The 131,768-nt window shown below is 38.2% G+C and overlaps 2 protein-coding genes across 4 annotated transcripts in view; one reads left to right on the top strand and one right to left on the bottom strand.

Annotated features, from left to right (window-relative positions):
- Positions 1 to 23,964, bottom strand: part of LOC133660528 (prolactin regulatory element-binding protein-like) — a 38,822-nt gene extending 14,858 nt beyond the window's left edge. Inside the window, exons 1-10 of one of the 2 annotated variants that reach the window (XM_062064069.1) lie at positions 23,754 to 23,960; positions 17,105 to 17,275; positions 12,318 to 12,513; positions 5,960 to 6,210; positions 5,811 to 5,891; positions 5,608 to 5,735; positions 5,363 to 5,536; positions 1,620 to 1,692; positions 1,400 to 1,559; positions 473 to 1,328 (exon numbers count right to left, since the gene is read on the bottom strand). In XM_062064069.1, coding sequence (XP_061920053.1) covers positions 1,234 to 1,328; positions 1,400 to 1,559; positions 1,620 to 1,692; positions 5,363 to 5,536; positions 5,608 to 5,735; positions 5,811 to 5,891; positions 5,960 to 6,210; positions 12,318 to 12,513; positions 17,105 to 17,239 — 1,293 coding nt within the window. In that variant the 5' untranslated portion in view covers positions 17,240 to 17,275; positions 23,754 to 23,960 and the 3' untranslated portion in view covers positions 473 to 1,233. Of the gene's footprint in view, positions 1 to 472; positions 1,329 to 1,399; positions 1,560 to 1,619; positions 1,693 to 5,362; positions 5,537 to 5,607; positions 5,736 to 5,810; positions 5,892 to 5,959; positions 6,211 to 12,317; positions 12,514 to 17,104; positions 17,276 to 23,753 lie in introns of those variants that run through there. The other variant, XM_062064068.1, reaches the window with a different exon arrangement.
- Positions 23,965 to 41,381: 17,417 nt separating this feature from the next.
- LOC133659690 (adenylate cyclase type 3-like) lies at positions 41,382 to 126,821 on the top strand. 2 transcript variants are annotated; one of them, XM_062062282.1, is made up of 21 exons: positions 41,382 to 41,579; positions 50,993 to 51,958; positions 59,072 to 59,221; positions 61,210 to 61,340; positions 64,458 to 64,569; positions 66,931 to 67,058; positions 78,880 to 79,038; positions 82,090 to 82,243; positions 87,213 to 87,320; positions 91,061 to 91,203; positions 94,531 to 94,692; positions 95,627 to 95,714; positions 98,374 to 98,490; positions 98,554 to 98,810; positions 103,146 to 103,227; positions 108,132 to 108,290; positions 108,393 to 108,539; positions 110,651 to 110,764; positions 110,849 to 110,975; positions 118,742 to 118,866; positions 125,663 to 126,821. In XM_062062282.1, exons 2-21 carry the CDS (start codon positions 51,284 to 51,286, stop codon positions 125,840 to 125,842), a joined length of 3,318 nt encoding a protein of 1,105 aa, XP_061918266.1. In that variant the 5' UTR covers positions 41,382 to 41,579; positions 50,993 to 51,283; the 3' UTR covers positions 125,843 to 126,821. The 2 variants fall into 2 exon arrangements, with proteins under 2 accessions (XP_061918266.1, XP_061918267.1); XM_062062283.1 differs by lacking the exons at positions 78,880 to 79,038; positions 82,090 to 82,243; positions 87,213 to 87,320; positions 91,061 to 91,203.
- The last annotated feature ends 4,947 nt before the right edge of the window (positions 126,822 to 131,768 follow it).

Raw genomic sequence — 131,768 nt, 5'->3', positions numbered from 1 at the left:
ACAGCTCCATTTTTGTTTCATCTGACATCACATGGACAAAGATAAGACCTTCTGGAGGAAAGTTCTGTGGTCAGATAAAACAAAAATGGAGCTGTTTGGCCACAATACCCAGTCAAGAGGAGAGGTCAAAAATTCAAGCAGAAGCTTGTGGATGGCTACCAAAAGCGCCTTATTGCAGGTAAACTTGCCAAGGGACATGTAAGCAAATATTAACATTGCTGTATGTATACTTTTGACCCTCACATTTTCAGTAGACCCATAATAAATTCATAAAAGAAGCAAACTTCATGAATGTTTTTTGTGACCAACAAGTATGTGCTCCAATCACTACATCACAAAAAAATAAGAGTTGTAGAAATGATTGGAAACTCAAGACAGCCATGACATGATGTTCTTTACAAGTGTATGTACACTTTTGACCCCCCCCCCGTATATAAAACATTGAGGATTTTAGGGCGCTTCATAGGTGGAGAAGAGCGACTAATTGAGTCCATTGGTAGGAGACTTTTGCTAAGGTAAATTTACGAGTTAGAATGCATAAAAAAGGAAAGACATGTGGTCTTGTGATTGATAGGCATCCTCTCTAAAAAAGCACAGATCCCCTTTAGGAACAAGACGCAAGATCCTTTAGGAACAAGACGCAAGATCCTTTAGGAACAAGACGCAAGATCCTTGAATTCTGCTAAAACAAAAACGTTGCTTTTTTGTTTGGACTTCATGAAGCCAACATACAAGTCTGTAAAGAGAACATATTTATTTTGGCGGCTAGCCTTGACCTGGGGTCTCATCTATGAGGCTTGTGTACGCACAAACCAGGAGGGACAAGTTCTGGATGAAAACCCCAGACAAGAGTGTTGTATAGACCAGGGTGGTAAAGTCTGCAGTCCACCATAGACTCAGTGCCTCACCTCTGTTCTCACATCAACATGATTCCACTCAAACAGAAAATAACTTTAAAACAGTACAGTAAAATGTACAAATTCATGTGCTTTACGGGATTTGGGGAATTTGGCGCAGACCACTTCACTGCAAGTGAGATCATTATGCTAAATCATTTCTATATCCTCCAATATTTGAATGAAAGACTCCCAAACTTGGAACGTTCATGATTCCAGGAGCAAACATGACTCCAAATGGTTCCAAAGAAGTCCGATCCCGGTTTGGGAGACGAACCAACCTGAGATGTGTTGGCTGGTCTGAAGGTAGGTTGAAGCTCCTCAGTAAAAAGATGACTTAAAAGAGCCCTGGGAAGAAGTGCTGAAGAAGCAGAACTATCCCCACCACCAGCAGGCCACAGATGAACAAGACCAGCCAGATGGGAAATGTTCCTGAAACAGCAAAAGAGGAACATAAGGAGTCTAGCAGGAGGGAGGAGCGTGGATGGTGACCATGGACTTACTGGGGTTAGGAACAGCGTGGAGTTGACAGCGGCTGTCCACAGCAACGCTGAACATGGCGGTTTCAATCTTGCCTCTCATATCGCAGCCTTTCAAGGTGTCAGGAAGGAAGGCCAGGTCTGTCACAACGATGCCATGGGACTCGTGTACGTAGTATAACCTCTACGGTGACAACACATTATCGTCCTCATTATGTCCGTCCGGTGTCCACAGTGTCTTTACCTGAAGGGAGAAAGCGATGTAGATAGCGACCGATCCTGTCACAGTTCCGAGTCCAAGAAATGTTCCTGAGTCACTGCAAAGACAAGGTTTTACAAGTAGTACTAGAACTCTCCAGGTACCTCACCGTATAACACAATACATTAGAAGACACTACCTACAAAGTCCAAACTGAACCCATTTAGACCCTGCAGGGGTCCGGGAAGGTCCCGAAAGAACCCAAGTGGTCCCGGAGATAAATGGGGTTACCAAAACGCTCCAAAAAGGGGCTTTGGACCCACCTACAGACTCTTTGGGTACATCTCAGACCTTTTGGAGCACTGGGACTTAAAGGAGTAAGTACATTGTTGGGTCCTTTGGCACCTTTAGGGGGAAGATGCTCCATTTTGGGGTACTTTGAGACCTTCCGGTCTGTTGGTCGTTCCCCAAGTCCATGGACTTTTCCCAGTAGCAAGGCCCCAATCCCTCACTTTTAGGGAGGGGTGAGTTAATTTTTGGGTCCTTTAGGGAGAAGATAGTCCTTTTTGAGGTACTTTAAGACCTTCAGGTCTGTTAATCCTAGGGATGATGTTCGAAACCGATTCTCCCGGTTGTTCGATAAGAAAAGAACCGATTCCATGGACTCGAATCCCTTTTTGAGAACCGGTTCCCGTTATCGAGGCCACTAAAGTAAAGAAAAAGAGTTGGTTCTTTATTGGAATCCCTGGGAACGAATCCCAAATGGGCAATGTTCTGCCCATTTGATTGTAGACTCTTACTGACACCTTGTGGCGATATGAAAATACTACGCGTCAATAGTTTGGGCACTTCCGGGTTGACGATGTTAGTCCAGTTCATGAGACAATTGAGAAGTAGACAAGTTGTGTTAGCTCTTACAAGCCTTGGAAAAGATAAGTCTGTAAGTAAACTGTTTAACTTGTTTATGTAACTCAATATTAAGGTGGAAAGTGGTTAAATTTAATAGTAAGATGTTTATTGAAAAACGATTTTTTTGCACTGTTTCAATGGATGTTTTGAGGACTTAAAATGGCTGCCAGTCGTGTATTTCCACCATCGAAATAGTTTCAACACTCAGAAGTATTTGTTTGATGATAGTACTGTATATTTGTGTGAAGCTAATATTTACATATTGTGTATTACATTAATGGAATCACATAGCTTATACATTTGTCATTGTGTGTATTTCAGTTTAAAAAAAATAAAAATAACAGTCCAGTGCAAGACAAAAGTAAAGATAGGAAAAGACAAAGCAAGATCAACAACAATAAAGAGCCTAAATGGATTAATCTGCTTTGGAACTTTATTAGACATCCTGGATTGTTTGTTAGCTGTCTGCCTGTGTGTATAGTTAGTATGTTCCAACAGCAGCAGAAGTGCACTTTTTGGAGAGCTGTATTTTTAGTTTTGTGCCCATGGGACTGATTTTATTTAACACTATATTATTATTTATACACCTATAGTGATCACAGAGACAGGTTGTTTTTGTGTTACTGTATATATTTGTTTTTCTGAAAAATCCCATTTAATATACTTTTGGTAACAGTCAATATTTTATTTTTTTATTTTTTTAGGGGGGTAACAGTCAATATTTATTTATTTTATTTTAGTTTTTTCTTATAAAATAAAAGTGAGCTTTTGTTAAACCAAATATTGTGTTTTTTCCATATACAACAACCTATCTGGATTCGATAAGAGAATCGATAAGGAATCGGTTCGATAAGAGGATTCGATAATGGGCTTGAACTCGATAATTTCTTATTAAACATCATCCCTAGTTGGTCCTAGTTGACACCAGCAGATGACATGGCACCCCAAACCATCACTGATGGTGGAAACTTTACACTAGACTTCAGGCAACGTGGATCCTGTGCCTCTCCTGTCTTCCTCCAGACTCTGGGACCTCGATTTCCAAAGGAAATGCAAAATTTTCTTTAGTTTCCACCATCAGTGATGGTTTGGGGTGCCATGTCATCTGCTGGTGTCGGTCCACTCTGTTTCCTGAGATCCAGGGTCAACGCAGCCGTCTACCAGCAAGTTTTAGAGCACTTCATGCTTCCTGCTGCTGACCTGCTCTATGGAGATGGAGATTTCAAGTTCCAACAGGACTTGGCGCCTGCACACAGCGCAAAATCTACCCGTGCCTGGTTTACGGACCATGGTATTTCTGTTCTAAATTGGCCCGCCAACTCCCCTGACCTTAGCCCCATAGAAAATCTGTGGGGTATTGTGAAAAGGAAGATGGAGAATGCCAGACCCAAAAACGCAGAAGAGTTGAAGGCCACTATCAGAGCAACCTGGGCTCTCATAACACCTGAGCAGTGCCAGAAACTCATCGACTCCATGCCACGCCGCATTAACGCAGTAATTGAGGCAAAAGGAGCTCCAACCAAGTATTGAGTATTGTACATGCTCATATTTTTCATTTTCATACTTTTCAGTTGGCCAACATTTCTAAAAATCCCTTTTTTGTATTAGCCTTAAGTAATATTCTAATTTTGTGACACACGGAATTTTGGATTTTATTTGTTGCCACTTCAAATCATCAAAATTAAATGAAATAAACATTTGAATGCATCAGTCTGTGTGCAATGAATAAATATAATGTACAAGTTACACCTTTTGAATGCAATTACTGAAATAAATCAAGTTTTTCAAAATATTCTAATTTACTGGCTTTTACCTGTATAATGTAGGAACCACAATATTAATAACAGAAAGAAACAACCCTTTTGTGTGAATGAGTGTAAATGGGGGAGGGAGGTTTTTTGGGTTGGTGCACTAATTGTAAGTGTATCTTGTGTTTTTTATGTGGATTTAATAAAAAAAATAAATAAATAAAAATAAATAAATAAAAAACCGATACTGATAATAAAAAAAAACGATACCGATAATTTCCGATAATACATTCTTAACGCATTTATTGGCCGATAATATCGGCAGACCGATATTATCGGACATCTCTACTTCTGAGCCAATGAGCAAACACATTGTACCATTAGAACACTGGAGTGATAGTTTCTGGAAATGGGCCTCAATACACCTATGTAGATATTGCAGCAAAAACCAGACATTTGCAGCTAGAATAGTCATTTACCACATTAGCAATGTATAGAGTGTATTTCTTTAAAGTTAAGACTAGTTTAAAGTTATCTTCATTGAAAAGTACAGTGCTTTTCCTTCAAAAATAAGGACATTTCAATGTGACCCCAAACTTTTGAACGGTAGTGTACGTGAATGAGATAAATAATATTTGATATTTTACACTAATGTGTTAATCATTTCACACATAAGTCGCTCCTGAGTATAAGTCGCACCCCCGGCCAAACTATGAAAAAAACTGCGACTTATAGTCCGAAAAATACGGTAAGCAGGATGTGACTTCGGGGGCCCCCCTCTTCAAAATGGCGTGGACAGGAAGCGACGTCATTACCCGTAGAGCTTCCAGCAGCCCACAACTTGAACTAAATAATGAAACGATCATGGCTCGCACACCGAGGCATATTTGGCTGCATTTAAACGTTCCTAGACGGAAAAGAAGGCAAATGGAGGTTCCACTGTATTGCAGTCTTCTGCTAGAATCATGTCTAGACATCACAACTGAATATTGGGTGAAGACTAACAAAAGGCAGCTAGTTTGACCACCAAAGTTGATCATTTTTAAGAAAGCAGCCTCATTGATTCCAAAGTAATACACCTTTAAAGCAGGTATGTTCTTGCACTTTCCCCCGACTGCATTTGACACGTACCTGATGGCCAGGCTGGAGATGACCTCGGCCCCGCAGGGAGCGGTCAGCATTGGCAGGAAGCTCTTGCCGTCCCACTTTGTCAGGTAGCAAGGTGGAGGTTTGCGCTCTCGCTTATGGGGGATCTGAACCGTGTAAAGCCTCAGAGCATCTTTCTGGTCTTCTACCTTGCCAAACCTGACATAGACCAGATGAGCGGATGAAGTGAAAGTTACGTGATGGATGCTGGTCATGTCCACTGAACTTACCTGCAAGCCATATAGCGATAGGTCTTTTCAGCCATTTGAGGCATGGTTTCATGCCATTTAAGAGCGGTGACCAGTTGGTTGTTGCTCCACACGCTGCAAGCAAAGTCTCTGCCAACCGTCACCAGGTGCTGCGTGACAACCATGAACATATTGACTTACCAAAGAATCAATGTCTGCTGTTACAGAGATGTTGTTGTGGATACCTTGTTTTCTTGGCTCACATCCAGGTCTTCTATTTCTCCTTTGTGTGCTTGGAAGTCCAGTTTTTTCTTCAGGGATGGAAACTGGAAAACAAGAAAGGGTCAGGATTCAGGTGATTGGCAGCACCAAGAACTCTAGCGTTTGTGTTTACCTCCCAGACTCTGATGTGTCCGTCTGTGCCTCCAGTGAGGAGCAGGCTCAGGTCGGGACTAAATCGGACCACCTTTTGGAGAGGGTCCTGAGGGTTCTCGTCTGACTGCAGTTCAGTTATTCCTGTCACAGATATGTGTGCCGTCTCATCTTTCGTATGTGACTTATCCTCGCAGGCGGAAGCGTCATCCTGAGCACCTTTGCTCTTTCTGCCGGCTCGTTGCCTGGCACTGCCTTGCGGCATGTTGTTCACTGCCAACACAAACATCAACAGACGTGTGTAACATACCACTCCAACAAGGGACTTAACAGTCATTACATCAAACACCTAACGGTTAGCAGTGTTGGCGTTAACGCACTTTTTGTGTCTTTTAACGCATTGAAATCAGAAAGGACGCGCAATTACGGAAGCCCGGTTTGTTTTTTTTGTTTTTTATTTGATCGATTATCGCTTTCCGCCAGTGTTTTGTTTTGTTTATGTTTGCCCAGTCAAATCTCCATGCCCGTTTATTGGTCGTGAATTTTGATTCTTTGAAAGGTTTATCAATGACAAATACTGCCTCAGTTTGCACTCGGACAACTTTAGCGCGAGGGGCTGTCAAAAGAAAGACTTCATGGTAAACACTAAAGGTGAGTCTTTTTAACTTCATCCTGTGCCATGTCTCCAGTAAATGACTTGTTTTAGTCTTTGTGAGTCCATGGAAACTTCACTTTTATCTGCCACTGGATCGACAACGTTCGAGGATGGAGTCAGGCTAGCTGTTAGCTTCAAGCTAACCAGCACCCGACCAGACTCCTCCACCCCAAAAACATACTTTGTAAGTCAACAAACATGTGCCTTTTGAAGTGTTCATGTGCGAGGAGTGTTGAAAAGGAGTCTCTTGGAGAAGTGGCTGACAAGTTAGCAAGTGACATCATCACCGTCATAGTTTAATGAAGCAGAGATGCTGACTGTGCGTTATGATCAACTTTTTATCCATAGACTTATCAGATGTCATTTTTTATAATCTACGTTTAAAGGCACATTTAAAAAAATACTATTAACATAAACAAAAGCATTAACAAAAGTGGAATAAAAAAGCTTACAGGTGAAATGTCATTTAGAAAAAGTTTCAATGTTGACTAATAAAACAAAGCTGTTTAAAACTGTCATTGCTCAAAACATAATATTGAATCAAAATCCATGTTTTTATGAATTACTGACCTATCCAAGGCTCCCATTACTTCACATCAAATATTACACTTTGAAAAATACTTTTTGTGGAAGATTTTGCATATTTTGTGTGTTTGCCATAAAAAAAACAAAGTGTTCTTTGACAAAAAGGGCAGAAAACAAACAAACAAAAAAAAAAACTTTAAAAAAGTAAATTAAAAAAACTTAGAATTGAGGGATGGATGTGAAGTTGATGTAGAGATTTAAATAATGTATGTATGCCCTGGCACACCATTGTCATCATTTTATGACCCAAGCAAACAACTTTTTAAATTTTTATACTGAAATAAATACAGCTACAACTTATTAAATACAAATATAGAAAAAAGTAGAGGTAAAGTTTAGATCCATGAAGGAAAGAAGAAAAAGAATGAATGTTTATAAGTGACTACATTTACATATGCATAAAAATATGTTTTCTTTTGTATTATTTTTTTAATGAATGAAGTTACGTTTATGACACAACACAATATAGAATGTGAGATATAACAGGATAATGTAGAACACAATAGAGAATGTGAGATACAACAGGATAATGTAGAACACAATATAGAATGTGAGTTATAACAGGATAATGTAGAACACAACATAGAATGTGAGATATAACAGGATAATGTAGAATACAATATATAATGTGAGATATAACAGGATAATGTAGAACACAATATAGAATGTGAGATATAACAGGATAATGTAGAACACAATATAGAATGTGAGATATAACAGGATAATGTAGAACACAATATAGAATGTGAGATATAACAGGATAATGTAGAACAAAATATAGAATGTGAGATAAAACAGGATAATGTAGAACACAATATAGAATGTGAGATATAACAGGATAATGTAGAACATAACATAGAATGTGAGATATAACAGGATAATGTAGAATACAATAAAGAATGTGAGATATAACAGCATAATGTAGAACACAATATAGAATGTGAGATATAACAGGATAATGTAGAATACAATATAGAACGTGAGATATAACAGGATAATGTAGAACACAATATAGAATGTGAGATATAACAGGATAATGTAGAACACAATATAGAATGTGAGATATAACAGGATAATGTAGAACAAAATATAGAATGTGAGATAAAACAGGATAATGTAGAACACAATATAGAATGTCAGATATAACAGGATAATGTAAAACATAACATAGAATGTGAGATATAACAGGATAATGTAGAATACAATATAGAATGTGAGATATAACAGGATAATGTAGAACACAATATAGAATGTGAGATATAACAGGATAATGTAGAATACAATATAGAATGTGAGATATAACAGGATAATGTAGAACATAACATAGAATGTGAGATATAACAGGATAATGTAGAATACAATATAGAATGTGAGATATAACAGGATAATGTAGAACACAATATAGAATGTGAGATATAACAGGATAATGTAGAACATAAGATAGAATGTGAGATATAACAGGATAATGTAGAACATAACATAGAATGTGAGATATAACAGGATAATGTAGAATACAATATAGAATGTGAGATATAACAGGATAATGTAGAACACAATATAGAATGTGAGATATAACAGGATAATGCATACATTTATAATTTGTTTTCAAAACACTTACAAAAAAGTGGGACCCCAAAAATTGACTGTTGGACCCCATTTTTATGACTTGAAAGTTCCTAGCGCCAACACTGGGTTATTATTGGTGTTTTAAGTGAAAATGATGGGAAAAGGGTGATTGATAACTGCACGTTGATAGACTCACGGACTGCCTCACACCAGCAGCGTCTTCTTGCCGTCAGCCATTACGATTGATCGATACATCGATTTATATTACCCACATTTCAAATAAATCGATCTGTGCTTGGCAAGAGATAGGCATTGATCCAAGATTGTATTAAGGTGGAATCGATCGATATTATCGACACTAGAAAAAAAACCCATTATATTTAAGATTGATAGACTTGACATGAAGATGAGCACTTTTAATAATGAAGATGTTCAAAACTAAAGTGGTGATGATATATGGTGGTGGAGAAAGCTCATAAACACCACAAGACAATAGTGTTATGACGTGTGTGTGACAGTTAAAAGGAACAGGTACTACACATTGAGGCCATAATAAATTGTGAACAAATTTTGCCTACGCCATAAAATGTGGGCGTGGCACGGCGCTAAATATCGCTCCGATGATTCGCCACGCAACGTAAATAAGTCGGCTCCACAAATTCAGATCTTGATCTTGTTTGGTAGAAATAAGGATGACACCCTGAAGTGCACCTGTTCATACCTACATGTAGTGGGTGGAGCCTAGCGGCGAAAATGATGGTGATGACACCCTGAAGTGCCCGATGGGTCACTACCTGTTCATACCTACATGTAGTGGGTGGAGCCCACGAGTAACTCCCTTTCACCAGTTCACATCTTGATCTTAATTGCTACAAATGCTGTTCTATGGACTGGTGCATTGGCTTGTGAGTCACAATGATCCTGAGAGCTATGCTGGCAGGGGGCTTGTACCCCTGGTAGCTCTAGCAAGCCAGACAGGTCAAAGACGAGAGACCAGACAAAACCCAGTCCACTTAGCTAGCCTGGCAGCAGGGGCTGGTAGGCCGAGTTCGGGGAGCACAGCACCTGAATTGGCCTGTCTCAGAAGAATACATCGCCAATGGTCACGGGGCAATAGACCTAGATAGTTAGTCACTGCAGGGAAACTCACAAACTACACAAACTGTCACACACTTGTGTTCAGTTGGAACCAGTAGTAATGAGTCCAGAGGTGGAACTTTGTCTTGGGTAAGCATGCTTTCACAAAATTCTGCCCCGGCGCTCTCCGTTATGAGCATCTCTTCTTTCCATATTGGGTATTGTGGCCAAACAGCTTAATGTTTGTTTTATCTGACCACAGAACTTTCCTCCAGAAGGTCTTATCTTTGTCCATGTGATGTCAGATAAAACAAAAATTTAGTCTTGGGCGCAGTTGGGTGTTCCAACAGGACAATGACCCCAAACACACCTCAAAAGTGGTAAAGGAATGGCTAAATCAGGCTAGACTGAAGGTTTTCAGGCATGTGATTTGACCACAATGAAAAAGACTGAAAACATTTCCAGGGGTTTGGGGACTAAGGCCCCCAGCCAGGTCTCCTGGTTTTTTACCAATTTAACATGCTAAAATTAACAAAGACAGCACCATTTGAAGAAAATATTTTAGTGTTTAAAGACATGAAAACATCATTAATAGAACATACATAACCCAATTATCCTAATGAATCACTGTATATGGTTCAGTCCCAACAGTATTTAGTCACTAATATTTACATCTTGTGTTCATTTCACATCCACAGGTGTCACATTGATCAGTGTTATTATCTACAGTTTATTTACAGTATTACCACATTACTTCAGTTCATGTAATGTAATGTAAACATTTCATTCTTTTCGCCAAAATAGGATATACATTTATGAAAATAATTAAACATGTTTAGTATTGTTTACTCATATTTGAAAATAGGAAATAATAATAATGTGAGGACACTGACATATTGCATGAAACAAGTGTGAAAATATTTACCTTCAAGATTGTTACACCACTGACAATAGTTTCAACAGACTACATAAGAACTTAATATTACAAAATAGTATTATATGCAAATTTATTTCAAATAAATTGTTAACTAGAATCAATAATGCGACTCTTTGAATTTCTGTAATTTCATAATATATTTTCACGTGGCTTTTTATTTTTAGAAAAACCCATTTGTATTTCGCAAAGCAATAATTGGTTAATATTTAAAACAAACATGCGAATTTCGCAAGCAAATATTTTTTAGCTTACCTCATTATTAACAACCCTGTCTGCAACTGAAGTGGGCGGATCTTTCCTCTCGATGTCTACGGCAGTTGTAGATGTAAACAAGATGAAGTCCGTAAGGTTTGCTCACTTTCGGTTGACATGCAAAAGTACCAGCTAGTGAAAAGTTTGTTTTCCTTGCTTCAAGTTGTTTCATATGTTTTTGGCGTTTCGCATGTACTTCCAAAGCCTTGAAACCTCGTGATCCATAGTCAATATTATCATGACACCACGTGCACAAAACCTTTCCGGGACGATCGATTTTCCGAATAAAATCACCGAACAAAGTCGTAACTTCCTTCTTCCCAACAGTATCAATGATTTCCCTTTCCATCCAGTCCCATCGGAACTTATTTTTGACATGTTTATCAATTTCTTTTACTCGTAAAGCGTCCTTTCTCTCGAGAACCGACATCGTTTACATATGGAAAATGGCGCTAATAACCATTATGAATGATGACGCTATTAACGTCATCATTCATAACAGATGTCCTGATTGGTCACAAGGAACATATCGACCGATCAACTACGGCGTAATATAAACTACGTCTCGAATCTTGATTTAGGGTCGGAAAAAAAAACGGAAAAACGGGAGATAATTTTTTTTTCCCCGAGATTAAAAAAGACGGAATTCCGACTTTAGACGGAAAAATCACATGCCTGGGTTTTAGAATGGCCTTCCCAAAGTCCTGACTTAAAGGTGTGGACAATGCTGAAGAAACAAGTCCATGTCAGGAAAGCAACACATTTAGCTGAACTGCAGCAATCTTGGGGTCCAAAATTCCAGCAGAAGCTTGTGGATGGCTACCAAAAGCGCCTTATTGCAGGTAAACTTGCCAAGGGACATGTAAGCAAATATTAACATTGCTGTATGTATACTTTTGACCCTCACATTTTCAGTAGACCCATAATAAATTCATAAAAGAAGCAAACTTCTTGAATGTTTTTTGTGACCAACAAGTATGTGCTCCAATCACTACATCACAAAAAAATAAGAGTTGTAGAAATGATGGTAAACTCAAGACAGCCATGACATGATGTTCTTTACAAGTGTATGTACACTTTAACCACCCTTATTGGTGGTCAAGTCGGGACCACTGGCATCCTTCTAACAACAAGGCAGTGGTCTCTACAAGTCTGCAACAAAGCCAGCGGGGGGCTTGACTTCCTTCTTTTTAACGCTGCATCCTGGGACTTCATAGCCTGTTCCTAAACCTGGAAGTCTTGGCGAGGTAGAAGGTGTATTATGACTTGTGTGTTGGGTGGGTTTCAAGTGGTAGTTACATGACATACCTTCATTAGCAGCAAGGCTGCTCACACCTTTCTGCGCAGAGTCAAACTTCATCAGAGCGCAGAGTCCGTCCTGGCCCGCTGCAATCACGCCGTCGCCCAAGGCCAGGTTCATTGTGGCACGTGTGTCCGTGTCGTGGGAGTGAAGCAGGCTGGCACTGTGCTGGTTCTCCCCCAGCAGCTGCACCTCCAGGAAGTGCTGAGGTACAAAGTCACAAGGAAAGGCCATGTAACACAGTGGTGAACATGCCCTTTCCCAACTACTTTGGCACGTGTTGCAGCCATGAAATTCTAAGTTAATTATTATTTGCAAAAATAAATAAAGTTTATGAGTTTGAACATCAAATATGTTGTCTTTGTAGTGCATTCAACTGAATATGGCTTGAAAATGATTTGCAAATCATTGTATTCCGTTTATATTTACATCTAACACAATTTCAACTCATATGGAAACGCGGTTTGTACATCCCTAATTTGATTGTTGTCAAATGTTCTTTATCACATTGTGTATTTTCCTCGTGTTTATCAAAGATGTGATTAATGTATGATGTCTCAGGTGTGATTCACTACAATAGTCCCACTGGATTGCAGTTCATTGAAATAGCACAACACTGGATATTGTTCAGATAAGTTACATTTAAGGACACAAAACAACACAGGAGGTGACTATGACGTGTGCATTTTCCGCACATGCGTACTAGGTCGCGTTGCGCCGGCGGACGGAGGGAGGAAGGGAGGGGTTCTCAAACAGTGGCATTGTTGTGTGTGGACAAGGATAAGGTTAGGTGGGACTTACCCTGGATAACCTGAGTGTAAACGGGGCCTAATTCAGTTAACATGCATCTGTCATGGACCTTTTTAGCGAGAGCAAGACGACCGCTCTGCCACAGTTGGCCTGCTTTGGCGCCTCGCCGGTTTAGGTGCCGAAACGTCTCAACAACCACCTCATGAGAGCACAACAATGTTTTACTGATATTTGAGAGTTTTTTCGAAGTATGGGTGTTTCCATTACCAGTTATTCAGGTTTTGCGCATTTCTCGGGCACCTAAACACCGAACCGACAGGGGGCCAGCGCAAGACGACTAGGGCAGACGGGTTGTCGTGGTCTCGCCTGCGATCGGACGGCCAAGGTGGAGCGAGGCGGCACCGGGCCGTCTCGTGGGTCCCTTCTCCGCAACAGAGGCCGACCCACAAGCTCGGGGAAACCAACACGCCCGAACTAAGTCAAGGCTGCCGTAAGGACGTTGCCTTTGAGCAATCACCCGCTGCCTTCGTCTTCTGTTGACATCACGGCAACAGTGCTGTCTGCAATATCTTCCTCAAAGTGGAAGTATAAAAAAAATAAAATGATTTGCAAGTATAAAAACCATGTTCTTCCAGTAAAAAGTATAAAGTATAATTAAAGCTGCAAGCAGCGTTGGACGGGTCCGCATTTTGGCAGGTGCTAGTCCTAGGTGTCCCAATACTTTTGTCCAGTGGTAGTCCTGAGTGAGACCTACATAGAGGTTTTTGTTTCGTGTCTCTACGATATTCATACTGGGAGTTAGAGGAAGTTGTGTCTGTGTCTTTTTCCTAGGTGTCGCGGCACAGTGGTTGTTTTCTTTGAAGGCGCGTAAAATTACAGCAGCGGAGCAGCTTTAGTGCTGCGGGTCTTTGAAGGCTCGTAAAATCAAAACCGTAGAACGTATCAAAACTCTTTTGTCAACTTTTAATCAGAAGGGTTCAATCTCTCTCCTGTAGCAGTTTGAAGCCGAAACGACAAACGCGCTCGGAGCAGATCATGTTTGATGTTTGGTGACCGGTTGTAACAAAAATGTTGTTTTGAAGGAGGAATAGCAAACTTCCTGTTTATTTTTGCTGAAGGATGTTAATCTATGAAATGTAGGTCTAGGCGAGACCTACATAGAGGTATTTGTTTCATGTCTCTAAGACGTTCCTACCGGAAGTTACAAGCAGTTTTGTCTGAGTTTTCCTCTGAGGAGCAGTTTTTTCTCTGTTTTTTTCAAAAATTATGTAGAGCACAATTTTGAGTTTTGGGGTTCGTTTTTTTTTGTAAATCGCAATTTCCACCAGTCCCGATGTGTGTGAGTTTGGTGAGTTTTGAAGTATTTTAAGGGGGTCAAATTACAGCTCAAAAATAAAAAATTAGTGTTTTTAGTCATTTTTTGTCTTGAAGGGAAAATTGCCAACTTTCTGTTGGTTTTTGCTCGAAGATGTGAAATTATGAATTGTAGGTCTAAGGGAGACCTACATACAGGTTTTTGTTTCATGTCTCTACGACCTTCCTATTGGAGTTAGAGGCAGTTTTCTTCCTAGGGGGCGCTAGAGCGCAATTTTGATTTTTGGGGTTCGGTTTTTTGACTAAAGTGTGCTGTACCCGTGTTTGTACGTGTGTAAAAAAAATTGGTGAGTTTTGAAGCATGTTAAGGGGGGCAAAGTAGTGCGCAAAGCTGCGGAATAATAATAAAGAATAATAATAAACCTTACAATAACAATAGGTTCCTTTGTAACCAGTACAAAGGACTCCCTGTGGGAGTCCTTTGTACAGGGTACAGGGCGGACCCTAAAAACAATTTGCTTCTATTAAAAACCATTCACAAATAAAAAAAACAATTGTCTTCTACTAAAAAAAAGATTCACAAGTATAAAAATATTTCTTAAAGAATATGCACAAGTATAAAAACAATTTTCTTCAATTAAACGATTCACTGGTATAAAAACACATTTCTTCAATAAAAAAAATGATTCAAAAGAATACAAATTATTTAAAAAATTCACAATTATAAAAACAATTTTCTTCCATTAAAAAAACTATTTGCAAGTATAAAAAATACTTCAATAAAAGGATTTGCCTGAATAAAAACAATTTTATGCAAATAAAAAGAGGATTGGTTATTAGAGACAATTTTCTTGGTTATTATTATTAATTTAAAAAAAAAATTCTTTAAAAAAATGTAAACACATTTCTTCTATTAAGATTGTATAAAAAAAAGATTTTAAAAAAAGATTTGCAAGTATAAAAAAACACTTTCTGCCAGTAAAAAACACATTTGCAAGTATAAAAACAATGATCTTCTATTAAAAAAACCTTTCCCAAGTATAATAACAATTTTTTTGTGAATGAAAAAAAAAAAACCAATTTGCAAATATAAAAACAGATGTACTGTACATCAGTGGTCACCAACCTTCTTGAAACCAAGAGCTACTTCTTGGGTACTGATTAATGCGAAGGGCTACCAGTTTGATACACACTTAAATAAATTGCCAGAAATAGCCAATTTGCTCAGTTTACCTTTAACTCTTTGTTATTATTAATTATTAATGATATTTATCTTTGTGGAAACACTGATCATCTTAATGATTTCTCACAATATACTGTATATATATAGAAACATAAATATCAATATGCAACACTTTATTTTTATATTTTCTCTAAGTGCACGTTTTTCAAATTGAACATTTTCAAATGATCACTTCTAAGACAGTCTTGTGAAATCACAATATCCCATTTTAACAAGCTAGCCACTAACATGTTTTAACAAATCATGAATTACTTTGCACCATGTTTGTACGAATAATAACTCATGTAAAATACAAAAGTCAACTCTCAAATTTTTAAATAAATCATGTCACACTTTGAACTGGACACCAAATCTGTTATCTGTTTCTTTGTCAGTTAGTGAAGACCAAGTCTTTAAAATATTTTCTTGGATTTTCAAATACTATTTGAGTTTTGTCTCTCTAAGAATTAAAAATGTCGAGCAAAGCGAGACCAGCTTGCTAGTAAATAAATAAAAATTTAAAAAATAGAGGCAGCTCACTGGTAAGTGCTGTTATTTGAGCTATTTTTAGAACAGGCCAGCGGGCTACTCATCTGGTCCTTACGGGCTGCCTGGTGCCCGCGGGCACCGCGTTGGTGACCCCTGCTGTACATGTTCAAGGGAACATGTACAGTATATCTGCTCTGGTTTTTCATGGCAAAAACTAACAACCTGAAACATTTTCCTCACCAAAAAATGTCAAAGTTCAATTTTTGATGCAAAAATAATTGATTATCATTTTTGAGCAATTATTGATTAGGGCCCCACTGAATGAAATAATGACTTAGAAGTCACACTTCACTCTACCCCTGGATTATAGGTTTTTATCATGTTATTATGATATTATTTCACTGGAAAACACACAAAATATGCCACCCAAAACGTAGAATATTTAATGTCAAGTAATTGGAGCCTTGAATAGTTCAATAACTAATTGGATTGATTATTATTCTATCAGCTTTGCGTTATAGAATAATAATGTGGGGCGGCGTAGCGAAGTTGGTAGAGTGGCCGGGCCAGCAATCGGAGGGTTGCTGGTTACTGGGGTTCAATCCCCACCTTCTACCATCCTAGTCACGTCCGTTGTGTCCTTGGGCAAGACACTTCACCCTTGCTCCTGATGGCTGCTGGTTAGCGCCTTGCATGGCAGCTCCCGCCATCAGTGTGTGAATGTGTGTGTGAATGGGTGAATGTGGAAATACTGTCAAAGCGCTTTGAGTACCTTGAAGGTAGAAAAGCGCTATACAAGTATAACCCATTTATCATTTATTATAGTCAATATTGCAACTTACATTTCACCTTTTATTGCATGTCTTCATGTTGTTCATTTAATAGTATTATTTGAAAGAATCCTACTTTGCTGCGACTAAACCAATCAGTGGCCACAATACTGATTGACTATTGATATTTGTCATTCATTGAGTGCTTGGAAAGTGCTAGAAAGTGTAGTCCTGTATGAGAGATGCTTACCACAGCATTCTTGATGCCAGTCTTGGAAGCCCCTCCTCCTCCTGCCAAGATCACCAGCCCAGTTTTGGGGTCCACTTTAATGGAGTAGAGGGGAAAGGGGGCTCTGTAGAGATCTGGAACCTTCCGTTTGCCCATTGTTGTCTTGCAAGGTCCAGTTCTTCATACACGCGCCTGGAATAAAACATAGCTGGGTGTCATTCTTAGTAGGGATGTCCGATAATGGCTTTTTGCCGATATCCGATATTGTCCAACTCTTTAATTACCGATACCGATATCAACCGATACCGATATCAACCGATATATGCAGTCATGGAATTAACACATTATTATGCCTAATTTGGACAACCATGTATGGTGAAGATAAGGTACTTTTTTTTTTTAATAATAAAATAAGATAACTAAATTAAAAACATTTTCTTGAATAAAAAAGAAAGTAAAACAATATAAAAACAGTTACATAGAAACTAGTAATTAATGAAAATGAGTAAAATTAACTGTTAAAGGTTAGTACTATTAGTGGACTAGCAGCACGCACAATCATGTGTGCTTACGGACTGTATCCCTTGCAGACTGTATTGATATATATTGATATATAATGTAGGAACCAGAATATTGATAACAGAAAGAAATGGGGGGAGGGAGGTTTTTTGGGTTGGTGCACTAATTATAAGTGTATGTTGTGTTTTTTATGTTGATTTAATTTTTTTTTCAAAAACAAAAAAAACAAAAAACGATACAGATAATAAAAAAAACGATACCGATAATTTCCGATATTACATTTTAACGCATTTATCGGACATCCCTAATTCTTAGACATACTGTGCACAGACTAGGACTCAGGTTTGGACTTCTTGAAGGTTTATGGTCCCCACCTGACCCCAGACTATGAACAAAGTTTCAGTGATGACTACTGTAAAGTACACGATGTGTTTTTTTCTTCTTCCACCCGGGACTCAAACCTGGGTCTTCCGCATGAGAGGCGAGCGTGCTAACGGCCAAGCTAAAAGCCCGGCCGGAGTGGTCTTGAAGTTGCCAGAGAGTGAGGTTCACTAAGGTACAGTACACACTCGCTCGCCCCCCCAAAACCCGACTCTCGTCCGGGTCACGGCACCACTGTAAGCCAGTTTCTGCGTCTCTGCTAAAAACCGAGCTAAAAGCAGCGGTCTTGAAGTTGCCATGGAGTGAGGTGGACCAAGGTGCACATGGACCAGCCTCCAATACACACAAAGTAACAACTATTCACACATTTAAAAACTATTTGATTCTACTCAAAAATTAATTCGCAAGTACAAAAACATTTTTTTCTTTAAAAAAAAAAAAAAACGATTCGTAGTTATAAAAACAATTGACTTCTGTCTACTTAAAAAAATTGTGTTTAAAAAAAAATCTTAAAAAGACATTTGCAAGTTAAATAAAAAAACGATTCACAAGTATAAAAAAGCGCTATATAAATCTAATCTATTATTATTATTAATTTTAAAAAATGATTTAAAAAAATTGATTCGCAAGTATAATAAACATTAAACGATTCACAAGTAAAACATATTTTCATTGATTTGCAAGTATAAGAACAATCCTCTTAAATGAAACAAAGGCTTCACAAATGTAAACATCTTTATAGGGTGAGGAGTAAAATGGCAGAGAGAAGAGAGGGAAACAAGCTCAAGCTGTAAGTTAACATTCCAATTGATGCAATGGTATTGATGAATGTGTTATTGATGAATGTGTTATGTGCTTGTGGTCAGCTGGGAAGACTCAGCAGCACCACCTGTGGTTGTAGTGTGAATTACAGCTGCTGCTATATTACTCTTTGTATACCGTATTTCCTTGAATAGCCGCAGGGGCGTTAATTAATTTAAAACCTCCTGTCACTCCTGCGTTTACCGGAAACCGGCGGGATGGCCGTGCATGCGGTAATTATTTTAAAACCTCTTCTCACTCCGGCGTTTACCAAAAGGAATCCGGTAAATTTAGGCGTGCGTTTTGAGTGTGATGTAAGCATACCATCATGAAAAGCACATTTAATTAAATAAAACGTTATTATGGTCTTACCTGTACTTATAAATGGAGTCCATTTGCAGCTCCTTCTGACCAAAAGCATCGATAACTTGTTTATAGAAGTCTTCATTATTTTCTTTCTTCCGTTTTAAAAGTCTCTCTGTCTCGATGGAGATATTCCTTTAATTATTACCTCCTGCTTCGATTGAAAGTCCAGTTTAGAAAACTGTTTTATTTTAGATACCGGTATGTAATCCTCCTTGTTAAAAGGAAAAAAAAACATCTGTTGCTGCGTGTGTTCACTTCTTCTGCAGTACCGGAAGTCGCAAGAAGGATCACTAGCGCGGCAGCGCCCTCTACCACCAGGAGGCGGGAGTCATTTGATGACTCATACAGTATTTAACACACGCAGCTACGGTATATTAATAAAACATAGCTGCTTACTGTTCTTTTTAGCATACTGTACCGGTATTCAATAGCTTGGACCTTAAATCCTACTGAATAGCTCTTTATCTTTTTTCCTTTGTGCGATTGTGCGGTTGCAAACTACTGAAAACAGCTTCCTCCATTTTGAAAATGAGGACAGTTAAGCGTCACTCGTGACGTAACGAATTTGACCCGGTTGAAGTTCTAGCCATATGCTAAATATTTTGCGAAACGAGTTTGACCCGGCGAAAATTATAGACATGCGATAATAAAATTAATATTTTGCGAAACGAATTTGATCCGGCGTCAATAATGAACCGGCGATAAGGCCAAGCATGCGTTAATTATTTTGAGAAACGAGTTTGACCCGGCAGTAATTCTAGACGTGCGAATACTATATTCCCTGCGCCAATTCAAGGAAATACGGTATGTACCAATCCTCTTTTTTATTGGCAGAACATTGTTATTATTCAGGCAAATCCTTTTATTTAAGTATTTTTTTATACTTGCAAATTGTTTTTTTATTGGAAGAATATAGTTTTTATACCTGCAAATCATTTTTTAATAGAGTAAAATTGTTTTTATAATTGTGAATACTTTTATTTAATAGAGTAAAATTGTTTTTATAATTGTGAATAATTTTATTTATCGGCAGAAAATAGTTTTTATGCTAGTGAATCTTTTTTTTTTATTGAAGAAATGTGTTTTTAGACTTGTGAATCATTTAATTGAAGAGAATGTTTTTTATACTTGGGAATCGTTTTTTCTTACTGGCAGAAATTATTTTAAGTTTTGCAAATTGTTTTTGTTTTTTTCCATTGAAAAAAATATTTTTATACTTGGGGAAAAAAACATTTTTATTGAAGAAAATTAGTTTTTATATTTGTGAATCATTTAATTGGAGAAAATTGTTTTTATACTTGCAAATTGTTTCTATTGAAGAAAATGTTTTTTGTACTTGCCAATCTTTTTTTTTAAGGAAATAGTTTTTTTCACTTGAGAATTGTATTTTTTTTAATTAAAGAAAAAACATTTTTATACTTGCAAATTATTTTTTTAATTGAAAAAAAAGTTTTTATACTTGCAGAAAATATTTGCTGTAAATTTGCAAATCTTTTCTTTAATTGAAGGAAACGTTGGGCGTGAGTAGACATTTAATTGGATATTAAGTATGTGAAAGCTTACTTCCATGACGATCAGAAATACCAAGCAGCTAAAATGTGCCAAACATGGAGAAGTGTGGAGACTTTTGCATTTTTTCCATCATGCACTCTGATGGATTTAAATGGGTCTCATTTAGATTTGTTTTGATGGCGTTTGGACCTTTTTCAATGTTCAGTGAGCAAGTTGTGTTATGTTGACTTTATGTTAGTGACATTTGTTTTCTTCAGCATGACTAGGGAAGGTTGTTTGGATTGAGTCATATAAGTAAATGCTCTGCTATCATTTCAAAGTACTTTCAAAACTTTTTTGATATGATCTACTCATTTTGTCCACCAGGTGGCAGCAAATGCAAAAAACACCTGGTACTTAAGGGGGAACTGCACTTGCTTTGGAATTGTGCTTATCATTCACAATCATTATGAAAGAAATGAAGACTGATGGATTTTTTTCTTTTATGCATTCTAAATATTAAACAAATGAAAATTAAATTCCGCTTAAAGCAGGGCCAATGTGACTGCCACTATTCCAACTATAAAATCCGATTAATAACCATTCAAAAACCACCAACAATACGACATTTTGTGATTTCGATAATAACCATGTATTAGTGATACTGTTATTATAAGCGCTAAAGCAGACACATTATTTATAGCGGCACCTGCGTGCCTGTGTTGGCATTGACTGGTCTGCTGTTTCCTCGCTTCCCTGCTCCCTGTAAATGTATTGTAGATTATAAATCATGCAGGTGATATAATCCGACACATATTCTTACATCATGTATATATGACATGTTATTATGAATGTTACTACATGACATATATACTTATATCATGTATATATTACATGTTATTATGAATGTTACTACATGACATATATACTTACATCATGTATATATGACATGTTATTATGAATGTTACTACATTACATATATACTTACATCATGTATATATTACATGCTATTATGAATGTTACTACATGACATATATTCTTACATCATGTATATATTACATGTTATTATGAATGTTACTACATGACATATATACTTACATCATGTATATATTACATGTTATTATGAATGTTACTACATGACATACATACTTACATCATGTATATATTACATGTTATTATGAATGTTACTACATGACATATATACTTACATCATGTATATATTACATGTTATTATGAATGTTACTACATTACATATATACTTACATCATGTATATATTACATGCTATTATGAATGTTACTACATGACATATATTCTTACATCATGTATATATTACATGCTATTATGAATGTTACTACATGACATATATACTTACATCATGTATATATTACATGTTATTATGAATGTTACTACATGACATATATACTTACATCATGTATATATGACATGTTATTATGAATGTTACTACATGACATATATACTTACATCATGTATATATGACATGTTATTATGAATGTTACTACATGACATATATACTTACATCATGTATATATGACATGTTATTATGAATGTTACTACATGACATATATACTTACATCATGTATATATGACATGTTATTATGAATGTTACTACATGACATATATACTTACATCATGTATATATGACATGTTATTATGAATGTTACTACATGACATATATACTTACATCATGTATATATGACATGTTATTATGAATGTTACTACATGACATATATACTTACATCATGTATATATGACATGTTATTATGAATGTTACTACATGACATATATACTTACATCATGTATATATTACATGTTATTATGAATGTTACTACATGACATATATACTTACATCATGTATATATTACATGTTATTATGAATGTTACTACATGACATATATACTTACATCATGTATATATTACATGTTATTATGAATGTTACTACATGACATATATACTTACATCATGTATATATTACATGTTATTATGAATATTACTACATACCATACCTGTATATACTTAAAGCATGTATATAAAACCCTAATGGATGTTTTTCTAAGGGCTCTATTGGCAGAATTGAAAGGCCCCCACAGGCTCTATTGTAAGCAGACTTTTGATCAAATGTATTTAATATTTACAATGCATTAAAAAAACACAAAAAAACTGTCATGTCTTTCATGATTGTGAATGCTTCCCCCCCAAAATTTTTGGGTGTTGTTGATAAATGGCTTTGATTTTGCATAGTAGTTTTAACTTGCACTTACAGATTTAGCGACCAACTGCAGTTACTGACAGTAGTTCTGAAGTGTTCCTGAGCCCATGTGGTGATATCCTTTACACACTGATGTGGCTTTTTGGTGCAGTAATGCCTGAGGGATCCAAGGTGCGCAATATCATGGCTTACATGCAGTGATTTCTCCAGATTCTCTGAAACTTTTGATGATATTACGGAGCGTAGATGGTGAAATCCCTAAATTCCTTGTTGAGAAATGTTGTTCTTAAACAATTTGCTAAGGCATTTGTTGACAAAGTGGTGACCCTCGCCCCGTCCTTGTTTTTAAATGACTGAAGCTGCTTTTATACCTAATCCTGGCACCCACCTGTTCCCAATTAGCCTGTTCACCTGTGGGATGTTTCAAATAAGTCTTTGATTAGCATTCCTCAGTCTTTTTTGCCACTTGTGCCAGCTTTTTTTAAACATATACGTCATTAGCCTAGCATGTATGTTTTTTTTTTTTTTTTTTAGAACAGCCACATGTTTAAAACCGCGTGCTAATAACCGCGCCCCCTCCGGCTGTTACAAATGTAATAATTCAGAGAAACAACGATGACGTCATGAATCTGCTCAAATAATGCTGTAATATATCAGAGAAACAATGCTGACGTCATGAATAATGCAGAGAATTATATTTAGGTGAACGTACAGGCATGAGAAATGTTGGCGAGGTGACGGTGACGCACGGTAAACATATTTGATTATTGTATTTGTTTTAAATCAAATGATAAGTGTGGCAAAACATGATGGTAGATCAGTAAAGTCAATGCTAAATGCTACATAGCGTGCTAGCATTAGCATAGTGCTTTGTATAGTCCTACCTGTGCTGGAGTGGTTGTGAGTTCAAGTCCTGTCGTCACTTCATCACGCATGTCGCTGCCAATCTTATTATTTCACGATGCTTCGGACACATGAAGACTTTAGGAGGTTTTAAAAAGGAACAGATAGCGGCTTCAGTCAGCGCACAACTACTTCCGGTATTACTTCCGGTACACGTCAGCAGCGACGGGCGACGTGAATTACGCGATGACGTCACCGAACGCTCGCGTTTATTCGGCTTTTCTTTTTTTAAAACGCAAATAGGTTTCAGTCATACATGACGAGTTGTTAAAGATACAATATTCAAATATAAAAACAAATTTGAAAAGGAATTTTACCTTTGCAAGCTCATGATACATTGGCTAAGTTTTATATTCATAACCCCCTGGCCCTGTTTTTGTACTTATTTTGATTATTATTTCTCAACTGTTTGTAAATGTTGAAATTTATAAAGAAATAAAAAAATAAAATAAAAAAAATAAAAAAAACACCACTATTCAATTACAACCGGGAAAAAAATAAAAATAAAATAAAATAAAGTAAAATAAAATATGGCTTCAATTCTGTGTCCAACCTACTATTTGACACTATCGATACCATTGACAATAAGTAATCATGCTAGCTGGGCACTACATTGCCGCCATTCATTTTGACTTCCTCATTTGGATTTCTTTAAAAACATCTGAACAATTGTTTTATTCATTTTTATTTTGTAGGCTGTAGCGTTAAAATTGTGCTCCTGCTGATCAATTTATTGAGTTTATCAAACTGTATTTCTCAGTATCGAACAGCTCAAGTTGGTCACAAAATGTTTATAGTTAAATTAAAAAAATTATATAATTAATTTCTTTTTTTGTTAGTAAGGATAACATGTTAGGCAGAGGTGTACTTATAACAATATTTTCAATGAGCTGAAACATTGTCACCTTTTCCAGTGCCAGCATAAGACACACCTGTGTAATAATCCTACTGTATAATAAGCATGGTTATATACCAAACCTGTGTAATAATCCTACTGTATAATAAACATGGTTATATACCAAACCTGTGTAATAATCCTACTGTATAATAAACATGGTTATATACCAAACCTGTGTAATAATCCTACTGTATAATAAGCATGGTTATATACCAAACCTGTGTAATAATCCTACTGTATAATAAACATGGTTGTATACCAAACCTGTGACACGTTCATGGCAGGTTAGCGTAAGCAAAGTCTGAAGCGTGACCCCAGGATGCAGAGACGACAGGCGTAGTGCAGGTAGGAATGTGTTAAATGAGAGAGCTAGTGCAGTTTGGGAGTGCACAATCATTCAGACACATTCATTAATCTGACTGCCGATCAGGGACTGGTGAGAGTGGCAGCTTCTATATAATATGTAGACTATTAATATTGTAGTAACAGACACCTTCATAACAATATGTAATACGTACAATATACACACTGCAAGTATATATATAATGTAGTAACAGACACCTTCATAACAATATGTAATATGTACAATATACACACTGCAAGTATATATATAATGTAGTAACAGACACCTTCATAACAATATGTAATATGTACAATATACACACTGCAAGTATATATATAATGTAGTAACAGACACCTTCATAACAATATGTAATTTGTACAATATACACACTGCAAGTATATATATATATAATGTAGTAACAGACACCTTCATAACAATATGTAATATGTACAATATACACACTGCAAGTATATATATAATGTAGTAACAGACACCTTCATAACAATATGTAATATGTACAATATACACACTACAAGTATATATATATATAATGTAGTAACAGACACCTTTATAACAATATGTAATATGTACAATATACACACTACAAGTATATATATAATGTAGTAACAGACACCTTCATAACAATATGTAATATACACACTGCAAGTATATATATATATAATGTAGTAACAGACACCTTCATAACAATATGTAATATGTACAATATACACACTCCAAGTATATATATAATGTAGTAACAGACACCTTCATAACAATATGTAATATGTACAAAATACACACTGCAAGTATATATATAATGTAGTAACAGACACCTTCATAACAATATGTAATATGTACAATATACACACTGCAAGTATATATATAATGTAGTAACAGACACCTTCATAACAATATGTAATATTTACAATATACACACTGCAAGTATATATATATATACAATGTAGTAACAGACACCTTCATAACAATATGTAATATGTACAATATACACACTCCAAGTATATATATAATGTAGTAACAGACACCTTCATAACAATATGTAATATGTACAATATACACACTGCAAGTATATATATATAACGTAGTAACAGACACCTTCATAACAATATGTAATATGTACAATATACACACTGCAAGTATATATATAATGTAGTAACAGACACCTTCATAACAATATGTAATATGTACAATATACACACTGCAAGTATATATATAATGTAGTAACAGACACCTTCATAACAATATGTAATATGTACAATATACACACTGCAAGTATATATATAATGTAGTAACAGACACCTTCATAACAATATGTAATATGTACAATATACACACTGCAAGTATATATATAATGTAGTAACAGACACCTTCATAACAATATGTAATATGTACAATATTTGCCATATTTTGGTCATTTTATGCATTACCAGAACTTCTTTCGTTGGCACATTTTTGCACATCCGACTTCTGGCATCTACTGTGTGTTCCTCCTCCTGGCAACAAATGCGAGTGGGTGTTGTAATCATGTCAGATTTTGGTAACAGACAGCGAAGACGACTATTTTTGGACAAATGAAGATTCACAGCCTTATATTTTTGAAGCTGAATATACTGAAGATGAACTACTTTTTAGAAGGAAGGAAGGAAGAGGGAGACGTTGGAGCAGACGGAAGCTGAGAGAGCGAGGTCGCCATGACTTGACGGTGTAAATGTGGAACTTGGAGCCAGGCTATGCCGACATAAATGGAGTGCTTACCCAAAATCAACTGGAAACATCCCTGGCCAGCTGGAGCAAACAGACAAGTGTCGATGGAGTGAGACACTTTATATTGATGATGATACACGTCATGTGCGTTATTGTGTGAATGCTCCAAACATTCACACAATAATATGCTTTATACACCCAGCACGTCATGTGTGTTATTGTGTGAATGCTCCAAACATTCACACAATAATATGCTTCATACACCCAGCACGTCTTGTGTGTTATTGTGTGAATGCTCCAAACATTCACACAATAATATGCTTCATACACCCAGCACGTCATGTGTGTTATTGTGTGAATGCTCCAAACATTCACACAATAATATGCTTCATACACCCAGCACGTCATGTGTGTTATTGTGTGAATGCTCCAAACATTCACACAATAATATGCTTCATACACCCAGCACGTCATGTGTGTTATTGTGTGAATGCTCCAAACATTCACACAATAACATGCTTTATACACCCAGCACGTCATGTGTGTTATTGTGTGAATGCTCCAAACATTCACACAATAACATGCTTCATACACCCAGCACGTCGTGTGTGTTATTGTGTGAATGCTCCAAACATTCACACAATAATATGCTTCATACACCCAGCACGTCGTGTGTGTTATTGTGTGAATGCTCCAAACATTCACACAATAATATGCTTTATACACCCAGCACGTCATGTGTGTTATTGTGTGAATGCTCCAAACATTCACACAATAATATGCTTCATACACCCAGCACGTCATGTGTGTTATTGTGTGAATGCTCCAAACATTCACACTATAACATGCTTTATACACCCAGCACGTCGTGTGTGTTATTGTGTGAATGCTCCAAACATTCACACAATAATATGCTTCATACACACAGCACGTCATGTGTGTTATTGTGTGAATGCTCCAAACATTCACACAATAATATGCTTCATACACCCAGCATGTCATGTGTGTTATTGTGTGAATGCTCCAAACATTCACACAATAAAATGCTTTATACACCCAGCACGTCATGTGTGTTATTGTGTGAATGCTCCAAACATTCACACAATAATATGCTTCATACACCAACATTAATCTATTCATTCAACTTCTTCTCCTCCACATTTTGGCGTGCTCTACCTTCCACATTTTTTACCCGATTCAAACTGTTCCAACTTCAAACTGTTCAGCCTGTTCGGGAATCGCAGGCTTTCCCTTGAAAAATTCCCAAATTTCCCAGAATTCTATGTTTTTCCCATTCAAAATGAATTGGCCATTTTTCAAACTTCCACCATTTCCACATTTTTCAACCCATTCAAACCATTCCAACACATTCCACCATTCTGGAAATTCAAACTTCCCTTTTTCCAAGTTCAAAGAAATTCCAGGATTTTCCAAAATTCCTGGTTTTCCAAAGCCCTAATTCCACCCTTTTTTCTGGCGACTACTCCTTCCATATTTGTCAACCCACTTCAACCGTTCCCCCATCAAACATTCCTCTTAATCAGGAAAAAAAACGAGGTTGTTGTTTTTTTAACTGGAAAAATTCCCGGTTTTCCCAAAATTCCAGGAATTCTGTAATACCATTTCTCAATTCAACATGTTACTACTTCAACATTTCTCCACCGCTTTGAACAATTTAAACACCAACCATTTCAACTCATTCAGACCATTCAAGTTTTTTACCATTTTCAAAAAAATTCCCGCTTTCCCCGAAATTCACAATTTTTTCTGAAATTCCCATAAAATCTTCAAAGTTCCACAACTTCCACATTTTTCATCTGATTCAAACTGTTCCACCTTCAAAATATTCAGCCTGTTCAGAAATTGTGTGCTCCACTTCAACAATTTAAAAAAAAATTCCCGGATTTCCCATAATTGGTTGGGGTTTTTTTGCATTGTCCCCATTCTAAATGAATTAGCCATTTTTCAAACTTCCACCATTCCCACATTCTTCAACCCATTCAAACCATTCCACCTTTAACAAATCCCACCATTCTGGAAATTCAAACTACTCTTTTTCCAAGTTACATTTTTTTTCCTGATTTTCCCAAAATTCCCTAGTACCTTTTACTACTTCAACATTTCTTGACCGATTTAAACAATTCCAACACCAACCAATTCAGCTCATTCAGGACATTCATGCTTCTAATCATTTTTTTAAAATCCTGCTTTTCCCAAAATTCTCAAATTTCCAGGAAGTTCCCATTGAAATGAATGGGACATTTTTCTAAGTTGCACACTTTTTCAACCAATTCAAACCATTGCAACATCAACACATTCCATTAATCCTGGACATTCCAAATACTCTTTTTCCTAGTTCAAAACTATTCCAGGATTTTCCAGAATTCCTGGTTTCCAAAGTCCTATTTCCACCCTTTTTTCTGGCGACTACTCCTCCCACATTTGTCAACCCACTTCAACCATTCCACCGTCAAATCATTCCTCTTAATCAGGACAAAAAACAAAGCTGTTTTTGGAACAGGAAAAATTCCCAGTTTTTCCCGAAATTCCAGGAATTCCGTAACACCATTTTTCAATTCAACATGTTACTACTTCAACATTTCTCCACCGCTTTGAACAATTCAAACACCAACCATTTCAACTCATTCAGACCATTCAAGTTTTTTACCATTTTCCAAAAAATTCCCGCTTTCCCCGAAATTGACAATTTTTTCTGAAATTCCCATAAAATCTTCAAAGTTCCACAACTTCCACATTTTTAATCTGATTCAAACTGTTCCACCTTCAAAATATTCAGCCTGTTCAGAAATTGTGTGCTCCACTTCAACAACTAAAAAAAAAATTCCCGGATTTCCCATAATTGTTTTTTTTTTTTTGCATTGTCCCCATTCTAAATGAATTAGCCATTTTTCAAACTTCCACCATTCCCACATTCTTCAACCCATTCTAACCATTCCACCTTTAACAAATCCCACCATTCTGGAAATTCAAACTACTCTTTTTCCAAGTTACATTTTTTTTCCTGATTTTCCCGAAATTCCCTAATACCTTTTACTACTTCAACATTTCTTGACCGATTTAAACAATTCCAACACCAACCAATTTAGCTCATTCAGGACATTCATGCTTCTAATCATTTTTTAAAAATCCCGCTTTTCCCAAAATTCTAAAATTTCCAGGAAGTTCCCATTGAAATGAATGGGACATTTTTCTAAGTTGCACACTTTTTCAACCAATTCAAACCATTGCAACATCAACACATTCCATTACTACTCTTTTTCCTAGTTCAAAACTATTCCAGGATTTTCCAGAATTCCTGGTTTCCAAAGTCCTATTTCCACCCTTTTTTCTGGCGACTACTCCTCCCACATTTGTCAACCCACTTCAACCGTTCCACCGTCAAATCATTCCTCTTAATCAGGACAAAAAACAAAGCTGTTTTTGGAACAGTTTTTCCCGAAATTCCAGGAATTCCGTAATACCATTTTTCAATTCAACATGTTACTACTTCAACATTTCTCAACCGATTTGAAAAACACCAACCATTTCAACTCATTACGACTAGGGATGTCCGATAATGGCTTTTTGCCGATATCCGATATTCCGATATTGTCCAACTCTTTAATTACCGATACTGATATCAACCGATACCGATATCAACCGATATATGCAGTCGTGGAATTAACACAATATTATGCCTAATTTGGACAACCGTGTATGGTGAAGATAAGGTACTTTTTAAAAGAAATAATAAAATAAGGTAACTAAATTAAAAACATTTTCTTAAATAAAAAAGAAAGTAAAACAATATAAAAACAGTTACATAGAAACTAGTAAATAATGAAAATGAGTAAAATTAACTGTTAAAGGTTAGTATTATTAGTGGACCAGCAGCACGCACAATCATGTGTGCTTACGGACTGTATCCCTTGCAGACTGTATTGATATATATTGATATATAATGTAGGAACCAGAATATTGATAACAGAAAGAAATGGGGGGAGGGAGGTTTTTTGGGTTGGTGCACTAATTGTAAGTGTATCTTGTGTTTTTTATGTTGATTTAATAAAAAATAAAAAATAAAAAAATAAATAAAAATGGTACAGATAATAAAAGAAACGATACCGATAATTTCCGATATTACATTTTAACGCATTTATCGGCCGATAATATCGGCAGGCCGATAATATCGGCAGGCCGATATTATTGGACATCCCTAATTAAGACCATTTAAGTTTTCTACAATTTTCAAAAAAATTCCCGATTTTCCCAAAATTCCCTAGTACCATTTACTACTTCAACATTTTTGACCGATTTCAACAATTCCAAACCCAACCAATTCAGCTCATTCAGGACATTCATGCTCCTAATCATTTTCAAAAACCCCGCTTTTCCCAAAATTCCCAAATTTCCAGGACGTTCCCATTGAAATGAATGGGACATGTTTCCAAGTTGCACAATTCCCACAGTTTTTAACCTATTCAAAGCATTCCAACATCAACACATTCCACTCATCCTGGACATTCAAACTAACACTTTCCCAAGTTCCAAACCAAATTCTGTTTTTCCTGGAAATTCAAACGCTTCAACATTCAAACCATTCCAACATTCAAACTATTTCAGCGTCTAAACGATTTCAACATTTAAACATTTCTACATTCGCCCTACATTCCATTAGCATTTCAGTTCAACGTCAGCTCTTCAACATTCCAACTATTCTTCCATTCCTACTACATTCTGTCAGCATTTCACTTCCACTTCAGCATTGGAGCATTCACACGCTATTCCTTCAAGAATTGCCTCTTCTAGTTACAACCACAGTTCGTACACTGTCTGGCTAGCTGTGTACAAACACAACATGAAATAATACTTTACAGATACTGTAACATGATTGTTCATGTTCTTCACTCAGTACAGATTGGTGTGCTATCACAGTGTTGTGTGTTACGAACTCAAACGTGTTCCGTGTTGTCGTAGAACAGGAGTCACCAACCTTTTTGAAACCAAGAGCTACTTCTTGGGTACTGATTAATGCGAAGGGCTACCAGTTTAAAAACACTTAAATAAATTGCCAGAAATAGCCAATTTGCTCATTTTACCTTTAACTCTATGTTATTATTAATAATTAATGATATTTACACTTAATTGAACGGTTTAAAAGAGGAGAAAACACGAAAAAAATGACAATTAAATTTTGAAACATAGTTTATCTTCAATTTCGACTCTTTAAAATTCAAAATTCAACCGAAAAAAAGAAGAGAAAAACTAGCTAATTTGAATCTTTTTGAAAAAATAAAAAAAAGAATTTATGAAACATCATTAGTAATTTTTCCTGATTAAGATTAATTTTAGAATTTTGATGACATGTTTTAAATAGGTTAAAATCCAATCTACACTTTGTTAGAATATATAACAAATTGGACCAAGCTATATTTCTAACAAAGACAAATCATTATTTCTTCTAGATTTTCCAGAACAAAATTTTTGAAAGAAATTCAAAAGACTTTGAAATAAGATTGAAATTTGATTCTACAGATTTTCTAGATTTGCCAGAATAATTTTTTTGAATTTTAATCATAATAAGTTTGAAGAAATATTTCACAAATATTCTTCGTCGAAAAAACAGAAGCTAAAATGAAGAATTAAATTAAAATGTATTTATTATTCTTTACAATAAAAAAAATAAATTTACTTGAACATTGATTTAAATTGTCAGGAAAGAAGAGGAAGGAATTTAAAAGGTAAAAAGGTATATGTGTTTAAAAATCCTAAACTCATTTTTAGGGTTGTATTTGTTTCTCTAAAATTGTCTTTCTGAAAGTTATAAGAAGCAAAGTAAAAAAAATAATGAATTTATTTAAACAAGTGAAGACCAAGTCTTTAAAATATTTTCTTGGATTTTCAAATTCTATTTGAGTTTTGTCTCTCTTAGAATTAAAAATGTCAGGCAAAGCGAGACCAGCTTGCTAGTAAATAAATAACATTTAAAAAATAGAGGCAGCTCACTGGTAAGTGCTGCTATTTGAGCTATTTTTAGAACAGGCCAGCGGGCTACTCATCTGGTCCTTACGGGCTACCTGGTGCCCGCGGGCACCGCGTTGGTGACCCCTGATAAAGTGTATGTTCTGGCCCAGTGGAAGAGTGTAAAGTCAACATGTGGGATGAGAAAGTAGAACATGGAGTGGAACAATCCATACAAGCCTGCGAGCCATGGCTGCTAATTATGTCACAGCCACCTTTGTCTTTGACATTCCACTTTCACTTTCCTCTCTCCGCCTCCCAATTCATGTTCCATAAGCATCTTTTTTATTTACCTCTCTATTGATTTGTTCCTATTGATTATTTGTTATCTTTCCCCCCCCTCTGGAAAGGTAAAGGAGTGTAATTGTGGTGGTGACACCGAAGACTGTGACACCTTTCACACCGCTTTAATCTTTGCCTTGCTCATTTTCCCTGAAGCTTTTGAGATGTCAGCAATCTGTTGGTCAATTATCACCCACAAAGCCTAAAAGCAGGGAAGTTGTCAGGTTGTGTAAAATGCTGAATAAAAAGAGAATACAACAAATCCTTTTCAACTTATATTCAATTGAATAGACTGCACAGACAAGATATATTCATGTAGGACAGGGGTCGGCAACCCAAAATGTTGAAAGAGCCATATTGGACCAAAAATACAAAAACAAATCTGTCTGGAGCCGCAACAAATTAGAAGCCATATTACATACAGATAGTGCGTCATGAGATATACATTGAATTGAGATAACTTAAAGGAAACTAAATGAGCTCAAATATAGCTACAAATGAGGCATAATGATGCAATATGTACATATAGCTAGCCTAAATAGCATGTTAGCATCGATTAGCTTGCAGTCATGCAGTGACCAAATATGTTTGATTAGCACTCCACACAAGTCAATAACATCAACAAAACTCACCTTTGTGCATTCACGCACAATGTTAAAAGTTTGGCAAGTGAAAACACGTCCTAGAAAGTCCGAGAAAGTTATACATGTAAACCAGGGGTCACCAACCTTTTTGAAAGCAAGAGCTACTTCTTGGGTACTGATTAATGCGAAGGGCTACCAGTTTGATACACACTTAAATAAATTGCCAGAAATAGCCAATTTGCTCAATTTACCTTTAACTCTATGTTATTATTAATAATTAATGATATTTACACTTAATTGAACGGTTTAAAAGAGTAGAAAACACGAAAAAAAATACAATTAAATTTTGAAACATAGTTTATCTTCAATTTCGACTCTTTGAAATTCAAAATTCAACCGAAAAAAAGAAGAGAAAAACTAGCTAATTCGAATCTTTTTGAAAAAATTAAAAAAAGAATTTATGGAACATCATTAGTAATTTTTCCTGATTAAGATTAATTTTACAATTTTGATGACATGTTTTAAATAGGTTAAAATCCAATCTACACTTTGTTAGAATATATAACAAATTGGACCAAGCTATATTTCTAACAAAGACAAATCATTATTTCTTCTAGATTTTCCAGAACAAAAATTTTAAAAGAAATTCAAAAGACTTTGAAATAAGATTTAAATGTGATTCTACAGATTTTCTAGATTTGCCAGAATTTTTTTTGGAATTTTAATCATAATAAGTTTGAAGAAATATTTCACAAATATTCTTCGTCGAAAAAAAAAGAAGCTAAAATGAAGAATTAAATGAACATTTATTTATTATTCTTTACAATAAAAACGATTAATTTACTTGAACATTGATTTAAATTGTCAGGAAAGAAGAGGAAGGAATTTAAAAGGTAAAAAGGTATATGTGTTTAAAAATCCTAAAATCATTTTTAAGGTTGTATTTTTTCTCTAAAATTGTCTTTCTGAAAGTTATTAAAATCAAAGTAAAAAAATTAATGAATTTAATTAAACAAGTCTTTAAAATATTTTCTTGGATTTTCAAATTCTATTTGAGTTTTGTCTCTCTTAGAATCAAAAATGTCGAGCAAAGCGAGACCAGCTTGCTAGTAAATAAATAAAATTAAAAAAATAGAGGCAGCTCACTGGTAAGTGCTGCTATTTTAGCTATTTTTTAGAACAGGCCAGCGGGCTACTCATCTGGTCCTTACGGGCCACCTGGTGCCCGCGGGCACCGCGTTGGTGACCCCTGATGTAAACAAACTAAGGTGAGTTCAAGGACCGCCAAAATTAGTAGGACAAAACGGCGCCCGCCAAATACTCGAATCAGTGAAGCATGTTTAATATAAACAGTGTGCTTTATAACAATTAGGGAGGTTTGTGTCATGTTTGTCCTCCTACAGAACCCATATTAAAACAAAAATTATTATTTTTTTCCATGTCATCTTTTTCCATTTTTCATACATTTTTGAAAAAGCTCCAGAGAGCCACTAGGGCGGCGCTAAAGAGCCGCATGCGGCTCTAGAGCCGCGGGTTGCCGACCCCCGATGTAGGACAAATAATCATGAAGTTTGCACATTGCAAAAAAGGCATGTTTACCAGTGTGTTACATGGCCTTTCCTTTTAACAACACTCAGTAAAGGTTTGGGAACTGAGGAGACACATTTTTGAAGTGGAATTCTTTCCCATTCTTGCTTGATGGACAGCTTAAAGGCCTACTGAAAGCCACTACTACCGACCACGCAGTCTGATAGTTTATATATCAATGATGAAATCTTAACATTGCAACACATGCCAATACGGCCGGGTTAACTTATAAAGTGACATTTTAAAATTCCGCGCCACACTTCCGGTTGAAAAACTCCTTTGGATATGATTTATGCGCGTGACGTCACAAAAGCAACGGAAGTGGTCGGACCCCATCGGACCCGATAGAAAAGCCTCTTGTTTTCTTTGACAACAAGAAGAACGTTGTAGGTGGGATGGATCGGTGTCTTAGCGGCTAAGTACAATACTGTAATATCTGTGATATTTGCATTAGTGTACTGTGTCTTTAAGGGTTTGGGGAACGCGTATGCGCGAGTGAGTTGGCGGAGAACTTGAGTGTGTGTGAGCGTGACTTTTGGCTAACAGCAGCTCGTGTATGTGTGTGCGTTACTTTTTGAACTACAACCAGTTACCGCTTGTTAATAAAGCGATTGAGCAATTTGTTTAATGGACAATGGAGACTGCAAATAAGAAAGTTGGAGCCGGTGGAGCGGCGGACTACAGCAACACCAACACCAGGAGGTTGTGTTGTGTTTTGAGCAGGATAGCAGACGCACTACGGTGAGGCTAGCTTTGGCTTCCAAACATTTGATCGATCGCCCGTACGTGCGTGTCGATATGTGCATGTGACGTACGTAACTTTGGGGAAATATATGTTTCTTGCCGACTCTGATGGCGGCCGGGGTGTCGTCAAAAGCGTACAACGCCCGCCGCCGCATCTAAGTTAGCTACGCAGCTAGGTTAGCTTCTGTTTTTTTTAGCTTCGCCAAGCGGAATATTATTAATCGTGTATTTACATGTTCATGGTTTAATAGTATTTTTGATCTTCTGTCTATCCATCCAGTCAGGGTTTTTTTTTATTTAGTTTCTATCTGCATTTGAGACTGATGCTATCACGTTGGCTACATTGCTAGGTTAGCTTCTATTTTTTTAGCTTCGCCAAGCTGAATATTATTAATCGTGTATTTACATGTTCATGGTTTAATAGTATTTTTTATCTTCTGTCTATGCATCCAGTCAGGTTTTTTTTTTAATTTAGTTTCTATCTGCATTTGAGACTGCTATGCTATCACGTTGGCTACGTTGCTAGGTTAGCTTCTGTTTTTTTAGCTTCGCCAAGCGGAATATTATTAATCGTGTATTTACATGTTCATGGTTTAATAGTATTTTTGATCTTCTGTCTATCCATCCAGTCAGGGTTTTTTTTAATTTAGTTTCTATCTGCATTTGAGACTGATGCTATCACGTTGGCTACGTTGCTAGGTTAGCTTCTATTTTTTTTAGCTTCGCAAAGCTGAATATTATTAATCGTGTATTTACATGTTCATGGTTTAATAGTGAGATCGACAGGCGGATCGGTGCGGCGTCTTCAGTAATGCGGACGCTGTATCGAACCGTTGTGGTGAAGAGGGAGCTGAGCCGGAAGGCAAAGCTCTCAATTTACCGGTCGATCTACGTTCCCATCCTCACCTATGGTCATGAGCTTTGGGTTTTGACCGAAAGGACAAGATCACGGGTACAAGCGGCCGAAATGAGTTTCCTCCGCCGGGTGGTGGGTCTCTCCCTTAGAGATAGGGTGAGAAGCTCTGCCATCCGGGGGGAGCTCAAAGTAAAGCCGCTGCTCCTCCACATGGAGAGGAGCCAGATGAGGTGGTTCGGGCATCTGGTCAGGATGCCACCCGAACGCCTCCCTAGGGAGGTGTTTAGGGCACGTCCGACCGGTAGGAGGCCACGGGGAAGACCCAGGACACGTTGGGAAGACTATGTCTCCCGGCTGGCCTGGGAACGCCTCGGGATCCCCCGGGAGGAGCTGACGAAGTGGCTGGGGAGAGGGAAGTCTGGGCTTCCCTGCTTAAGCTGCTGCCCCCGCGACCCGACCTCGGATAAGCGGAAGAAGATGGATGGATGGATGGGTTTAATAGTATTATTGATCTTCTGTCTATCCATCCAGTCAGGGTTTTTTTTAATTTAGTTTCTATCTGCATTTGAGACTGATGCTATCACGTTGGCTACGTAGCTAGGTTAGCTTCTATTTTTTCAGCTTCGCAAAGCTGAATTATTAATCGTGTATTTACATGTTCAGTCACTGTGAATGTCCATTTCGCGTCCTCGACTCTCATTTTCAAGAGGATATAGTATCTGAGGTGGTTTGAAATACAAATCCGTGATCCACAATAGAAAAAGGAGAGAGTGTGGAATCCAATGAGCCAGCTTGTACCTAAGTTACGGTCAGAGCGAAAAAAGATACGTCCATCACTGCCTCTCAAGTCCTTCACTGTAACGTTCCTCATCTACGAATCTTTCATCCTCGCTCAAATTAATGGGGTAATCGTCACTTTCTCGGTCCGAATCTCTCTCGCTCCATTGTAAACAACGGGGAATTGTGAGGAATACTAGCTCCTGTGACGTCACGCTACTTCCGGTACAGGCAAGGCTTTTTTTAATCAGCGAGCAAAAGTTGCGAACTTTATCGTCGATTTTCTCTACTAAATCCTTTCAGCAAAAATATGGCAATATCGCGAAATGATCAAGTATGACACATAGAATGGATCTGCTATTCCCGTTTAAATAAAAAAATTCATTTCAGTAGGCCTTTAAGTTGTTCAACAGTCTCCCTTCTCATATTTTAGCCTTCACACATTGTTAATGTCTGGACTACAGGCAGGCAAGTCTAGTACCCGCACTCTTTTACTACGAAGCCACGCTGTTGTAACACATGGCTTGGCATTGTCTTGCTGAAATAAGCAGGGGCGTCCATGATAACAACATATGTTGCTCCAAAAGCTGTACTGTATGTACCTTTCAGCATTAATGGTGCCTTCACAGATGTGTAAGTTACCCATGTCTTGGCCACTAATACACCCCCATACCATCACACATGCCGGCTTTTACACTTTCACCCTAGAACAATCCGGATGGTTCTTTTCTTCTTTGGTCCACAGTTTCCAAAAAAATTTTGAAATGTGGACTCGTCAGACCACAGAACACTTTTCCACTTTGCATCAGTCCATCTTAGATGAGCTCGGGCCCAGCGAAGCGTTTCCGGGTGTTGTTGATAAATGGCTTTGGCTTTGCATAGTAGAGCTTACAGATGTAGCGACCAACTGTAGTTACTGACAGTGGTTTTCTGAAGTGTTCCTGAGCCCATGTGGTGATATCCTTTACACACTGATGTAGCGCCTGAGGGATCCAAGGTGTGTAATATCACGGCTTGCGTGCAGTGATTTCTCCAGATTCTCTGAACCTTTTGATGATATTACGGAGCGTAGATGGTGAAATCCCTAAATTCCTTGCTTGAGAAATGTTGTTCTCAAACAATTTGCTCAGGCATTTGTTGACAAAGTGGTGACCTTCGCCCCGTCCTTGTTTGTGAACGACTGAGCATTTCATGGAAGCTGCATTTATACCAAATCATGGCACCCACCTGTTCCCAATTAGCCTGTTCACCCGTGGGATGTTCCAAATAAGTGTTTGATGAGCATTCCTCAACTCTCTCACTCTTTTTTGCCACTTGTGCCAGCTTTTTTGAAACATGTCGCAGCCCTCAAGTTCCAAATGAGCTAATATTTGCAAAAAATAAGAAAGTTCCTCAGTGTGAACATGAAATATCTTGTCTTTGCAGTCTATTTAATTGAATATAAGTTGAAAAAGTCTCTTTTTATTTAGCATTTACACAACCTGACAACTTCCCTGCTTTTGTACTTTGTACATGCTTCTCATTTGTTGTTACTTTCTTGAAAACAGTCAACACATGAGTTGTTGTAAACGGGAACTGTCGATCATTTGTGGTCCCATTAGTAAATGGTTTATTATTTATTTTTTCATGTCATTTTTTTTTAATACATTATGACTTTCATTTTTCATTTTAAAGTGATTTTTTTACATGATTAATATTATAAGTTTTCCCCCTATTTGGTTCATTTAATTATTCATTGTTTTTGCTAGTTGTTTACAAAGGTAAGCAATATGCAGAGTGACATACAGTTTGATGTTGCACATTTTTGAAAGCATATTTGATGTATTTTAGGCCTAAATGAAGCCTATTTCAAGCGTAAACAGCTTAGTGAGGTACAAATATCAACATTGACTACTAGACCAGTTCAGTATGCTCGCCACTGATTGGCTCAACCTCAGGCAGCGTTACTATGTTGGATCATGAGTCACCCAATTTGAAAATGCATCCTTCACGGTTACTCCCAATTTCAAAACTGAGATGAATCTCGATTCATCACAATTCATCATTTTAATGAGTCTCATTTAATCGTACGCAATTTATTATATTTATTTTATAGAAATTGCTGGAAAAGTTGCGTTGACATCACATACCAGGGTTACAAGCAATAGAGCAGGGGTCACCAACGCGGTGCCCGCGGGCACCAGGTAGCCCGTAAGGACCAGATGAGTAGCCCGCTGGCCTGTTCTAAAAATAGCTCAAATAGCAGCACTTACCAGTGAGCTGCCTCTATTTTTTAAATTGTATTTATTTACTAGCAAGCTGGTCTCGCTTTGCTCTACATTTTTAATTCTAAGAGAGACAAAACTCAAATAGAATTTGAAAATCCAAGAAAATATTTTAAAGACTTGGTCTTCACTTGTTTAAATAAATTCATTATTTTTTTTACTTTGCTTCTCATAACTTTCAGAAAGACAATTTTAGAGAAAAAATACAACCTTAAAAATGATTTTAGGATTTTTAAACACATATACCTTTTTACCTTTTAAATTCCTTCCTCTTCTTTCCTGACAATTTAAATCAATGTTCAAGTAATTATTTTTTTTTTATTGTAAAGAATAATAAATACATTTTAATTTAATTCTTCAATTTAGCTTCTGTTTTTTCGACGAAAAAATATTTGTGAAATATTTCTTCAAACTTATTATGATTTAAATTCAAAAAAATTATTCTGGCAAATCTAGAAAATCTGTAGGATCAAATTTAAATCTTATTTCAAAGTATTTTGAATTTCTTTTAACATTTTTGTTCTGGAAAATCTAGAAGAAATAATGATTAGTCTTTGTTAGAAATATAGCTTGGTCCAATTTGTTATATATTCTAACAAAGTGCAGATTGGATTTTAACCTATTTAAAACATGTCATCAAAATTCTAAAATGAATCTTAATCAGGAAAAATTACTAATGATGTTCCATAAATTCTTTTTTAAATTTTTTCAAAAAGATTCGAATGAGCTAGTTTTTGTCTTCTTTTTTTCGGTTGAATTTTGAATTTTAAAGAGTCGAAATTGAAGATAAACTATGTTTCAAAATTTAATTGTCATTTTTTTCGTGTTTTCTCCTCTTTTAAACCGTTCAATTAAGTGTAAATATCATTCATTATTAATAATAACATAGCGTTAAAGGTAAATTGAGCAAATTGGCTATTTCTGGCAATTTATTTAAGTGTGTATCAAACTGGTAGCCCTTCGCATTAATCAGTACCCAAGAAGTAGCTCTTGCTTTCAAAAAGGTTGGTGACCCCTGCTTTTGACCCTCACATTTTCAGTAGACCCATAATAAATTCATAAAAGAAGCAAACTTCATGAATGTTTTTTGTGAGCAACAAGTATGTGCTCCAATCACTACATCACAAACAAAATAAGATTGTAAAGTCAAGACAGCCATGACATGATGTTCTTTACAAGTGTATGTAAACTTTTGACCATGTTGGTACCAGAGGGCGGGGATACTGAAGTGTGGAGAAGGATGTGTGAAGCGCGGCAGTGAAACACGTGACCAGTGCGGATGTTTACCAATAGTTCCTTCAATACAAGAGCGCGATGTATGACAACAACTCATACAAAGGGCAAAAGGAGGCAATTAACTCATGGAATCATGTTTTACGGATGCACAGATGTGAATTGAAATAGAAATCTAAAGTGGGAAGAGCATTTTGCTGTCAAACATGACATCTTTAATAAACAACCACAAATATGCCGAACGTTTTAATTTGGAAAGAAGCGGAAGTAGTTATCGCGCTAACTTCCGTGCGCATGTTGGAAGCGGAGTGTTATGCGGAAAAGAGGCAAGAAAGACGCACAAAAAGATCCACTCGGAGTGGATTTGGATGTCACACCTCTTCGTCCGTCCGCAGCCCGCACATTTGACCTGGACTCGGCCGCTTTGACTGGACATTGCTGACCGGACATTGGCGGGACGACAGGCCGCGGGGAAGGAGGCTGTCCAGGCTGCTAGGTAAATAATGTTCCACATCTGGAAGAAGGAAGGGCGAAAGCAGCTTCTATGAACGCCATTTGGACACAGCAGGGAACACTTGACGTGACGTGACGTGACGTGTGTGCTGGTAGTGTGGAACTGTGCTAGTGTTCCATCACAAAGTGTCTTTTCTAGTCCCGCCATGACTAGTCTCCATCTGCAGCCACCCACTGTGGACTATCATAATCATCACCATTCATTACAACCATCATCACAATAACAATAATAACAACAACAAATATACAAGTCAAAGTAATGATAGTCATAGTTAGGGATGATGTTTGATAAGAAATGATTGACTTCGAGCCCGTTATCGAATCCTCTTATCGAACCGATTCCTTATCGATTCTCTTATCGAGTCCGGATAGGTTGTTGTATATGGAAAAAAACACACAATATTTGGTTTAACAAAAGCTCACTTTTATTTTATAAGAAAAAAATTTAAAAAACAAATAAATATTGACTGTTGTTACCCCCTAAAAAAATAAAATCAAATAAATAAATATTGACTGTTGTTACCCAAAGTATATTAAGTGGGATTTTTCAGAAAAACAAATATATACACTACCGTTCAAAAGTTTGGGGTCACCCAAACAATTTAGTGGAATAGCCTTCATTTCTAAGAACAAGAATAGACTGTCGAGTTTCAGATGAAAGTTCTCTTTTTCTGGCCATTTTGAGCGTTTAATTGACCCCGCAAATGTGATGCTCCAGAAACTCCATCTGCTCAGAGGAAGGTCAGTTTTGTAGCTTCTGTAACAAGCTAAAGTGTTTTCAGATGTGTGAACATGATTGCACAAGGGTTTTCTAATCATCCAGATAGGCTGTTGTATATGGAAAAAAACACACAATATTTGGTTTAACAAAAGCTCACTTTTATTTTATAAGAAAAAAATTTAAAAAACAAATAAATATTGACTGTTGTTACCCCCTAAAAAAATAAAATCAAAGAAATAAATATTGACTGTTGTTACCCAAAGTATATTAAGTGGGATTTTTCAGAAAAACAAATATATACACTACCGTTCAAAAGTTTGGGGTCACCCAAACAATTTTGTGGAATAGCCTTCATTTCTAAGAACAAGAATAGACTGTCGAGTTTCCGATGAAAGTTCTCTTTTTCTGGCCATTTTGAGCGTTTAATTGACCCCGCAAATGTGATGCTCCAGAAACTCCATCTGCTCAGAGGAAGGTCAGTTTTGTAGCTTCTGTAACGAGCTAAATTGTTTTCAGATGTGTGAACATGATTGCACAAGGGTTTTCTAATCATCCAGATAGGTTGTTGTATATGGAAAAAACACACAATATTTGGTTTAACAAAAGCTCACTTTTATTTTATTAGAACAAAATTAAAAAAACAAATAAATATTGACTGTTGTTACCCCCTAAAAAAATAAAATCAAATAAATAAATATTGACTGTTGTTACCCAAAGTATATTAAGTGGGATTTTTCAGAAAAACAAATATATACACTACCGTTCAAAAGTTTGGGGTCACCCAAACAATTTAGTGGAATAGCCTTCATTTCTAAGAACAAGAATAGACTGTCGAGTTTCCGAGGAAAGTTCTCTTTTTCTGGCCATTTTGAGCGTTTAATTGACCCCGCAAATGTGATGCTCCAGAAACTCCATCTGCTCAGAGGAAGGTCAGTTTTGTAGCTTCTGTAACGAGCTAAAGTGTTTTCAGATGTGTGAACATGATTGCACAAGGGTTTTCTAATCATCCAGATAGGTTGTTGTATATGGAAAAAAACACACAATATTTGGTTTAACAAAAGCTCACTTTTATTTTATAAGAAAACAATTTAAAAAACAAATAAATATTGACAGTTGTTACCCCCTAAAAAAATAAAATCAAATAAATAAATATTGACTGTTGTTACCCAAAGTATATTAAGTGGGATTTTTCAGAAAAACAAATATTTACACTACGGTTCAAAAGTTTGGGGTCACCCAAACAATTTAGTGGAATAGCCTTCATTTCTAAGAACAAGAATAGAGTTTCCGATGAAAGTTCTCTTTTTCTGGCCATTTTGAGCGTTTAATTGACCCCGCAAATGTGATGCTCCAGAAACTCCATCTGCTCAAAGGAAGGTCAGTTTTGTAGCTTCTGTAACGAGCTAAACTGTTTTCAGATGTGTGAACATGATTGCACAAGGGTTTTCTAATCATCCAGATAGGTTGTTGTATATGGAAAAAAACACACAATATTTGGTTTAACAAAAGCTCACTCTTATTTTATAAGAAAAAAAATTAAAAAAACAAATAAATATTGACTGTTGTTACCCCCTAAAAAAATAAAATCAAATAAATAAATATTGACTGTTGTTACCCAAAGTATATTAAGTGGGATTTTTCAGAAAAACAAATATATACACTACCGTTCAAAAGTTTGGGGTCACCCAAACAATTTAGTGGAATAGCCTTCATTTGTAAGAACAAGAATAGACTGTCGAGTTTCCGATGAAAGTTCTCTTTTTCTGGCCATTTTGAGCGTTTAATTGACCCCGCAAATGTGATGCTCCAGAAACTCCATCTGCTCAGAGGAAGGTCAGTTGTGTAGCTTCTTTAACGAGCTAAACTGTTTTCAGATGTGTGAACATGATTGCACAAGGGTTTTCTAATCATCAATTAGCCTTCTGAGCCAATGAGCAAACACATTGTACCATTAGAACTAGGGATGTCCGATAATGGCTTTTTGCTGATATCCGATATGCCGATATTGTCCAACTCTTTAATTATCGATACCGATATCAACCGATACCGATATCAACCGATATATACAGTCGTGGAATTAACACATTATTATGCCTAATTTGGACAACCAGGTATGGTGAAGATAAGGTACTTTTTAAAAAAATGAATCAAATAAAATAAGATAAATAAATTAAAAACATTTTCTTGAATAAAAAAGAAAGTAAAACAATATAAAAACAGTTACATAGAAACTAGTAATTAATGAAAATTTGTAAAATTAACTGTTAAAGGTTAGTATTATTAGTGGACCAGCAGCACGCACAATCATGTGTGCTTACGGACTGTATCCCTTGCAGACTGTATTGATATATATTGATATATAATGTAGGAAGCAGAATATTAATAACAGAAAGAAACAACCCTTTTGTGTGAATGAGTGTAAATGGGGGAGGGAGGTTTTTTGGGTTGGTGCACTAATTGTAAGTGTGTCTTGTGTTTTTTATGTGGATTTAATTTAATTTAAAAAAAAAAAATAAACAAAAAAAAACGATACTGATAATAAAAAAAACGATACCGATAATTTCCGATATTACATTTTAACGCATTTATCGGCCGATAATATCGGCAGACCGATATTATCGGACATCTCTAATTAGAACACTGGAGTGATAGTTTCTGGAAATGGGCCTCTATACACCTATGTAGATATTGCACCAAAAACCAGACATTTGCAGCTAGAATAGTCATTTACCACATTAACAATGTATAGAGTGTATTTCTTTAAAGTTAAGACTAGTTTAAAGTTATCTTCATTGAAAAGTACAGTGCTTTTCCTTCAAAAATAAGGACATTTCAATGTGACCCCAAACTTTTGAACGGTAGTGTACAGTAACACAAAAACAAGCTGTCTCTGTGATCACTATAGGTGTATAAATAATAATATAGTGTTAAATAAAATCAGTCCCTTGGGCACAAAACTGAAAGTAATACAGCTCTCCAAAAAGTGCACTTCTGCTGCTATTGGAACATACTAACTACACACACTATGACACTAAGAACGCCACAGTCATCAATCAACAATTCTTCGTCCAAAAAATTAGCATGTCTGCTTTTTCAGGATCAAGTCTGACACGCTCTTCGCTAATCGTGTCGCCAACGGTGGAAAAAAACACGTTCGCTTGGCGTGGAACTAGCTTGGACACACAGATAGGTTTGACGACATCCTCCTCCAGTCTGTATCTAAACCTTCTGGGGTCCATCAGTGTGGCCTCCTCCAGGAATGACTGCACGTCCTTGTCCTGGACGGAAAATGAGGGACAGACACGACATAGAATTAGGCGGGAAATTAGCTGAATGTGAAGACTAGGGTGTCTGTTATTAAGTCTTTAGCATTAGTATGTGGAATTAAATGATGGAATAGATCAGGGGTCACCAACGCGGTGCCCGCGGGCACCAGGTAGCCCGTAAGGACCAGATGAGTAGCCCGCTGGCCTGTTCTAAAAATAGCTCAAATAGCAGCACTTACCAGTGAGCTGCCTCTATTTTTTAAATGTTATTTATTTACTAGCAAGCTGGTCTCGCTTTGCCCGACATTTTTAATTCTAAGAGAGACAAAACTCAAATAGAATTTGAAAATCCAAGAAAATATTTTAAAGACTTGGTCTTCACTTGTTTAAATAAATTCATTAATTTTTTTACTTTGCTTCCTATAACTTTCAGAAAGACAATTTTAGAGAACAAATACAACCTTAAAAATGATTTTAGGATTTTTAAACACATATACCTTTTTACCTTTTAAATTCCTTCCTCTTCTTTCCTGACAATTTAAATCAATGTTCAAGTACATGTATTTTTTTTATTGTAAAGAATAATAAATACATTTTAATTTAATTCTTCATTTTAGCTTCTGTTTTTTTCGACAAAGAATATTTGTGAAATATTTCTTCAAACTTATTATGATTAAAATTCCCAAAAAATTATTCTGGCAAATCTAGAAAATCTGTAGAATCAAATTTAAATCTTATTTCAAAGTCTTTTGAATTTCTTAAAAAAATTTTGTTTTGGAAAATCTAGAAGAAATAATGATTTGTCTTTGTTAGAAATATAGCTTGGTCCAATTTGTTATATATTCTAACAAAGTGTAAATTGGATTTTAACCTATTTAAAATATGTCATCAAAATTCTAAAATTAATCTTAATCAGGAAAAATTACTAATGATGTTCCATAAATTTTTTTAACATTTTTTTTCAAAAAGATTCGAAATAGCTAGTTTTTCTCTTCTTTTTTTTCGGTTGAATTTTGAATTTCAAAGAGTCGAAATTGAAGATAAACTATGTTTCAAAATTGAATTGTCATTTTTTTTCGTGTTTTGTCATCTTCTAAACCGTTCAATTAAGTGTAAATATCATTCATTATTAATAATAACATAGAGTTAAAGGTAAATTGAGCAAATTGGCTATTTCTGGCAATTTATTTAAGTGTGTATCAAACTGGTAGCCCTTCGCATTAATCAGTACCCAAGAAGTAGCTCTTGCTTTCAAAAAGGTCGGTGACCCCTGGAATAGATGAAGTATTGAAGTTCAACATTGTACTGATATGATCCACTTTAAGAGGTTGTTCAAATGAATAGTGCTTACAAAGTACAAAGAAGAATTATGAGAAATACTTTCAACCTTATTGAATATAAGATACCGTATTTCCTTGAATTGCCGCCGGGAATATAGTATTCGCCTGCCTAGAATTACAGCCGGGTCAAACTCGTTTCCCAAAATAATTAGCGCATGCTTGGCACTTCCGCCGGGTCAAATATGACTCATTAAATGACTCCCGCCTCTTGGTGGTAGAGGGTGCTAGTGATCCTTCTTGTGACTACCAGTACTGCAGAAGACCGGTGCTGCAGAAGAAGACAACAAGCAGCAAGCGTGAGTAGCGATTGTTTGCTTACACTTTTACCATGGAGGATTACATATCTAAAATAAAACAGTTTTCTAAACTGGACTTTCAATCGAAGCAGGAGGTAATAATTAAAGGAATATCTCCAGAGACTTTTAAAACTGAAGAAAGATAAGGAAGACTGCCTTTGATCAGAAGCAGGTGCACATGGACATAATTTATAAGTAAAGGTAAGACCATAATAACGTTTTTTTTTAATTAAATGTGCTTTTCATGATAAGGTAAGCGCCAGAGTGAGAAGAGGTTTTAAAACAATTAGCGCATGCTTGCCCATCCCGCATGCTTTTGGTAAGCGCAGGAGTGAGAAGAGGTTTTAAATTAATTGGCGCCCCGGCGGCTATTCAAGGAAATACGGTATTCTTCATCTCAGTATATTAATAATGACTGAATTAATTAATGTAAGTGTGTTCATGTACCAAATAAACTAAAGAAAGAAAGAAAGCACTAGTTTATTAGACAGACCTGCAAACTCTGGAGTGGTGTAGGCTACAAGATAGCGTTAATGCTATCAGACACATACAAAAAGGCTAACGTTAGCCACTGACTATGCTTAGGTAACATTAGTCTAGCTAACATTACTGCAGTCCTGGTTGACATAAGAGCTAACCTTATTTTAGCCTAAAGGCTACAAGTGAGCAAATATGGGAATTAACCGGCAACAGTTAACGTTATTTACTCACCGGCACTGCAGGTTGAAGCACAGAACACTGAACATGTTTCAACATGGTTGTTGTACCCCCCCCCTCCCCCCTTACATGAGAGCCAAGCCTGGCAATAATTGCAGATAGCCGTTTCCTCCTCGTATTTTTTTGTAAAATGAAGCCATGCCTTCAGGCGTTTTTTTCCGGTCCATTGTTGTTGCTGCTTTATGTATCTGCCGCCGAATGACTGACCTACGTCATTTCCTGTGATGTCCCACAGGGCATTTCCTGTGGGACAGGATTCGTCCCCAGGGATTCGAATAAAGAACCAACTCTTTTTCTTTACTATAGTGGCCTTGATAACGGGAACCGGTTCTCAAAAAGGGATTCGAGTCCATTGAATCGGTTCTTTTCTCATCGAACAACCGGGAGAACCGGTTTCGAACATCATCCCTAGTCATAATAATAGTAATAATAATAACGACAAGAAAACTATTAATAATACCAGTAACAGCAATAATGTGTGAAGTGAAGTGAATTATATTTATATAGCGCTTTTTCTCTAGTGACTCAAAGCGCTTTACACAGTGAAAGCCAATATCTAAGTTCCATTTAAAGCAGTGTGGGTGGGCACTGGGAGCAGGTGGGTCAAGTGTCTTGCCCAAGGACACAACGGCAGTGACTAGGATGGTGGAAGCGGGGATCGAACCTGGAACCCTCAAGTTGCTGGCACGGCCACTCTACCAACCGAGCTATAACGCCTCTACTATTAATGGTGATAAATAACAATAATATTCACATTATTAATAATAGTAATAACAATAATATTAGCAAGAACAATAACAACAATAATAATACTATTAATAGTAATAACAATAAAGAAAGTAACAAATAATAATTATATAACATTGATGTTAATAATAATAATATTAATAATAACAGTAATAATAATAGTAAATAAATAATACAACTACTACTAATATAATTACGATAAAAATAATAATAACAATAATAAAATAATGAATAATAATAATATAACAATAATATTAATAACAACAACAACAATAATACAAGTAAACGTAATGATAGTCATAATAAAATAATAATATTATTAATAGTAATAACAATAAAGAAAGTAACAAATAATAATAATACAACATTGATGTTAGTAATAATAACAATATTAATAATAATAGTAAATAAATAATACAACTACCACTAATATAATTACGATAAAAATAATAATAACAATATTAATCATAATAATAGTAATAATAATAACGAATATTAACAATATAACACTAATAATAATAATAACAACAATAACACAAGTAAACGTAATGATAGTCATAATAATATAATAATAATATTATTAATAGTAATAACAATAAATAAAGTAACAAATAATAATAATATAACATTGATGTTAATAATAACAATATAAATAATACTATAATAATACTACTGCTAATATAATTATGATACAAATAATAATAATAATCATAGTATTATAATAGTACAAATTGTCTGTCTATCTGTGTTAGCCCTGTGATGAGGTGGCGACTTGTCCAGGGTGTACCCCACCTTCTGCCCGAATGCAGCTGAGATAGGCCCCAGCACCCCCCGCAACCCCCAAAGGGACAAGCGGTAGAAAATGGATGGATGGAAATCACAACAATAATAAAAATATGGCTTTCGATACTTGACGCTAATGTAACTATGCTAACATTTTAGCCAAGTGTTTTCGTTTGAACCTAAAAACCTCTTCCTATGTTAGCATGCTAACCTTTTATGTTAGCATGTTAGCAAGTTGTGTTTGTTTGAACCTGAAAATCATGACTTGTTTTATAACGTGTCCTATGTCCTCATGCTAACGTTAGCATTCAGAGGATTTATGCTAGTTTTATAACGTGTCCTATGTCCTCATGCTAAAGTTAGCATTCAGAGGATTTATGCTAGTTTTATAACGTGTCCTATGTCCTCATGCTAACATTAGCATTCAGAGGATTTATGCCAGTTTTATAACGTGTCCTATGTCCTCATGCTAAGGTTAGCATTCAGAGGATTTATGCTAGTTTTATAACGTGTCCTATGTCCTCATGCTAAGGTTAGCATTCAGAGGATTTATGCTAGTTTTATAACGTGTCCTATGTCCTCATGTTAAGGTTAGCATTCAGAGGATTTATGCTAGTTTTATAACGTGTCCTGTCCTCATGCTAACGTTAGCATTCAGAGGATTAATGCTAGTTTTATAACGTGTCCTATGTCCTCATGCTAACGTTAGCATTCAGAGGATTTATGCTAGTTTTATAACGTGTCCTATGTCCTCATGCTAACGTTAGCATTCAGAGGATTTATGCTAGTTTTATAACGTGTCCTATGTCCTCATGCTAAGGTTAGCATTCAGAGGATTTATGCTAGTTTTATAACGTGTCCTATGTCCTCATGCTAACCTTAGCATTCAGAGGATTTATGCTAGTTTTATAACGTGTCCTATGTCCTCATGCTAACGTTAGCATTCAGAGGATTTATGCTAGTTTTATAACGTGTCCTATGTCCTCATGCTAAGGTTAGCATTCAGAGGATTTATGCTAGTTTTATAACGTGTCCTATGTCCTCATGCTAACGTTAGCATTCAGAGGATTTATGCTAGTTTCATAACGTGTCCTATGTCCTCATGCTAACGTTAGCATTCAGAGGATTTATGCTAGTTTTATAACGTGTCCTATGTCCTCATGCTAACGTTAGCATTCAGAGGATTTATGCTAGTTTTATAACGTGTCCTATGTCCTCATGCTAAGGTTAGCATTCAGAGGATTTATGCTAGTTTTATAACGTGTCCTATGTCCTCATGCTAAGGTTAGCATTCAGAGGATTTATGCTAGTTTTATAACGTGTCCTATGTCCTCATGCTAAGGTTAGCATTCAGAGGATTTATGCTAGTTTTATAACGTGTCCTATGTCCTCATGCTAACGTTAGCATTCAGAGGATTTATGCTAGCGTTTGGGCTCATTATGGCCCCAACTTAGACTTGACTTATTTTGCTAGGTTTATTTTGCACGGTATGCTCACTGTAACGTTTAATGGCGGCTTTTTTTAGACCGCAGGGGACGAGAGGTGTGCTAGGTGGTGAGCTCTTCCCAGGACCATGGAGACAGTGGAGGCGGTCCGTCCAGCCGCGCTCAAGTGGTGGAGCGTGCCCACTCAGACCGTCACCATGGCGCGGCGCTGTGGAAAGCAGCCGTCACCCCGCTGAGGCCGCGCTCTGGGTCATGTGGCTGGAGAGGCGGGGCCACTCGGTCAAAGTCAGCCAGTCCACCTCGGAGCACACGCAGCCCGTGACGCGCGCCGGATCCGACCGGCGCCCCGTGTGACCACACCGACCGAGAGCATGCCTCGGAACCGAGCCTTCTCCGAGCCGGAGTGCTCGGCCGAGTACTCGGCGGACTGCTCGGTGACGCTGCCCTCCGACCCCGGGCAGGCGGTGGGGAGGACGCATGAGGTGACGGTGCGGAGCTCGGGATGCTGCCTCTGCCTGCCCCGCTTCATGCGGCTCACCTTCGCTCCGGAGTCCCTGGAGAACCTGTACCAGACCTACTTCCGCCGGCAGAGACACGAGACCTTGCTGGTGCTGGTGGTGTTCGCCGCGCTCTTCGACAGCTTCGTCATCGTCATGTGCGCCGTGGTCTACACCAGCGACAAGCTGGCCTCCGTCCTGGTGGCCTCGCTGGGACTGCTGGCCGACGTGGTGCTCTACCTGCTGTGCCGCTTCGGGCTGCTGCCGGAGCGCATCTCCAGGCGGGTGGTGCCCTACGCCCTGTGGGTGCTCATAGCCGCCCAGATCTTCTGCCACCTGGGTCTGAACTACGCCCGCTCCCACCAGGCCAGCGACACGGTGGGCTGGCAGGCCTTCTTCAGCTTCTCCTTCTTCCTCACGCTGCCGCTGAGGCTGACGCCCATCGTGCTCATGGCCAGCGTCACCTGCGGGGTCCACACCCTGGTCCTGGGGGTCACCATCGCCCAGCAGCAGCAGGAGAACATCCAAGGAGCCGCGCTGGGAAGACAGGTGAGACACATTACCTTTGGGGTTCTAGGGGGCGGGACTTCCATCCATCCATCCATCCATCCATTTTCTACCTCTTCACTTTCTTCAAATACTGCCTTTGACATTTCAGTGCAGAAAAAAAGGACTCACTTTGGTTCAATTAAGACTGAAGCGCTTATTAAATTTTATACGCTCATTTTTTACACACGCAATTTTTACTCCAAATATTTTATACTGAAATGTTTGTTTTTATACACTGATTCATTTTTACACTCAATTTCTGTACACTTAAGTCTGTTTTTGCACTGAATATTTACTCACATTTTTTTACGCCAAATTTTTATACACTAAATTAGAGATGGCCGATATATGCGTTAAAATGTAATATCGGAAATTATCGGTATCGTTTTTTTTATTATCGGTATCGTTTTTTTTTTTTTTAAAATTAAATCAACATAAAAAACACAAGATACACTCACAATTAGTGCACCAACCCAAAAAACCTCCCTCCCCCCATTTCTTTTTGTTATCAATATTCTGCTTCCTACATTATATATCAATACAGTCTGCAAGGGATACAGTCCGTAAGCACACATGATTGTGCGTGCTGCTGGTCCACTAATAGTACTAACCTTTAACAGTTAATTTTACTCATTTTCATTAATTACTAGTTTTTATGTAACTGTTTTTATATTGTTGTACTTTCTTTTTTATTCATTTTTTAATTTATTTATCTTATTTTACCAATTTTTTTAAAAAGTACCTTATCTTCACCATACCTGGTTGTCCAAATTAGGCATAATAATGTGTTAATTCCACGACTGCATATATCGGTTGATATCGGTATCGGTAATTAAAGAGTTGGACAATATCGGAATATCGGATATCGGCAAAAAGCCATTATTGGACATCCCTACACTAAATGTTTTTACACTGAATTTATATACACACAATTTTTACTCCGAATATTTTATTCTGAAATGTTTGTTTTCATACACTGATTGTTTTTTTGCACTCAATTTTATTACACTTAAGTCTGTTTTTGCACTGAATATTTACTCACTACATTTTTTTACGCCAAATTTTTATACACTAAATTAGAGATGGCCGATATTATCGGCCGATATATGCGTTAAAATGTAATATCGGAAATTATCGGTATCGTTTTTTTTTATTATCGGTATCGTTTTTTTTTTTGTTTTATTTTGTTTTTTTTGAATCAAATCAACATAAAAAACACAAGATACACTCACAATTAGTGCACCAACCCAAAAAACCTCCCTCCCCCCATTTCTTTCTGTTATCAATATTCTGGTTCCTACATTATATATCAATATATATCAATACAGTCTGCAAGGGATACAGTCCGTAAGCACACATGATTGTGCGTGCTGCTGCTCCACTAATAGTACTAACCTTTAACAGTTAATTTTACTCATTTTCATTCATTACTAGTTTCTATGTAACTGTTTTTATATTGTTGTACTTTCTTTTTTATTCAAGAAAATGTTTTTAATTTATTTATCTTATTTTACTAATTTTTAAAAAAAGTACCTTATCTTCACCGTACCTGGTTGTCCAAATTAGGCATAATAATGTGTTAATTCCACGACTGTATATATCGGTTGATATCGGTATCGGTAATTAAAGAGTTGGACAATATCGGAATATCGGATATCGGCAAAAAGATATTATCGGACATCTCTACACTAAATGTTTTTACACTGAATTTATATACACACAATTTTTACTCCGAATATTTTATTCTAAAATGTTTGTTTTCATACATTGATTGTTTTTTTGCACTCAATTTTATTACACTTAAGTCTGTTTTTGCACTGAATATTTACTCGCTAAATACTTTTGCAGTGATTTTTATGCCAAATTTTTATACACTAAATGTTTTTACACTGAATTTATATGCACGCAATTTTTACTCCAAATATTTTATACTGAAATTTTAGTTTTCATACACTTGATTGTTTTTCTACACTCAATTTCTGTACACTTAAGTCTGTTTTTGCACTGAATATTTACTCACTACATTTTTTTACGCCAAATTTTTATACACTAAATTAGAGATGGCCGATATTATCGGCCGATATATGCGTTAAAATGTAATATCGGAAATTATCGGTATCGTTTTTTTTATTATCGGTATCGTTTTTTTTTTTTTTTTGTTTTTTTTTTTGTTTTGTTTTTTTTAATTAAATCAACATAAAAAACACAAGATACACTCACAATTAGTGCACCAACCCAAAAAACCTCCCTCCCCCCATTTCTTTCCGTTATCAATATTCTGCTTCCTACATTATATATCAATATATATCAATACAGTCTGCAAGGGATACAGTCCGTAAGCACACATGATTGTGCGTGCTGCTGCTCCACTAATAGTACTAACCTTTAACAGTTAATTTTACCCATTTTCATTCATTACTAGTTTCTATGTAACTGTTTTTATATTGTTGTACTTTCTTTTTTATTCAAGAGAATGTTTTTAATTTATTTATCTTATTTTACTAATTTTTTTAAAAAGTACCTTATCTTCACCAAACCTGGTTGTCCAAATTAGGCATAATAATGTGTTAATTCCACGACTGCATATATCGGTTGATATCGGTATCGGTAATTAAAGAGTTGGACAATATCGGAATATCGGATATCGGCAAAAAGCCATTATCGGACATCCCTACACTAAATGTTTTTACACTGAATTTATATACACACAATTTTTACTCCGAATATTTTATTCTGAAATGTTTGTTTTCATACACTGATTGTTTTTTTGCACTCAATTTCATTACACTTAAGTCTGTTTTTGCACTGAATATTTACTCGCTAAATACTTTTACAGTGATTTTTATGCCAAATTTTTATACACTAAATGTTTTTACACTGAATTTATATACACGCAATTTTTACTCCGAATATTTTATACTGAAATTTTAGTTTTCATACACTTGATTGTTTTTCTACACTCAATTTTCTTACACTTAAGTCTGTTTTTGCACTGAATTTTTACTCACTAAATGTTTCTACAGTGATTTTTTACGCTAAATTTTTATACACTAACTGTTTTTAAACTTAATATTTTTACACTGAATTCATACACACGCAATTTTTGCTCCGAATATTTTACACTGAAATTTTAGTTTTTATACACTGATTCTTTTTTTACACTCCATTTTTTAACACTTAAGTCTTATACACTGTTTTTTTTACACTGAATTTCTATACACATTTTTATACAGTGTTTTTTTACACTGACTTTTTATGCCAAATTTTTATACACTTAAATGATTTTCCACTGAACTTTTTTACACTGATTTTCTTTTTACGCAGAATTTTTATACACTGAATTTTTTACCCCCAATTTTTTTTATGCTATATTTCTACTCTCTGACTTTTTATACACTGGTCATGTTCTTTACACTCAATTTGCTTACACTAAATTATTTGACACTTAATTTGTACACTCTGAATTTTATGCACTGAATTTTTATACACTGAATTGTATACACTAAATGTTTTACACTGAATTTGTTTTACACTGAATTGTTGTAAACTGACTTTATTGATTTTTTTTATCCTGAATTTTTATTGACTGAGTTTTTTTACACTGACTTTGTTTTGTTACACTGATCTTTATTTACACCGAAATTTTACTCACTGAATTCTTTTACACTGTTTTTTTTTACAGTGATTTTTAACGGAAATTTTATTTTTCTGCAGCGATTTTCTTTTTACATTGAATTTTCTTTATGCTGAATTTGTATATACTGAATTCTTTACCCCCAATTTTTTATACTATATTTCTACTCACTAGTCATGTTTTTTTACACTAAATTATTTTAAACTGAACTTTTTACACTCTGAATGTTATGCACTGAATTCTTATACACTGATTTTTTTTAATACACTGAATGTTTTTACACTGAATTGTATACACTAAATGTTTTACACAGAATTTTTATACACGGACTTTAATTTATTTTTTTATACAGAATTTTTTTGGACTGAGTTTTTATACGCTGATTTTATTTTCACACTGCGTTTTTTCACACTCATTTCTTTACACTTAATTCATTGTACACTACATTTTTCTGCACTGAATTTTTATACACATTAGTTTTACATTTAATGCATGATCATATAATATTTTTTATTTCATTATATAGTATTGAATTAAAAAATACAAATACATTTAGTCAGAAAAGATAATGTACTTTATTGACGTATTACTTATTTTAGACCCAAAATACGACAAATGTGCTTAAAAAAATTAAATGTAAGGAAAACCAGCATCAATTAAAACTGTGATGTCGATGTGTTTTGTGTATTTTGTGTCAACTAAGCAGCTTTTCTGTCAAAAATCCTTATTTCAAGAATAAAAGCTCAGTATTGAAGCTTTTTTTCTTGATGTTGCCACACGTGAGAGACATCCGTCTTGTTGACCAATAGAAGGAGCGTCCATCTTTTGTCCAAATATCAAGCCCGTGAAGGTGTACTTTTACAACATGCAGTACAATGCAGCGCTTGTACTGCATGTTGTACTACCTTCTTGCTTTTTACTGCACACACTGTGGACATAAGGAAATTACAACCGGTCTGAGCTGATCATGCAAAGTAATGACACACACACACACACACACACACACACACACACACACACACACACACACACACACACACACACACACACACACACACACACACACACACACACACACACACACACACACACACACACACAGTCTTTGATCCCATATTTATGTATGATTGTGTATTTGATAGTGTTTACATTGACAGGGGTGTCAAACTGGTTTTCATTGAGGGCCACATGGCAGTTATCTTGTAAACAAACTCCAGCAAAAGTCATCTATTCCGCCTAAAAACATCCAATATATACACGCTGTAAGTATATATGTAGTATCTAGTAACATTCATAATAACATGTACTATTTACATATTTTGATCATTTTAAGTATTAACGTCACAGACGCATCACAACGCTCACTTTCCCTTCAACAACAAGAAGACTACCAATCATTGCAGACTTGACGAGAGACAACGAAGACTACTTTGGGACAAACGATAATCCGGAAACTTCTATTTTTGAGCCTGAATATAAGGAGGATGATCTACAAGTTTTACAAGCTGTGTGCTAAACCGATGCAGCTTTAGTCAAACACTAAGCGTCATGTAGCAGTGTTGCTACGTGCTAAACAAGATCTGCAAACGTAATAAAACAATCACTTACTGTCTGCTCTCACTGGGATGTTTATATCTTCCCCTTTAGGTCAACAATTCATCCATCCTCTCGAAGGGTTAAAATAAAGTAGTTTTTTGTGTCTTTCTCGCTATCTCAGGGTCGAAGTTGGATGTCAAAGTTGACCAACTTGTCGGTTTATGTCCAAAACCTTACAGATACGGATAAAAAAGAACGACGATGTTGATATATACGTGGAAATGCCAAATTTGGGCGCTGGTAATGGGTGGAAGTGTAATTTCTACTGTAAAGTATTCCTACTGAGAGAACAGTGAACCCAAGAAGGAGTGGTCTTGTCCTTCCCAAACCAAACCTGGACCTTGAAGACTGAACAAAGATGTGTAGGCATGAGTAGGGATGATGTTCGAAATCGGTTCTCCCGGTTGTGCGATAAGAAAAGAACCGATTCCATGGACTCGAATCCCTTTTTGAGAACCGGTTCCCGTTATCGAGGCCACTATAGTAAAGAAAAAGAGTTGGTCCTTTATTCGAATCCCTGGGAACGAATCCCTCCCCACGTACAGGTAATGCCCTGTGGGACCTGCAATGTTCTGCCCATTTGATTGTAGACTCTTACTGACACCTTGTGGCGATATGAAAATACTACACGTCATTAGTTTGGGCACTTCCGGGTTGAGACAATTGAGAAGTAGACAAGTTGTGTTAGCTCTTACAAGCCTTGGAAAAGATAAGTGTGTAAGTAAACTGTTTAACTTGTTTATGTAACTCAATATTAAGGTGGAAAGTAGTTAAGTTTGATACTAAGATGTTTATTGAAAAACGATCTTTTTGGATGTTTTGAGGACTTCAAATGGCTGCCAGTCGTGTATTTCCACCATCGAAATAGTTTCAACACTCAGAAGTATTTGTTTGATGATAGTACTGTATATTTGTGTGAAGCTAATATTTACATATTGTGTATTACATTAATTGAATCACATAGCTTATAAATTTGTCATTGCTTGTATTTCAGTTTAAAAAAAAAAAAAAAATAGTCCAGTGCAAGACAAAAGTAAAGATAGGAAAAGACAAAGCAAGATCAACAACAATAAAGAGCCTAAATGGATTAATCTGCTTTGGAACTTTATTAGACGTCTTGGATTGTTTGTTAGCTGTCTGCCTGTGTGTATAGTTAGTATGTTCCAATAGCAGCAGAAGTGCACTTTTTGGAGAGCCTAAATGGATGAATCTGCTTTGGATTGTTTGTTAGCTGTCTGCCAAGCTGTATAACCTCAACACGTATAGTGAGGGCAGAACAGGCAATATGCAATTATTGCCAGGTTTCGCGCTCATGTAAGGGGGGAAGAATTGTTGATTGATGACTGTGGTGTTCTTAGTGTCATAGTGTGTGTAGTTAGTATGTTCCAATAGCAGCAGAAGTGCACTTTTTGGAGAGCTGTATTATTTTCAGTTTTGTGCCCAAGGGACTGATTTTATTTAACACTATATTATTATTTATACACCTATAGTGATCACAGACAGCTTGTTTTTGTGTTCATGTATATATTTGTTTTTCTGAAAAATCCCACTTAATATACTTTGGGTAACAACAGTCAATATTTTTTTTTTACATTTTTTTAGGGGGGTAGCAGTCAATATTTATTTTTTAATTTAATTTAATTTTTTTCTTATAAAATAAAAGTGAGCTTTTGTTCAACCAAATTTTGTGTTTTTTTCCATATACAACAACCTATCTGGATTCGATAAGAGAATTGATAAGTAATCGGTTCGATAAGAGGATTCGATAATGGGCTCATACTCGATCATTTCTTATCAAACATCATCCCTAGGCATGAGATGAGAAGACATCTTGTCCTCTGACATGTGACAAGACTGACCGTGTTCCTACTTTGCCACCGCAGCTCCTGGCCAACGTGGTCATCTACATGTGCGCCATCACCGTGGGAGTCATGTCCTACTACATGGCCGACAGGAAGCACCGCAAGGCCTTCCTGGAGGCCAGACAGTCCCTGGAGGTCAAGCTCAACCTGGAGGAGCAGAGCCAGCAACAGGTCAGAGGTCACCTGCTGTATGATATCATTCTCTCATGTCACTGTACCGACTGTTGGTACACACACACACATGTGGTATATAATATCATTCTCTCATGTCACTGTGTTGGTACACACACATGTGGTATATAATATCAATAAAAATGGAGCTGTTTGGCCACAATACTCCGCAATATGTTTGGAGGAGAAAAGGTGAGGCCTTTAACCCCAGGAACACCATTCCTACCGTCAAGCATGGTGGTGGTAGTATTATGCTCTGGGCCTGTTTTGCTGCCAATGGAACTGCTGCTTTAAATGGGACAATGAAAAAGGATAAGACTGCAGCTAACGATTATTTTTCTATCGATTAATCTATAGATTATTTTTTTCGATTAATCGGTTAATCTATAGATTATTTTTTTCGATTCATCTATAGATTATTTTTCCTTTTACCGATTTTTTTTTTTAATTTAAAATGAAGATGAAAAAATAAATGTAGGCCTGTTTTTTCAAAAGGCATGGCTTTTATTTACAAAAAAGAAGAAGTATGGCCACTCAGTCAACATTGACAACAACATGACAAAATATTCTGTAACAATGTAAACATTTAAAACTTTTAACATTTAACAAAATTAAAAGTAGCTTATTTGCTTTTTAATGTGCAAATATAAAAGTCAACATCCAGTGCAAATCTTGATATTCTGCAATAGTATAAGCATTTCAAAAGTAAAAGTATTGCTTATTTTGCTTTAAAATGTGCAAAAATAAAGATAAACATCCAATACAAAAAAGTGCAAAACGAAATATTCTGTAACAACAGTGTGAACATTTCAACAAAAGTGAAAGTATTGCTTATTTGCTAAAATGTGCAAAAATAAAGATAAACATCCAATACAAAAAAGTGCCAATCTAAATATTCTGGAGCACTGTAAACATTAAGTATTGCTTTTAAAATGTGCAAAATAAACACCCAGTCCAACACAGTACACAATAACCAATTCTACTCATTCCAGTGAGTGTCTAACAGTTGTAATGAAGAAAGGTTAGCATGTCTACATGCTCTGGTTCTTTTCTTGTTTACAATATTCCCAGCAGCTGAAAATAGGCGCTCAGAAGGGGTCGATGTGGCTGGAACTGAGAGGTAATTAGCCTTCACCTCAAGCCAGGACTGCGAGCGAGCTGAGCTCCAGTTTATATTTCTAGAAGGTCAACGGGCTCATAGTGATGTTACTAGTAGTTGACTGGGAGGTGTTTATTATCATTTGGGGAGAGTCCGCTGCCTGATGCTCACCTGCTAAACACCTATCTGCTCGACGCTGAAGCGCTGACTACATGCGCTCTGAATACGCACTGCTGATTGGCTGATAACGCTTCGTGTGTACCAATCAGATGGTTGTGTGGGTGGGACAATGCTGCGTGCTGAGGCAGCCGCAGAAGGAGCAAAGCAGCTTGTTAACACTTTAGCAGCTAAAGTTAGCTTTAGCTTAGAAACTTGTTCGGTACACCCCCGTACCGAACCGAAAGCCCCGTACCGAAACGGTTCAATACAAAACACGTACCGTTACACCCCTGGTGGTGTTCCTCGGATTAAAGGCCTCACCTTTTCTCCTCCAAACATATTGCTGGGTATTGTGGCCAAACAGCTCCATTTTTGTTTCATCTGACATCACATGGAGGAAAGTCCTGTGGTCAGATGAAACAAGAATGGAGCTGTTTGGCCACAATACAGGCGGGTAAAGTATCTTGCCCAAGGACACAACGGCAGTGATTGGATGGCGGAAGCGGAGATCGAACCCGCAACCCTCAAGTTGCTGGCACAGCCGCCGTACCAACAGAGCCACGCCGCCCCAAATGTTTATAAAAAACATTTATAAACCATAAGAAGAACCTTAAAATTGACCCTGAAACTCCCAGGGAGCCAATGCAGAGACTTTAAAACTGGTGTAACGTGAGCCCGCCTTGAGGTCTTGGTCAGGAGTCCTGGTCTCTTATTGTGCGTTGGTGTGCAGGAACGCCTGCTGCTGTCCATTCTTCCCAAACACATCGCAGACGAGATGCTGCAGGACATGAAGAAGGAGCCCAGCCAGAAGGAGATGCAGCAGTTTAACACCATGTACATGTACAGACATGAGAATGTCAGGTAATGCACATCTACCATAGGGCTGGCCTCAGCCCGTATCACTATCCAAGTGTCGCGCCCATATCAGCAAAAAGAAAATATGTATGTCATGTGTGCCTGCATGTGTGATATCATGTGCGATACAAGCAGTCCTGCTGTGTGTTTACTTTCTTGTGATATCATGTGCGATACGAGCAGTCCTGCTGCGTGTTTACTTGGGTGTGACATCATGTGCGATACGAGCAGTCCCGCTGCGTGTTTACTTGTGTGTGGTATCATGTGCGATACAAACAGTCATGCACCGTGTTTACTTTCTTGTGATATCATGTGCAATCCAAACAGTCCTGCAGCGTGTTTACTTTTGTGTGATATCATGTGCGATACAAACGGTGCTGCCGTGTTTTACTTGCGTGCGATATAATGTACGATACAAGCAGTCCTGCAGAGTGTTTACTTGTGTGTGATATCATGTGCGACACAAGCAGTCCTGCTACGTGTTGACATGCGTGCGATATCAGGTGCGATACGAGCAGTCCTGTTTTGTGTTTACTTGTGTGCGATATCACGTGTGTTACGAGCAGTCCCGCTGCGTGTTTACGTCTGTGGGATATCATGTGCGATACGAGCAGTCCTGCTGCGGGTTTACTTGTGTGCGTCATCATGTGCGATACAAACAGTCATGCAGCGTGTTTACTTTCTTGTGATATCATGTGCAATCCAAACAGTCCTGCAGCGTGTTTACTTTTGTGTGATATCATGTGCGATACTAACAGTGCTGCCGGGTTTTACTTGTATGTGATATCATGTGCGATACAAGCAGTCCTGCAGTGTGTTTATATGTGTTTGATATCATGTGTGATACAAGCAGTGATGCAGTGTTTTACTTGCGTGTGATATAATGTGTGATACAAGCAGTCCTGCAGAGTGTTTACTTGTGTGTGATATCATGTGCGATACAAGCGGTCCGGCTCCGTGTTTACGTGCGTGTGATATCATGTGCGATACTAGCAGTCCTGCTGCGTGTTTACTTGTGTGTGATATCATGTGCAATACGAGCAGTCCTGCAGTGTTAACTTGTGTGCGATATCATATGCGATACGAGTTGTCCCGCTGCGTGTTTACTTGTGGGGGATATCATGTGCGATACAAACAGTCCTGCAGCCTGTTTACTTTTTTGTAAAGTCATGTGCGACCCAAACAGTTCTGCAGCGTGTTTGCTTTTGTGTGATATCATGTGCGATACAAACAGTGCTGCCGTGTTTTACTTGTGCGTGATATGTGTGATACAAGCAATCCTGCAGTGTGTTTATATGTGTTTGATATCATGTGTGATACAAGCAGTGATGCAGTGTTTTACTTGCGTGTAGTATCATGTGCGATACAAGTAGTCCTGCAGAGTGTTTACTTGTGTGCGATACGAGCAGTCCTGCCGCGTGGCTAGTTGTGTGCGATACCACGTGCGATACGAGCAGGCCTGCTGCGTGTTTAGTTGTGTGCGATACCATGTGCCATACGAGCAGTCCTACTTATATCGCAGACTTCTTGTATTGGAGTTCTTGTATCAGACCATTTAGATGGAGGCCGATACGGTCCAATGCTTGCTGATTCTGAATATTGGATGGGGACACCCTCAGTACATTTCTAACTGTCTGCCTGTGTCCGTCTCTGGTTGTGGTGGTGCAGTATTCTGTTTGCAGACATTGTCTAATAATATTGTCTCTGGTTGTGGTGGTGCAGTATTCTGTTTGCAGACATTGTCTAATAATATTGTCTCTGGTTGTGGTGGTGCAGTATTCTGTTTGCAGACATTGTCTAATAATATTGTCTCTGGTTGTGGTGGTGCAGTATTCTGTTTGCAGACATTGTCTAATAATATTGTCTCTGGTTGTGGTGGTGCAGTATTCTGTTTGCAGACATTGTCTAATAATATTGTCTCTGGTTGTGGTGGTGCAGTATTCTGTTTGCAGACATTGTCTAATAATATTGTCTCTGGTTGTGGTGGTGCAGTATTCTGTTTGCAGACATTGTCTAATAATATTGTCTCTCGTTGTGGTGGTGCAGTATTCTGTTTGCAGACATTGTTTAATAATATTGTCTCTGGTTGTGGTGGTGCAGTATTCTGTTTGCAGACATTGTCTAATAATATTGTCTCTGGTTGTGGTGGTGCAGTATTCTGTTTGCAGACATTGTCTAATAATATTGTCTCTGGTTGTGGTGGTGCAGTATTCTGTTTGCAGACATTGTCTAATATTGTCTCTTGTTGTGGTGGTGCAGTATTCTGTTTGCAGACTTTGTCTAATAATATTGTCTCTGGTTGTGGTGGTGCAGTATTCTGTTTGCAGACTTTGTCTAATAATATTGTCTCTGGTTGTGGTGGTGCAGTATTCTGTTTGCAGACATTGTCTAATGATATTGTCTCTGGTTGTGGTGGTGCAGTATTCTGTTTGCAGACATTGTCTAATAATATTGTCTCTTGTTGTGGTGGTGCAGTATTCTGTTTGCAGACTTTGTCTAATAATATTGTCTCTGGTTGTGGTGGTGCAGTATTCTGTTTGCAGACTTTGTCTAATAATATTGTCTCTGGTTGTGGTGGTGCAGTATTCTGTTTGCAGACATTGTCTAATAATATTGTCTCTGGTTGTGGTGGTGCAGTATTCTGTTTGCAGACATTGCCTAATACTATTGTCTGTGGTTGTGGTGGTGCAGTATTCTGTTTGCAGACATTGTCTAATAATATTGTCTCTGGTTGTGGTGGTGCAGTATTCTGTTTGCAGACTTTGTCTAATAATATTGTCTCTGGTTGTGGTGGTGCAGTATTCTGTTTGCAGACATTGCCTAATACTATTGTCTGTGGTTGTGGTGGTGCAGTATTCTGTTTGCAGACATTGTCTAATAATATTGTCTCTGGTTGTGGTGGTGCAGTATTCTGTTTGCAGACTTTGTCTAATAATATTGTCTCTGGTTGTGGTGGTGCAGTATTCTGTTTGCAGACATTGCCTAATACTATTGTCTGTGGTTGTGGTGGTGCAGTATTCTGTTTGCAGACATTGTTTAATAATATTGTCTCTGGTTGTGGTGGTGCAGTATTCTGTTTGCAGACATTGTCTAATAATATTGTCTCTGGTTGTGGTGGTGCAGTATTCTGTTTGCAGACATTGTGGGCTTCACCCAGCTGTCCTCGTCATGCAGCGCCCAAGAGCTGGTCAAACTCCTCAATGAACTCTTCGCTCGATTTGACAAACTGGCCGCAGTAAGTGTCTCACTGATTACTGTCCTTCAGCTATAATTGTATTTCTATTTTGTTGGTAATCAGTTCCCCATAAGAAACCCAATGAATCCAGACATACATACAGTATACATATATATATTATATGTGTCCATCCATCCATCCATTTCCTTCCGCTTATCCGAGGCAGCAGCCTCAGCAGAGAAGCCCAGACTTCCCTCTCCCTAGCCACTTCGTCCAGCTCCTCCCGGGGGATACTGAGGTGTTCCCAACATTCCTAACGTGTCCTGGGTCTTCCCCGTGGCCTCCTACCGGTCGGACGTGCCCTAAACAACTCCCCAGGGAGGCGTTCGGGTGGCATCCTGACCAGATGCCTGAACCACCTCATCTGGGTCCTCTCCATGTGGAGGAGAAGCAGCTTTACTTTGAGCTCCTCCCGGATGGCAGAGCTTCTCGCCCGATCTCATTTCAGCCGCATGTACCCGTGATCTTGTCCTTTCGGTCATGACCCAAAGCTCATGACCATAGGTGAGGATGGGAACGTAGATCGACCGCTAAATGAAAGCTTTGCCTTCCGGCTCAGCTCCTTCTTCACCACAACGGATCGATACAGTGTCCGCATTACTGAAGATGCCGCACCGATCCGCCTGTCGATCTCACCATCCACTCTTGAACAAGACTCCGAGGTACTTGAACTCCTCCACTTGGGGCAGGGTCTCCTCCCCAACCCGGAGATGGCGAGAACCATGGACTCAGACTTGGAGGTGCTGATACTCATCCCAGTCGGCTGCGAACCGATCCAGTAAGAGCGGAAGATCCTGGCCAGATGAAGCCATCAGAACCACATCTTCTGCAAAAGGTAGAGACCTAATCCTGCAGCCACCAAATCGGATCCCCTCAACGCCCTGACTGCACCCAGAATTTCTGTCCATAAAAGTTATGAACAGAATGGGTGACAAAGGGCAGCCTTGGCGGAGTCCAACCCTCACTGGAAACAGGTCCGACTTACTGCCGGCAATGCGGACCAAGCTCTGACACTGATCATACAGGGAGCGGACCACCACAATCAGACAGTCCGATACCCCATACTCTCTGAGCACTCCCCACAAAACTTCCCGAGGGACACAGTCGAATGCCTTCTCCAAGTCCACTAAGCACGTGTAGACTGGTTATGAACATACCATTGTGTTCTGTATCGGCCCATGCTTCCCTTCTTGTCCCTCCTCCTCCATGACAGAAGGCTCTAAAAGTTCAGAATCAGAATCAGAATAGTTTTTATTGCCATTGTTTGAGAGCGGGTTCACAAACTAGGATTTTTTCTTGGTGCAACATAAAAGACATAAAACACAGAATAGGTAATAACATGAGCTGTGACTGAGCTATCAGATCTGTTATTGTTCATGTGTCTGATGGCCGAGGGGAAACAACTGTTTTGGTGGCGGGAGGTGTGGGTCTGGATGGACCATAGTCTCCTGCCTGAGGGGAGAGGGGAGAATAGTTTGTGTCCAGGGTGAGAAGAGTCAGCTGTGATCCCACCCACACGCCTCCTGGTCCTGGAGGAGAACAGGTCCTGGAGGGATGGGGGCTTGCAGCCAATCACCTTCTCAGCAGCACGTACCATGCGCTGCAGTCCAGTGTGGCGCCGGGGAACCACACGGATGGACTCCATGATGGCCGAGTAGAACTGCACCAGCATCTCGGTCGGCACCTTCAGTTTCCTCAGCTGCCGCAGGAAGTACATCCTCTGCTGGGCCTTCTTGATGAGGGAGCTGATGGTCTGCTCCCACTGGAGGTCCTGGGTGATGGTGGTGCCCAAGAAACGGAAGGAGTCCACGATGGAGACGGGGGTGGGAGAGTCAATCAGGGTGAGGGGGGATGGTGGGGCTGTGACTTTCCTGAAGTCCATGATCATCTCCACTGTTTTCTGGGCGTTCAGCTCCAGGTTGTTGAGGCTGCACCAGGACGCCAGCCGGTCCACCTCTCTCCTGTAGGCGGACTTGCCGCCATCCGAGATGAGCCCGATGAGGGTGGTGTCGTCCACAAACTTGAGCAGCTTTACGGACTGGTGACTGGAGGTGCAGCAGTTTGTATACAGGGAGAAGAGCCAGGGGGAAAGTTCCTTCGTCCGTCTCTCCCTGGCCCTTCTTCTCTTGCTGCTCTGCACTCTGATGTTTATTTGCCATCCCAAAATAAATACTACGACCTTAGCTTTCTCTGGACAGTTCTTTATCGAACAGGGACACACCTCGACTCATGATTCCAAAGTAAGTTACCCATCAACTTGACTTTGACAAAGCTGTACTAGAAAGTTCTGCATGGTCAGAGCATCATGAAGGGAGGGAAATGGTTCCTTCCTCTGACAAAAACCCCGTCCACATTTTTTAGAAATATCACCAGCTGAGGATCAAGATCCTGGGAGACTGTTACTATTGCATCTGTGGCCTGCCAGACTACAGGGAGGACCATGCCGCCTGCTCCATCATGATGGGCCTCGCCATGGTGGAGGCCATCTCGTGAGTACCGCTCCACTCGCATGTTCCCCAAAGTCAATTTGTGCATTTGCCAGCGGGGGAATTGACGGCTTGGGTGAGCTAGTATGGATTTTTTTTTCAAGCTGGGAAATGACCAACGGACAGTAAATGTCACTTTGGACTCGTGTTGTCCCCAAACCAAAATGTATTTCCATACTTTTCGGTACGTTTCTAAATAAGGGGGAACCACCATTTTTTTGAAATTATTGTCTTTATTGTAACAACAAATCTTAATGTACATGAAACATATGTTTATTATTGTCATTTAGTCCGTAAATAAAATAGTGAACAACTTGTCTTTTAGTAGTAAGTAAACAAACAAAGACTCCTAATTAGTCTGCAGTAACATATTGTGTCATTTATCATTCTATTATTTTGTACACAATATGAGGGACAAACTGTAAAAAATTTTATTATTAATCTACTTGTTCATTTACTGTTAATATCTGCTTATTTTCTGTTTTAACATGTTCTATCTACACTTCTGTTCAAATGTAATAATCACTTATTCTTCTCTTCTTTGATACTTGACATTAGTTTTGGATGATACCACACATTTAGGTATGGATCATGTCGATACCAAGTAGTTACAGGATCATACATTGGTCATATTCAAAGTCCTCATGTGTCCAGGGACATATTTACTGACTTTATAAACATAATGTAGATTTTGTGATGCTAAAAAGTATCGGTGTAATCATAGTAGTATCGACTAGATACGCTCTTGCACTTGGTATCATTACAGTGGATGTCAGGCGTAGATCCACCCATGACATTTGTTTACATTTTGACGATGGTGAGCTACGATGTGTAGTGAAGCATGTTTAGCTATTCCTCGTCCTGCAGTGATAATGATACTTGTAAGAAACTTACTTTATTTGTCGCCATGGAGGCCAGGATTAGTGATTTAGAAGTAGCTAAAACACTGTGGATGGATGTTAGCCGCATGTCCTAAAGCAGCTCTTCCTGAGGGTGTTTCAGTGTTATAACTTCACCTTTATCTTGACTTTTTACACCAAAATGCATCCATTCTCCCTTTTCTGTCTACACACTGTGTCTGCTTGTAAGTACTCTGTGTGTGTGCGCTGCCCAACATGCTCCTCTGCTGGTGAAACCAGCAATGACACCACGTGACGACGACGGGTGGGCCGGGGGATCCGGTACTTTTTAGAGGCGGTATAGTACCGAATATAATGAATTAGTATCGTGGTACTATACCAGGGGTCGGCAACCTTTACCACTCAAAGAGCCATTTTGACCCGTTTCACAAATTAAAGAAAACAATGGGAGCCACAAAACTCTTTTGAAATTTAAAATGAAATAACACTGCATATAACGTTTTTTTTTTGCTTTGTGCTATGTATAAACAAACTATTATGGGTTACATTTATGAAATCAATGAGAGAGATATAATATATAATAAAATTTCTGCATGAAACAAAACGTTTTTAACTCCGAAAAAGACGGCGGGTTGAAGGTTAAGTAAAATACTTAATGTCAATTTAAGTCCTCCTTGTAGTAATGAAAAAACAAAACGCCAAACTTAAATTATCCACGCCCTGCGATGAGGTGGCGACTTGTCCAGGGTGTACCCCGCCTTCCGCCCGATTGTAGCTGAGATAGGCTCCAGCGCCCCCCGCAACCCCGAAGGGAATAAGCGGTAGAAAATGGATGGATGGAATTATCCACTGGCAGAGAACCAAAAATGCCGTCCTCTGTCTCTGTGCCGTCCTCCTTTTACTGGCGCCGTGCAGTCAGCTGCCAACCTGAATAACAAAATGTCTATTTCACTGAACAATTAAAAAATGTCAATACATGCAAAATTATAGGAAATAAAAAGATTTATTATACAGTGATTTCTGCTCCTGAACCGCAGCGCACATTGTCTCCACATCAGGGCTGTATGACGTCACCTTTATCTTCACACCGGATTGTAAACTCTCATCTGGGAGGCGTATGCGATGTTTGTTTTTAATAAAGTTAATGTTGGAGAACACCTGCTCACATACATATGTGGGTGCAAAGATCGACAGGACTCCAAGTGCATACCGTAATTTCCGGACTATAAGCCGCTACTTTTTCCCCTCGTTCTGGTCCCTGCGGCTTATACAAGGGTGCGGCTTATTTACGGCCTGTTCTTCTCCGACACAGACGAAGAGGATTTGGGTGGTTTTAGTACGCAGGAGGAAGACGATGACACAATGATTAAAGACTGACTTTTCATATACCGGTAGGCTGCTTATTTTGATAACGTACATGCGAGCACTTTGTATTACTTTGCACCGTTGTATTATTTGTACTCTGCACGAATGCTGTTCGCCATGTCAAATATGTGAAAGTTTGATTGAATGATTGAAAGATTTATTGTTAATAAATGGGACGCTTTGCGTTCCCAAACAGTCATCTCTGTCCCGACAATCCCCTCCGTGGTAGCAGGAACCCCTATATACTACGCTAATTACACATCAAAACCCTGCGGCTTATAGTCGGGTGCGGCTTATATATGGAGCAATCTGTATTTTCCCCTAAATTTAGCTGGTGCGGCTTATAGTCAGGTGCGGCTTATAGTCCGGAAATTACGGTACTTGTTCATGTTCACATAAAAGTGGGGGATAGCGTTCCATGTTTGGAACACAAGTTTGTCTGCTTTGGGGAGGTTTTCAATATCACACTATTTGTGATTCTGAGCAAGAACAGCCTTCTGGCGTGAAACATCTTCAAGGTCCGCTGTTAACTTGGACACCCACATGTCTTTGTCGGTTGTCAGCCAGTTCCATCTCAAGATCAGGTAGACACGTAGAGAGAGAGAGAGAGCGAGCGAGTGAGAGAGTGAGAGAGCATAAAGCTTGTGTCGGCTTACGGTACAGAAGACTATATCCCCGCGCGTGATGGCAGGTTGAGCAGGCTTATGAAGGCAGCTCCCTCATTACAGGCAGGTGCGCTGATTGCCGGTGAATGATTGCAGCTGGCGGCGCGTCCCTGGATGTGCGCGGCCGTGGGCGTGTCCCGAGGTTTGACTAGCAGCCGCGGGTTGCCGACCCCTGTACTATACCAATACCGTACAACCCTACTATGGACTTCACATCTGTATCACTCTCTGAGTGCATCCAAGAGTCTGGACACCAGGGACACGCTGACTGACCGATCGGTATCCAGTTCGGTTTCGCGAATAAAGTACGGCCATTTCTAATTGCAATGCCTTTCAACGCCGATCCCCTCCAGCTGATACCAGATTTATTTTTGCTCCCTTGTCTGACTGAGGCGGCTCGCAACTGACTGTGTGTCTTGTGGGAGCCCTAAGATAATACTCCTCACTAGAGATGTCCGATAATATCAGCCTGCCGATATTATCGGCCGATATATGCGTTAAAATGTAATATAGGAAATTATCGGTATCGTTTTTTTTAATTATCGGTATCGTTTTTTTTTTAAAATTTTTTTAAAATTTTTTATTAAATCAACATAAAAAACACAAGATACACTTACCATTAGTGCACCAACCCAAAAAACCTCCCTCCCCCATTTACACTCATTCACACAAAAGGGTTGTTTCTTTCTGTTATTAATATTCTGGTTCCTACATTATATATCAATATATATCAATATAGTCTGCAAGGGATACAGTCCGTAAGCACACATGATTGTGCGTGCTGCTGGTCCACTAATAGTACTAACCTTTAACAGTTAATTTGACTCATTTTCATTAATTACTAGTTTCTATGTAACCGTTTTTATATTGTTTTACTTTCTTTTGTATTCAAGAAATTTTTTAAAATTTATTTATCTTATTTTATTTTATTTAAAAAATGCTTTAAAATGTAATATCGGAAATTATCGGTATCGTTTTTTTTAATTATCGGTATCGTTTAAAAAAAAAAAAATTAAATCCACATAAAAAACACAAGATACACTTACAATTAGTGCACCAACCCAAAAAACCTCCCTTCCCCCATTCACACTCATTCACACAAAAGGGTTGTTTCTTTCTGTTATTAATATTCTGGTTCCTACATTATATATCAATATATATCAATACAGTCTGCAAGGGATACAGTCCGTAAGCACACATGATTGTGCGTGCTGCTGGTCCACTAATAGTACTAACCTTTAACAGTTAATTTTACTCATTTTCATTAATTACTAGTTTCTATGTAACTGTTTTTATATTGTTTTACTTTCTTTTGTATTCAAGAAAACGTTTTTAATTTATTTATCTTATTTTATTTTATTTAAAAAATGCTTTAAAATGTAATATCGGAAATTATTGGTATCGTTTTTTTTTATTATCGGTATCGTTTTTTTTGTTGTTTTTTTTTTTTTTTTTTTTATTAAATCCACATGAAAAACACAAGATACACTTACAATTAGTGCACCAACCCAAAAAACCTCCCTCCCCCATTTACACTCATTCACACAAAAGGGTTGTTTCTTTCTGTTATTAATATTCTGCTTCCTACATTATATATCAATATATATCAATACAGTCTGCAAGGGATACAGTCCGTAAGCACACATGATTGTGCGTGCTGCTGCTCCACTAATAGTACTAACCTTTAACAGTTAATTTGACTCATTTTCATTAATTACTAGTTTCTATGTAACTGTTTTATATTGTTTTACTTTCTTTTGTATTCAAGAAAATGTTTTTAATTTATTTATCTTATTTTATTTTATTTAAAAAATGCTTTAAAATGTAATATCGGAAATTATCGGTAACGTTTAAAAAAAAAAAAATTAAATCCACATAAAAAAACACAAGATACACTTACAATTAGTGCACCAACCCAAAAAACCTCCCTCCCCCATTTACACTCATTCACACAAAAGGGTTGTTTCTTTCTGTTATTAATATTCTGCTTCCTACATTATATATCAATATATATCAATACAGTCTGCAAGGGATACAGTCCGTAAGCACACATGATTGTGCGTGCTGCTGCTCCACTAATAGTACTAACCTTTAACAGTTAATTTGACTCATTTTCATTAATTACTAGTTTCTATGTAACTGTTTTATATTGTTTTACTTTCTTTTGTATTCAAGAAAATGTTTTTAATTTATTTATCTTATTTTATTTTATTTAAAAAATGCTTTAAAATGTAATATCGGAAATTATCGGTAACGTTTAAAAAAAAAAAAATTAAATCAACATAAAAAACACAAGATACATTTACAATTAGTGCACCAACCCAAAAAACCTCCCTCCCCCATTTACACTCATTCACACAAAAGGGTTGTTTCTTTCTGTTATTAATATTCTGGTTCCTACATTATATATCAATATATATCAATACAGTCTGCAAGGGATACAGTCCGTAAGCACACATGATTGTGCGTGCTGCTGGTCCACTAATAGTAACCTTTAACAGTTAATTTGACTCATTTTCATTAATTACTAGTTTCTATGTAACTGTTTTTATACTGTTTTACTTTCTTTTGTATTCAAGAAAATGTTTTTAATTTATTTATCTTATTTTATTTTATTTAAAAAATGCCTTAAAATGTAATATCGGAAATTATCGGTATCGTTTTTTTTAATTATCGGTATCGTTTTTTTTTTTTTTTAATTAAATCAACATAAAAAACACAAGATACACTTACCATTAGTGCACCAACCCAAAAAACCTCCCTCCCGCATTCACACTCATTCACACAAAAGGGTTGTTTCTTTCTGTTATTAATATTCTGGTTCCTACATTATATATCAATATATATCAATACAGTCTGCAAGGGATGCAGTCCGTAAGCACACATGATTGTGCGTGCTGCTGGTCCACTAATAGTACTAACCTTTAACAGTTAATTTTACTCATTTTCATTAATTACTAGTTTCTATGTAACTGTTTTTATACTGTTTTACTTTCTTTTGTATTCAAGAAAATGTTTTTAATTTATTTATCTTATTTTATTTTATTTAAAAAATGCCTTAAAATGTAATATCGGAAATTATCGGTATCGTTTTTTTTTTAATTATCGGTATCGTTTATTTTTTTTTAAATTAAATCAACATAAAAAACACAAGATACACTTACCATTAGTGCACCAACCCAAAAAACCTCCCTCCCCCATTTACGCTCATTCACACAAAAGGGTTGTTTCTTTCTGTTATTAATATTCTGGTTCCTACATTATATATCAATATATATCAATACAGTCTGCAAGGGATACAGTCCGTAAGCACACATGATTGTGCGTGCTGCTGGTCCACTAATAGTACTAACCTTTAACAGTTAATTTTACTCATTTTCATTCATTACTAGTTTCTATGTAACTGTTTTTATATTGTTTTACTTTCTTTTGTATTTAAGAAAATATTTTTAATTTATTTATCTTATTTTATTTTATTTAAGAAATGCTTTAAAATGTAATATCGGAAATTATCGGTATCGTTTTTTTTAATTATCGGTATCGTTTTTGTTTTTTTAAATTAAATCAACATAAAAAACACAAGATACACTTACCATTAGTGCACCAACCCAAAAAACCTCCCTCCCCCATTTACACTCATTCACACAAAAGGGTTGTTTCTTTCTGTTATTAATATTCTGGTTCCTACATTATATATCAATATATATCAATACAGACTGCAAGGGATACAGTCCGTAAGCACACATGATTGTGCGTGCTGCTGGTCCACTAATAATACTAACCTTTAACAATTAATTTTACTCATTTTCATTCATTACTAGTTTCTATGTAACTGTTTTTATATTGTTTTACTTTCTTTTGTATTCAAGAAAACGTTTTTAATTTATTTATCTTATTTTATTTTATTTAAAAAATGCTTTAAAATGTAATATCGGAAATTATCGGTATCGTTTTTTTTTTATTATCGGTATCGTTTTTTTTAAAAAAAAAGTTTTTAAATTTTTTATTAAATCCACATAAAAAACACAAGATACACTTACCATTAGTGCACCAACCCAAAAAACCTCCCTCCCCCATTCACACTCATTCACACAAAAGGGTTGTTTCTTTCTGTTATTAATATTCTGGTTCCTACATTATATATCAATATATATCAATACAGTCTGCAAGGGATACAGTCCGTAAGCACACATGATTGTGCGTGCTGCTGGTCCACTAATAGTACTAACCTTTAACAGTTAATTTTACTCATTTTCATTCATTATTAGTTTCTATGTAACTGTTTTTATATTGTTGTACTTTCTTTTTTATTCAAGAAAATGTTTTTAATTTATTTATCTTATTTTATTTTATTTAAAAATGCTTTAAAATGTAATATCGGAAATTATCGGTATCGTTTTTTTTTATTATCGGTATCGTTTTTTTTTTTTTTTTAATTAAATCAACATAAAAAACACAAGATACACTTACCGTTAGTGCACCAACCCAAAAAACCTCCCTCCCCCATTTACACTCATTCACACAAAAGGGTTGTTTCTTTCTGTTATTAATATTCTGGTTCCTACATTATATATCAATATATATCAATACAGTCTGCAAGGGATACAGTCCGTAAGCACACATGATTGTGCGTGCTGCTGGTCCACTAATAGTTCTAACCTTTAACAGTTAATTTTACTCATTTTCATTCATTATTAGTTTCTATGTAACTGTTTTTATATTGTTTTACTTTCTTTTGTATTCAAGAAAATGTTTTTAATTTATTTATCTTATTTTACTAATTTTTTTAAAAAGTACCTTATCTTCACCATACCTGATTGTCCAAATTAGGCATAATAATGTGTTAATTCCACGACTGCATATATCGGTTGATATCGGTTGGTATCGGTAATTAAAGAGTTGGACAATATCGGAATATCGGATATCGGCAAAAAGCCATTATCGGACATCCCTACTCCTCACCTCTATTGTGGACAATGGAGGACATTTTGTTACACACTAAACAATAGCGAGCTAAGAGCAGACATGCTAATCGCCAAGCTAGCCTGAAACTTAGACTTAGACTTGCTTTTTATTGTCATTCAAATGTTACGGTACAGATAAGAAGTTGCATTAGCTCATGGTAGTGCAGGATAGAAGAGCAATAATGTGCAGATATAAATAAATAGATTACTGTACAGATAAATATAATCCATGTTTATGGGTGTATGTTATATTGTCTTTATATTCCAGCCAGTAATCCATTTTTGGAGGGAATTATTACGATGCGTTCAAGAGTCTTACGGCATGAGTGAAGAAGCTGTTACAGAACCTGGAGGTTCTGCTACGGAGGCTGCGGAACCTCCTTCTAGACCAGTGGTTCTTAACCTGGGTTGGATGGAACCCTAGGGGTTCGGTGAGTCGGGCTCAGGGGGTTCGGCTGAGGTCAAGACACACCCGACTCATCGTGTGAATACAAACTTCTCCTTATGGGCGTATTGCGGATACGGCAACAGCTGACTGGTTTGCAGGTGTGTCATTTGTTGTGAGTTTATGCACTGTGTTGCTTTTGTTCTTTGAACAAGGTGATGTTCATGCACGCTTCATTTTCTGCACCAGTAAAAAAACATTGTAACTCTTTAGTATGGGGAACATATTCACCATTAATGAGTTGCTTATTAACATGCAAATTAGTAACTAGTCATTATTAAGTACTTATTAATGCCTTATTCGGCATGGCCTTATTCTAACCCTAACCCTCTAACCCTAACCCTAACCAAATAACTCTAAATGAAGTCTTTATTGCTTACAATATGTTCCCCTAGTGCAGGGGTTGGCAACCCGCGGTATCGTTTTTTTTTATTATCGGTATCGTTTATTTTTTTTAAAAATTAAATCAACATAAAAAACACAAGATACACTTACAATTAGTGCACCAAGCCAAAAAAAACCTCCCTCCCCCATTTACACTCATTCACACAAAAGGGTTGTTTCTTTCTGTTATTAATATTCTGGTTCCTACATTATATATCAATATATATCAATACAGTCTGCAAGGGATACAGTCCGTAAGCACATATGATTGTGCGTGCTGCTGCTCCACTAATAGTACTAACCTTTAACAGTTAATTTTACTCATTTTCATTCATTATTAGTTTCTATGTAACTGTTTTTATATTGTTGTACTTTCTTTTTTATTCAAGTAAATGTTTTTAATTTATTTATCTTATTTTACTAATTTTTTTAAAAAGTACCTTATCTTCACCATACCTGGTTGTCCAAATTAGGCATAATAATGTGTTAATTCCACGACTGCATATATCGGTTGATATCGGTTGATATCGGTATCGGTAATTAAAGAGTTGGACAATATCGGAATATCGGATATCTTTGCTTATTAACATGCAAATTAGTAACTAGTCATTATTAAGTACTTATTAATGCCTTATTCGGCATGGCCTTATTCTAACCCTAACCCTCTAACCCTAACCCTAACCCTAAACAAATAACTCTAAATGAAGTCTTTATTGCTTACAATATGTTCCCCTAGTGCAGGGGTTGGCAACCCGCGGCTCTAGAGCCGCATGCGGCTCTTTAGCGCCGCCCTAGTGGCTCTCTGAAGCTTTTTCAAAAATGTATGAAAAATGGAAACAGATGAGGGGAAAAAAAATAATTTTTGTTTTAATATGGTTTCTGTAGGAGGACAAACATGACACAAACCTCCCTAATTGTTATAAAGCACACTGTTTATATTAAACATGCTTCACTGATTCGAGTATTTGGCGAGCGCCGTTTTGTCCTACTAATTTTGGCGGTCCTTGAACTCACCTTAGTTTCTTTACATGTATAACTTTCTCGGACTTTCTAGGACGTGTTTTCACTCTTATGCCACTTCTTTTTCTGTCTCATTTGGTCCACCAAACTTTTAACGTTGTGCGTGAGTGCACAAAGGTGAGTTTTGTTGATGTTATTGACTTGTGTGGAGTGCTAATCAAACATACTTGGTCACTGCATGACTGCAAGCTAATCGATGCTAACATGCTATTTAGGCTAGCTATATGTACATATTGCATCATTATGCCTCATTTGTAGCTATATTTGAGCTCATTTAGTTTCCTTTAAGTCATCTTAATTCAATGTATATCTCATGACACACTATCTGTATGTAATATGGCTTCTAATTTGTTGCGGCTCCAGACAGATTTGTTTTTGTATTTTTGGTCCAATGAGTGAGGGCCGACATCCGGGCAACTGAGCTACATACGGGTTCTTCGAGCCATAGCAACAAGACTGGCGTTGAAAACAACCCGTTGCCATTACTCTTTAACGCTGGTTAAACCCGTCATTCTGCCTCCAAAATGCCGAAAAACTGTGTTGTTTTTGGTTGTGCTAACCACAACAGGAAACAGGGAAAACAAAGGTTGTATTTTGTTCTGCCAAAGCGCGATAAAAGCCCACAGAGACGAGACAAATGGCTCGCAGCTTTACACCGGGAAAACGAGGACGGTTCTCACTGGAGTCCCCCCAAAGTCCCGGGTCGTGTGTTCGGATCACTTCGTTTCTGGTAAATATAAGGAACAAAAATCCACCTTCTTAACCACAACTTGGCTATACCGTCCGTGCTAATGTTGTACTTGTTGAATTTTTACCTTATAACGTTCGACAGCTGAAGTTGTTGTTGTACAAAAATAACATGCGGTATATACTATATAGTCTATAGCAGGGGTCACCAACCTTTTTGAAAGCAAGAGCTACTTCTTGGGTAGTGATTAATGCGAAGGGCTACCAGTTTGATACACACTTAAATAAACTGCCAGAAATAGCCAATTTGCTCAATTTACCTTTAACTCTATGTTATTATTAATAATTAATGATATTTACACTTAATTGAACGGTTTAAAAGAGGACAAAACACGAAACAAATGACAATTAAATTTTGAAACATAGTTTATCTTCAATTTCGACTCTTTAAAATTCAAAATTCTACCGAAAAAAAAAGAAGAGAAAAACTAGCTAAATCGACTCTTTTTGAAAAAATTAAAAATATAATTTATGGAACATCATTAGTAATTTTTCCTGATTAAGATTAATTTTAGAATTTTGATGACATGTTTTAAATAGGTTAAAATCCAATCTACATTTTGTTAGAATATATAACAAATTGGACCAAGCTATATTTCTAACAAAGACAAATCATTATTTCTTCTAGATTTTCCAGAACAAAAATTTTAAAAGAAATTCAAAAGACTTTGAAATAAGATTCAAATGTTATTCTCCAGATTTTCTAGATTTGCCAGAATATTTTTATTGAATTTTAATCATAATAAGTTTGAAGAAATATTTCACAAATATTCTTCGTCGAAAAAACAGAAGCTACAATTAAGAATTAAATCAAAATATATTTATTATTCTTTACAATAAAAAAATACATTTACTTGAACATTGATTTAAATTGTCAGGAAAGGAGAGGAAGGAATTTAAAAGGTAAAAAGGTATATGTGTTTAAAAATCCTAAAATCATTTTTTAGGTTGTATTTTTTCTCTAAAATTGTCTTTCTGAAAGTTATCAGAAGCAAAGTAAAAAAAATAATGAATTTATTTAAACAAGTGAAGACCAAGTCTTTAAAATATTTTCTCGGATTTTCAAATTCTATTTGAGTTTTGTCTCTCTTAGAATTAAAAATGTCGGGCAAAGCGAGACCAGCTTGCTAGTAAATAAATACAATTTAAAAAATAGAGGCAGCTCACTGGTAAGTGCTGCTATTTGAGCTATTTTTAGAACAGGCCAGCGGGCTACTCATCTGGTCCTTACGGGCTACCTGGTGCCCGCGGGCACCGCGTTGGTGACCCCTGGGTTAAACGAATGTCAGAAAGATGAATAGTCTGCAACTTAAGGGGTCATTTTTTACACTTGTTTATTTTTTGACCGATTATGTGGATGTGGTGTCACACCAGGTACGTGCGGGAGAAAACCCAGACGGACGTTGACATGCGGGTGGGCGTGCACAGTGGCACGGTCCTGGGAGGAGTTCTGGGCCAGAAGCGCTGGCAGTACGACGTGTGGTCCACTGACGTCACCGTCGCCAACAAGATGGAGGCCGGCGGCATACCGGGGTAACCACACACATTGTCATGTCACTATGATGTCATAATTCTCTACATTGCGTGTATTTTTTTCAAAAATGTCAAATATGTCAGGACAAATTTCAGGTAATGTTGAGAAATTTGTTGAGTAATGTTTTTCTGTCCCCGTGGGAGCGAAAACCTGACATTGTACTCACGCCGTGGGCTCCAAAACATGGTAATCAGTAGAATAGTTGGGCACATGGAATTGTCCAAAATGTTTTGGTATCCTGGAGCATTCCAAGTTCCTTTCACTGGAACTAAGGGGCCAAGCCCAACCCCACACCATAATTCCTCCTCCACCAAATTTCACACTTTGCACAATGCAGTCCGAAATGTAGCGTTCCCTTGGCAACCTCCAAACCCAGACTGGTCCATCAGATTGCCAGATGGAACATTTTGACCAAAGAACCAGCATTACATGTTCAAAAATCATAACATGGCCCCTTTAATGGGAAAATGGCCGCCACGTAAACACTTTGTTTAGATGTATATAATAGTACTAATAAGTTATTATGTTTATGTTGTTTAGATGTATATAATAGTACTAATAAGTTATTATGTTTATGTTGTTTAGATGTATATAATAGTACTAATAAGTTATTATGTTTATGTTGTTTAGATGTATATAATAGTACTAATAAGTTATTATGTTTATGTTGTTTAGATGTATATAATAGTACTAATAAGATATTATGTTTATGTTGTTTAGATGTATATAATAGTACTAATAAGTTATTATGTTTATATTGTTTAGATGTATATAATAGTACTAATAAGTTATGTTTATGTTGTTTAGATGTATATAATAGTACTAAAAAGTTATTATGTTTATGTTATTTAGATGTATATAATAGTACTAATAAGTTATTATATTTATGTTGTTTAGATGTATATAATAGTACTAATAAGTTATTATGTTTATGTTGTTTAGATGTATATAATAGTACTAATAAGTTATTATGTTTATATTGTTTGGATGTATATAATGGTACTAATTAGTTATTATGTTTATGTTGTTTAGGTGTATATATATATATATAATATAATATAATAGTGTGTATATAATACAATATATATAATAGTGTGCATATAATACAATATATATAATAGTGTGTATATAATAGTGTATATAATACAATATATATATAATAGTGTGTATATAATACAATATATATATAATAGTGTGTATATAATACAATATATATATAATAGTGTGTATATAATACAATATATATAATAGTGTGTATATAATACAATATATGTATATAATAGTGTGTATATAATACAATATATATAATAGTGTGTATATAATAGTGTATATATTACAATATATATATAATAGTGTGTATATAATACAATATATATATAATAGTGTGTATATAATACAATATATATAATAGTGTGTATATAATACAATATATATATATAATAGTGTGTATATAATACAATATATATAATAGTGTGTATATAATACAATATATACAATAGTGTGTATATAATACAATATATATAGTGTATATAATATAATATATATAATAGTGTGTATATAATACAATATATATATAATAGTGTGTATATAATACAATATATATATATATAATAGTGTGTATATAATACAATATATATAATAGTGTGTATATAATACAATATATATAATAGTGTGTATATAATACAATATATATATATAATAGTGTGTATATAATACAATATATATATATAATAGTGTGTATATAATACAATATATATATATAATAGTGTGTATATAATACAATATATATATAATAGTGTGTATATAATACAATATATATATAATAGTGTGTATATAATACTATATATATAATAGTGTGTATATAATATAATATATTTAATAGTGTGTATATAATACAATATATTTAATAGTGTGTATATAATACAATATATATAATAGTGTGTATATAATACAATATATATAATAGTGTGTATATAATACAATATATATATAATAGTGTGTATATAATACAATATATATAATAGTGTGTATATAATACAATATATATAATAGTGTGTATATAATACAATATATATATAATAGTGTGTATATAATACAATATATATATATAATAGTGTGTATATAATACAATATATATATATATATAATAGTGTGTATATAATACAATATATATATATAATAGTGTGTATATAATACAATATATATATATAATAGTGTGTATATAATACAATATATATATAATAGTGTGTATATGATACAATATATATAATAGTGTGTATATAATACAATATATATAATAGTGTGTATATAATACAATATATATAATAGTGTGTATATAATACAATATATATATAATAGTGTGTATATAATGTTACACAAATGAAAACAGAATCTTACTTTTGTCAGAGTTTGTTGGTGACGAACCCCAAGGTGCAGAGATGATGGCAGGCATAGTGCGGGAAAACATGATTTAATTAAATACTTTGGCAAAAAACAAACAAAAGGGAACAAACAAAAGGCGGAGAACAAACTAGGCTCTGAACTAAAATAGCACAAAGGCTAACTGTGGACAAGAAACAAAAACACTTACTGTGACACGAATAAACAAAAGTCACGTGGCAAGAAACGAGCAGGATGAACTATGATAGGAGCAGAGCTACAACAACATGTATACATGACAGCTAGTAGTGACATAGACAGGTAGACACTACAATAATCCAGCCGTGACTGGAGGGCAGGGCAGGTTTAAATAGGCAGCTGGCTGACTGGCACCAGGTGTGGCCACATGCCAATCAGCCACAGCTGAGGGGACAAAGCACTCAGGGAGACAATCAGGAAATGAAGACAAAATAAAAGCACTGACAGGAAACTAAGAACAGGAAACCAAGACAAACGCAGAGGAAAACTAAAACTTGACCAAACTGTCAGGGACAACCCTGACAACTTTATGACAATCAAATATTTGGTGCCTTTTCAATTTGGTGTAAATATGGCAAAAAGTCCTTTTAGTGGCATGAATGTGACCTGTGACCTGTGACCTGTGACCCTAGGCGCGTGCACATCTCCCAGAGCACCAAGGAGTGTCTTCTTCACGGGCAGTTTGAGGTGGAGCCAGGTCATGGAGGTCAGCGCTGTGACTACCTGAGGGAGAGAGGCATCCACACCTACCTGGTGGTGGTCTCCAACAATGGCATCAGCAGTGTGGTGAGTAACATGCAGGAACCCACTACACAATCCTCTGCTACAACCTGCAATGCACCCCAAAAGCATCAACAATGCAGGAACCCACACCAAATCATCTGGTAGAAACTGCAATGCAGAAACCCACTCCAAAATCATCTACCATGCAGGAACCCACTCCAAAATAATCTGGTAGAACCTGCAATGCAGGAACCCACTCCAAAATAATCTACCAGGCAGGAACCCACTCCAAAATCATATTCAACGCAGAAACCCACTCAAAAGTCATCCACATTGCAGGAACACACTCCAAAATCATCTGGTAGAACCTGCAATGCAGGAACCCACTCCAAAATAATCTACAATGCAGAAACCCACTCAAAAGTCATCCACATTGCAGGAACACACTCCAAAATCATCTGGTAGAACCTGCAATGCAGGAACCCACTCCAAAATAATCTACAATGCAGGAGCCCACTCCAAAATCATCTACATTGCAGGAACCCACTCCAAAATCCTCTGGTAGTACCTGCAATGCAGGAACCCACTCTAAAAGCATCTACCTTGCAGGAACCCACTCCAAAATCATATTCAACGCAGAAACCCACTCAAAAGTCATCCACATTGCAGGAACACACTCCAAAATCATCTGGTAGAACCTGCAATGCAGGAACCCACTCCAAAATAATCTACAATGCAGAAACCCACTCAAAAGTCATCCACATTGCAGGAACACACTCCAAAATCATCTGGTAGAACCTGCAATGCAGGAACCCACTCCAAAATAATCTACAATGCAGGAGCCCACTCCAAAATCATCTACATTGCAGGAACCCACTCCAAAATCCTCTGGTAGTACCTGCAATGCAGGAACCCACTCTAAAAGCATCTACCTTGCAGGAACCCACTCCAAAATCATCTGGTAAAACCTGCAATGCAGGAACCCACTCCAAAATCATCTAAAATGCAGGAACCCACTCCAAAATCATCTACAATGCAGGAACCTACTCCAAAATCATCTGGTAGAAACTGCAATGCAGGAACCCACTACAACATCATCTACAATGCAGGAACCCACTGCAAATCATCTGGTAGAAACTGTAATGCCGGAACCCACCCCAAAATCATCTACAATGCAGGAACCCACTCCAAAATCGTCTAAAATGCAGGAACCCACTACAGAGTCCTCTGGTACAACCTGCAATGCACTCCAAAAGCATCAACAATGCAGGAACCCTCGCCAAATCATCTGGTAGAAACTACAATGCAGGAACCCACTCCAAAATCATCTACCATGCAGGAACCCACTCCAAAATGATCTGGTAGAACTTGCAATGCAGGAACCCACTCCAAAATCATCTACCATGCAGGAACCCACTCCAAAATCATCTTCAATGCAGGAACACTCAAAAGTCATCTACATTGCAGGAACCCACTTCAAAATCATCTGGTACAACCTGCAATGCAGGAACCCACTCCAAAATCATCTACCATGCAGGAACCCACTCCAAAATCACCTACAACGCAGGAACCTACTCCAAAATCATCTGGTAGAACCTGCAATACAGGAACCCACTCCTAAATCATCTACAAAGCAGGAACCTACTCCAAAATCATCTGGTAGAACGTGCAATACAGGAACCCACTCGCAAATCATCTACAAAGCAGGAACCCACTCCAAAATAATCAACAATGCAGGAACCCAATACAGAATCATCTGGTAGAACCTGCAATGCAGGAACCCACTCCAAAATCATCTGGCACTTTTTTTTACTAGTGTACAATGGATGTACCGTGCACGTGGTGTCAACATCACAACAAAGTCGTACTCATAAAAATCGCACACAACACAGTCACAAAAGTAGTACACAAAGTAGTGGTACACAAAGTAATACACAACAAAGTCGTAGACAAAGTAGTTGTACACAACAAAGACGTACGCAACAAAGTAGTATTTAACAAAGTAATGGTACACAAAGTAGAACTACACAACAAAGTAGTACACAACAAAGTTGTACTCAACAAAGTCATGTACACAAAGTAGAAGTACACAACAAAGTAGTACACAACAATGTCATATGCAACAAAGTCATACACAACAAAGTCGTACACAACAAAGTAGTACACACCAAAGTAGTACACAACAATGTCGTATGCAACAAAGTCGTACACATCAAAGTAGTACACAACAAAATTGTATGCAACAAAGTCGTACACAACAAAGTAGTACACAACAATGTCGTACACAACAAAATTGTACTCAACAAAGTTGTATTCAACAAAGTTGTACTCAACAAAGTAGTGGTACACAAAGTAGTCGTAAACAAAGTAGTGATACACAAAGTAGTCGTACACAACAAGGTAGTACACAACAAAGTAGTACACAACAATATCGTACTCAACAAAGTTGTACTCAACAAAGTAGTGGTACACAAAGTAGTTGTACACAACAAGGTAGTACACAACAAAGTAGTACACAACAATATCGTACTCAACAAAGTTGTACTCAACAAAGTAGTGGTACACAAAGTGGCTGTACACAAAGTAGTTGTACACAACACGGTAGTACACAACAAAGTTGTACTCAACAAAGTAGTGGTACACAAAGTGGTCCTACACAACAATGTTGTATGCAACAAAGTAGTACACAACAATGTTGTATGCAACAAAGTAGTACACAACAATGTCGTGCAAAACAAAGTAGTACTCAGCAAAGTTGTAGTCAACAAAGTTGTACTCAACAATGTCGTACACAACAAGGTAGAACACAACAAAGTAGTACTCAACAAAGTAGTGGTACACAAAGTAGTCGTAAACAAAGTAGTGGTACACAACAAGGTAGTAAACTTCAAAGTAGTACACAACAATGTCATATGCAACAAAGTAGTAATCAACAAAGTAGTGGTACACAAAGTAGTCGTAAACAAAGTAGTGGTACACAACAAGGTAGTACACATCAAAGTAGTACACAACAATGTCGTATGCAACAAAGTAGTACTCAACAAAGTAGTGGTACACAAAGTGGTCGTACACAAAGTAGAAGTACACAACAAAGTAATACACAACAGTGTCATATGCAACAAAAACATACACAACAATGTCGTACGCAACAAAGTAGTACTCAGCAAAGTAGTGGTACACAAAGTAGTCGTACACAACAAAGTAGTACACAATAAGTAGTACACAACAATGCCGTACGCAATAAAGTTGTACTCAACAAATTCGTACATTACAAAGTAGTACACAACAAAGTTGTACTAGACAAAGTCGTACACAATAAAGTAGTACATTATTAAGTCATACATAACAAAGTTGTACACAAGTAGTACACCACAATGTTGTACACAACAAGAAGTGCACAACAATGTAGTACACAACAAGTAGTAGACAACAAAGTAGTACATTATAAAGTCATACATCACAAAGTAGTACACGACAATGTTGTACACAACAAGTAGTACACAACAATGTTGTACACAACAAGTAGTACACAACAAAGTAGTACATTATAAAGTCATACATAACAAAGTAGTACACGACAATGTTGTACACAACAAGTAGTGCACAACAATGTAGTACACAACAAGTAGTAGACAACAAAGTAGTACATTATAAAGTCATACATCACAAAGTAGTACACGACAATGTTGTACACAACAAGTAGTACATTATAAAGTCATACATAACAAAGTAGTACACAACAATGTTGTACACAACAAAGTAGTACACAACAATGTTGTACACAACAAGTAGTACACAACAATGTTGTACACAACAATGTTGTACACAACAAGTAGTACACAACAATGTTGTACACAACAAGTAGTACACTACAAAGTCGTACACCACACAGTCGTACACAATAAAGTTGTACACAAACAAAGTTGTACTCAACAAAGTAGTTGTACACAACAATTAGTACACAACAAATTAGTACACAACAAAGTAGTACACAAACAAGTAGTACACAACAAAGTAGTACACAACAAAGTAGTTGTACACAACAATTAGTACACAACAAAGTAGTACACAAACAAGTAGTACACAACAAAGTAGTTCACAACAAAGTAGTTGTACACAACAATTAGTACACAACAAATTAGTACACAACAAAGTAGTACACAAACAAGTAGTACACAACAAAGTAGTACACAACAAAGTCGTACACAATAAAGTACACAAACAAGTAGTACACAAAGAAGTAGTACACAACAAAGTGGTAGTAGTAGTAGTACAGAAAGTAGTACAATTATTCCAAAGTAATAAGTGGACATTGATGACATGAAGTATAATGAAGCTGAAAAGTATTTAATAGCCATGGATTTTGCAAGTTTTACTACTTCAAAAGACAAGTATAGAGTGTACTGTGAGTACATTTTACTTGAAAAGATGAGTAAAGTGTGTACTGTGTACTCTGGACAAGTACTGTGTACTCTGGACAAGTACTGTGTAATGTGGACAAGTACTGTGTAATGTGGACAGGTACTGTGTACTCTGGACAAGTACTGTGTACTCTGGACAAGTACTGTGTACTGTGCACAAGTACTGTGTACTGTGGACAAGTACCGTGTACTGTGGACAAGTACTGTGTACTGTGGACAAGTACCGTGTACTGTGGACAGGTACTGTGTACTGTGAACAAGTACTGTGTACTATGAACAAGTACTGTGTACTGTGGACAAGTACTGTGTACTCTGGACAGGTACTGTGTACTGTGAACAAGTACTGTGTACTGTGGACAAGTACCGTGTACTGTGGACAGGTACTGTGTACTGTGAACAAGTACTGTGTACTATGAACAAGTACTGTGTACTCTGGACAGGTACTGTGTACTGTGAACAAGTACTGTGTACTATGAACAAGTACCGTGTACTGTGGACAAGTACTGTGTACTATGAACAAGTACTGTGTGCTCTGAACAAGTACTGTGTACTATGAACAAGTACCGTGTACTCTGAACAAGTACTGACGCCGTGTGTTTTGTTGCGGTTAGAAGCTGTCTGTGTGCTCGTCCAATGGGAACTCTCCCCTTCGGGCCACCAGCGGCAGGTGCAACACAGCCTGCAGCACCGCAGAGGAAGCAGATGACGTGGACACCAGGGTATGTCACCACACCACTAATATACACACACCTTTGTCACCACACCACAAGTATACACACACCTTTGTCACCACACCACTAGTATACACACACTTTTGTCACCACACCACTAGTATGCACACACCTTTTTCACCACACCACTAGTATACACACACTTTTGTCACCACACCACTAGTATACACACACTTTTGTCACCACACCACTAGTATACACACACCTTTTCACCACACCACTAGTATACACACACTTTTGTCACCACACCACTAGTATACACACACCTTTGTCACCACACCACTAGTATACACACACTTTTGTCACCACACCACTAGTATACACACACTTTTGTCACCACACCACTAGTATACACACACCCTTGTCACCACACCACTAGTATACACACACTTTTGTCACCACACCACTAGTATACACACACCTTTGTCACCACACCACTAGTATACACACACCTTTGTCACCACACCACTAGTATACACACACCCTTGTCACCACACCACTAGTATACACACACTTTTGTCACCACACCACTAGTATACACACACTTTTGTCACCACACCACTAGTACACACACACTTTTGTCACCACACCACTAGTAAACACACACCTTTGTCACCACACCACTAGTATACACACACCTTTGTCACCACACCACTAGTATACACACACTTTTGTCACCACACCACTAGTATACACACACTTTTGTCACCACACCACTAGTATACACACACTTTTGTCACCACACCACTAGTATACACACACCTTTGTCACCACACCACTAGTATACATACACTTTTGTCACCACACCACTAGTATACACACACCTTTGTCACCACACCACTGGTATACACACACTTTTGTCACCACACCACTAGTATACACACACTTTTGTCACCACACCACTACTATACACACACCTTTGTCACCACACCACTAGTATACACACACTTTTGTCACCACACCACTAGTATACACACACCTTTGTCACCACACCACTAGTATACACACACTTTTGTCACCACACCACTAGTATACACACACCTTTGTCACCACACCACTAGTATACACACACTTTTGTCACCACACCACTAGTATACACACGCTTTTGTCACCACACCACTAGTATACACACACCTTTGTCACTATACCACTAGTATACACACACTTTTGTCACCACCCCACTAGTATGCACACACCTTTTTCACCACACCACTAGTATACACACACTTTTGTCACCACACCACTAGTATACACACACTTTTGTCACCACACCACTAGTATACACACACCTTTTTCACCACACCACTAGTATACACACACTTTTGTCACCACACCACCAGTATACACACACCTTTGTCACCACACCACTAGTATACACACACATTTGTCACCACACCACTAGTATACACACACTTTTGTCACCACACCACTAGTATACACACACCTTTGTCACCACACCACTAGTATACACACACTTTTGTCACCACACCACTAGTACACACACACTTTTGTCACCACACCACTAGTATACACACACTTTTGTCACCACACCACTAGTAAACACATACTTTTGTCACCACACCACAAGTATACACACACCTTTGTCACCACACCACTGGTATACACACACTTTTGTCACCACACCACTAGTATACACACACTTTTGTCACCACACCACTACTATACACACACCTTTTTCACCACACCACTAGTATACACACACTTTTGTCACCACACCACTAGTATACACACACTTTTGTCACCACACCACTAGTATACACACACCTTTTTCACCACACCACTAGTATACACACACTTTTGTCACCACACCACCAGTATACACACACCTTTGTCACCACACCACTAGTATACACACACATTTGTCACCACACCACTAGTATACACACACTTTTGTCACCACACCACTAGTATACACACACCTTTGTCACCACACCACTAGTATACACACACTTTTGTCACCACACCACTAGTACACACACACTTTTGTCACCACACCACTAGTATACACACACTTTTGTCACCACACCACTAGTAAACACATACTTTTGTCACCACACCACAAGTATACACACACCTTTGTCACCACACCACTGGTATACACACACTTTTGTCACCACACCACTAGTATACACACACTTTTGTCACCACACCACTACTATACACACACCTTTGTCACCACACCACTAGTATACACACACGTTTGTCACCACACCACTAGTATACACACACTTTTGTCACCACACCACTAGTATACACACACTTTTGTCACCACACCACTAGTATACATACACCTTTGTCATCACACCACTAGTATACACACACTTTTGTCACCACACCACTAGTATACACACACACTTTTGTCACCACACCACTAGTATACACACACACTTTTGTCACCACACCACTAGTATACACACAGTTTTGTGGAGACTACACTGGTTGAGTAGAAATGGGTGGTGACCACTACTGGTTGAGTGGAAATGGGTGGTAACTACTACTGGTTGGGTGGAAATGGTGGTGACTACTACTGGTTGAGTGGAAATGGGTGGTGATTACTACTGGTTGAGTGGAAATGGGTGGTGAGTACTACTGGTTGAGTGAACTTGGTGGTGACTACTACTGGTTTATTGGAAATGGGTGGTGACTACTACTGGTTTAGTGGAACTCGATGGTGACTACTACTGGTTGAGTGGAAATGGGTGGTGACTACTACTGGTTGACTGGAAATGGGTGGTGATTACTACTGGTTGAGTGGAAATGGGTGGTGAGTACTACTGGTTGAGTGAACTTGGTGGTGACTACTACTGGTTTATTGGAAATGGGTGGTGACTACTACTGGTTTAGTGGAACTCGATGGTGACTACTACTGGTTGAGTGGAAATGGGTGGTGACTACTACTGGTTTAGTGGAACTCGATGGTGACTACTACTGGTTGAGTGGAACTTGGTGGTGACTAATACTGGTTGAGTTGAAATGGGTGGTGACTACTACTGGTTGAGTGGAACTCTGTGGTGACTACTACTGGTTGAGTGGAAATGGGTGGTGACTACTACTGGTTGAGTGGAAATGGGCGGTGACTACTACTGATTGAGTGGAACTCAGTGGTGACTAATACTGGTTGAGTTGAAATGGGTGGTGACTACTACTAGTTCAGTGGAAATTGGTGTGACTACTACTGGTTGAGTGGAAATGGGTGGTGACTTCTACTGGTTAAGTGGAAATGGGTGTGACTACTACTGGTTGACTGGAAATGGGTGGTGACTACTACTGGTTGAGTGTAACTCAGTGGTGACTACTACTGGTTGAGTGGAAATGGGTGGTGACTACTACTGGTTGAGTGTAACTCAGTGGTGACTACTACTGGTTGAGTGGAAATGGGTGGTGACTACTACTGGTTGAGTGGAAATGGGTGGTGACTACTACTAGTTGAGTGGAACTCAGTGGTGACTACTACTGGTTGAGTGGAAATGGGTGGTGACTACTACTAGTTGAGTGGAACTCAGTGGTGACTACTACTGGTTGAGTTGAAATGGGTGGTAACTATTACTGGTTATGTGGAAATGGGTGATGACTACTACTGGTTGAGTGGTAATTGGTGGTTAGTACCACCTTTGCTGGCCAAGTGTTGGATTGTGTTCCCTGATACTGGAGTGAGGTGATGGAGAGAAGGAAGTACTTGTGTTGAAATGGTAGTTTGTGGCACACAGGTGGTGAACCCGTCCTTCCCAAACCCTCGTAGAAGACTGCGGCTGCGAGACCTGGCTGAGAGAGTGATGGACGCCCAGGAGAACGAACAGGAGCTCAGCAAACTGCTGAACGAGGCTCTGCTGGAGAGAGAGACGGTGCATGCGTAAGTTCTAAGACTTACTTTCTTAACAGTGGAACCTTTAGAGGTCTAGTCTTACTTTCTTAACAGTAGAACCTCAGAGGTCTAGTCTTACTTTCTTAACAGTGGAACCTCAGAGATCTAGTCTTACTTTCTTCACAGCGGAACCTCTGAGGTCTAGTCTTACTTTCTTAACAGTGGAACCTCAGAGGTCTAGTCTTACTTTCTTAACAGTGGAACCTCAGAGGTCTAGTCTTACTTTCTTAACAGTAGAACCTCAGAGGTCTAGTCTTACTTTCTTAACAGTGGAACCTCAGAGGTCTAGTCTGACTTTCTTAACAGTAGAACCTCAGAGGTCTAGTCTTACTTTCTTAACAGTGGAACTTCAGAGGTCTAGTCTTACTTTCTTAACAGTAGAACCTCAAAGGTCTAGTCTTACTTTTTTTTAAAGTGGAACCTCGGAGGTCTAGTCTTACTTTCTTCACAGCGGAACCTCTGAGGTCGAGTCTTACTTTCTTCAATGAGGAACCTCTGAGGTCTACTCTTACTTTCTTAACAGCGTAACCTCGAAGGTCTAGTCTTACTTTCTTAACAGTGGAACCTCAGAGGTCTAGTCTTACTTTCTTCACGGCGGAACCCCTGAGGTTTAGTCTTACGTTCTTCACAGCGGAACCTCTGAGGTCGAGTCTTACTTTCTTCACAGCAGAACCTCTGAGGTCTAGTCTACTTCCTTAACAGTAGAACCTCAGAGGTCTAGTCTTACTTTCTTAACAGTGGAACCTCAGAGATCTAGTCTTACTTTCTTCACAGCGGAACCTCTGAGGTCTAGTCTTACTTTCTTCACAGCGGAACCTCTGAGGTCTAGTCTTACTTTCTTAACAGTGGAACCTCAGAGGTCTAGTCTTACTTTCTTCACGGCGGAACCCCTGAGGTCGAGTCTTACTTTCTTCACAGCAGAACCTCAGAGGTCGAGTCTTACTTTCTTCACAGCGGAACCTCAGAGGTCTAGTCTTACTTTCTTCACAGCGGAACCTCTGAGGTCTAGTCTTACCTTCTTCACAGCGGAACCTCTGAAGTCGAGTCTTACTTTCTTAACAGTAGAATCTCAGAGGTCGAGTCTTACTTTCTTCACAGCCAAACCTCGGAGGTCTAGTCTTACTTTCTTAACAGTGGAACCTCAGAGGTCTAGTCTTACTTCCTTCACGGCGGAACCTCTGAGGTCTACTCTTACGTTCTTCACAGCGGAACCTCTGAGGTCGAGTCTTACTTTCTTCACAGCGGAACCTCTGAGGTCTAGTCTTACCTTCTTCACAGCGGAACCTCTTAGGTCGAGTCTTACTTTAACAGTAGAGCCTCTGAGGTCTAGTCTTACTTTCTTCACAGCCAAACCTCTGAGGTCTAGTCTTACTTTCTTAACAGTAGAACCTCTGAGGTCTAGTCTTACCTTCTTCACGGCGGAACCTCTGAGGTCTAACCTAATGTCCTCTGTAAAATACCGTAGAGCAGGAGTGCCAAACTCCGGTTTTAGCTCAGGGGCCGCATGAAGGAAATCACTGGTGGCACGGTCATTTCAAAATAAAGACAACTTCAGATTGTTTAGTTTGTTCTACTTTGGCCTACATTCTGAAAATGTAAACATTACAAATAATCCTCTTGGCATAACACTTGAAGTGTGTGCAGTTTCAAAAAGAGCATGAAGAACACAATGGACTTAGTCTTCTTACAAAGCCATTCAACTCTAAGCACTTCCTGTTTAGCATTCTCATGTTGGCACTTCCCTAAAGACGTGTTTGGAACGCATTGGTGACAGCCGCAACTGCCACAACACATTCATTTATCATCAGTCAAATATTACAATGATCATGTAAACCAAACAATGATCACAGTGATTGTGTTTATTCAGGTCTCATGCTACTAGTTAGTCTCATAGATTGCCTGTTTATTCCGGTCTCATGCTACTAGTTAGTCTCATACAATACCTGTTTATTCAGGTATCATGCTACTAGTTAGTCTCATACAATACCTGTTTATTCCAGTCTCATGCTACTAGTTAGTCTCATACAATGCCTGTTTATTCAGGTATTGTGCTACTAGTTAGTCTCATACAATACCTGTTTATTCAGGTCTCATGCTACTAGTTAGTCTCATAGATTGCCTGTTTATTCCGGTCTCATGCTACTAGTTAGTCTCATACAATACCTGTTTATTCAGGTATCATGCTACTAGTTATTCTCATAGAATACCTGTTTATTCAGGTCTCATGCTACTAGTTAGTCTCATAGAATGCCTGTTTATTCAGGTCTCATGCTACTAGTTAGTCTCATAGAATGTGTTTATTGAGGTCTCATGCTACCAGTTAGTCTCATAGAATATGTGTTTATTCATGTCTAATGCTACTAGTTAGTCTCATATAATGTGTTTATTGAGGTCTCATGCTACTAGTCAGTCTAATACAATGCATGTTTATTCATGTCTATTGCTGCTAGTTAGTCTCATTGAATGTGTTTATTCATGCTAATTGCTACTAGTTAGTCTAATTAGACACTTGTGATTTAGGGCTATATAAATAAACATTGATTGATTGATTGATAATTGAATAAATGTTTATTCATGTCTAATGCTACTAGTTAGTCTCATAGAATATGTGTTTATTCATGTCTAATGCTACTAGTTAGTCTCATAGAATACATGTTTATTCATAGCTCATGCTACCAGTTAGTCTCATAGAATGTGTTATTTAATGTCTCATGCTACTAGTTAGCCTCATAGAATACATGTTTATTAATGTCTAATGCTACTAGTTAGTCTCATAGAGTATATGTTTATTCATGTCTAATGCTACTAGTTAGTCTCATAGCGTATATGTTTATTCATGTCTAATGCTACTAGTTAGCCTCATAGAATACATGTTTATTAATGTCTAATGCTACTAGTTAGTCTCATAGCGTATATGTTTGTTCATGTCTAATGCTACTAGTTAGTCTCATAGCGTATATGTTTATTCATGTCTAATGCTACTAGTTAGTCTGATAGAATACATGTATATTCATATCTAATGCTACTAGTTAGTCTGATTGAATACATGTTTATTCAGGTCTACTGCTACTAGTTAGCCTCATAGAATACATGTTTATTAATGTCTAATGCTACTAGTTAGTCTCATAGCATATATGTTTATTCATGTCTAATGCTACTAGTTAGTCTGATGTAATACCTGTTTATTCATGTCTAAAGCTACTAGTTAGGCTGATAGCGTATATGTTAATTCATGTCTAATGCTACTAGTTAGTATGACAGAGTACTAGTTAGTGACATTTCTAACTGGTGGCTGAAGGTGTGCTCTCTCATCAGGCTGAAAGGGAAGCACACCAACCGTCTCTCCCTGAGGTTTGTTGACCCAGACCTAGAGAGCCGCTACTCGGTGGAGAAGGAGAAACAGAGCGGTGCTGCCTTCTGCTGCTCTTGTCTAGTACTGCTCTTCACTGCGGCTATGGAGGCCCTCATAGACCCCAGGTTGGTAGTTAACACCAATGAAGATGAACGAGGACCGCTCAGAGCTCAGCTCATTTACTGATCACCAAGTGTGCACCTATCCCATATTCATTGTGGATAGTAGTGTGATATCAGCGTAATACAAGTATCAGATGATACTTGCATGTAAAAGCTCCGATACAAACAGTCCTGCAGAGCGTTTGCTTGTGTGTGATATCATGTGCGATACAAACAGTCCTGCAGAGCGTTTACTTGTGTGTGATATCATGTGCGATACAAACAGTCCTGCAGAGCGTTTACTTGTGTGCGATACAAGCAGTCCTGCAGCGTGTTTACTCTCTTGTGATATCATGTGCGATACAAACAGTCCTGCAGCGTGTTTACTCTCTTGTGATATCATGTGCGATACAAACAGTCCTGCAGCGTGTTTACTCTCTTGTGATATCATGTGCGATACAAACAGTCCTGCAGGGTGCGATACAAGCAGTGTCCTCCAAATAACCCCCGGTTGGACTAAAGTCATTTCCAAAAGAGAAACATGTGAGGCTACTGGCAGCTACACAACAGCTAAGCACACACAGGTAATAAGTCCAGGGTGTACTCTGCCTTCCGCCCAATTGTAGCTGAGATAGGCTCCAGCGACCCCAAAAGGGACAAGCGGTAGAAAATGGTTGGTTAGTCAATGTAAACATGTATGACATGATTATACTTACATATTACTTACACATACAAAGTCTCCAGGGCAGATGCAGATTTTAAAGTATCCAGTAACAAAGGTGTCCGCATCAGGCTCTTAACTATATTTTCACCACTCCACTTCAACTTAAAGACAGTATGCAGAGGGTTAATGATAAACAGGGTAGTGTTTTAGCGACCATTTGTAAATCATATGATACCAGTATGTAGGATGTGGAGACTATGATTGATATCATGTTGATACTTTGTGTGTGAGCAGTTTGGTGGCCAACTACATCACCTTCGCTGTGGGAGAAGTGCTGCTCCTCATCCTCACCCTCTGCTCACTGGCCGCCATCTTTCCCAGGGTAAGTCCCAAGACTTGCACACTAAACACCATTAATAATCCACTAGTCATTGACTATGTTAACCATTAGTCCACTAATTCATTAATAATCCACTAGTCATTGACTATGTTAACTATTAGTCCACTAATTCATTAATAATCCACTAGTCATTGACTATGTTAACTATTACTCTACTAGTCATTGACTATGTTAACCATTAGTCCACAAATTCATTAATAATCCACTAGTCATTGACTATGTTAACTATTACTCTACTAGTCATTTACTATGTTAACCATTAGTCCACTAATTCATTAATAATCCACTAGTCATTGACTATGTTAACCATTAGTCCACTCATTCATTAATAATCCACTAGTCATTGACTATGTTAACTATTAGTCTACTAGTCATTGACTATGTTAACCATTAGTCCACTAATTCATTAATAATCCACTAGTCATTGACTATGTTAACCATTAGTCCACTAATTAATTAATAATCCACTAGTCATTGACTATGTTAACTATTAGTCTACTAGTCATTGACTATGTTAACCATTAGTCCACTAATTCATTAATAATCCACTAGTCATTGACTATGTTAACTATTAGTCTACTAGTCATTGACTATGTTAACCATTAGTCGACTAATTCATTAATAATCCGCTAGTCATTGACTATGTTAACTATTAGTCTACTAGTCATTGACTATGTTAACCATTAGTCCACTAATTCATTAATAATCCACTAGTCATTGACTATGTTAACTATTAGTCTACTAGTCATTGACTATGTTAACCATTAGTCCACTAATTCATTAATAATCCACTAGTCATTGACTATGTTAACCATCAGTCCACTAATTAATTAATAATCCACTAGTCATTGACTATGTTAACTATTAGTCTACTAGTCATTGACTATGTTAACCATTAGTCCACTAATTCATTAATAATCCACTAGTCATTGACTATGTTAACTATTAGTCTACTAGTCATTGACTATGTTAACCATTAGTCGACTAATTCATTAATAATCCGCTAGTCATTGACTATGTTAACTATTAGTCTACTAGTCATTGACTATGTTAACCATTAGTCGACTAATTCATTAATAATCCACTAGTCATTGACTATGTTAACTATTAGTCTACTAGTCATTGACTATGTTAACCATTAGTCGACCAATTAATTAATAATCCACTAGGGTTAGGGTTATGTTTAGGGTTAGGGTTCCCACAAGGGAAATTTGAACAATTTCCCTTGTGGATCATTAAAGTTTGTCTAAGTCTAAGTCTATTGACTATGTTAACCATTAGTCAACTAATCGTGGGCTTTTCAAACCAGCGCCATAAACTATCAATCAATCAATCAATCAATCAATCAATGTTTATTTATATAGCCCTAAATCACAAGTGTCTCAAAGGGCTGCACAAGCCACAACGACATCCTCGGTACAGAGCCCACATAAGGGCAAGGAAAAACTCACAACCCCAGTGGGACGTCAATGTGAATGACTATGAGAAACCTTGGAGAGGACCGCATATGTGGGTAACCCCCCCCCCCCCCCCCCCCCCCCCCTCTAGTGGAGACCGGGTGCAATGGACGTTGAGTGGTGACATAATGACTTCTTCATTCAGTCATGGTGATTTATCAACTCACTCGGCTGTTGCACACATGAAAAAAGTCCAAATCCTGAGAGGAAAAGTCATATTTATGATGATAAAAAGTCTTAATTATGAGATAAAAAGTCATAATTATGATGATATAAAATCTTAATTATGAGATAAAAAGTCCTAATTATGATGATGATTAGTCCAAATCCTGAGATAAAAAGTCGTAATTATGCGATAAAAACTCATTACGATGAGATAAAAAGTCATGGCTACGAGATAAGAAGTCATTATATTAGATAAAAAGTCATGATTATAAGATAAAAAGTCATGATTATGAGATACAAAATCATGATTATAAAATAAGAAGTCATGCTTAGAATGATCATGACTTTTCATCACAAAATCATGACTTTTTATCTTAAAATTATGACTTCTTATCTCAAAATCTTGACTTTTTATCTTATAATTTTAACTTTATTTGAAAATGACTTTTTATTTTATAATCATTACTTTTTATGTCATAAACCTGACTTTTTATCTCATAATTAAGACTATTTACCCCATAAGTTAAATTTTGTCTTATAACCATGACTTTTTATCTTATAATCATGACTTTTTATCTTATAATTATGACTTTTCATCTTTTTTATCTCATAATTAAAAATGTTTGTCTTATAATTTAGATTTTTTTTTTAAATCTCAGAATTTGGAACTTTTATCTCATCATTTGAATGTGAATTTCGTAATACTGATTTTTAATCTCATGGATTTCTTAATCTCCTAATCATGACTTTTTTCTAATAACCATGACTTTTTTCTTATAATCATGACTATTTGTCTCATAATCGTGACTTTTTAATCTCATAATCATGACTTTTTATCTGATAATCGTGACTTTTTATCTCCTCATTTTGACTTTTCATGTCAGCATTTTTGCATTGTGTGTTGACAATGTGATGTCATAATCACCAGAGTCTCATAGTCGTGACTATTCTAAGGAATAATCACGACTTTGAATGTGGTATGTTGGACTTAGTATGTTCAGTGGCAACGTGTGTGTCAGGTGTTCCCCAACAAGCTGGTGGCCTTCTCCACCTGGATGGACCACACCCGCTGGGCTCGCAACAGCTGGGCCATGGCGGCCATCTTTGTCCTCACCGTCAGCGACATCGTGGACATGGTGAGCGCTCCACACCCACCGTGCTTACCCGCCGCACCCTGACCCGCCCCGCTTCTCTCCCAGCTGAGCTGTCCGCCTCCGGGACCCAAGTGGGCCAAAAACTCCGCCCGGCCCCGCCCCCAAGGTTGTCTGGACAACCCCAAGTACTACAGCTACGTGGCCGTGCTGGCGCTGATGGCCACCACCATGTTGGTGCAAGTCAGTCACATGGTCAAGCTCACGCTCATGCTGCTCATCACCGTGGCAACCGGCGTGGTCAACATATACAGCTGGAGGGACGTCTTCGACCGCTACGACAGGGCCCGCTTTCAGGAGTACAGGTGAGACGTGGGCCCGCTTTCAGGAATACGGGTGAGACGTGGCCCGCTTTCAGGAGTACGGGTGAGACGTGGGCCCGCTTTCAGTAGTACGGGTGAGACGTGGGCCCGCTTTCAGGAGTACGGGTGAGACGTGGGCCCGCTTTCAGGAGTACGGGTGAGACGTGGGCCCGCTTTCAGGAGTACGAGTGAGACGTGGGCCCGCTTTCAGGAGTACGGGTGAGACGGGGCCCGCTTTCAGGAGTACGGGTGAGACGTGGCCCGCTTTCAGGAGTACGGGTGAGACGTGGGCCCGGTTTCAGGAGTACGGGTGATACGCGGGCCCGCTTTCAGGAGTAGAGGTGAGACGGGGGTCCGCTTTCAGGAGTACGGGTGAGACGTGGGCCCGCTTTCAGGAGTACGGGTGAGACGTGGGCCCGCTTTCAGGAGTACGGGTGAGACGTGGACCCGCTTTCAGGAGTACGGGTGAGACGTGGGCCCGCTTTCAGGAGTACGGGTGAGACGTGGGCCTGCTTTCAGGAGTACGGGTGAGATGTGGGCCCGCTTTCAGGCATACGGGTGAGACGTGGGCCCGCTTTCAGGAGTACGGGTGAGACGTGGGCCCGCTTTCAGGAGTACGGGTGAGACGTGGGCCCGCTTTCAGGAGTACGGGTGGGACGTGGCCCGCTTTCAGGAGTACGGGTGAGACGTGGGCCCGCTTTCAGGAGTACGGGTGAGACGAGGGCCCGCTTTCAGGAGTACGGGTGAGACGCGGGCCCGGTTTCAGGAGTACGTGTGAGACGCGGGCCCGCTTTCAGGAGTAGAGGTGAGACGGGGGTCCGCTTTCAGGAGTACGGGTGAGACGTGGGCCCGCTTTCAGGAGTACGGGTGAGACGTGGGCCCGCTTTCAGGAGTACGGGTGAGACGTGGGCCCGCTTTCAGGAGTACGGGAGAGACGTGGGCCCGCTTTCAGGAGTACGGGTGAGACGTGGGCCCGCTTTCAGGAGTACGAGTGAGACGTGGGCCCGCTTTCAGGAGTACGGGTGAGACGGGGCCCGCTTTCAGGAGTACGGGTGAGACGTGGCCCGCTTTCAGGAGTACGGGTGAGACGTGGGCCCGGTTTCAGGAGTACGGGTGATACGCGGGCCCGCTTTCAGGAGTAGAGGTGAGACGGGGGTCCGCTTTCAGGAGTACGGGTGAGACGTGGGACCGCTTTCAGGAGTACGGGTGAGACGTGGGCCCGCTTTCAGGAGTACGGGTGAGACGTGGACCCGCTTTCAGGAGTACGGGTGAGACGTGGGCCCGCTTTCAGGAGTACGGGTGAGACGTGGGCCTGCTTTCAGGAGTACGGGTGAGATGTGGGCCCGCTTTCAGGCATACGGGTGAGACGTGGGCCCGCTTTCAGGAGTACGGGTGAGACGTGGGCCCGCTTTCAGGAGTACGGGTGAGACGTGGGCCCGCTTTCAGGAGTACGGGTGAGACGTGGCCCGCTTTCAGGAGTACGGGTGAGACGTGGGCCCGCTTTCAGGAGTACGGGTGAGACGAGGGCCCGCTTTCAGGAGTACGGGTGAGACGCGGGCCCGGTTTCAGGAGTACGTGTGAGACGCGGGCCCGCTTTCAGGAGTAGAGGTGAGACGGGGGTCCGCTTTCAGGAGTACGGGTGAGACGTGGGCCCGCTTTCAGGAGTACGGGTGAGACGTGGGCCCGCTTTCAGGAGTACGGGTGAGACGTGGGCCCGCTTTCAGGAGTACGGGAGAGACGTGGGCCCGCCTTCAGGAGTACGGGTGAGACGTGGGCCCGCTTTCAGGAGTACGGGTGAGACGTGGGCCCGCTTTCAGGAGTACGGGTGAGACGTGGGCCCGCCTTCAGGAGTACGGGTGAGACGGGGCCCGCTTTCAGGAGTACGGGTGAGACGTGGGCCCGCTTTCAGGAGTACGAGTGAGACGTGGGCCCGCTTTCAGGAGTACGGGTGAGACGTGGGCCCGCTTTCAGGAGTACGGGTGAGACGTGGACCCGCTTTTTCAGGAGTACGGGTGAGACGTGGACCCGCTTTCAGGAGTACGGGTGAGACGTGGGCCTGCTTTCAGGAGTACGGGTGAGACGTGGGCCCGCTTTCAGGAGTACGGGTGAGACGTGGACCCGCTTTCAGGAGTACGGGTGAGACGTGGGCCCGCTTTCAGGAGTACGGGTGAGACGTGGGCCTGCTTTCAGGAGTACGGGTGAGATGTGGGCCCGCTTTCAGGCATACGGGTGAGACGTGGGCCCGCTTTCAGGAGTACGAGTGAGACGTGGGCCCGCTTTCAGGAGTACGGGTGAGACGTGGGCCCGCTTTCAGGAGTACGGGTGAGACGTGGCCCGCTTTCAGGAGTACGGGTGAGACGTGGGCCCGCTTTCAGGAGTACGGGTGAGACGAGGGCCCGCTTTCAGGAGTACGGGTGAGACGCGGGCCCGGTTTCAGGAGTACGTGTGAGACGCGGGCCCGCTTTCAGGAGTAGAGGTGAGACGGGGGTCCGCTTTCAGGAGTACGGGTGAGACGTGGGCCCGCTTTCAGGAGTACGGGTGAGACGTGGGCCCGCTTTCAGGAGTACGGGAGAGACGTGGGCCCGCCTTCAGGAGTACGGGTGAGACGTGGGCCCGCTTTCAGGAGTACGGGTGAGACGTGGGCCCGCTTTCAGGAGTACGGGTGAGACGTGGGCCCGCCTTCAGGAGTACGGGTGAGACGGGGCCCGCTTTCAGGAGTACGGGTGAGACGTGGGCCCGCTTTCAGGAGTACGAGTGAGACGTGGGCCCGCTTTCAGGAGTACGGGTGAGACGTGGGCCCGCTTTCAGGAGTACGGGTGAGACGTGGACCCGCTTTTTCAGGAGTACGGGTGAGACGTGGACCCGCTTTCAGGAGTACGGGTGAGACGTGGGCCCGCTTTCAGGAGTACGGGTGAGACGTGGGCCCGCTTTCAGGAGTACGGGTGAGACGTGGACCCGCTTTCAGGAGTACGGGTGAGACGTGGGCCCGCTTTCAGGAGTACGGGTGAGACGTGGGCCCGCTTTCAGGAGTACGGGTGAGACGGGGGTCCGCTTTCAGGAGTACGGGTGAGACGGGGGTCCGCTTTCAGGAGTACGGGTGAGACGTGGAACGCTTTTTCAGGAGTACGGGTGAGACGTGGACCCGCTTTCAGGAGTACGGGTGAGACGTGGGCCCGCTTTCAGGAGTACGGGTGAGACGTGGGCCCGCTTTCAGGAGTACGGGTGAGGCGTGGGCCCACTTTCAGGAGTACGAGTGAGACGTGGGCCCGCTTTCAGGAGTACGGGTGAGACGGGGCCCGCTTTCAGGAGTACGGGTGAGACGGGGGTCCGCTTTCAGGAGTACGGGTGAGACGGGGGTCCGCTTTCAGGAGTACGGGTGAGACGGGGCTCACTTTCAGGAGTATGGGTGATATTTTAATTTTTAAAAAGCTAAAAATAGATAATGTATATATTTACAGACAAATCTTTGTTAGAGGTAGCAAATTCTATGATTCTTCTTCTTATTATTATTATTATTAGTTTCTTAGATTTCCTGCCCTTTTGTCTTACATTTGTATTATAGCTGACTAAGTATATTATTATTCATTATTATTTGGAACATTTCAGATTTTTCTCATTACATAACCATTTTTTGTACTTTTTTCTTACATTTTTACTGATGTAATATTCCCAGAATATTAATAACTTTAGTAATACCAAAATTAATAGTAATATTAGTGGTAAAATAGTTATATTTATAGTAATAATAATATCAACAATTATATTAATCATATATTATAACTCATTGTTATTATTAAACATATTACTATTATTACTAATATTATTATTACATTAAAAATGACAAAAATAAATTAGATTTAAATTCTTCTTCATAGGAAAAATTGCTTTAGTTTTCAAAAATGTGGTTTTAGCGGAGCCTTTTAGAAAGGTTTGCCAGTTATGTAATAATATATTGGTTACTATATTTGTTTGTACTATATAATATATTAGTTACTATATTTGTTTGTACTATATAATATATTTGTTACTGTATTTGTTTGTACTATATAATGTATTTGTTACTATATTTGTTTGTCCAGTGAAGAAGTAAACATGTCCATAGTAAGGTTATATACTATTATATATATTGATATTAATAACATGTCGTTAGTAAGGTTATATAATAATATATTTATTGATATTAATGACATGTTGTTAGTAATGTTATATAATATATATATATATATATATATATATATATATATATATATATATATATATATATATATATATATATATATATATATATATATATATATATATATATATATATATATATATATCTGTTCTTCTTCACAGATCTTTTCTGGTGCCCTCCAAGTTCACAATGACAGTCATGATCTTCATTATGATGCTCAGCTTGTATTATTTCTCGCGACACGTAAGTTGATTCATGTTTCTTTCTTTGGGCCAAGTTACTTTGTAAAAGTGTCTGACTTCAGCATTTGAAGAAGAAGTTGCTCCTGATGGCCAACACTCGGAGAACCAAGTGTTTTCTCAGGTGACAAAACATTACATTGAACAGAAGGGTAGAAGTCAGCAGATATTAACAGAAAATGAACAAGTAGATGAACCATTTTAACAAAATAAAAGAATGATAAATGACACAATATGTTACTGCATAGACTAATTAGGAGTCTTTGTTTGTTTACCACTACGAGACAAGTTGTCTAGTATGTTCACTATTTTATTGAAGGACAACACTCTTCTTTACTTGCAGTAACAAACACATTTTGCATGTGTTTTATCTTCAAATGAGGCCAATATTGACATTTTTGTGGTGCCCTTTATTTTGAAAAGTATGGAAATTCATGTTGGTACCAAAATATTGGTATCGGCACAACCTCCGCAGTTAAAGGGGAACTGCACTTTTATCGGAATGTTGCCTCTCATTCACAATCATCATTAGAGACAAAAACACACACCATAATAATACCGTATGTTGAAGCACAGTACGTCTGACTATGGTTAATATTTTCCCCAACATAGGTCGCACCGGATTATAAGGCGCATTAAAAGGGTCATATTATTATGATATTTTTCTCAATGTAAAAGACTTCCTTGTGGTCCCCAACCTTGTTTGCACCACGGAGCGGTTTAATGGAGGCATTATTTTCAGGGACCGGCTTTCCACTCGCAGCAAAGAATAAGTGCATGGAAAATACAAGTCACTATAACGCTGAATTAGTGTTTCTTTGCAATGAGATGCAGATGGAAATCAGCCTTTGCTGTCACTTTTATATTTGATATGTTCATTCAAGTGCATTGTATCATGTCACAAAGTTACAACCACTTCTTTGGAGCAGTTTTATTGTACATCTATAAACAAGCTCATTGGTGAGGCCAGTGCACAGGTGTCCAACTCAAGGCCCGCAGGCCAGATCTGGCCCTCCACCGCAAAATATGTTTCAATAAAATACCTTATATTTTCTTTCTTAACTTTCTTATTTTCTTACTAAAGGTATTAGGTTTTTTTTTTCTAGTTTGGCAGGGGAAAAAAATGGTGTCCAATATTGCAACAAATATTATATTATCTAACTTTGTTGTTCAAAATCCAAATAAATACTTAAATATCTGCTTAACTTATGATTTCGAAGCAAGTTATCCATCACATTGTACACTATAAAAATGACAAATAGATTTTACTGTAAAATTTAGGGAGTTTTTTTTTGTTTTTGTTTTTACAGCATATTATATAAATAGATAGATAGATAGTACTTTATTGATTCCTTCAGGAGAGTTTTTTAAAAATTACTATAAGTTGAAAAAAATCTGACCATTGTTTGTTTTTTTACAGTAAAATTCTGACTGAGCTGTCAGTTTTTTTTTTTTTTTTTTTAACTTTAAAATCCACGGTTGATGATTTCATGGAACCACATTTTATTATGGTAAAAAACTTGCGGCTGAGTTGACAAAATAAATTTAAACAGCAGCACTGTATTTCTATTTATAATAATATGTTGTAGAAATAATAATAATAATAAAATAACTCCATATATTTTACAGTAAAAGTCTGTCAACTAAGCTGCCAGTTGTTTTCTGTAAAAAAAAACAGTGGTCAAATCCACAGATTTGTTTTACTCTTTACGTAAAAAGATTGTAAAATATTTCAATTCATAGGCAAATTCATTAAGCCGTGGGACAAATTTTCAAGCGTTGACTGGTCCACAGCTACATTATCTATGCCATTATCTATGCCAGTGGTTGGGCACCACTGACATAGATGATGGCATAGATGATGACCATACATAAAGGTTGGGGACCACTGGCATAGATGATGGCATAAATGATGACTGGTATAGATGATGGCATAGATCAGGGGTCACCAACGCGGTGCCCGCGGGCACCAGGTAGCCCGTAAGGACCAGATGAGTAGCCCGCTGGCCTGTTCTAAAAATAGCTCAAATAGCAGCACTTACCAGTGAGCTGCCTCTATTTTTTAAATTGTATTTATTTACTAGCAAGCTGGTCTCGCTTTGCTCGACATTTTTAATTCTAAGAGAGACAAAACTCAAATAGAATTTGAAAATCCAAGAAAATATTTTAAAGACTTGGTCTTCACTTGTCTAAATAAATTCATTATTTTTTTTACTTTGCTTCTTATAACTTTCAGAAAGACAATTTTACAGAAAAAAACCAACCTTAAAAATGATTATTAGGATTTTTAAACACGTATACCTTTTTACCTTTTAAATTCCTTCCTCTTCTTTCCTGACAGTTTAAATCAATGTTCAAGTAAAAAATTTTTTTTATTGTAAAGAATAATAAATACATTTTAATTTAATTCTTAATTTTAGCTTCTGTTTTTTTCGACAAAGAATATTTGTGAAATATTTCTTCAAACTTATTATGATTAAAATTCAAAAAAATTATTCTGGCAAATCTAGAAAATCTGTACAATCAAATTTAAATCTTATTTCAAAGTCTTTTGAATTTCTTTTTAAAAAATGTGTTCTGGAAAATCTGGAAGAAATAATGATTTGTCTTTGTTAGAAATATAGCTTGGTCCAATTTGTTATATATTCTAACAAAGTGCAGATTGGATTTTAACCTATTTAAAACATGTCGTCAAAATTCTCAAAATAATCTTAATCAGGAAAAATTACTAATGATGTTCCATAAAAAGATTCGAATTAGCTAGTTTTTCTCTTCTTTTTTTCGGTTGGATTTTGAATTTTAAATAGTCGAAATTTAAAATAAACTACGTTTCAAAATGTAATTGACATTTTTTTCGTGTTTTCTCCTCTTTTAAACCGATCAATTAAGTGTAAATATCATTAATTATTAATAATAACATAGAGTTAAAGGTAAATTGAGTAAATTGGCTATTTCTGGCAATTTTTTTAAGTGTGTATCAAACTGGTAGCCCTTTGCATTAATCAGTACCCAAGAAGTAGCTCTTGGTTTCAAAAAGGTTGGGGACCACTGGCATAGATGATGACCATACATAAAGGTTGAGGACCACTGGCATTGATGATGGCATAGATGATGACTGGTATGGATGATGGCATAGGTCAAGAGTCACCAACCTTTTTGCTATTTGAGCTATTTTTAGAACAGGCCAGCGGGCTACTCATCTGGTCCTTACGGGCTACCTGGTGCCCGCGGGCACCGCGTTGGTGACCCCTGGTATAGATGATGACTGGTATAGATGATGACCATACATAAAGGTTGGGGACCACTGGCATAGATGATGACTGGTATAGATGATGACCATACATAAAGGTTGGGGACCACTGGCATAGATGATGACTGGTATAGATGATGACCATACATAAAGGTTGGGGACCACTGGCATAGATGATGTTTTACACATAATCTTCAAGTCACATTCTGACAGTCGCTTCAGGATGCACCGTTTTGTGGGCGCTCTTATTTACGTGCCTCCACTTGGACAGCGTCTTCTACCCGTCATCTTTGTTGTAGCGGTGTAGCGTGCAAGGACGGGAGTGGAAGAAGTGTCAAAAGATGGCGCTAACTGTTTTAATGACACTCACACTTTACTTCAATCAACAACGGCAACAACAACGCCGGAAATGTGACCCGTGACCACAACTCTCTAATAAGTAAAGTTCCTTGGGTGAATAATGTAAAGTCACTACACCGGTATGTTTTAGTGCTTCCACGGCGAGTGTACTGACAGATATAAGTAAGAACTTTACACTACTTGATATTAGAAATGGCAACAGTGGAGGATGAATGTCACATAACAAGAAGATAGAGAAAAAGAAGAAGATTATCCACTACAGTGTCAGCACGGACTACAAAGGCGGACGTGCGCACATTTTCAGGACTTATGCAGATCCCAAATACACATCAGCAGGTACCAGAAGGTAAGAAAAGTCGCTTTTGCATAATATTGCGAAGCAAAACACCAGATAATATGTCTGCTAATAGGTGCTATTTTGCAGTCCTTATACACACACCATAGTAATACTCGTATGTTGACAATCCATCAAGCAGTGCGGCTTCATAGCTTACCAAAGTCATACTAAAACATTTTGACAGTAATATGTAAAATATACACACTGCAAGTATATATATAATGTAGTAACAGACACCTTCATAACAATATGTAATATTCACACTGCAAGTATATATATAATGTAGTAACAGACACCTTCATAACAATATGTAATATGTACAATATACACACTGCAAGTATATATATAATGTAGTAACAGACACCTTCATAACAATATGTAATATGTACAATATACACACTGCAAGTATATATACAATGTAGTAACAGACACCTTCATAACAATATGTAATATTCACACTGCAAGTATATATATAATGTAGTAACAAAAACCTTCATAACAATATGTAATATGTACAATATACACACTGCAAGTATATATATAATGTAGTAACAGACACCTTCATAACAATATGTAATATGTACAATATACACACTGCAAGTATATATATCATGTAGTAACAGACACCTTCATAACAATATGTAATATGTACAATATACACACTGCAAGTATATATATCATGTAGTAACAGACACCTTCATAACAATATGTAATATGTACAATATACACACTGCAAGTATATATATAATGTAGTAACAGACACCTTCATAACAATATGTAAAAAAAAAAGTGCAGTTCCCCTTTAATACATGTGATTGGTATCGGCCAATCTCAGTCACGGATGATCTTGATTATAAGTTCCCTGGGTTTGAAGGTGGGTTTATGTTCTGGAGGGAACCCACACAACTCTTAATGCTTGAAGCGCCTGGTCTGGACTAAGAAAAGGTGTTGTTTTGTGAAGGTGGAGAAGCTGGCTCGCACATTATTTCTGTGGAAGCTGGAGGTCCACGAGCAGAAGGAGAAAGTCTACGAGATGAGGCGCTGGAATGAGGCCTTGGTGACCAACATGCTTCCTGAGCATGTCGCTCGTCACTTCCTGGGCTCCAAGAAAAGAGACGAGGTGAGGACCTCACCGCCACACCACGCTTGTGGAGATACGGTCTTGGTACTTTCATACGGTGTGGCGCTCTTCTTCTGACTTTGACACGTCTTGACGTCCCAGGAGTTGTACAGCCAGTCGTACGATGAGATCGGAGTCATGTTCGCCTCCATCCCAAACTTCGCCGACTTCTACACAGAGGAGAGCATCAACAATGGAGGCATTGAATGCCTTCGCTTCCTCAACGAGATTATTTCAGACTTTGACAGTGTAAGTGGATTTCTTGTGTTCTGTAGGAGATGGACATTTATTTGTTATAAATCAATTATGCAGCAAGCGGGTATCTCATCTGATACCTGTGAACACAGTCAGGCCCACAATGTGTACCCGGTCCAGAGAGTCAACTTTGTAGTTGTATCTTCAGACCTGCATCTGTATGTTTTGATTGTCCCCCAGCGATGACTTAGGATCAGACAGCAAGAGACCATACTGGCTAGACTTGGCAGACCCCAGCGTAGATTTATGAATATGCTGGAAGCACTTTGGCACACGGTTGTCCAGAACTCACACCTACGGCCAGAAACTTGGCCTGCAACCGAGAGTAAACTCCCGGGGTGTTGAGTACGAGGTGGTCGTCCCCCATGACGCCAATGCTGAAGTTAGTTAGTTAGTTGTGGTGGCAGTGCCTAAACCCAGTGGTGGACATCAGAAGATAAGGGCTTCCTGAACCAGCACCGCAGCATGTGGCCTTGGTTGAAGTCAAACCTTAAGTGTGAGAGGAGTTCAGTTGGCTTTGTGGAGTTTCTGTCAAAAAGGACAATCAGTATACTGTTTCAAAATTCTATAATAATAAACTCAGGCGGTCGAAGGAATTCTTCAAACCCCTTCTGAATCTTACTGACGTAGTTTTTGTAGAGAAAGCAAAGTCAGAGGACGCGGGGAATCTGCAATAGTCAAATAAACTCCTCTGAGGCTCTGGATGTTGTGTCTTAGTCTCTTGAACATTGCATGGATTTAGAAACCTCGGAATCGGCAGGCTGGGGGTAAAGGCCTTCCCTTTAAGAAGGGTGACCAGAGGGTCTTTTCCAACTAGAGGGTGCTCACACTCCTGAGCATCCCTGGAAAAGTCTATTCCGGAGTGCTGGAGAGACCGGTACGACCATTGGTTGAACTTCAGCTACATGAGTTGGTTATGAAACCCTTGACCAGCATTACACACTTGTAAGGGTACAGGAGGCTTAATTGGAGTTTGTACCGATCAGTCTTTCGCCTCTACACCCAGGTCGTACGACCGATATGCACGCCAGGACTGCTGCGGGCCTCCATTACTATAGCAACAACACATCATCAGTAAGGTAAAACTAACCTGTCTCATGATCGTTTAATCCCGGCTCACGTTCTGTATTAGTGGGTGAACAATCCAATGCTTGGTGGGTTCTGCTTCACAATGATAGGAAGAGCTGACATCGAAGTATTTGCCACATTTGCTTTGTGGACTTAGAGAAGGCATGCGGCCGTGTATCTACCCAACTTCTCAGACTTCTACCCACAGAAAAGGAGAAATGATTCAGGCATTTGACCGCGCCCCTCACGATGTCCTGTGAGGTGTGCTCCGGCAGTGCAGAGTATGTGTAGTGGTTCTTTCTGTCAGTCGGTCCTTGTACAATTGGAGCAGAACCCTGGTTTGCATTGCTGTAAAGAAGTTTAGCCTGTTAACTGTGAACTTTTACTCTCTTTATGGCCAGAATTCTAGGCTTACCAAGGCGTTGAGGGTTTCCGGTTTGGGGGCCTTAGGATCTCATCTCTGCCTTCTGCGGACGATGTGATATCAATGGCCTCATCTAGCTGTGACCTTCAGTATTTACTGGAGCGGTTCGGAAGCCTCAGAAGGCCCTGGGATGAGACACCGCACCTCCAAATCTGAGGCCATAGTTGTCCGCGGGAAAGGGACAATCGCACCCTTCAGAGTTCGTAGGAGTTCAAGTACCGGTAGTCTTGTTTACGTGTGAGGGAAGGCTGGACCGTGAGGCTGAGAAGCGGATTGGCACAGCATTCACAGTCATGAAGTTGAAGAATGCACATGTATGGCGATGGCGTCCCCAACTATTAGTGTGGTGGGTAGTGGACCCTGCAAGGTGTAGGCTGTTCTATCTTGGTGGAACATCAGTGCGGTCACTGAGGAGCTGGAATAAACTGTACGACTGACATCAGAGGTGGAGATGATTCAGCTAGAGAAGCGGGCGGGAAAGGAAGACTTTAGGATGATGCTAATGCTAATCAAAGATGTCCAATTTGATTGCCATGGGCTGGTTGTATAGGTCCGGTGAGACATGCCTCTCTTGCACCAACACCAGCCAACGTTTGACTTGTGTCTTCTGTAGCTGCTGGACGAGCCCCAGTTTCGCTGCATCACCAAAATCAAGACCATCGGAAGCACCTACATGGCAGCATCAGGTGTGACTTCAGATGTTAGTAATGGCTTCACCTGCATGAAGGTCAGTATGGCACGTCACTCTGTCCACGTAACGGATTCTATTAGTGCACCACCAACAACTCAAACCAGTTTGGATGTTCATCAGAAGGAAGAACAGTCAGATAAAGAGCGCTGGCAGCACCTGGCAGACTTGGCCGAATTTGCCTTAGCCATGAAAGTCACACTCATGAACATCAACTATCAGTCCTTCAACAACTTCATGCTTCGAATTGGTACGTCTTTACAGTTCTCCTCCATCAGAATGGTGTGTTTGTACGTCTTTACAGTTCCCCTACATCAGAATGGTGTGTTTGTACGTCTTTACAGTTCTCCTACATCAGAATGGTGTGTTTGTACGTCTTTACAGTTCTCCTACATCAGAATGGTGTGTTTGTACGTCTTTACAGTTCTCCTACATCAGAATGGTGTGTTTGTATGTCTTTACAGTTCTCCTACATCAGAATGGTGTGTTTGTACGTCTTTACAGTTCTCCTACATCAGAATGGTGTGTTTGTATGTCTTTACAGTTCTCCTACATCAGAATGGTGTGTTTGTACGTCTTTACAGTTCTCCTACATCAGAATGGTGTGTTTGTACGTCTTTACAGTTCTCCTACATCAGAATGGTGTGTTTGTACGTCTTTACAGTTCTCCTACATCAGAATGGTGTGTTTGTACATCTTTACAGTTCTCCTATATCAGAATGGTGTGTTTGTACGTCTTTACAGTTCTCCTACATCAGAATGGTGTGTTTGTATGTCTTTACAGTTCTCCTACATCAGAATGGTGTGTTTGTACGTCTTTACAGTTCTCCTGCATCAGAATGGTGTGTTTGTACGTCTTTACAGTTCTCCTACATCAGAATGGTGTGTTTGTACGTCTTTACAGTTCTCCTACATCGGAATGGTGTGTTTGTACGTCTTTACAGTTCTCCTCCATCAGAATGGTGTGTGTTTGTACATCTTTACAGTTCTCCTACATCGGAATGGTGTGTTTGTACGTCTTTACAGTTCTCCTCCATCAGAATGGTGTGTGTTTGTACATCTTTACAGTTCTCCGACATCAGAATGGTGTGTTTGTACGTCTTTACAGTTCTCCTACATCAGAATGGTGTGTTTGTACGTCTTTACAGTTCTCCTACATCAGAATGGTGTGTTTGTACGTCTTTACAGTTCTCCTACATCAGAATGGTGTGTTTGTACGTCTTTACAGTTCTCCTACGTCAGAATGGTGTGTGTTTGTACGTCTTTACAGTTCTCCTACATCAGAATGGTGTGTTTGTACATCTTTACAGTTCTCCTACATCAGAATGGTGTGTGTTTGTACGTCTTTACAGTTCTCCTACATCAGAACGGTGTGTGTTTGTATGTCTTTACAGTTCTCCTCCATCAGAACGGTGTGTGTTTGTACGTCTTTACAGTTCTCCTACATCAGAATGGTGTGTGTTTGTACGTCTTTACAGTTCTCCTACATCAGAATGGTGTGTTTGTACGTCTTTACAGTTCTCCTACATCAGAATGGTGTGTTTGTACGTCTTTACAGTTCTCCTCCATCAGAACGGTGTGTGTTTGTACGTCTTTACAGTTCTCCTACATCAGAATGGTGTGTTTGTATGTCTTTACAGTTCTCCTACATCAGAATGGTGTGTTTGTATGTCTTTACAGTTCTCCTACATCAGAATGGTGTGTTTGTACGTCTTTACAGTTCTCCTACATCAGAATGGTGTGTTTGTACGTCTTTACAGTTCTCCTACATCAGAATGGTGTGTTTGTACGTCTTTACAGTTCTCCTACATCAGAATGGTGTGTTTGTACATCTTTACAGTTCTCCTACATCAGAATGGTGTGTGTTTGTACGTCTTTACAGTTCTCCTACATCAGAATGGTGTGTTTGTACGTCTTTACAGTTCTCCTACATCAGAATGGTGTGTTTGTACGTCTTTACAGTTCTCCTACATCAGAATGGTGTGTTTGTACGTCTTTACAGTTCTCCTACATCAGAATGGTGTGTTTGTACGTCTTTACAGTTCTCCTACATCAGAATGGTGTGTTTGTACGTCTTTACAGTTCTCCTACATCAGAATGGTGTGTTTGTACGTCTTTACAGTTCTCCTACGTCAGAATGGTGTGTTTGTACGTCTTTACAGTTCTCCTACATCAGAATGGTGTGTTTGTACGTCTTTACAGTTCTCCTACATCAGAATGGTGTGTTTGTACGTCTTTACAGTTCTCCTCCATCAGAACGGTGTGTTTGTACGTCTTTACAGTTCTCCTCCATCAGAATGGTGTGTGTTTGTACATCTTTACAGTTCTCCTATATCAGAATGGTGTGTTTGTACGTCTTTACAGTTCTCCTACATCAGAACGGTGTGCGTTTGTACGTCTTTGCAGTTCTCCTACATCAGAATGGTGTGTTTGTACGTCTTTACAGTTCTCCTACATCAGAATGGTGTGTGTTTGTACATCTTTACAGTTCTCCTACATCAGAATGGTGTGTTTGTACGTCTTTACAGTTCTCCTACATCAGAATGGTGTGTTTGTACGTCTTTACAGTTCTCCTACATCATAATGGTGTGTTTGTATGTCTTTACAGTTCTCCTACATCAGAATGGTGTGTTTGTACGTCTTTACAGTTCTCCTACATCAGAATGGTGTGTGTTTGTACATCTTTACAGTTCTCCTACATCAGAATGGTGTGTTTGTACGTCTTTACAGTTCTCCTACATCAGAATGGTGTGTTTGTACGTCTTTACAGTTCTCCTACATCATAATGGTGTGTTTGTATGTCTTTACAGTTCTCCTACATCAGAATGGTGTGTTTGTACGTCTTTACAGTTCTCCTACATCAGAATGGTGTGTTTGTACATCTTTACAGTTCTCCTCCATCAGAATGGTGTGTGTTTGTACGTCTTTACAGTTCTCCTACATCAGAATGGTGTGTTTGTACGTCTTTACAGTTCTCCTACATCAGAATGGTGTGTTTGTACGTCTTTACAGTTCTCCTACATCGGAATGGTGTGTTTGTACGTCTTTACAGTTCTCCTACATCGGAATGGTGTGTTTGTACGTCTTTACAGTTCTCCTACTTTAGAATGGTGTGTTTGTACGTCTTTACAGTTCTCCTACATCAGAATGGTGTGTTTGTACGTCTTTACAGTTCTCCTACATCAGAATGGTGTGTTTGTACGTCTTTACAGTTCTCCTACATCAGAATGGTGTGTTTGTACGTCTTTACAGTTCTCCTACATCAGAATGGTGTGTTTGTACGTCTTTACAGTTCTCCTACATCAGAATGGTGTGTTTGTACGTCTTTACAGTTCTCCTACATCAGAATGGTGTTTTTGTACGTCTTTACAGTTCTCCTACATCAGAATGGTGTGTGTTTGTACGTCTTTACAGTTCTCCTACATCAGAATGGTGTGTTTGTACGTCTTTACAGTTCTCCTACATCAGAATGGTGTGTTTGTACGTCTTTACAGTTCTCCTACATCAGAGTGGTGTGTTTGTACGTCTTTACAGTTCTCCTCCATCAGAACGGTGTGTGTTTGTACGTCTTTACAGTTCTCCTACATCAGAATGGTGTGTTTGTATGTCTTTACAGTTCTCCTACATCAGAATGGTGTGTTTGTACGTCTTTACAGTTCTCCTACATCAGAATGGTGTGTTTGTACATCTTTACAGTTCTCCTACATCAGAATGGTGTGTTTGTACGTCTTTACAGTTCTCCTACATCAGAATGGTGTGTTTGTACGTCTTTACAGTTCTCCTACATCAGAATGGTGTGTTTGTACGTCTTTACAGTTCTCCTACATCAGAATGGTGTGTTTGTACGTCTTTACAGTTCTCCTACATCAGAATGGTGTGTTTGTACGTCTTTACAGTTCTCCTACATCAGAATGGTGTGTTTGTACGTCTTTACAGTTCTCCTACATCAGAATGGTGTGTGTTTGTACGTCTTTACAGTTCTCCTACATCAGAATGGTGTGTTTGTACGTCTTTACAGTTCTCCTACATCAGAATGGTGTGTTTGTACGTCTTTACAGTTCTCCTACATCAGAATGGTGTGTTTGTACGTCTTTACAGTTCTCCTACATCAGAATGGTGTGTTTGTACGTCTTTACAGTTCTCCTACATCAGAATGGTGTGTTTGTACATCTTTACAGTTCTCCTACATCAGAATGGTGTGTTTGTACGTCTTTACAGTTCTCCTACATCAGAATGGTGTGTGTTTGTACGTCTTTACAGTTCTCCTACATCAGAATGGTGTGTTTGTACGTCTTTACAGTTCTCCTACATCAGAATGGTGTGTTTGTACGTCTTTACAGTTCTCCTCCATCAGAACGGTGTGTGTTTGTACGTCTTTACAGTTCTCCTACATCAGAATGGTGTGTTTGTACGTCTTTACAGTTCTCCTACATCAGAATGGTGTGTTTGTACATCTTTACAGTTCTCCTACATCAGAATGGTGTGTTTGTACGTCTTTACAGTTCTCCTACATCAGAATGGTGTGTTTGTACGTCTTTACAGTTCTCCTACATCAGAATGGTGTGTTTGTACGTCTTTACAGTTCTCCTACATCAGAATGGTGTGTTTGTACGTCTTTACAGTTCTCCTACATCAGAATGGTGTGTTTGTACGTCTTTACAGTTCACCTACATCAGAATGGTGTGTTTGTACGTCTTTACAGTTCTCCTACATCAGAATGGTGTGTTTGTACGTCTTTACAGTTCTCCTACATCAGAATGGTGTGTTTGTATGTCTTTACAGTTCTCCTACATCAGAATGGTGTGTTTGTACGTCTTTACAGTTCTCCTACATCAGAATGGTGTGTTTGTACGTCTTTACAGTTCTCCTACATCAGAATGGTGTGTTTGTATGTCTTTACAGTTCTCCTACATCAGAATGGTGTGTTTGTACGTCTTTACAGTTCTCCTACATCAGAATGGTGTGTTTGTATGTCTTTACAGTTCTCCTACATCAGAATGGTGTGTTTGTACGTCTTTACAGTTCTCCTACATCAGAATGGTGTGTTTGTACATCTTTACAGTTCTCCTACATCAGAATGGTGTGTTTGTACGTCTTTACAGTTCTCCTACATCAGAATGGTGTGTTTGTACATCTTTACAGTTCTCCTACATCAGAATGGTGTGTTTGTACGTCTTTACAGTTCTCCTACATCAGAATGGTGTGTTTGTACGTCTTTACAGTTCTCCTACATCAGAATGGTGTGTTTGTACGTCTTTACAGTTCTCCTACATCAGAATGGTGTGTTTGTACGTCTTTACAGTTCTCCTACATCAGAATGGTGTGTGTTTGTACGTCTTTACAGTTCTCCTACATCAGAATGGTGTGTGTTTGTACGTCTTTACAGTTCTCCTACATCAGAATGGTGTGTTTGTACGTCTTTACAGTTCTCCTACATCAGAATGGTGTGTTTGTACGTCTTTACAGTTCTCCTACATCAGAATGGTGTGTTTGTATGTCTTTACAGTTCTCCTACATCAGAATGGTGTGTTTGTACGTCTTTACAGTTCTCCTACATCAGAATGGTGTGTTTGTACGTCTTTACAGTTCTCCTACATCAGAATGGTGTGTTTGTACGTCTTTACAGTTCTCCTACATCAGAATGGTGTGTTTGTACGTCTTTACAGTTCTCCTACATCAGAATGGTGTGTTTGTACGTCTTTACAGTTCTCCTACATCAGAATAGTGTGTTTGTACGTCTTTACAGTTCTCCTACATCAGAATGGTGTGTTTGTACGTCTTTACAGTTCTTCTACATCAGAATGGTGTGTTTGTACGTCTTTACAGTTCTCCTACATCAGAATGGTGTGTTTGTACGTCTTTACAGTTCTCCTACATCAGAATGGTGTGTTTGTACGTCTTTACAGTTCTCCTACATCAGAATGGTGTGTGTTTGTACGTCTTTACAGTTCTCCTACATCAGAATGGTGTGTTTGTACGTCTTTACAGTTCTCCTACATCAGAATGGTGTGTTTGTACGTCTTTACAGTTCTCCTCCATCAGAACGGTGTGTGTTTGTACGTCTTTACAGTTCTCCTACATCAGAATGGTGTGTTTGTACGTCTTTACAGTTCTCCTACATCAGAATGGTGTGTTTGTACATCTTTACAGTTCTCCTACATCAGAATGGTGTGTTTGTACGTCTTTACAGTTCTCCTACATCAGAATGGTGTGTTTGTACGTCTTTACAGTTCTCCTACATCAGAATGGTGTGTTTGTACGTCTTTACAGTTCTCCTACATCAGAATGGTGTGTTTGTACGTCTTTACAGTTCTCCTACATCAGAATGGTGTGTTTGTACGTCTTTACAGTTCACCTACATCAGAATGGTGTGTTTGTACGTCTTTACAGTTCTCCTACATCAGAATGGTGTGTTTGTACGTCTTTACAGTTCTCCTACATCAGAATGGTGTGTTTGTATGTCTTTACAGTTCTCCTACATCAGAATGGTGTGTTTGTACGTCTTTACAGTTCTCCTACATCAGAATGGTGTGTTTGTACGTCTTTACAGTTCTCCTACATCAGAATGGTGTGTTTGTATGTCTTTACAGTTCTCCTACATCAGAATGGTGTGTTTGTACGTCTTTACAGTTCTCCTACATCAGAATGGTGTGTTTGTATGTCTTTACAGTTCTCCTACATCAGAATGGTGTGTTTGTACGTCTTTACAGTTCTCCTACATCAGAATGGTGTGTTTGTACATCTTTACAGTTCTCCTACATCAGAATGGTGTGTTTGTACGTCTTTACAGTTCTCCTACATCAGAATGGTGTGTTTGTACATCTTTACAGTTCTCCTACATCAGAATGGTGTGTTTGTACGTCTTTACAGTTCTCCTACATCAGAATGGTGTGTTTGTACGTCTTTACAGTTCTCCTACATCAGAATGGTGTGTTTGTACGTCTTTACAGTTCTCCTACATCAGAATGGTGTGTGTTTGTACGTCTTTACAGTTCTCCTACATCAGAATGGTGTGTGTTTGTACGTCTTTACAGTTCTCCTACATCAGAATGGTGTGTTTGTACGTCTTTACAGTTCTCCTACATCAGAATGGTGTGTTTGTACGTCTTTACAGTTCTCCTACATCAGAATGGTGTGTTTGTATGTCTTTACAGTTCTCCTACATCAGAATGGTGTGTTTGTACGTCTTTACAGTTCTCCTACATCAGAATGGTGTGTTTGTACGTCTTTACAGTTCTCCTACATCAGAATGGTGTGTTTGTACGTCTTTACAGTTCTCCTACATCAGAATGGTGTGTTTGTACGTCTTTACAGTTCTCCTACATCAGAATGGTGTGTTTGTACGTCTTTACAGTTCTCCTACATCAGAATGGTGTGTTTGTACGTCTTTACAGTTCTCCTACATCAGAATGGTGTGTTTGTACGTCTTTACAGTTCTTCTACATCAGAATGGTGTGTTTGTACGTCTTTACAGTTCTCCTACATCAGAATGGTGTGTTTGTACGTCTTTACAGTTCTCCTACATCAGAATGGTGTGTTTGTACGTCTTTACAGTTCTTCTACATCAGAATGGTGTGTTTGTACGTCTTTACAGTTCTCCTACATCAGAATGGTGTGTTTGTACGTCTTTACAGTTCTCCTATATCAGAATGGTGTGTTTGTACGTCTTTACAGTTCTCCTACATCAGAATGGTGTGTTTGTACGTCTTTACAGTTCTTCTACATCAGAATGGTGTGTTTGTACGTCTTTACAGTTCTCCTACATCAGAATGGTGTGTTTGTACGTCTTTACAGTTCTCCTATATCAGAATGGTGTGTTTGTACGTCTTTACAGTTCTCCTACATCAGAATGGTGTGTTTGTACGTCTTTACAGTTCTCCTATATCAGAATGGTGTGTTTGTACGTCTTTACAGTTCTTCTACATCAGAATGGTGTGTGTTTGTACGTCCTTACAGTTCTGCAGTTTTAATTTGGGGTACCTGTCTCACGTTTGAGTTATGTGTTCTTTGCACCAGGTCTCAACAAAGGTGGAGTCTTAGCAGGAGTCATCGGTGCCCGCAAACCCCACTACGACATTTGGGGAAACACGGTGAATGTGGCCAGTCGTATGGAGTCCACCGGAGTGTTGGGCAACATTCAGGTACAGCACCTCTCTTTATTGCAGGCCGAGTATAAGATACTGCACAATACTCATTTCATTACTAATGTTACGCTACAACGGCACGGAAGCAAAGACGTTGTTTCAGCTCTATTTATTAAATAATAATATTATGAAGTGTGCAACTAATCCAAATATGTGTGGTGTGCGACTATGTGTAGTGATTAAGGTGAGTGTTGAGCGAGGTGCGGAAGTCCATGGAGGGCAAGGCAAGCTCGGAGATCCAGAGACAGGCAGGAGGTCAGGGGAAAGAGCGAGGCGTCAAAGTCCGTGTCCAGGCGGGAGGTGGAGATGCAAAGAGGCAGCCAGGGGAAGCAGAGGGAAGACGGGGAGACGAGACACACAGCTGGTGACGAGGAAACGGAGGAATGCTGCTGGATGGCGACAAGGAACACAATAGAAATGAACACGGAGGGGGAGAAACATAGAGAGAGAGAGCATAGAGCTAGAGATGTTGGCTTACTGTACGGGATACCCTGAATGCGCCTAGAAATTCTGTCCGTAAAAGTTCTGAACAGAACGGGTGACAATATATCAATATATCCTACAACCCTACTTGATGTTATGATACTGGATGTTGTTGAGGATACTGGATGTTGTTTACGATGCTTGATGTTGTTATGATACTGGATGTTGTTATGATACTGGATGTTGTTTACGATTACTGGATGTTGTTTACGATACTTGATGTTGTTATGATACTGGATGTTGCTTACGATTACTGGATGTTGTTTACGATACTTGATGTTGTTATGATACTGGATGTTGTTATGATACTGGATGTTGTTTACGATTACTGGATGTTGTTTACGATACTTGATGTTGTTATGATACTGGATGTTGTTTACGATTACTGGATGTTGTTTACGATACTTGATGTTGTTATGATACTGGATGTTGTTTACGATTACTGGATGTTGTTTACGATACTTGATGTTGTTATGATACTGGATGTTGTTATGATACTGGATGTTGTTTACGATTACTGGATGTTGTTTACGATACTTGATGTTGTTATGATACTGGATGTTGTTTACGATTACTGGATGTTGTTTACGATACTTGATGTTGCTATGATACTGGATGTTGTTATGATACTGGATGTTGTTTACGATTACTGGATGTTGTTTACGATACTTGATGTTGGTATGATACTGGATGTTGTTTACGATTACTGGATGTTGTTTACGATACTTGATGTTGTTATGATACTGGATGTTGTTGAGGATACTGGATGTTGTTTACGATGCTTGATGTTGTTATGATACTGGATGTTGTTATGATACTGGATGTTGTTTACGATTACTGGATGTTGTTTACGATACTTGATGTTGTTATGATACTGGATGTTGTTTACGATTACTGGATGTTGTTTACGATACTTGATGTTGTTATGATACTGGATGTTGTTATGATACTGGATGTTGTTTACGATTACTGGATGTTGTTTACGATACTTGATGTTGTTATGATACTGGATGTTGTTTACGATTACTGGATGTTGTTTACGATACTTGATGTTGCTATGATACTGGATGTTGTTATGATACTGGATGTTGTTTACGATTACTGGATGTTGTTTACGATACTTGATGTTGTTATGATACTGGATGTTGTTTACGATTACTGGATGTTGTTTACGATACTTGATGTTGTTATGATACTTGATGTTGTTGAGGATACTGGATGTTGTTTACGATGCTTGATGTTGTTATGATACTGGATGTTGTTATGATACTGGATGTTGTTTACGATTACTGGATGTTGTTTACGATACTTGATGTTGTTATGATACTGGATGTTGTTTACGATTACTGGATGTTGTTTACGATACTTGATGTTGTTATGATACTGGATGTTGTTATGATACTGGATGTTGTTTACGATTACTGGATGTTGTTTACGATACTTGATGTTGTTATGATACTGGATGTTGTTTACGATTACTGGATGTTGTTTACGATACTTGATGTTGTTATGATACTGGATGTTGTTATGATACTGGATGTTGTTTACGATTACTGGATGTTGTTTACGATACTTGATGTTGTTATGATACTGGATGTTGTTTACGATTACTGGATGTTGTTTACGATACTTGATGTTGTTATGATACTGGATGTTGTTTACGATTACTGGATGTTGTTTACGATACTTGATGTTGTTATGATACTGGATGTTGTTATGATACTGGATGTTGTTTACGATTACTGGATGTTGTTTACGATACTTGATGTTGTTATGATACTGGATGTTGTTTACGATTACTGGATGTTGTTTACGATACTTGATGTTGTTATGATACTGGATGTTGTTATGATACTGGATGTTGTTTACGATTACTGGATGTTGTTTACGATACTTGATGTTGTTATGATACTGGATGTTGTTTACGATTACTGGATGTTGTTTACGATACTTGATGTTGTTATGATACTGGATGTTGTTTATGATTACTGGATGTTGTTTACGATACTTGATGTCGTTATGATACTGGATGTTGTTTACGATTACTGGATGTTGTTTACGATACTTGATGTTGTTATGATACTGGATGTTGTTTACAATTACTGAATGTTGTTTACGATACTTGATGTTGTTATGATACTGGATGTTGTTTACGATTACTGGATGTTGTTTACGATACTTGATGTTGTTATGATACTGGATGTTGTTATGATACTGGATGTTGTTTACGATTACTGGATGTTGTTTACGATACTTGATGTTGTTATGATACTGGATGTTGTTTACGATTACTGGATGTTGTTTACGATACTTGATGTTGTTATGATACTGGATGTTGTTATGATACTGGATGTTGTTTACGATTACTGGATGTTGTTTACGATACTTGATGTTGTTATGATACTGGATGTTGTTTACCATTACTGGTTGTTGTTTACGATACTTGATGTTGTTATGATACTGGATGTTGTTTATGATTACTGGATGTTGTTTACGATACTTGATGTCGTTATGATACTGGATGTTGTTTACGATTACTGGATGTTGTTTACGATACTTGATGTTGTTATGATACTGGATGTTGTTTATGATTCTGGATGTTATGATACTTAATGTTATGATACTGGATGTTGTTATGATACTTGATGTTGTTATGATACTGGATGTTGTTATGATACTTGATGTTGTTATGATATTTGATGTTGTTTGCTATTCTTGATATTGTTTATGATACTGGATGTTGTTACGATACGTGATGTTTACAATACTGGATGTTGTTTACGATACTTGATGTTATGATACTGGATGTTGTTAATGATACTTGATGTTATGATACTGGATGTTGTTAATGATACTTGATGTTATGATACTGGATGTTGTTTACGATACTGGATGTTTTTATGATATTTGATGTTGTTTACTATTCTTGATATTGTTTATGATACTGGATGTTGTTACGATACGTGATGTTTACAATACCATATGTTATTTACGATACTTGATGTCATGATACTGGATGTTGTAAATGATACTTGATGTTATGATACTGGATGTTGTTTACGATGCTTGATGTTGTTATGATACTGGATGTTGTTTACGATTACTGGATGTTGTTTACGATACTTGATGTTGTTATGATACTGGATGTTGTTTATGATTACTGGATGTTGTTTACGATACTTGATGTCGTTATGATACTGGATGTTGTTTACGATTACTGGATGTTGTTTACGATACTTGATGTTGTTATGATACTGGATGTTGTTTATGATTCTGGATGTTATGATCCTTAATGTTATGATACTGGATGTTGTTATGATACTTGATGTTGTTATGATACTGGATGTTGTTATGATACTTGATGTTGTTATGATATTTGATGTTGTTTGCTATTCTTGATATTGTTTATGATACTGGATGTTGTTACGATACTTGATGTTATGATACTGGATGTTGTTAATGATACTTGATGTTATGATACTGGATGTTGTTATTGATACTTGATGTTATGATACTGGATGTTGTTTACGATACTGGATGTTTTTATGATATTTGATGTTGTTTACTATTCTTGATATTGTTTATGATACTGGATGTTGTTACGATACGTGATGTTTACAATACCATATGTTATTTACGATACTTGATGTTATGATACTGGATGTTGTAAATGATACTTGATGTTATGATACTGGATGTTGTTTACGATACTTGATATTATGATACTGGATGTTGTAAATGATACTTGATGTTATGATACTTGATGTTATGATACTGGAAGTTGTTTACGATACTTGATGTTATGATACTGGATTTTGTTTATGATACTTGATGTTATGATACTGGATGTTGTTATTGATACTTGATGTTATGATACTGGATGTTGTTTACGATACTGGATGTTTTTATGATATTTGATGTTGTTTACTATTCTTGATATTGTTTATGATACTGGATGTTGTTACGATACGTGATGTTTACAATACCATATGTTATTTACGATACTTGATGTTATGATACTGGATGTTGCAAATGATACTTGATGTTATGATACTGGATGTTGTTTACGATACTTGATATTATGATACTGGATGTTGTAAATGATACTTGATGTTATGATACTTGATGTTATGATACTGGATGTTGTTTACGATACTTGATGTTATGATACTGGATTTTGTTTATGATACTTGATGTTATGATACTGGATGTTTTTATGATACTGGATGTTGTTTATGATACTGGATGTTGTTCACGATACTAGATGTTGTTTATGATACTGGATGTTGTTTACGATACTTGATGTTGTTTACGATACTTGATGTTGTTATGATACTTGATGTTGTTTACGATACTTGATGTTGTTATGATGCTTGATGGTTTTTTTTTTACAATACTTGATGTTGTAATGATACTGGTTGTTGTAATGATACTTGATGTTTTGATACTGAATTTTGTTATGATACTGTATGTTGTTTACGATACCGGATGTACAAGCCTCACTGGAAACGGGTCCGACTTACTGCCGGCAGTGCGGGTAGAGAAAAGTTCAACATGAAATACGGAATGGGAGAATATTTAAACATGACGAATACAACAGAGGTGATCATTGTTACGGTGTCACATGTTGGTTGTTGGCCTGACCTCAAGATGCAGGGACGGCAGGTAAGGTGCAAATAGAAGGAAGTACCAGCGTGGTTTCGGCAGTAGATCCCTGTTGAGCAAAAACAAGGCAAAGAAAAACACTGTGATCACATCACATTTTTCAATGGAAGCCGAGTGGATACAGTTAATAATCCGAGAGTCCGGAGTCCAATCCGGAGTTTCACCTAACAGTCGATCACATGCTTTTTTACGGAAAATCGGTGGCCGAATGGATCGTTACTTCCCAACATGGTAGATAAATAAATGGAAGTTTACAATTGACAAGGATTTGTTAGGCATCAAACACAAACCTTGTGGATGATAAGAGAACCTTTGCTTGGTTATTATAATATAGTCATTCAAGATGGCTACCGAATTTGGTGCTTTCATAGGCACCAACCAAATTCCGTCGGTACTACCAGGTATCGATTCATATAAAATCAAACGGTGCCACGTTTCGATTCTTTTGTTGCATGTGACGTCACGTCCGGTTGCAGACTGAACAGCAGTCAAGCAGCACTGAGAGCGGCAATTTTCAACACCAAAATAGCAAGTGTGCTTGGTAGAAAACGCTACAACGTAAAGTGAGGATCCACTCCTCCAAAATGCTCATGCTAATTTACACTGGGTTTGCCATAGAGAGGCTACTATGAACATTAGCAATTTTACATGGCGATTTCATCACCTCCGAGTTTGGTAATGAGAACCACAACTAAGATGGATGTTACTAGGGATGTCCGATAATGGCTTTTTGCCGATATCCGATATTCCGATATTGTCCAACTCTTTAATTACCGATACCGATATCAACCGATACCGATATCAACCGATATATGCAGTCGTGGAATTAACACATTATTATGCCTAATTTGGACAACCAGGTATGGTGAAGATAAGGTACTTTTTAAAAAAAATTGTAAAATAAGATAAATAAATTAAAAACATTTTCTTGAATAAAAAAGAAAGTACAACAATATAAAAACAGTTACATAGAAACTAGTAATGAATGAAAATGAGTAAAATTAACTGTTAAAGGTTAGTACTATTAGTGGAGCAGCAGCACGCACAATCATGTGTGCTTACGGACTGTATCCCTTGCAGACTGTATTGATATATATTGATATATAATGTAGGAACCAGAATATTAATAACAGAAAGAAACAACCCTTTTGTGTGAATGAGTGTAAATGGGGGAGGGAGGTTTTTTGGGTTGGTGCACTAATTGTAAGTGTATCTTGTGTTTTTTATGTTGATTTAATTAAAAAAAAACAAAAAAAAACGATACCGATAATAAAAAAAACGATACCGATAATTTCCGATATTACATTTTAACGCATATATCGGCCGATAATATCGGCAGGCCGATATTATCGGACATCTCTAGATGTTACAATCAAACATCTTAACACAATATTCTTACCGTATAAACACTTTGTAGGGCGCAACAGAACACATCCAGTTTCATGGGAAAATCTCGACAAACTAATGGCATCATAGAACAAGACGTAGCAACCGGAACATCAATATTTATTTTCCTTTTCATTGGTGCGCAAATAAAGCACATTTTGTTGGGGTTGTTGCTTCACGCTTACAAAGATGACGAGCTTGGCTCCTTTGGCAGGAGAGTCTGTGATGGTGTCCCTTTGTGTGGTGCTCGCCCCTCCAGGTGGTGGAGGAGTCCTACAACATCCTCAAAGAGTACGGCTTCCGCTTTGTGAGGAGGGGCCCCATCTTTGTCAAGGGGAAGGGGGAGCTGCTCACTTACTTCCTGAAGGGAAGAGACAAACAAGGCTCCTTCATGAACGCCTCTTCTGTTACGCTCCCACATCAGGTTGTGGACAGTTAAAGGGTTTTCTCCCGGTGAGCCCAGCAGACGTGTCCGAGGTTTTGCCTTCAAACCGTGACACGTCATCATGGCCAAACACGGCCTGCGAAAGAATCCCAAGGTCTGCTGTAGACGATGGCCGCTCCTAAATAGTCATCTGTGTTACTGAAGACCGAAGACCAGACCTGGACACCATGAGACCGGTTGACAATCTACTTTTCATTCAGTGCCAACGTGTGAAGGACTTATCTGGACATCCAATTCTAGTTTGAATTCTGGGTAGACTTGAAAATGTTCATAGTGTGTAATTGTGTACCAGTAGTGCGGGTACATTGTAGAACAGGTTTCGGGCGTTAGACTGTGACTTGAATGTGCTAGGAGCCTTTAGCAAACCATTGGAACACTTCCTTTGTTTTTCACTTTAGGAGTCTTACCATCGCTTTATAGTACCAGGATCAGATTTTTATTATTATTATTATAAAGGTTTATTTGAAATAGGGACAGATACAAAAACATAGACATCTGAAACAGTTATCCGATGTATGCATTTATGGACTGGCTCCACCAAACTACGGCTAGTGCGGCTTGCGAGACGTCACCAGTCTAAAACGGAATTGGACCCGCGGGGTGCCTCTAATTTAAAGGCCTACTGAAATGAAATGTTTTTATTTAAACGGGAATAGCAGATCCATTCTATGTGTCATACTTGATCATTTCGCGATATTGCCATATTTTTGCTGAAAGGATTTAGTATAGAACAGGGGTCACCAACGCGGTGCCCGCGGGCACCAGGTAGCCCGTAAGGACCAGATGAGTAGCCCGCCGGCCTGTTCTAAAAATAGCTCAAATAGCAGCACTTACCAGTGAGCTGCCTCTATTTTTTAAATGTTATTTATTTACTAGCAAGCTGGTCTCACTTTGCCTGACATTTTTAATTCTAAGAGAGACAAAACTCAAATAGAATTTGAAAATCCAAGAAAATATTTTAAAGACTTGGTCTTCTTTTGTTTGAATAAATTCATTAATTTTTTTTACTTTGCTTCTTATAACTTTCAGAAAGACAATTTTAGAGAAAAAATACAACCTTAAAAATAATTTTAGGATTTTTAAACACATATACCTTTTTACCTTTTAAATTCCTTCCTCTTCTTTCCTGACAATTTAAATCAATGTTCAAGTAAATTAATTTTTTTTATTGTAAAGAATAATAAATACATTTTAATATAATTTTTCATTTTAGCTTCTGTTTTTTCAACAAAGAATATTTGTGAAATATTTCTTCAAACTTATGATTAAAATTCAAAAAAATTATTCTGGCAAATCCAGAAAATCTGTAGAATCAAATTTAAATCTTATTTCAAAGTCTTTTGAATTTATTTTAAAATTTTTGTTCTGGAAAATCTAGAAGAAATAATGATTTGTCTTTGTTAGAAATATAGCTTTGTCCAATTTGTTATATATTCTAACAAAGTGTAGATTGGATTTTAACCTATTTAAAACATATAATCAAAATTCTAAAATTAATCTTAATCAGGAAAAATTACTAATGATGTTCCATAAATTATTTTTTTAATTTTTTCAAAAAGATTCGAATTAGCTAGTTTTTCTCTTCTTTTTTTCGGTTGAATTTTGAATTTTAAAGAGTCGAAATTGAAGATAAACTATGTTTCAAAATTTAATTGTCATTTTTTTCGTGTTTTCTCCTCTTAAACCGTTCAATTAAGTGTAAATATCATTCATTATTAATAATAACATAGAGTTAAAGGTAAATTGAGCAAATTGGCTATTTCTGGCAATTTATTTAAGTGTGTATCAAACTGGTAGCCCTTCGCATTAATCAGTACCCAAGAAGTAGCTCTTGGTTTCAAAAAGGTTGGTGACCCCTGGTATAGAACATCGACGATAAAGTTCGCAACTTTTAGTCTCTGATAAAAAAAAATGCCTTGCCTGTACCGGAAGTATCGTGACGACACCGGAGAAAGGGCTGCTCACATTTTCCTATTTTTTACACCAGCAGCGAGAGACATTCGGACCGAGAAAGCGACGATTACCCCATTAATTTGAGCGAGGATGAAAGATTTGTGGATGAGGAACGTGAGAGTGAAGGACTAGAGTGCAGTGCAGAACGTATCTTTTTTCGCTCTGACCGTAACTTAGGTACAAGCTGGCTCATTGGATTCCACACTCTCTCCTTTTTCTATTGTGGATCACGGATTTGTATTTTAAACCACCTCGGATACTATATCCTCTTGAAAATGAGAGTCGAGAACGCGAAATGGACATTCACAGTGACTTTTATCTCCACGACAATACATCGGCGAAACACTTTAGCTACGGAGCTAACGTGATAGCATCGGGCTCAAATGCCGATACAAACAAAATAAATAAACCCCTGACTGGAAGGATAGACAGAAGATCAACAATACTATTAAACCATGGACATGTAACTACACGGTTAATGCTTTCCAACCTGGCGAAGCTTAACAATGCTGTTGCTAACGACGCCATTGAAGCTAACTTAGCAACGGGACCTCGTCAGAGCTATGATAAAAACATTAGCGCTCCACCTACGCCAGCCAGCCCTCATCTGCTCATCAACACCCGTGCTCACCTGCGTTCCAGCGATCGACGGAGCGACGAAGGACTTCCCCCGATCATCCATGCGGTCGGCGGCTAGCGTCGGCTAGCGCGTCTGCTATCCAAGTAAGTCCTCCTGGTTGTGTTGCTGCAGCCAGCCACCAATACACCAAACCCACCTACAACTTTCTTCTTTGCAGTCTTCATTGTTCATTAAACAAATTGCAAAAGATTCACCAACACAGATGTCCAGAATACTGTGGAATTTTGAGATGAAAACAGAGCTTTTTGTATTGGATTCAATGGGCTCCGAATACTTCCGCTTCAACTGTTGACGTCACGCGCAAACGTCATCATATCGAAACGTTTTCAGCCGGAAGTTTGCCGGGAAATGTAAAATGTCACTTTAGAAGTTAACCCGGCCGTATTGGCATGTGTTGCAATGTTAAGATTTCATCATTGATATATAAACTATCAGACTAGTAGTGGCTTTCAGTAGGCCTTTAATTAAACACCTGACAGTATAATTGATGCAACTTTGCCGCCATCTTGTGGACAACATCAGTAATTCAAGTTAATGACCATGAAGCATTGAAGCCCATCCAAACAACCTTTCCCACTCATGGCGCAAATAAAGTAACACAAAAACGTCAACACACACATGCTCACAAATAACACGACCTGCTCCTTTGTGGACGTTATAAAACAGGTCCACGCACAGCGCATCATTCAAAATGACACGGTTGTATGTTTGATGGTGGTGTGATGGGTGATGAGCCAAGGAGACGCCAAGAGGAATCGTGGAATAAAAAGCTTTATTTGTTTCAGTGACAAGAACTGCAGCTCTAGGAGAAGAAGTGTGTTGAATCTCTTCAGTCTGCTGTCCTGTCGGCACATTGTGTTTAAATACCATTTCTTCTAGACCCCCTCCCTCTCCTTGTGGGTCTAATCTTCATACCGGACAGTCTGGCCTGTCCATCTTTCTTTGCCATTATTCCTATGATTAGTTTAAGTCGGGTGACCTCCAACCCCTATCCTCTGTCCCTATCTGTGGACCTTCTACCAGGTATTGTTAATGTCTTTCAATCTTCTTCCTAAACCTGATACCTACATTCTTATGGGATTCCCAATCTCCTGTGGACACTCACTACAGTGCCGGTGATGAACCTTTGCACTTTGACCTTAGTAGAAGAATACTTTTAAAAGATTCTGTCACCAAATACAAACACATGCTACTTCCAATCCTATAAGATAATTATACATGATATAATTAACCACCACACCCTTTTAAATCTGCTGCAATCTCAATATTCAATTATATTAATGTGTATATAAACATACATATATAAATATATATGTATATATATATATTAATATATAAATATACCCACACACTAGGGACCATTTACTTTTGCCAATCAACCAATCCCCAGGTGCATGTCTTTGGAGGTGGGAGGGGCCTATCACCAGGTGCATGTCTTTGGAGGTGGGAGGAAGCCAGAGTACCCGAAGGGAACCCACGCAGTCACGGGGAGAACATGCAAACTCCACACGGAAAAACCCTGAGCCTTGGAATCGAACCACCGTGAGAAGAGGAGACATTCATGCAGCAAACACCTGCTGCGTGCCTCCTTCTAGAGGTGGGTGGTGCTTCACCTCTGTTCAGATTACAGTTAAGGTGCAGTGATAACATCACATTTAGATTACAGTTTAAGGTGCAGTGATAACATAACATAAGCAGCACCAAGTTCTTGGAGGTGCAGATAACTGACAATATGACCTGGTCCCTTGTAAAAAAGAGCTCAGCAGCGCATGCACTCTTTGCGTGGGATGAAAAGAGCACAGTTCCCTCCCCCCCATTCTCAGCACATTCTACAGAGGCACTATAGCAGGGGTGGGCAATTAATTTTTACCGGGGGCCGCATGAGCAACCCGGAGCACTGCTGGAGGGCCACATCGACAATATTTCAATTAAATTTTGCTCAATATTATTTTTTATATATATCGTAAGATAAATAATAATAATAATAATACTAATAATAATCAATAATAATACTTTCATTTAACCTGACTTAACTTTATACCAAAAGCACTGCTTTGGAAATCATTTGTACCCCTTTCAGAGATCACATTTAGTTCCCCTTAAACATCCTCATGTTGCACAATGAAATGTAAGCATAGGATGAAGTGTGCATTCCTGTAACTTTCTCTAGTAACAGCATTCCATGATTAATATCAGTAAATTAACATTAATAATAAATGACAGTAGAATAAGCACACATATGACTGAGGAGTCATAGTGTAACTTTGTGTGGTGTTTGAGTTGTCCGACTTTTTGTGTGGCCATAAACGCACCAGTGGTTTAGTGGTATGCGTGTTGGTGACAGATGACAAGTTGGTTTGTACGGCAGAAAATGACTAGTTTTTCGAGATAGAAGTGTTTTACTCATGTTTTTGGTGTGGTTATGGCCGAATATAAACAGTTTTGCTCAATAAAGTGATCGATATAATTCCTGTCCTCGAAGCATCTCGATAGACGTTACAATAATTGAACGGCGTTCAATTGAACGGTGTTGACGAACACCGTTAGGGCCGCTTGTTGTCACTGTCACTCAGAGTTGCATTGCAAAATTACACAGAATAAATATGTTTATTTTGTTTAGAATTCAGATGGGATTTGATTTGGTGCGCGGCATATATTTGCTGTGCGCAGAGGACGCTTGAGCAGTGCGCAATTGCGCAGGCGCGCACCTTAGAGGGAACGTTGCTTGGCAGACCATGTCTTGTTGAAAACATCAACTTTTCTCTTTTTAGCGTCTCGGGTGTAAACCGTGCATCACTTGTCGCTGTGCACCTTCACTCACAGGTTACACCCGGACATACGCACATAAATAACACTTTTCAAAATAAAAGCAGCAAAGTTGTATTGCGTGCACGACATAGATATTTTTTCAACTTCATTTTGTCATTTGTGATTGCAGCTGTTCACATTCACTCACAATCACGCACACGCATACGTCCACACGGAAGTAATACAAACAACGCTTTTCAAAACAAAAGCAGCACCGTTGTATTGCACACTCGACATAGATACTTTTTAAAATGTATTTTGTAATTTATGATTGGCCTCACGCGGGCCGGACTGGGACGCACAAAGGGCCGGATGTGGCCCGCGGGCCGCAGAATGCCCAGGTCTGCACTATAGAGACCACCTGCATCTGTCTGAACGTCTGTCTTGAACGCATCATAATAATCCCCTCAATTCCCCCCAAAAATGGACTAACTGGCTGGAATATAAAAACAATATAACATACATCCATAAACCTGGATTATATTTATCTGTACAGTAATCTATTGATTAATATCTGCA

The sequence above is a fragment of the Entelurus aequoreus genome, linkage group LG11 (genome assembly GCF_033978785.1).
Source record: "Entelurus aequoreus isolate RoL-2023_Sb linkage group LG11, RoL_Eaeq_v1.1, whole genome shotgun sequence".
NCBI lineage: Eukaryota > Metazoa > Chordata > Actinopteri > Syngnathiformes > Syngnathidae > Entelurus > Entelurus aequoreus.
This window is presented reverse-complemented; position numbering and strand designations above follow the sequence as displayed.

What these genes read in the sequence shown, in the direction of transcription:
- LOC133659690 (XM_062062282.1), top strand. Translation starts at nt 51,284, where the DNA reads ATGCCTCGGAACCGAGCCTTCTCCGAGCCGGAGTGCTCGGCCGAGTAC. An exon ending in GCCATGGTGGAGGCCATCTC is followed by an intron (nt 67,059 to 78,879) that starts GTGAGTACCGCT and finishes GTGTCACACCAG; the next exon opens with GTACGTGCGGGAGAAAACCC. An exon ending in ATGGCTTCACCTGCATGAAG is followed by an intron (nt 110,765 to 110,848) that starts GTCAGTATGGCA and finishes GATGTTCATCAG; the next exon opens with AAGGAAGAACAGTCAGATAA.